Consider the following 144,179-nt stretch of genomic DNA (forward strand, 5'->3'; position numbering starts at 1 on the left):
TGACTGTGTTAGTTATGCTGTATAATCATAGTCAACTCTAGAGTTTGTCAGTGTATGAATCCCTGATTACTTCTGATAAGTCAAAACTGTTAACAAAACATATTAAACTCCTTAAAATGATTTAGTTTGAAAAATAAGGTGGGAGGAAGAAAAATAAGAAAATCAGCTTGGTTTTGACCTTCCACCACACACAATCTGAGCTGCTCTGGTTAATGAGGTCATTACTCAACTGGAAGAACAGCTTAAAGAAGTTCTTTGACCTCATAGAGCTGGAAAGACTTCATGTGGGAGTTGCAAATAAGACTTCAAAATCCAGATGTATCTCTGCCATCATCTCCCATGACATAGTGTGCACCTCATGGAAGAAAAGTGGATCCTCCAAACTGGCATTTGCACCAAAGATCCCTTTGGTAAAAGCAAATCAGAACACATGTTTCACAAGAACTGAAATTCGTGATGCAGTATTTTCTTTTTTTTTTTTTTTTTTAAGATTTTATTTATTTATTTGACAGACAGAGATCACAAGCAGGCAGAGAGGCAGGCAGAGAGAGAGGGGGAAGCATGCTTCCCTGCTGAGCAGAGAGCCCGATGTGGGGCTCGATCCCAGGACCCTGGGATCATGACCTGAACGAAGGCAGAGGCTTTAACCCACTGAAACACCCAGGTGCCCTGATGCAGTATTTTCAAAGGCTATCAGTGATACTACCCTCTCATCTCAAATGTATGAAACTAATTCTAAAGGGAAAGAGTTCCAAGGCCTGCCAGTGGCTGGTAGTAAACAACACTGTGCTATCATCATGTATAGGACAAAATTAGCACAGGTAGCGGGAAAAGTCCAATGACAAAGAAAATGCTCACTCTAACAAGCAACAAAATCTAAATCCATACAGATAGACCTTAAAGAATAACAGCAATTACATTCCCTATCAAAAATGTCAATAGTATATGTCACAGAAATAGAATAATACTAAAATTTATATGGAACCACAGAAGACCCTGGATAGCCACAGCAATCTTTAGAAAGGAAAACAAAGCTGGAGGTATCACAAGTTCTCAACTTCAAGACACAAAGCTATCAAGACATTATGGAGCTAGCACAAAAATAGACACATAGATCAATGGAATAGAATAGAGAATCCAGAAATAAATGCATACTTGTGTGGTCAATCTATAGTACAAGGGCAAGAATATACAATGAGAAAAAGACAGTCTCTTCTAATAAATGGTGCTGGGAAAACTGGACAGCTAAAAGCAGAAGAATTAAAGTGGACCTATTAAAGTGGACCTTCTAATGCCTTTCACAAAAATAAATTCAAAATGGTTTAAAAACCTAAATATGAGACTGAGAAAATAAAACTCCTTTAAAAATGAAATAGGCAGTAATGTCTTAGACATCAGCCTTAGTAATGTTTTTCTAAATATGTCTTCTGAGGTAAGGAAAACAAAAGCAAAAATAAACCATTGGGACTGCATCAAAATAAAAAGCTTATCCTGGTGTAATATAAAGAATTATCAAGTCACTATTGTGTATACCTGAAACTAATATAACATTGAATATCAAATATACTTAAAGTTTTAGAAAGCTAAAAGCACTCATTATGTGACATAACAAGAATCTGTAGAGAGATTGGTCCAGAGTTGGTTAATTTAGTAACATAATCACATCATCAAGGACCAGAGTGGTCGGTCTCTACTTTGCCATTTTCAGAATGTTGCTTGCATCTACAAGTTTTCACATCAAGATCATAAGATGGCTGCTATCACTCTAGACATCAATCCAACAACCAGCCATATCCAAAGCCCATAAGGATATGCGACCATATCCAAAGTCACACAAATATCTACCAGGGAGGGAAGACCACCACCTCCATACATGACTAGACAGGTTCTACCTCACAACCCCAGAGAGGCAGTCAAGTAAACCATAATGAGTAGCTACCTTATACAGACAATCATCTTTTGTAAACAGCTGTAATAATACTGTGCACAACTACAATAATATCTATGTGAGGTTAAATAAATTCTGCTACAATGTTAAGCTTGCAGATAACTTTGGTTTTTTTTAAAGGGATAAAAATAATGTGTAGAAGTTTTAAGTAAAAATAAACGGTGAGTCTATGGCCATACAACCTTAAACATGCCTGATCCCATCTGATCTCAGAAGCTAAGCAGGGTTGGGCCTGGTTAGTATCAGGATGAAAAAATATATACGGTAATTGGTGGTTTTCCTTTTCACATACTATTCCTGTTATTCAAAACCAACAATTCTAGTGCTTACTATTTTTCTTGTGTCCAGAAAGTATCTGAAAGTAAACATAATTGATTGTATAATTTCAAGTTGTTTTCTTTTCCATAATTGTCATCCTGCATAGCATAAGATTAGAGGTTCCATTTTTTTCTAACATGGCATTAAACCTATCTTTTAATTGTCACTCTTAAATCAAAAATACCCCTAAATGTCAACTTATAAAAATGTGACAAGTTACTCCATTATTTGGATTGTTTTTAAAATGATCAACAGTGGTCTCTGTGAGAGAATACACATTTTCTCTCACAAAAACTAGCTTAAGGATCACAGCAAATCATTTTTTCACAGAAAATATTTCCATTCCTGCTGATATGTAATTTCAATCATAGCCAACCCCAAGTAGTTAAACTCAGAGGACATGCTGAAATGAATTATTTATTAACTAAAGTGTATTAACAACCTTATCTACTCCTCCCCTAGATCATTAATTTGGCATTACTTCAAATGGCAGAGGCACAGAGTTATTGGCGGCTTGTCCAGGACTTAATAAACACGTTAACAGAGACAACCATGACCAACACTCTAGCTTCATAAAGTCTAATTTATATGACTGTTATTTAAGTGCACCCAGCCCTCAGTATGGCTTGCCAATTTACTTAACGAGGATGATAACAATCATGCTGCAGTATACTGAAATTAAGCTTAGGAGCCAGGCTTTAGTCTTAGTAGACATTAATGCCCCGATGTGTGAATTTCTGTCATGGATACTTGACATAGGATTCCCAACCCATCCAAAGAGAATGAATTTCAATTCAGGGTTTGTGACTTGTTTGTTTTAAGCAGGAAAGCGATGTAAATGAGATGAGGGCCGACCCCTGTGTTGGAATATTGGCAAAGATCTCCAATCCATATGTAGGAAAAAGAGTTAGTAGACCATTCAGTAACAGGAAACCAGAGGAGAAAATTGCAGCAAATGATCCCAACCAGCATGTTAGTTCATTTTATCTTTCAGGACAGACCTTTTAGAAATACTTTTTTACTCAATATATGCTCCATTTCTCTCTCCACCTGCCCCTATTCTAAACATGTAATCTATCATTTTAAAAATAATGCTGCATTGAGAAACCTAAGAAAGTCTCCAGTTTCTTAAAATAACTCTAACTGTGGCAATTGCCTGATTTTGAAAGGCCTTACTATACATTATTCTGTGCCACATAATAGTCACGTTGTTATACTGGTAAGTCTTTTCAAAGATTTAATGGCTTTTTCTAAAACATCATTCTCATTTCTCTGAGCCACCTGGGAAGAATGTACTTTTCCCAGTGCCTTACCCTTATGCCCCACCAAGAAACAAATAGCTTCTGTAGGGTCCCACCCAATTTAGAGCTCACCTTTCAGTGGGAATGCAAGACAGTTTCTACCTAACCCCCCTGTTTCAGAAGAAATTACTGATAATGTGTTCACATGTAAAGATCGAGAAGTTATAAAAAAAAGTTCTTAAGATGAAACAAAGAAGAACTGAGGACTTTGACCTGCTTTTAACCACACTAGCTCCAACATGTACCTCCAGATCCAAAATTTTTAACATCTTAGCAAATGAAATGCTTCATATACATCTACTAATTGAGTCCTAATGACAGGCATATAAAGATCAAAGTCAGGTATTTCAAAATTTGCTTTAATTCTGATTGTTTGTCTTCCTTTCTAACCTATTGATAACCAGAGTAATATTTTCATGTGAGAGACAATTAAAAACACCAAGAAAAACAAATTATTATACAAAAATTAATAGCTATGAGGCCAACTAAAATATGGTATCATCCTTGAGCAAGTGTTGAGTATTACAAAGAAAGAGCGAGTGAGAGAGACAGAATTCTTGGTGCTTGGTATCACATTCCTTTGAGAGGCATGATGTTAGTATCAACAGATTCCATTTCTTTACCTGAGAGCCCAAATATACTCATTTTACAGTGAACCAACACTTACATACTCCTAATACTGTAAAATCTGCTTACTCAATTTTAATATTTACAATCAACCTGTGGGAAAAGCACAGCACATTTAATAACCACATCTGAAAATACTAACTATACCTATAACACCATACTCAAAAACAAATTCCAGATAGAGAAGAGTTGATTATTCAAGATTTAAAGGACACCATTTATAAAATAAGAAACAAGTAGCAAACTGATGTGAATTATATTAAGAACTTCTTTAAATCAAAAAGATCGATAACTGAATAGAAAAGATAAATGTTATGAAAAGGTAATATACAGAACAAATATAAAAATGAAAGATTCTCAAATTTATTGGTAGTTATGGAAAGGTAAATTAAAGCAATAATAAGGCATTATTTTTGTTGTAGCAGGTTGGCAAAAACTAAGATGACCAATGATGTCTAATGTAAAGGAAGGATGTGGGGATCAGGCATTCTTACATACTATGGGTAGGAATGTCAATTAGTGAAGCCCTCCCCAGAACAACATAGTGCTATCGAACACAATTTATAATATTCATGCCCTTTGCCTTTTACTTTTTACATGTAATAGTCTATACCAAATATTGTTCCACGTGGTAAAAAAGCAGCATTAAAAAGATTTCATAACAGTAAAAATTGGAAAAAGCTTAACTGTCCCTTATATAGGTGAATGACTACATCAATTATGAGGCATTCATTCTGTATGCATTAACCTGAAGAGATACGCCTGAAATATTCTTGAACAAAAACAGTAACAGTGTAACAGTGCAATATATAATCGGATCACGTTTTTTAAGAACTAAACATCTGAATGGATATATTCTAAAATAGAAATGTTTGCAAGCCGTAGTCATCATTTAAAAATGCAAGTCATAATGCATTTGCTTTTAAAGATGCATAATTTATATATATACACACATATATACATATGTATGTATGTGGGTGGGTATGTGCACGCATTTGTATATAAGCTGGAATGATACCCCCCAATCCAGGGTTACACTAGGTCAGTAAGGAGAACACAATGGAGGATCACAGTTTTCAATAAGAATGTCTTCACTATTTTTTTGCATAATAAGTAAAAGGCAGAATCAATCTTAGTTTCAGGTATACAACAGTGATACATCTCTATGTTATGCTATGCTCATGAGTGTAGTTACCATGTGTCACCATACAACAACATATTATAATATAATTTGACTATATTCCTTAGGCTGTGCCTTTCATTCCTGCAGCTTTTTCATTCTACAACTGGAAGCTTGTATCTCCCACTCCCCTTCATCCATTTTGCCCATTCCCTACCTCCCTTCCTTTGGCAATCATCAGTTTGTTCTCTGTATTTACAGGTCTGATTCTGCTTTTTCTTTGTTTATTCATTTGGATTTTTTAGATTCCACATATGAGTGACATCATATATTATTTTTCTTTCTTGGTTTAACTTCTTTCATGTAGCATTATACCCTCCAGGTCCACCTACATTGTCACAGATGGCAAGATCTGATTTTTTTATAGCTGCATAATATTCCATTGTATGTATATATACATGTACACACAGATATATACCACATCTTCCTCATCTATCTGTCAATAGATATTTGGATTGCTTTCATATCTTAGCTATTATAAATAATGCTGTAAGAACCATGGGGTACATATCTTTCCAAATTCATGCTCTCATATTTGGGGGGTAAAATACCTATTAGTAGAATTATTGAGTTACATAGTATTTCTTTTTTTTTTTTAATTTTTTGACAAATCTTCCTTAACCAATGAGGTGAAAGACCTGTACTCTGAAAATTATAGAACACTGATGAAAGAAATTCATCAGTGATGACACAAATAACTGATGACACAAATAGGAAGACATTTTATGCTTATGGATTGGGACAAAATAGTTAAAATACCCATTCTATCCAAAGCAATCTAGAGATTCAATGTAGTCCTTATCAAAATACCAATAGGATTTTTCACAGAACTAGAACAAATAATACCAAAATTTTCATGGAACCACAAAAGACTCTGAATAGCCAAAGCCATCTTAAGAAAGAACAAAGCTAGAGATATTACAACTCCATATTGCAAGATATACAACAATCCTATACTAATCCAAACAGTATGGTACTGACACAAAAATGCACACATGGAACATGAGAGAGAGCCCAGAAATAAATACACCCTTAATATGCTCGATTATTCTATGACAAAGGGGCAAGAATATAAAGTGGGGAAATGAGTTTCTTCAACAAATGGTGCTGGGTGAACTAGATAGCTACATGCAAAAGAATGAGACACTTTCTTACATCATGCACAAAAAGAAACTCAAAATAGATTAAGTATTCAGGTCTAAACATGAGACCTGAAACCATAAAAATCTTACAAGAGAAAATAGGCAGTAATTTCTTGGACATTGACCATAGCAACATTTTTCTAGGTACATTTCCCAACACAAGGGAGACAAAAGCAAAAATAAATTAGAGCCTACTTCAAAATAAAAAGCTTTTGTACAACAAAAGAAACCATGGACAAAACAAAAAGGCAACCTACTGAATGGGAGAAGATATGTGCAAATAGTATTCGATAAGGGATTAAATCTAAAATATATGAAGAATTCATACAACTCAACACCCAAAAAAATATGATTAAAAAATGGCCAAAGGATCTAAATAGACATTTTTCCCAGGACGATATACAGATGGACCACAGACACATGAGAAGATGTTCAACATGGCTAATCATCAGGGAAATGCAATTCAGAACTACAATGAGATCACTTCACAACAATCAAAATGGCTAGACTCAAACAGATAAGAAGTAACTAATGTTGGTAAGGATGTAAACAAGAATATACTCCTCATAAGCTATTGGTGGGAGTATTAATTGGTACAGCAGAATGTATCTTTTAATGAGGAAATAAAGGTAAGGATCCTACCTCAACTCAAAAATATCAATTATTACCAGTAAAAAAAAAAATTATATTGAAACACTAGCTCAGCAAAGGAAAATACTACAATAAAAAGCATAGTAACCAAGATTTTATAAAATGGTTAAAACAAAATGTTATAAAATTTTCTTTGTTAATTATTGAGCTTGAACTTGACTTTTGAATACTTTGTGCATAATTCATTTAATTATGAAATCGCTAACTGTGCTTTTCGAGTGCAGTGGGTACACTTCTACTCAGAACAGTCACCTTCTCCATGTTTTCTAAAGTTTCAAGGAGTTCAAGTATTTCAAAGAATTATAAACAAATGGACAAATCTATAACTGGCAGTTTTTAAAATAATGCCAAACTATAATATATTTTAACCTCAGGCTGTCTGGAAATGAACTTAAAAAAATCATATTCCGCCAGTATATAATTAAAGGCAAGTCCTGTATCAGCCAGAGAGGCCTGATGTACTTAAGGCAGATGACTGTGAACTCTCAAAAGAGCTACAGTTTCATTCTCATTGAAACTAAGAACATTACTCATGTTATTGTACCTCGTAGATACTGCATTTTCCAAATTGAAGGTTTATGACAACCCAGCATCAAACAAATCTATTGGCACCATTTCTCCAACAGCATTTATTCACTTCATGTCTCTGTCACATTTTAGTCATTCTTACAGTATTTCAAACGTTTTCATTATTATTTTACTTATTATGATTGTCTGTGATCAGTGAGCTTTGACTTTCTTACAGTAACTGTTTTGGGGGTGTCACAAGCCATCTAAGACAGTGAACTTCATTGATTAATGTTTGAGTTCTGACTGCTCCACTGACCAGCTGTTCTCCATCTCTGTCTCTCTCCTCAGGACTCTCCATTACCTATGACACAACAATATTGAAATTCAGCCAATTAATAACCCTACTAGAGCTTCTAAGTGTTCACGTGAAAGAAAGAGTCCATAGGTGCAGCTAACTTCACAGTTATACTATTTTAAGAAATTGCCATAGCCACCCCAGCCTTCAGCAATCACCACCCTACCAGCCATCAGCATGAGCCAAGACCCTCCACCAGCAATACTGAAGAAATAAAGTATTTTTTAATCAAGGTATATACATTTTTAGATAAAATGCTATTGCACACTTAACAGACTAGAGTCCAGTGTAAACATAACTTTTATGTGCAGAAGGAAACCAGAAAATTCATCTGACTCACTTTATTGAAATATTCACTTCATTGCAGTAGTCTGAAACCCAACACGCAGTATCCCTGAAGTGGGCCTATATTACCTTGAGTTCTACTTAGACTGTGATCTGGGAAAAAGTTCTTAATATATCTCATTTAATGGTAGCATAATGAAAATGGCCTTTTGCTCTGATTCAGACATGAAATAGATCATAGAGATGAAAGTTATAATCCTGAACACTTCTGAGGCAGCCTTCTGCATTAAGAAAAATGTTTTCAATCCCATTTTAAAGATGAAGCAACTTCAGTTGAAAGAAGAAATTACATAGAAATATTAGTCTGAAAACCTAGTCTTTCTATAAGAGCACCAATTCCTCCTATCTACCATGTTATGTATTCTGTTTCCTAATTCATTCTATAATAATATTCTTTGGCTATCCTACTTTAGCTCATAAAAGCATTAATAAAGTTAGTTAATAATGAGGTAGCACATACTGAATGGTACCATCTATTTGATTTAATTATAACAATCAGAATTCTCCCTGTCTAGTCTTCTCAAATCCCTGAACCTAAGATTCATATAATTCATTGTTAGCCTGTATCTTCTGTGTATATTTCTTTTAAGAGAATCTATAAGATGATTAGGACTATTACAAAAACTAACACTATCTCTCCTTTCATCTAAAAGTATGATGCATTTCCTCCCCTCCCTCATAACTTTTTCTTCAGTTCTTGAAAATGATCTGCTTGCATGCTAGATAATTTGACTTATGGTGCCCTATCAGAAAGGACAGGTTTGCTCATAAGTGGATACATACAAAAATCCCTCAAGCATGTTTTGGGTTTTTTTCCATTTTTCTTCTTTTAAGTTCTTATGTATTAAAAAAAAAAAAAAATCTTTTCTTGGTAATTCTACATGGTTTAAATGCTTAAAACTCTAAAGAAATTCAAAGGCAGAAAACATTCTATTTCATATCAGATCAATAAGAAACCATCTAGCCTTGGGCTATAAAAAAGTCCATTGGGTTACCTATTCTACCCTTTTTTCTAACAGTCTAGAGTCTCTGAGGAATGATGGTCCTGACTTTTATTGCCTCATCTTCCTGTCTTCCAGAAGTGATTTTAATCAGCAGTTTCATTAAACAACCGGGGCAGCTAGAAACAATGGCATAAGGATAAAGAGACTAAAGCTGCTGAAATCTTGAGCACACTTACCCTGTCCTGAAATAGATCAGCATAGTACAGAGAAAGCTTAGGAGAGGTGTCCATGTCCACTACAGAATTGAATTCAGCAAAACTTGCCTGCTCTTGGGTGCTATTTACTTTTTTTTTTTTTTTAAGCAAATGGTTCAATTTAAAGATTTTATTTATTTTTCATTTATTTGGCAGACAGAGATCATAAGTAGGCAGAGAGGCAGGCAGAGAGAGAGAGAGGAGGAAGCAGGCTCCCCGCTAAGCAGAGAGCCCGATGCGGGACTGGATCCCAAGACCCTGAGATCGTGACCTGAGCTGAAGGCAGAGGCTTTAACCCACTGAGCCACCCAGGCGCCCCAAGTGCTATTTACTTTTGCTTTTACAGCTCAAAACCTGCCAGAATTAGGTTTTCCTGGAAATCAGACTGTGGCAATCATTATCTGGGCATTGGAAATCTTTGGTTATACACAAGATTTCCTGAAACGGGACGTGACCTTTATGTTCTTCAAATCACTGAAAGGTACCAGAGTATAGCTAACAAAAAAAATAATTAAGAGTATTATAGTTATACTCTGCCGCTAATTTTTCAGGTATTAAAAAATGCAACTGAGTAAATTTAAAGATCAAATTGACTTTATTCAAGGATTTGTGAATCAGGCAGCATCCCATCTAGTAAACAGAAAGGAGTTTCAAGGAGCTGTACGAAATTCAAGTCCTCCACAGGCAGAAGGGTGGCAGTGACCAAGAAAATCTAGATTATCTCACCTCTGGAGGATGAAAAGAGCCTATCACTTGGATTACCTCACTCGTGCTGACCAGTAAAGTAGAGACTGACTGGTTAAGAGTACATTCCTGGGAGGCATTGAAACTGCAATTGCCTAAGTATTAAGTCTTGGTTTGCTGATGTGGGTCTTACCACAAATGACTCCATTTGCGGACTGTTGTTTCTTTTCCAATACGTGGCATCTCTTTATAGTATCCTTACCATAATTCCATGACATGAGTATAGGAAATACCACTACCTATATACTTCACAGACAGGTCTAGAGTTACATGAATGGTGAAAGGAGGTGTAAGCCCCAGTCTTCTTATTTCTTTTCCTCTCCACTATTTCTTTTTTATTCCCATATTACAACTCCTTGTTTTGGTTCCCATGTTTCTACAGCTCAGGGCAGGTCATGCAGTGTTAGAATGAGGAATTCCTTGTTTCAACAGAAAGTACTATGTACAGATGAGTTTTGACTGAATTATTTACAGAACCAGCAAGACTCATTCACTTTTGTTTCCTGTGTGTCCCTACAAGAATATCTGTATTTTTCTGCCTGTTGGAGTTTCCTTCTCTAACAGCAAGAGCCTGTGCCTTTTTACAAAATACAGTATACAGAGAAAATCCCAATCCTTCCTTCAAACAGTATCTTTCAAAAATTTTTTTGAAAATGTTATTTCTTGTCTATAGGCAATGAGATTGCACTAAAAATATATTGTTGACTTTCCACAGCAGACTCTCCACGGAAATAGAGACCAGATTTGTCCCTAAAGGGACTCCACTCTATTTTGAGAAATAGAAATTAAAGAGAAATCAAGACAGCAGCTTTTAAAAATCCACAGGAAAAAGAGATCTTATCTACTGCAAATCCCAATTAAACACATGGATTTCCACTTGGAGTCAGTGTACCTTTGAACAAAGGTACTATTTGAATGAACACAAAAGGAAAATCTTTTACCTCTTCTTATACCCAGGAGCTCAAAACATTTTGTTGAGAAGAGACTGGAATATATGCATATGCACATAAAATTTGGGGATTTACATTGCAATTACTTTATTCTCTCCTTTTTAAATAAAGAACCTAAACACTCTTCAGATTTCTTAGGTAGTATAGAGGAGCAGTCCTCTTACTATGTCAAAACCTATTCGATTTTTAAGGTGAATTTAAATCTTTTGGATCACTTAAAGTGATAGGGAGGAGGATTTATTTGTACTATGAGCAAACTCTCATGTACATTTTAATGGCACCTTAGTGTTTTAGTTCTTTTGAATCATGTATTTGCCCATTCTAATCAAGTTATGTTGAGCCACTATAGCCCCTGCATTAACCGTGGCCTCCATAGACAGCAAGGCAGCTGTAGGTTTCATATACCTTCTAATCTATGTCATTATTAGAGTTACAGTCTGTTCCAGGAGATCTCCTTTTAGTTTTGACAGAAAACTCTCCCAGCCTTCTCTCTCTTACCACCCCCCTCCATTTCCCTTCTAGTCCTTACACATTCTTATTCAAATATTTCATTTGCCCCAAGTATCCCCACTAGTAAAGACTTAATGAAATTAATTATAAATGATAACTTGAAAAAAAGTCTTTTTCCAAAAAGGTAGCATTTTCTCTTTTAGCCCAAATTTAAAGAAAATCCACTCCTGTAACAGCATTTCTGGATTTTAGCAGTTCATATTCCAGTTACTTTCAAAATTTAAAGAGAGAAATATTCATCTTTAATGAGATGGCATGGAAGCATTTCTATGTAATCAAAAAGGAATTCATTTGTAAATGTGGAACTTGTTTGACAGAAGAGAAAATTTTAACAAAGCAGGTTTGACCTGTTAAAAAACAAAAAACAGGGGAGGAAAAAAAAAAACAAAACACCCAATCCTTCAGAACTGTTTCCTTAAAAATGCACATACTGCATTAACCATGGGGCTAAAACAAGACCTGAGCTCAGAGACTGAGAATACTAACTTACAGCTGTAGAGCTTATGGATGAAGTTCCACATTATTCTTTTAAAAAATTCACTCTGGTGGTCAGGAAACCTATTCCCATCCTCACCTTGCTAAAAAATCTCTGACAATGAGCAACTCTCTTCATTCAGCTGGCTCAGATTCTTAACAAAAAACGTGTCAGACATTCCTCTTTATATGGTTGCTTCTGACTCTATCATTCTGATATTCATAAATTTTGATGGATGTCCAGTTGTCTTCAATTCTAATCAATCTACCAAATTAGATAACTGAAGTTCTGCTTTAAAAAAAAAAAAAAAAAGACAGTCTGTAAAAACCATTTAGAGCTCTAGGAGCAAATTTCAAAGTAGGAAAGACATGTTTAATATTGTTTTCTTCCAACTAGCCATTTCATTTATGAAGCAAGCACTCCTACAGGTAATCTGTTGAAGATACCAAGTTCAATAAAACACAATTCCTGCTCTTCATTGTGTCACGGTCTACTATTAAGAGAAATAGAAATGAAAAAGAAATTAAGGTGTTATGGAACCTGGACTAGATCCTGGCAGAAGAACCAAGTGGCACTCGGGGACTTTGGAGGATCAGGAGGTTTATTTAACACCAGTGGGCTCAGAGGAGGTTGTTCTCCAAAGGTCTGAGCCCCAAGCACAAGCAGGGAGGGGAATTTGTACCCTTCTATTTCTGCACACCTGGTACTTTCAGCACGTGGGAAACTGGGTAGGAAAGAAGAACCTGGAAGGGCGTTGAGACAGGGACTGGAATTCCCTTGCTGATCTGGTCAGCCATCTTATAGTACAATTTTTCCCTATCAAAGGCAACAATATGATAAAGTGCTGTAACCAAAGTATGAACGAGGAACAGAAATGAAACCATTTCTCTTCCCAGAAACAATATGGAAGGTTTTCTAGAAAAACTGACAGTATTATATAACAATGGACTCTGGAGCTGGACAGTTGGGTTCAAATCACAGCCTACTATTTATGTGTTGGGTCACCTTGGATTAGTCATTGAACCTCTCTGTGCCTCAGTTTTCTCTTCTGCAAAATGGAGGCAACAGCAGTACTTATAGAGTAGCTGTTTCACAATTAAATGAATAAAAATATGTATGAGTGCTTAGAACAGTAGTACTTTGTTCATACTAAGCACAGATAAGCATTAGGTCATATTATGATTATTTTGAAAAATGACTAGCTGTTGGCCAGAAAGAAAAGTATGAGGGGGTATTTTAGGCAGAGAAAACAACATATATGAAGTGGGTTTTTATATAAAGAAAAAGAATGGTACATTCAGAAATTTCAAAGAATTCAACAAAACTAGAATACTGGGTATACCTGGAGGAGTGGGGAATGATGGAGCCAGAGGGACCAGGACTATATCATGACGACTTTATGCAACAGTGTTTTGAGCACTTGCAATTGAAAATTTTAAAAGGAAAGAAAATATTTACCTGAGTTCCTGTGACAGTTCTTACAGGCGGAAAAAAATATAGTTTTTAGATGTAGGAATTTTTCAATCTATGTTCTAAACTTAGAACTAGGTAGTAATTTCAATGGCTTGCACTGATAAGCACATGGTTAAATTGGTGGTTTCTGTTTTCTCAAATAGTAAAACCTAAATGATCAACTTTATGTTTTAGTATTGCTTCAAGGCTTCAGTTTTAAATCTCAGAAAATAAAAGTGTAAACAATGGACATAACCTGCATTTATTTTCTCAAATATTTCATTCATATACCATTTTTATTTCCTGTTCATTTAAGTTTCTTCCAATGAGAGTACATATGTTAGCTACAGAAATATATAGCTTGGTATCACAATAGCTCTCAAAAAACGGTAATAGGAAGAATTTAAACTTAGCAGAGATCTTACATAATGATCTAGATACAGACCCTCTAAGAATTGTAGGTTTGGGGGGCACCTAGGTGGCTCAGTTGGTTAAGCACCTAACTCTTGGTTTCTGCTCAGGTGTAGATTACAGGGCCATGATCTTGGGGCTGTGAGGTAGAGCCCCACCTTGTGCTCAGCAGGAAGCCTGCTCAGGATTCTCTCTCTCCCACTTCTTCTGCCCCTCCCCCTACTCACATGCACATCCCTAGGCTCTCTTGTTCTCTTTCTAAAGAAAAAAAATTCTGGGTTTTGGCATAGAATTGTGAGATTCATTCTCTAATGTGCTAGTTATCAATATGCCACATTTAGGGTAAGAGTATATCACAATGAATTTTATCCAATTTTTATTTAGTCAAGAAATAAAAGCACCTCTCTAATACTCATGAAATATTCCAGGAATTCTTTTGATGCATCTAAAAAAATCTTCAAGCCATAAACAAAGATAAACTTTACTTGGAAAGTGGTTAAACACAAAATCAGTATTCTAGGGTAAAGAATAAAACTCAACTCTCTGTCCAAGTGTTTTGTGTGGAGGCCAAGAAAATTAAGGCCATCCCACCTCAAGTTTAGCTGATGTGGGAAACAGAGGCAGAAGAAAATCATTAAAATTCCTTACCTACTGACAAGCCCTTGAAACAGACAAGAGTGGCTCTCCCCTGGGGACTTAACTGCCCTCACCTTGAGGTTTTGCTAAGGACAATCCTAGCCTGACCAACCCCCTACCCCAACAGGTCCGACCAGGATCCTGTAAGTCTACTTTAACAATTCCTTTCTCTCTAAACCTCCAAGATAGTGTCCAGAATCATTCCCAAGTATATGGTCCACTGATATACATCTAAAGGGTCTCACAAGAAGATTTTTATTATTGGTAATAAATAACCTTTGTCCCAACAATAGCTAGCCCCTCAAGGTCCTGGAGACCTTGCTTCCAAAATTCCTTAGAGATTTATGCCATCCCTAATCCCCCCTTTGTCCTCACCCACCACCGAGTCCACCCCTACTCTGCCTTTAAGAACTCTAACTGTAATCTGGTTCGGGGTCCAAGTCCCTACTCCACTGTGTCGGGTATACTTGGGCCCAAGCTTAAGCTTGTCAAATAAACCCTCATGTGATTGCATCGGTGCTTGGCTCCTTGGTGGTCTCTCGGACATGAAAACTCGGGCATAACATTTTGGAATCTGAAGACCAAGAAGAAATATTAAATAATAAAAATTTCCTGAATATTTGAGATGATGCTACCTAGTTGATAAAAGCGGAGAATCCTGTTAGCAAGCTGCAAAGAAGTCCTCTCATTAAAATAATACCTGAAAACAGATGTTGTATGTTTGTATAAATGTATAAAATCCCTGTTGATAGATATCACTTGGAAAATTCATCGAGTCTATTGCCTTTCACCACACACTTTGCCAGAAAGCAGGGTCCCATTTACAAAAAGGCTCCAGAAAATCCACAGTTGATAGAAGCTACAGTGGCACAAAATATCTGTTTTACTTGTTTACTGCGTTCACAAAAAAATGCCTGCTATTTACCATTCTAAATGCCCTAGGTTGTATGTTCACACAACCTCTGTCCTGGGCAAGATACGGTTTTCAGAATTTCTGAGATTACAGGGAAACATCTGAGAAGAAATAAGGAACAGATATATATTGTTTGCCCCAGACCAGCAGTTCTCAAATACATTCATCTCAGGACTGATGAGGGAACAGAAAGCAAGCGGAAAGCAAAGCAGAAGCTGACAGCCCCACAAACCGCGCCCCCCACCCTTGGGATATATGTGACATTCCTCAGGCATTCCTGGCTGCCCTAAAGGAAAAACAAATAGTTAACTTGTAGAGATCACAATCCTGCAAGACTTGAGTCTCCCTCAGTTTACTTATAAAAGCCTTAGCAATAGCTTTCAGAATGGAATGTAAATACAATTAAATGTCCTTATAATCTGCCGCTCATTGACAGATACTTGAAGCAAGTATATAAGGTTCCTCCAGGAAGTTCCCAACAATCTTCATGTTAATGCCTTGCTAGAGGGAAAAACAACATTAACATGACAATGGCAAGGGCTCTGATATCCTGTGTGTCTTCTTTAACATATGAAAATCCTTTTGAAACCTCCCTTTTCCCATACCTCCTCAACCCCATAGCATATAATCAGCCACCCCTCACAACCCCAAGGCAGCAGCTCTTTCTACCCAGGGATCCTGTCCCTGTGTTTTAATAAACCACCATTTTGTACCAAAGATGCCTCAAGAATTCTTTCTTGGTCGTCGGTTCCAGACGTCACCCCACCGAAATTTACCTATATTACAAAACCCCATCAGGACCACTTTACATTCTTAATAATCACTAAAAATTTGGGGGTTATATCTAAAATTTTGTGGGTTATAAATTGTGTTATATCTAAAAATTTTGTGGGTTATATCTAGGATATTTACCATATTCAAAGTTTTAAATATACTTCTTTAAAACTTTTTCAGAAATACTAGTAGCCCTTAGCCTGTTATCAGAGACATCTTTATGAAAAATACCTATTTTTGAAACCAAAATAGTGAGAAGGGTGACACTCAGACATTTTTACAAATGTATTTTTAATAAAAGGCTTAACAAGAGACTATTGGTTTCTCATTCAATCTACTGAACTATGCTCTCTTGGTTGAAAGATATTAAGAAAACCTTACACAGCTATTTAGCTGAAAAGGGGAGGAGTATTTTAATAGCCATTTCAGATATACGTGAATATTACTTTTTTATACATCCCAACTTATCTTTAGTTTCTTAAAGTTTAGTTGCAATTTCAAATTTAGAGCCATATCAATGATCTTTTCATGCTCTGTTAATATTAAAATTGTTTATCCAGTGTTTTCAATGGGTCTTTCATGCACACATGATTTTGTGTATCATGCTGTAAGGGCCTATTCAGCCAGAGCGGCCCCACCCTGGTTGAACTGCCATTTTGTTGTAAACCTTAAATTGACAACCCCCCACCCCCTCACCCACCCCAATCCCCACCCACCCCCCCACCCACCCTGCCCAGGGGAACTTATTTAAAAGCAAGTCCGGGAAACCAGTCCCAGGTAACAAAGTCCAAATACAAGGGTGGGTCAGGCCAGGTGGAGGTATTCAATCTGTGGGGGCTCATACTGTCTCCTAGCTACCAAGGAGTATGGGCCCCCACCCTTTGGGCACCTTTTGGGCACCAATTCTGGACTAGGTGATAGGCTGGTTCAAATGTCTACTAGGGTAAATTGTAATTCAGTTGGTCGCCTAGCATCACTGTGGAGTTTCCTGTATGTGTTACAATCTCATTGGTCACCTGTGTGTGGCCAGGCCCAACCACATGGCCTACGCTCTATAAAAGTTAGTCTGGAAAGCAGGGAGCGGTCATCCTCTCTGTAGGGGCGGCCCTGACCGGTCTGTTTGACCGTCAGTCTGATTCCTGATGCTTGGAGCGAAATAAAGCTTTGCTTGACCTTCGCTTTGTATCAGTCTCGCTCCTTTAATCACAGACCCATTACTGGGGTACCCAATTTTGGGGGGACCCAACAATGCTTTGGTCATTTGGAAAATGACCATATACATATTTTCAAATGCTCACACTTTTCATTATAAAATATCAAATAATCATTTTTATTAATATTATCACTGGTCTGTGGTATATATATTTATATATGTACACACAATGGAATATTCATAAAAAAGGAAGGAAACCTTGCCATTTGCAACAACATGGATGGGAACCAGAGACGATTACGATAAAAGGTAAGTCAGTCAGAGAAAGACAAATGCCATCTGACTTTATTCATATGTGGAATTTAAGAAATAAATGAACAAAGGGGGGGAAAGGACAGAGAGAGAGAGAGACAAATCAAAAAACAGACTCTTAACTACAGAGAACAAACTGATAGTTACCAGAGAGGAAGTGGGTGGTGAAGGGATCTGTTAAATAGGCACTGGGGATTAAAGAGTACACTTGTGATGAGCACTGGGTGTTGTGTGGAAGTGTTCAATCACTATACTGTACACCAGAAACAAACAACACCATATGTTAACTAACTGGAATTCAAATTAAAACTTGAGAGAAGTATGTATCACCATTCATCTCATCAAAAAAGCGCTTTAAGGGGCGCCTGGGTGGCTCAGTGGGTTAAGGCCTCTGCCTTCGGCTCAGGTCATGATCCCAGGGTACTGAGATTGAGCCCCACATCGGGCTCTCTGCTCAGAGGGAAGCCTGCTTCCTCCCTGTCTCTCTGCCTCTCTGCCTACTTGTGATCTCTGTCTGTCAAATAAATAAATAAAATCTTTATTTTAAAATGTGCTTTAAGTATTGGGAAACTTTGAAACTCACATTGGCAAATTTTTTTCCCAAAATTCTAATTTTCACTTGATATCTCAAATTTCCTCATTGGGAAAAACTGCTATGAGTTGCTTACTAAAGAAACTTACTTCATTTTCATGAAAATGGCTATCTACCAAAAGCATGACTATGAATAACCATACTTTGTAGTTCTTTCAAGTGAAAATGGTGATCCCTGATAAATGGGTATTTCAGCCTGCAACTCAAATAATCACACAAGTGCTTTTTCTAGGACAACCATCATACTTCAGTATGCAACAGAAATGCTTCACACATCTTTTCCATTTGTAACACTTTTTAAAAAAAAAAAAAAATATGTACTCGTGGATCAAAATTTAATAAAATTAGTGTATGTTTTAACTGCTTCACTTTTTTCTTTTAATAACCTATGTATGGTGGTAGAAAATACAATTTAATACCAGTAGTTTTATTGTTCCTTTTGCACCATAAGTGCACAATGAAAACAGCAAAGAGTATCTTATCATTAGTACTAAGTAGGCTTAACCTCACAAATCTTTGAAAAATGTCTCAGTGGCCCCAAAGGGTCTACAGACTACGATTTAGGAACAATCATCCTACCCTCATATTTTTTGCATGATTCACATGACCTCAAATCTCTCCTACTGTTTCCCAGTATGTCTGTTTGTTTACAAAACCATCAAACTTGAAAATGAGAGCAGCCTATCCTACCTATCTCTGCTGCCTGAAATCCAGCTAATAGTTGACTGTACCCCACTCCAATTGCTAGCAAGTAGATCATTAAACTGATCAATAAATTAGTGGTTAGGGCTATGACACACTTATGCAAAAACTATAAAACTAAACCATACCAAGAAAATGATGAAAATTTCTATTTCTGGTATATATCTGAAGCAACTGGAAGTAGAATCTCAAAGAACTGTTTGCATACCCACATTCATGGCAGCCCTATTCATAACAGCCAGGGAGTGAAACCAACACACCTGTCCATGCACTGAAGAATGGATAAACATAATGAGCTATATACATACAATGAAATATTAATCAGCCTTTAAAAGGAAGGAAATCCTATCATATGCTACAACATAGATAAACCTTGAAGACACTATTCTAAGTAAAAGGAAAAACAGAATACTAACATGCACACACAAAAAATTAAATACTGTATGATTCCACTTCAGAGAAACATCTAAAAGTAGTCCAATTCATTGCAATAGAAAGTAGAATGGTGGTTACCAAGAGCCAGGAGAAAGAGGAATGGCAAGCTATTTGGTGAATATAAAGTTTCCCATTTGTGGCCAACAGACAGATAAAAAAATGTTCCACATCACTTAGCATCAGGGAAATACAAATCAAAACCGCAAGGAGATACCACCTCATACCAGTCAGAATGGCTAAAACTAACAAGTCAGGAAACAACAGATGTTAGCGATGATGCAGAGAGAGGTGAACCTAATTACACTGTTGGTAGGAATGCAAGCTGGTGTAGCCATTCTGGAAAACAGTATGGAGGTTTCAACCCAGCAATTGTACCACTGGGTATTTACCCAAAAGACACAAATGTAGTGATCCTAAGGGGCCCCTGCACCCCAAAGTTTTAGCAGCAATGTCCATAATAGCCAAACTACGGAAAGAGCCCAGATGTCCACTGACAGAATAGATAAAAAATATGGGGGTTGTGTATGTAATACTACTCAGTCATGAAAAAAATGAAATCTTGCCATTTGCAATGATATCAATGGAACTGGAGGGTATTATGCTGAGCAAAATAAGTCAATCAGAGAAAGTTAATATGGTGTCACTCATATGTGGAATTTAAGAAAAACAGAGGATCGTAAGGGATGAGGAAAAAAATAGAACAGGATGAAATCAGAGAAGACAAACCATAAGAGTCTTAATCATAGGAAGCAAACAGGATTGCTAGAGGGGAGGCAGGTGAGGGGATGGGGTAACTGAGTGATGGACATTAAGGAGGCCATGGGTTGTGATGAGCACTGAGTATAAGACTGATGAATCACTGACCTCTACCTCTGAAACTATTAATACATTATATTAATTGAATCTAAATTTAAAAACTAAAATTTAAAAAAAACCTTCAGATTTCTAAGATGAAGAAGTTCTGGAGATGTTTTATCACATTGTGAGAATACTTTACAGTATTAAACTATTCACTAAAAAATTGTTTAGATGGTAATTTTTAGGTATTTTTAGCACTATAAAAAAATCAGGTCTATTTCTGTATACCAGCCATATACAAAATAATGCGCAGTGTGTGTTTCCATTTGCATCAAGTACTAAAGGAGGGTAAACTGATCTCAAGCCTTTAAGAATGTACACTTCTTTTATATTTATAAAATTTATGTTTCTATTTATAAACATAAAATTTTATTTATTAAAATGTAAATTAAAATGCAGAAGTGATTATTGATAAGGTCCGAATCAAGGTTACTTTTAGTGTGAGGAAAAGGGTTTACTGGTTTACAAACTCAGGAGTTTCTCTGGTAAAATTTGAAACTGACCCCATACACAGAGAGCAAGGAGAGACCAAACAAAGGAGACCACTCCCTAATGGTTGGTGGCAGGTTTAATAAGCAAGAGAACTTACCTATGAGGCTTCTCTTGGGCAACTGCAAAGATGATAGGTTTCTGTATCCACCTACCAAAATCTTAAGAGATTATACAAAGGCCTGAATGACATTCAGTCATGTAACACACTGTTCTCTCAAGGCCATGTCCTTGAAGATGGTTCTCAACATGGGAATAATGAACAGTACATACATTCCAAGGACAGCAAAAAGGGGTAAAGAGCCTCTAACTGCCCAGGTTTAGCTCAAAGATCAACTAGTGGTCACACCCTCCTGCTGACATCTTCAGCAGGGCTGCAGCAGCACAGGACAGAAGAGTAGCTTCTGGTGATGCTCTATTTCCCCACATTTGTAGTAGAGACCAAAAAATTTATATTACACTGATTTGATAAGGGTACACCTTGTGTGAATGCATTATTCTGCATGTGTGTTATTTTTTTTACCACAACAAAAATAATTTAAGAAAGAAACTGAGGTGCTGAGACCACATAAGTTTTCTGTATGCACATAACTTCAGGTAGCCAAGCTGAAGAACTCAGGGCTCTAGACTCTAAGTCCCATTTTTATAGCTACTTGAAGAAATAAAACTTGAGTCATGGGCATTAGGTTCTGAAAGTATTAGACTTGGGAAAGATCATAACAACATGTAAGTAAAGATAATCTAAAACATAATTCACAGAAACCAGATAACAGCTCAGGCCAATAAGCACTGGCTGGACATATAAAATGTGTAGACCCTATACTAGACACTGAAAATAGAGAAATAAATAAGACATACTCCCAGCACTCGAGAGTTTTATAATACAGTCAATATGTCATTGTAACACAGCATGGTCAGAATTATGACATAAACTTGATGTGGAAGCACAGTTGGGAGATCCTAGCGTATGTTGGAGTAGGAGGTCGAATTTGAATGGTCAGGAGTTGTGTCTCCTACTCTGTGATTCGTAATTAGAATTAGTTGGGAAAGAGTGGGAAGGGTCTTCAAGACAAGGAAGATAACAGCAGCAGAGCTGAAATAAAACCTGCAGTATTATGCACATTGCAGGATCATGAAATGTAAGGTGGTAAGTGGAGAAGAGGAAGCCAGAGATAAGTAGAGGCCACATAGTGCAGGACCTCACAGGACATTTGAGATGATATAATTCTCCCTGCCTTTAACAGTTTACCAACTCATAGTCAACAGGCAACATCATGCCAACAACTAGCTATCAAGCCTCGAGTATGTCATGTCTACTGACATTTCAACTATGATAGCTTCCAACATCAATTACTCGTAAAAGTGCTTCTAAAATTTTATTAAGCAGGGTCCAAGCTAGCCTTAATTTTGTCATTAAAACACTTTTGTTTCAAAACAAAACAAAAGAGCAATAAAGAGATCCATGCTATCCATCTCACAAAAAAATCCCAAGACTTAAATAAGGAACCACAAATGAAATGTCTATCAACTGCCTTATTAATTGTAAGAATTACTAAATGCAAATCACAACTATGTGATGTTCAAAATGCCTCAGGCATAATGACAGTATTTCTTGAGCTCTTACTCTATGCCAGATATTTTACCTATGTTCTCTCATTTAATCCTGAACAGTTTCTACAATTGGCCTTACTGCCTTCATTTTAAATATGAGGAATGAAAGGTTTGCTATATTAAAAAAATATAGCATACAAACTCCATAGCAAGGAGGTTGCAGAACTGATGTGAAGCAGGTCTGCCTGCCCTGCAGCTAATTTTCTTCTTGTGTTTCCAATATATTAGGATTCTCATGTAATGGAAAGAACACACTATTTCTCAAGAATTCATATACAAAATTTATATAAAATCCAGTATTTCTTTTCACAATGCTGTATAATGTTTATGTTTCACTTTGCATGCTTAGAAAAATAGGAAAACATGACCATAGCTTTCAGCGACTGAATTACTATTTGTCCAGAAATTATCTGTTCAGAATAAACGAAATTGTATTGACAACTGACCAAGCTGTACCCAAAATGCTTTTAAAGCAGTCGCTCTAAGTTTATGCATGTGTTGAAGTAGGCACTGGAATACTAACAAAAAAACAGAGGAGGATAATACTAAGATGAAATGAGAAGCTCTTTAAAATGACAATCCACAAGGCAGTCATAGACACTAACAAATCCTGATTTCTCAAGGATTATTTCTGAGGAAGGAAAATGAAGATCATGATGCCTTGGTTGTTATTACTGAACAATAAAACAAATAATCAAATAAAATAATCAAGATAATTTCAATGATTATTCCCAGGAAATGTGACTGTCTGGTTCAGTCATTAATTTTCCCCCATCTTTAAACCTTTGTTCCTATAAGGAAACCCCCCCACCACAAAAATGTTTTTCCACCCAGATCTAACAAACATTTAATTCTATGGTGAGCCTATTAGTTTCCAAACCAGCTAAAGGCATGTAATGAGCACGACAGCAGGAAGAACAGTGAATGATGGAACCAGAGCTATGATACAGAAAATTCATGGAGCAGTTTAAACCTCAGTGTGATAGCACTTCTCAAACTTGAGGGACCTCAGAGTCCCCTGCAGGGCTTGTTAAACTTACCCCTAGAGTTTTAGATTCAGTAGGTCCAAGTGGAGCCCAAAACCTTACATTTCTATTACCTTCCCTGGTAATACGCTCTGAGAACACTGGTGCTTACTACTAGAAGTGAAGTTCCATGTATAACTGTAACCAAAATCTAGATTCATTGTTGACAGAGGACTATCCTGCAGGTGCGTAGTGGATAGTTAGTAAACAGACGTTTTTAGTTATTTGCTAAATGGAAAACTAATCAAACCTTAATGACTGGTAAGGTTAACTGATAGTGTCACGGTTAGCCAGAATTCTAAGTTTGAATTTTTGCTATAAATAAATAATAAAAAAAAATCATAGCATCTATTTAGAAATTGCTATTTTGCTAGGAACTCTGCTACATATTTTCCTTTATTTTTTTAAGTAGGCTCCATCCCCAGTGTGCAGCCAATGCAGGGCTTGAACTCACAACTCTGATATCAAGATCTGAGCTGATATTTACAGTCAGATGCTTAACCAACTAAACCACCCAGGTGTATCCATATTTTCCTTTGTACACTGTATTTCATTTAATCTTCATTAAAAATCTAATACATGAAAGCAGTATTTTTACACTATTATTGTTATCCCCAGCTTGTAATAACTGTGCTTAGAGAGATTCTATCTCTTGCCCAAGTTTACCCTGTTAGGAAGAGATGACAGCAAGCTTTGACCTAGGCATTGTGCTTCCAGAGTTGGAACACATTGCTTCATACGTTATGGCCTCCTGAATAAGTGGCACTGTGTTTTTCAGCCACAAAATTATGATCTCAAAATCTAAACCAACATGTGAAACTCTTAAATCTAAAACCAAAACGTGAAATAATTTATGAGAGGAACATATGTACAAGGTGGCAGAAGATACCAGAACAGCTGAACCACAAGAATGTGTCATGGTTAGGCCACTATGAATTTTAAAAAGGAAAGCTGAGTGTGTAGAAAATTTATCAAACTGATTTGGCCCTCCTTTGGTTGGGATCTTTATAAGATTTTCTCCAGTTTCACTGAAATCTAAAATTCCATGTTAGATAGAACTTAAGCATGATAACAAAATTATCCCTGAGCAGTGGATTTAGAAAATGTTCAGAGTATAGAAAGCTCAGTTATGTTCCAGATACTTCAAAGACAGCAGTGTTCAAGGGAAAAGTCAGAGTATCAGCAAGTGGGTACAGCCCAAAGGCATGGCATCCAGGGCCAGACATAATCAGGAGTCCAGGCAACAGTCAGTATTGTTAAGAAGATATCCACATATATTTTGTCTGTATGGTGGGTGGAGTAAAACAGGATAGAGAGATTTAAAAGAAAGAAAGAAGCTAATTTTGTCTTAGAACACAGAGATAAACTCACTCAGGAGGAAGTGACAGGAAATATCACTTATCTTAATCATAGGAACTGAATTCCAGGCAAGGTAAAAGATTCACGAATATTTACCTGGGAAGTTATTGGCCAATGCTATGGATGCTAACTTGGCTTTGGGGAAATAACAAAGTATTAGAGTTGAATTCTGCCAGATTAAAGAGACAAAACAAAAATCAAGTAAGTTTCATACACTCAACTTGCAAGTTATCTACTGTAGGACTGAATTTTCACACATATTTGTGGAAACTAAGAAGATGGCAGAACCTAGAAAAATGATACAGATCCTGATACTCTAAATTTGCAAGTAAAATAGTGAAAGGAAGTGCAAATGATCCAGAACCTTCTATGGAGTTGGAGTACAAAAGGACTGCTATGGCAATCAGTATATCTGAAGGTCAAGTATTAAACTGAACTCAACTTCCCAATCTCCCAAATTTGAAATGAAATCTTTTCCAAATCCAATACATATAGAGAGTAATATACCCTAGAAGGCAATTACAAGAAGCAGGCTTGCAAAGATCTTAAATTTTTAGAAATAAACTCTCCATCTTGGCTTTGGAGTTAGAACAAAAGTAGGGGGTTTTTCCCCCTGGCTTAGAAAGAAAAGAAAAACATTAAAAATTTTTTCAATGATTTCTGTCACACACTTAGAAGCTCAGTCAAAAACCCCATCATGTCAAAATGATTGGGACTTACAAATACACATTTCTAGCCACAGCAAACTTTGTAAATTGTGATAAAAATAAATCTCCAGAGTATTTAAAAAATACTCCCACTTATACTGTTATACACTAGTACTTACTTTTTTAAAAAACATTAAAAGATTTAGTTATTAAAGAGTAGAATTTCAAGTAAATGATTTTGGTCAAGACTATGAATAATTTCTTATTGTTAAAAGCATGACAAAATTGCTTAGAATTCAATCAAACTTATAATCACCCCAAGATCTTTTGACATCAATGACTTGACTTAACCTAGGAAATTCTAAATGTCATAATAGAATGTCAACTTGGTACTGCAACCTAAGAAGCTATACCATGGTTTTCCAGAATCACCTATAAGACCTCTCCTTCTAGGAAGATGGATTAAACATACTCTTCCCTATTTCCTAAGCCAAGCGAAACTAAAAACCCAAATAGTATTGATCAAACGAATCAAACAAAGAAAATTCTGAAAGGTAAAGAGAAGTCAGAATGGCTAGTGACTTTTGAATCTCAAGGAACAAGACTGTACTTTGTTTCCTGGGTTTTCTTTGTTTCTATTATCTACCAGATTTGGAGCTAAAGCTGACAACCCAGAAGTACCAATAGACAGAACTTACTCCCTCAAAAAAAAACAAAAAACAAAAAACTGTTCTACCTAGTCAAAGGACCAGGAGAGGTCTAGCAAAATTTCTTTTTCAATCTTTTAGCAATAACCACTCCATTTTAGCAAAATACAACAAAAAAAGATTCTGCCCCACTTCCTCCCCCTACCAATAAAGACTTGGTGGGTAGCCTAGACTTCATCCCTTGTTAGACTGAGATGAGACACCCCCACCATACTCACTGGAATAGTGAGAAAGCCAAGCAAAGACCCTAGATTTATACCTTCACTGCCCTGTAACAAGGCATCCCAACCATCACCAAACCCTCCACCTCCTTCAGGGTGGTGTCACAAGAAGCTAAGGAGAAAGCCAAGACTTTCATCCCTTCCAAGCAGTAAGAGACACCCTCTTCCTGCAATGTCAATGGCAATCACATGAATAAGCAGAATCCTACCTCAACCCAGAAGTAATAAAAAGTCCTCTAAGGTGGGTACCAATGGAAGCCAAATAGGAACCCGTATTTCTACCTTGCCTGACAATAATGAGACAGTGCTCTCACTTTTCCTGTTAGAACAGTGTGAGAAGAAGCCAGACAAGACAGGTATAAATAAAATCTAGAGCCTCAAAATAAAATGCTTAAAATATACAGGTTTTAACTGAAAAATCACTTCTCATACCAACAACCAAGAAGATCTCAAACTGAATGAAAAACAAAAAAAGGCAATCAGCAAATGCCAATACCAAGGTGAAAGAGAAGTTAGAATTATCTAAAACACATTTTTTAAAAGATTCTATTTCTTTCTTTGATAGATAGGGAGAGAGCACAAGTAGAGCACAAGGGAGAGCAGCAGGCAGAGGGAAAGGGAGAAGCAGGCTCTCCGCTGAGCAGGGAAGCCTGATGCAGGGTTTGATCCCAGGATCATGACCTGAGCCAAAGGCAGCCACTCAACTGACTGAGCCACCCAGGTGCCCCTTAAAATACATTTTATTTTTTTATTTTATTTTTTGTTTTGTTTTTAAAGTTTTTTTTAAATTAATTTATTTGACAGACAAAGATCACAAGTAGGCAGAGAGGCAGGCAGAGAGAGAGGAGGAAGCAGGCTCCCCACTGAACAGAGAGTCGATGTGGGGCTCGATCCCAGAACCCTGGGATCATGACCTGAGCCAAAGGCAGAGGCTTTAACTCACTGAGCCACCCAGGTGCCCCCTGAAATACACTTTAAAACAACTATCACATGCAACTCTTATATGGAATATAAAGAATAGCACACAGGACCATTGGGGAAGGGAGGGAAAACTGAATGGGAAGAAATCAGAGAGGGAGACAAACCATGAGAGACTCTGGACTCCAGGAAACAAACAGAGGGTTAGAGAAGGGAGGGGGTTCAGGGGATGGGGTAAGTGGGTGATGGGTATGAAGGAGGGCACATGTTGTGATGAACATGGGGTGTTATACGCAACTAATGAATCACTGAACACTGTATCAAAAACTAATGATGTACTCTATGTTGGCTACATGAACATAATTTAAAAAATAAAAATAAAATAAAACAACTATTATAAAAATGACTCAATGTGGGATGCCTGGGTGGCTCAGTTGGTTAAGTGGCTGCCTTTGGCTCAGGTCATGATCCCAGCATCCTGGGATCAAGTCCCACATCTGGCTCCTTGCTCGGCAGGGAGCCTGCTTCTCCCTCTGCCTCTGCCGGCCACTCTGTCTGCCTGTGCTCACTCTCTCTGACAAATAAATAAATGAAATCTTTAAAAAAAAAAATGACTCAATGAATAATTGTGAAATATATTTCAAATGTTTTCAAATATATTTCAAATATATTTCAAATTCAAATATATTTCAAATACAGCGAAGAAACTAAAAATTATAACAAAGAAACAGAAGACATAAAGAAGAACCTAATGGAAATTTTAGAACTGAAAAATACAGTAGCAAAAAAATTTCAATGGATAGGCTCAACAGCAGAATGGGAGGACCAGAGAAAGATGAAGCTAGAAGGTAGATTAATAAAAATTACTCATTCTGAATAGAGAAAAAACAGACTGAGAGAAGTGAACACAGCCTTGGGGACCTATGGGACTATACCAAAAGATCTCTGCATTCATATAAACAAAATAGCAGAAAAAAAAGAGAAAAATGCATGACTGAACAAGTAATTGAAGAAATAATGACAGAAATTCAAATTTGGTACAAGGCACCAGCCTAGAGATTCAAGAAGACCAAGTCAAACACGTGAACACTAAACAGCATAAAGTCCAAGAAATCCACACCAAGACACATCATAGTAAAAGGTTCTGAAAACTAAAGACAAAGAGAAAGCCTTGAAAGGTATGAGAAACATAGTTCTACCTAAAAGGGAAAAGAGATTTTCAGATTTCCTACCAGAAACCATAGAAGCCAGAAGAAAGTGGCACAGCGTCTTCAAGTGCTGAAAGAAATTAACTGTCAACTCAAAATCCATCTTCTAGCAAAAACTTCCTTTAGGAATGAAAAGGGAAATCAAGACAGTCTCCAATAAATGAAAACTAATAATTTACTGGCAGCAGACCCACCCTCAAAAAATAACTCAAAGAAGTTCTCTGAGAGAGTAACAGCCCAGAGGGCAGAAGCAAGAACCATCAGTTATTATTGTCAGGTCTGGAAACCTAACCTGCTAAATTTTAAAGTTACTTTGGCTGGTGACTCCTTTTTTCCTTCCATTTTCTCCTTTTTTTTTTTTTTTTTAAAGTTTTTATTTATTTATTTGAGAGAGAGAGAGAGAGAGAGAGAGAGAGAGATCACAAGTAGGCAGAGAGAGGAGGAAGCAGGCTCCCCGCTGAGCAGAGAGCCCGATGCGGGCCTCGATCCCAGGACCCTGAGATCATGACCTGAGCCGAAGGCAGAGGCTTTAACCCACTGAGCCACCCAGGTGCCCCCATTTTCTCCCTTTTTAATGGATGTTTTTAAAATTGGTATTGTATACTTGTCCCACCATTGTACTTTGGATGCAGATAGCTTGCTTTCTAGTTTCACAGGTCCACAGGCCCCCTCTACAGGCAGAGAGGAATTCTGCCATAGGAGTTTCACGTATACCTAACTGAAATGACTTAAATGGTGAGATCTAGGGGTTTTGAGCTGATGAGATTTAGATGACATTTTGGACTTGGAATGGATGATGTGATGGGTTTACACTTTTGAATATGCTAGGATAGGATGAATGTATTTTAGGTATGGGAAGATATGAATCATTTGGATACGGAGGACAGGGAACAGACAATTCCCATGAAGGAATGGGTCCTAAGTCATAAGAAATGCAGGTGACCTCCAAAAGGTGGAAAAGTCAAGGAAATATATTTTCCCCAAGAACCTCCAGAAAAAATGCAGCCTTATTGATACCTCACAGTTTTTAGCCCAAAAAATTGATTTCAAACCTCTAACCTCCAGAACTAGAAGTTAATAAATTTGTGTTGTTTTCTTTTGGTCAATTTGTGATTTATTACAACAGCAATTGGAAACTAAAACAATCAGGAAGAAATAAAGTGAGAAGCAAAAATATGGCATATCCTTTCTCTTCTAAAAGTTCCAAATTATGTTTGATGGATGAAACAAAAATTAGAAGACAGCTTGATGTGGTTTTCAATATATAGTAATTTTTTTCAGGTTATTATAAACAAGGGAAGCTAAAGGGTGTACAAGAAGTAAGGTTTCTATACTGCACTAGAACTGCTAAAATGACCAGCAGACACTGATGAGTTACGTATATATATAATCTTATACCTAGAGCGACCACTAAAAGAGCTATATAAATAAACTTGAAAACACTATAGATAAATCAAAAGGGAATTCTAAAAAAATGCTCCAATAACTACATGAAGGAATAGAAAATGAGAAAGAAACTGTAAAGAATAAAGAGAAAATTAAAATTAAAATAGCAGACTTGAACCCTAACACATGAATAATTATATTAGATGTAAATTATGTAAATATACCAGTTAAAGACAGAAACTGACAAGGTGTATTAAAAACACAACCCAACTATGTGCTATGATTCTCTAAACTGCTGCAAAATTTCTGCAGAAATTCACTTCAAATATATGTATATAGACAAAGTTAAAGTAGAAAAAAATGGAAAAACAAATAAAATGAAAATATCAAAAGAAAGCACAACTAGCTATATTAATATCAAATGAAGTAGACTTCAAAGCAAAGGAAATTAGCAAAGAGAGTGATGTTACATAACAGTAAAGTGTCAGTCCACCAAGAAGACGCAGCAATCCTAAATATATATGCATCAAAGAATAGAGTTGTGAAATATGTGAAACAAAAACAAGTAGAACTGACAGGAAGAAAGAGATAAATTCACAATTACAGTTGGAGATGTCAACACAGTGTCTTAACAGAAAAAAAAAAAACTAGATATAATATTTTCAAGAATATAGAAAACCTCACTACCAACCAGCAGTATCTAATGAACATTTACAGAACATTCCACCCAACAAAAACAAAATACACACTATTTTTCAGTGACCATGGTCCAAGATAGACCATGTAACCAGACATACAGTAAGCCTCAGCAAATTTGTAAGGGTTGAAATCAAACAACGTATGCTCTTTGACCATAATGAAATCAAATCAGAAATCAGTAACAGAAAGACAACAGGAAAACCTTGAAATGTTTGGAAACTAATGAATGCAACTATACATAATCCACAAGTTAAAATGAAGTCTCAAAGAACATAAAAATATACATTGAACTTAATAAAAATACAACATATCAAACTTTGTGGGGCACTGTTAAAATAGTACTGAAAGTCAAATTTATAAACTAAATGCATCAGTGAGAAAATGAAACAAGTCTAATATCAACAGTCTAAACTCCTAACTTAAGAACTTAGAACAAACAAACAAACAAACAAAAAAAGGCAAATTAAATTCAGAGCAAGCAGCAACAAGGTAATCTAAAGAGCAGAAAGCAAAGAAATTTTAAAAAGGAAAACAGAGAAAATTAAAGAAACAAAGAATTGGATCCTTGAAAAAGATTAATAAAATTGACAAACCTCTAGCAAGACTGACTAATAAATCAAAATGAAGATGCAAATTATGAATGTGAGGAGTAAAACAGGGAGTATCACTGTAGACCTTCAACACATCAAAAAGGGCATCTAAGGAAATACTACCAACAACTATATATGTAAATCTGGCAACTTAAATAAATGGACGGATTTCTTTAAAAGAAAATACAAACTACCACAACATAATCTGATATGAAAGAGATCATTTGACTAGCCCTGTAACAACTTCAGAAATTAAATTCAGAATTCAAATACTCATAAAAAAGAAATCTCCAGGACTAGGTGTTTTCACTGGAGAATTGTATCAGATGTTTAAGAAGAATTAACAACCAATGCTACACAATCTCTTTCAGATAATGGAAGAGAAGAAAACACTTCCCAATTCACATTAGGAAGCTAGTATTACCCTTATACCAATACAAAACAAAGAATACAGAAAGAAAAAAAAAATAGACTAAAAACCAGTATCTCTCAGGAGATAAATGCAAAACCCCTTAACATAATATTAGCAAATAGAAAGTAACACAATATTAAAAAAAATTAAACACTAAGTGGAGTTTATAACAGGATGCAAGGTTGAGTCAGTATTTGAAAGCTAATCAATATAACATTTAAACAAGCTAGAGAAGAAAAAATCCCAATGATCCTATAAATCAATGAAGAATAAGCATGTGATTGCAATGTTTTATATCAATTAGATCTCAATTTTTATAAAGAAAGAAAAGCATTTGGAAAAACTCAACACCCATTAATAATAAAAACTTTCAAAGCAATAGGAATAAAAGGGAACTTCTTCAAAGTGATAAAGAGCATGAACAAAAAGCCTTTAATAAGCATTATACTTAATGGCGCTAGACTAAATGCTTTCCCCTAAGATGCGGAACAACATAAGGATGTCCACTCTCACAACTCTTCTTCACCATATACTGGAAGTTCTAGCCAATGAATTAAGGAAATAAAAAGCATACAGATTGGAGAGGAAAAAATAGGGGTGCCTATGTGGCTCAGTTGGTTAAGAGTCTGCTTTTGGCTGAGGTCATTATCCTAGGGTCCTGGGATCGACCCCTAGCTGGGCTTCCTGCTCAGAGGGGAGTGGGTTTCTCCCTCTCTCAGCTCATGTTCTCGCTCAATCTCTCTCAATTAAACAATTAAGCAAATAAAATCTTTTTAAAAAAGGAAAGGAAAAAATAAAACTGTGCCTATCTGAAGATGGCTTGAGTGTATATATAGAATATATTAAGAAATCTACAAAATCTCTTAGAACAAATGAGTTCAGTAAGATCACAGGATACAAGATAGGATACAAAATTCAGTAGCATGTCTACATACTAGCAATGAACATGTAGGCAACAAAATCAAAAATTCAATACCATTCACAATCTCTAAAAAAAAAATAACTGTATAGATCTAACTAAACACAGTCTTGCACATTGAAAACTACTAAATGCTGGTGAAAGAACTCAATGAATATATAAATAGAGATAATGTGATCATGGATTGCAAGACCACATTTGTCATTTTTCTCCAAATTAATATATATTTATAGCAAGATATTTTTGTAAATATAGACTAAATTTATATATCAAGGCCAAAAAATTCCAACTACTAAAACAATTTTGAAAGACTAAAATGGAAGTAATCTGTGTGATTTCAAGATGTATGTAATTATAGCAATCCAGACTGTGTGATATTGTCAAAGGGACAGGCATAGATCATTAGAATAAAATAGAAAACTCAGAAATAGACCCACACAAACATATTCAATGATTGACCAAAGTTCAATAGCAATTTAATGGAGCAAAGATAGTCTTTTCCACAAATGATGCATACATAAGCCCCACATCCCCGAAAGCATCTTAACCTAAGTCTCACCCCTTATACAAAAATTAATTCAAAATGGACTGGAGACAAACATCAAAAGTAGAGCGATAAAACATTTAGGAAAAACATAGAAGAAACTGTTCAGAATCTAGTGTCAAGCAGTTATTAAATATAATGCCAAAAGCAAGATCAATAAAAGAAAAAGTTGAAAAGTTTGACTTCATCAAAATTAATAACATTTCCTTTGTGAAAGAGCCTAGAAAGAGGATGAAAAAAACAAGATATAGCCTGGGAGAAAATATGTGGAAACCAAGACTACTATATAAAACATATAAAGAACCTTCAAAATTCAACAGGAAAAGAACAATCCAAAAATGTGTCACTAAAGAAGACACACAGATGTCAAATAAGCATACGAAAACGTGCTCTACATCATATGTCATAAGGGAACTGCAAATTCAAATGAGATGCAACTACACATTTATTAGGCAAAAATCTGAAACTCTACCAATACCAAACACTGGTGAGGAGGTAAAGCAACAAGAACTCTTACCCTGCTGATGGGAATACAGAACGGTACAGCCACTTTGGGAAGATAATCTGGTGGCTTCTTACAAAACTAAATACACTGTTACCATGTGTTCCATGGTATTCACCCAAGGAGGTAAAACCTTATGTCCACACAAAAACTCACCCACAGATGTTTATAGCAACTTGATTCATAATTGCCAAAAGTTGGAAGCAAACAAGATACTCTTGGGCCCCTGGGTGGCTCAGTGGGTTAAAGCCTCTGCCTTTGGCTCAGGTCATGATCCCAGGGTCCTGGGATCCAGCCCCATGTGGGGCTCTCTGCTCAGCAGGGAGCCTGCTTCCCTTCCTCTCTCTCTGCCTACCTCTCTGCCTACTTGTGATCTCTGTCAAATACATAAATAAAATCTTTAAAAAAAAAATCTTTTAAAAAATAAATAAATTTAAACTAAACTAAACTTAAAAAGATACTCTTCAGCAAGTGAATGGATAAACTGTGATACATCCAGACAATGGCATACTATTCAGCACTAAAAATAAATTAATTAATTAATTTAATTAAATGAACTATTACCTTAAATTTTTATTACTAAGTGAAAGAAGCCAATCCAAAAAGGTTACATACTCTATGATTCCAACTATGTAACATCCTGAAAAAGGCAAAACTATAGATGGTAAAAAGATCAGTGGTTGCTGGGTGTAGGGGGATAAGGAGAGGGATGAATAAGCAGCACAGAGGATTTTTAGGACAGTAATAATATTTTGTGATATTATAATGATACAGGTCATTAGATATTCGTCCAAACCCATAGAATATATAACACTAAGAGTAAATAACAATGTAAACTACAGACTTAGTATATGATTATGTGTCAATGTAGGTTCAGCAGTTGTAACAAATTTACCACCCTGGTGGAGTATGTTGTTTAGGGAAGGCTGTGATGGGTAGCAGCAGGGAGTTTACAGGAAATCTCTGTGCCTTTCCTTCAATTTTTCTGTAAACCTTAAACTGCTCTAAAAACTCCAATTAGAAAATGGGCAAAAGACATGAAGAGATATTTCACCAAAGAGGATATGCAGATGATAAATTAACACAAGAAAAGGGATTCAATATCTAGTTATTAGAAAAATGCAAAATTAAAACCTCAGTGACTGGGGCGTCCGGGTGGCTCAGTCATTAAGCGTCTGCTTTCAGCTTGGGTCACAATCCTGGGGTCCTGGGATTGAGCCCCTCATCAGGATCCCTGCTTGCCAGGAAGCCTTCTCTGTCTTCTACTCCCCCTGCTTATGCTCTCGCTCTCTCTCTCTCTCTCTGTCAGATAAATAAATTCTTAAAACACCCAGCGACATATCACTACACACCAAATGGCTAAAATTAAAAATAATGCCAATACTCTAACCTGCCAAAGATGCAAAGAAACTGGGTTACTCATACATTGCTGGTGGGAATATAAAATGGTACCACCACTCTGGCAAAGTTTGGTAGTTTCTTTTAAAAACAAAAGAAAACCAACAAAACAAACCCAACTATCCTTGCAAATACTGTAATATAAAGCAACTGCACTCCTAGGCATTCGTTTCAGAGAAACGAATGTGGAAGCCAAGAAAAATTAAGGCCATCCCACCTCAGGTTTAGCCTTAGAATAAGTACAGCCATCTTAGCTTCGGCAGCCATCTCAGGCCCCTGTGACCAAGGGCTGAACTTTCCCCTACTTTACTTTAGTTCCAGGGACCCCCACCCTGCTTTAGTTCTAGGGACCCCCACCCTGCTTTAGTTCCAAGAAAGTACCCCACCCTGCAACACCCCGGCAACAGCTAATCAGCTTACTGCAGAAAAGTCTGTAACTTCTCCCCCCGCCCCAAGCCTCTTGTAATGACCCATTAAAAACCCCCCGCCTTAACTAGCCTCAGGGTCCAAGTTCCTACTCTGCTGCCTTGGGTGTACTTGGGCCCAAGCTTAAGCCTGTCACCTCGGGGTCCAAGTCCCTACTCTGCTGTGCCAGGTATGCTTGGGCCCAAGCTTACGCTTGTCAAATAAACCCTCGTGTGATTGCATCGGTGCTTGGCTTCTTGGTGGTCTCTTGGACGCGAAAACTCAGGCCTAATACGAAGATTTATGTTCACACAAAAAACTTACACTAATATTTAGAGCAGCTTTACTCATAATAGTTAAAAACTCAGAATAATCCAGATGCCCTTCAATGCATGATTAATGATTATTACAATCATCATTAATGATGATTAAACAAATTGTGGTACATCCATACCATGGAACACCTCTCAATAAAAAGGAAAAAACTATTGTTATATGCAAGGCATGGATGAACCTCCAAAGAAATACAATGAGTTTTTTAAAAAAATCTAAACTCAAAAGGATACATAGTATATGGTTTCTTTATAAAACATTCTTGAAATGATGAAATTTTAAGAAGGGAACAGATTAGTGGATCCTAGAGGTTAAGGAGGGTTTGGGACCCAAGAGCACATGGCTTTAAAAGGGCAACTTGAGGGATCCTTGTGGGGATGGAAAAGGGCTTTGTCTTGACCGCATCAGGGTCGACATCCCAGTTGTCATATTGTTTTGCAAAATGTTCTCCAAAACTGGGGGAAACTGGGAAAAGATACGGAGGGTCTCTTTATTGTTTCTTACAAATACATGTCAATCTAAAATTACCTCAAAATAAAAAGTCATGATTTTTTTTAAAAGAATCCACTGGCGTGTTTTTAAAAGTGCAGATTCTCAAGACCTCACCCCCAAAGGGGTTCATTCACTCAGTCTAGAATGGGATTTGATAATCTGTGTGGACCCCAGTGAGAGGAACAGTGAAGTCACCCTCAGATGTGATACACTAAGCCTCCAACCAAACTGCTTTCTGTAAGTCAGCATTGCTCCTATTAGTTGGAAGAACTACAAACAAACCATTAGGAGTCAGATCTCCAGATCCAGGCTCTGCTGTCATCAATAAATTGCTTTCCAGTGTCCATACCACCTAACAAAGGACTTCCTCCACAGAGAACTGCCCTGAGGGTAGGGTGCTGCCTGAAGGGATTGGATCTTGTACTCTTTCTCTTAGCAATGCACTGGGGAACATTACAGCTTACTGGGTGCTGAAAATGTGAAAAGCAAACCATCATCTCCTTTGTAAGTAAAATTTGTCCAGAATTATAATTTAGGTACAAATGCTGTCTAGGTAACATAACAGAAAATTATGTTGTCACTCCCACATTTCAGTGAATTTTCATCTGCTCCTCCAAAGGAAAAATAAAATTACATATTTCACAAAGTGAATTTCCCTTTCAGACATGGGTAATGAGAAGAGAGAACATATTCTAATCTTGTCAAACATTTAGGTGTAATTAGAGACAGACTACTTTATGAAACTGAATGTCAGTCTGATATGGAAGAACAAGGTCTATGTGGATAGAAAAAACAAGACTCAAATGAGAATAATAGAGATTATCCTTGTATTTGAAAAAAAATTAGTAGTTACACAGTAAGTTGTTTCCCTATCTTTTTGCTTTGGATTCTCTTTATATTGTAATTACCAAGTTCAGAATGCAACTGTAGAAAAAAAATGATGGATATTATACTAGACTTCTGAATATTACCGGGATCCAGATTTCTCCCTCCCCAGGCCTAAAACTGGCAGCACTAATCAAAGGAAAATGGACTGATCAAGAGAAGGGAATGCATTACATTAAGTAATGAATATACAAAACACATTTTCTTAGAGATTTTTTAAAAGAAAAAGCATAGCCATAAGACAATGCATATTTGGGAATAGTTTGCATTTTTCTTTTATAAAATTACAACGTGTTCTATCAGTAGAATTAGACAAGCATGACTCAGCCATAAAGAAGAACATGTCTTGGTCAGTCACACACGTAAGGAGAATTAAAAAGGAAGCAAGTGTTCAGCTTCAATATCCTTATAATCACAAGAGAAAAAGCAATACAGGGGGCAAGTTAGTATGGAGGACAATCACCAAGATCATGTAAGAAAAGGTTTGCATTATGGGCTAGAACTTTTTAAGTTGAATTTTGAATTTTAAATGAATTTTAAATGAATTTTAAATTTGAGAATTTGGAGGTTATGGTGTTGCTTTTCCTTAGCCAGGCCGTAAATAGCATGAATAAACCAACATTTCATGAGTCAAATGGCCTTGTCTGTCCTGCTTGGCAGCATCTCCTACCTAGAGATGGCAGAGCCAACTGTCCTGTCAGTTTCCACGGGCTGAGTTCGGTTGCTCCTTGCTGACAAAGAGAGATATCTGACCGAGAAAAGAGGGAACAGATAGCATGGGGCAACGCTGCCCAACTTTTTTCATGCCAAAGGACACTGAGACAATGCTAATATTTATATAGCACACTGAGGTAATTTGAAGGAGACTGAAGAGCCTCTACATGGGGCCTGGTTAAAAAAATCATTACACCTTCTTCATATAATTAAGGTAAGAAAAATAAAATACAAAGTTAAGGAAGGTATTTTATATAGAATTTTTATAAACTTCTAATTACAAACCCTTCAATGTCTTTAATGCTGCCATTTTAACCATTAAAAAAAAACTTGAATTAGCAAAATTATAAGCATGCTGTAGTTTGAATGGTTTTATTCAATTCCTGTTCAAGACATTTTAATGATCTTTATAAATTTTTGATGGGTACCATCAGTGAGAAACTTTATTAGTTGATTGTTTCATATGTAGACAATTTTACTAGATGATTTTTTAAAATGTGAATCCTTTTATGCAGCCATTCAAAACTTTAAACAGTTGACAGTATATTTAAAGAATTTAAGAGCTCTTCCCATGACAAAGCTAACTGTGCAATTTCTTGTAACAACATGAAGAAATTTAAGATTTGGTTGAACCTTTCATATCAACTATTTCAAAATAATGATGAAGGCTTGAACTGTAGAACACAGGTATTAGTAAAACAGTACACTGTAATCAGTTTGGACACAACTAATAAGATCCATCTGGTGAGAACAGGCATAAGTATGTGGTACATGACAAGAAAGTTCCTGGATTCCTGTCTGGAGGTATAGCCACAAGGAACCCCTGCTCAGGCTCCCAATGCCATCCCTAACCCTAACAGGCATCATGTTTACCTGTACCCATGGCCTGTGCATCTACAGTATGAGATCATCCGGGAGTGTGTGGACTTCATATGCATAACGGGCCACAGGACACTCTGTAGCAGGCTCCTGGAAGAGATACCAAAAGGGCAGGCATGCCCCAGTAGAGCACCCAGACCAAATGTGTACTTGGAAGTCCTTCCTGATCCTTAGCAGATGTGGGGAAAGTGCTGGCAGAACGTCTGCTCCTGGCCACCCTCTGAGAAGCCCTAAACCAGACTGTGCCCTCCAGAGACAGCTGCCTGAGTGTTTCCATTCATCTCAGCTTTCTGAGGGACGAGAGGATGAATATCTTATCGTGCACAGCAAACCTGGTAAGATGTTCTGTGATATGGGGTAAAGACAATTTTAAACAGGTCTAAATTTATTCTCTCAGGATATGTTTACAGGTACTGATGTCCACTGCTTATTCGCCTTTTAGTGTCTCACCTTTCTTCTGTCTAAAATGGAATGGGGGGGGTGGTGCTCCTGGGTGGCTCAGTGGGTTAAGTCTCTACCTTCAGTTCAGGTCATGATCTCCGGGTCCTGGGATCAAGCCCCATGTCAGGTTCTCTGCTTATTGGGGAGCCTGCTTCCCCCTCTCTCTCTGCCTGCCTCTGCCTACTTGTGATCATTCTGTCAAATAAATAAATAAAATCTTAAAAAAATAAAATAAAATGGAATAGGGCAGCAGACCTAAATGGTTCCCAAAAGCATGTTGTGAATGTCCAGTGAGCTTCCAAACTTGAGTGGGAAATACAGAAAAGTCTCCAAATGAAAACCGTCAACACAGCATTCCCTCACTCACTAATTCAAGGGGTATTTCTTAAGTAGATACTATGTGCCAGGAGGTATTTTAGGCATAAGGAATAAAATAATGAACAAAACACAAAATTTCTTCCCTCATTTAATTTCCATGGAGAAAGAAATTATGTTTAAATAATAAAGAAATTATACAGTATTGAAGTATAATATATGCTATGGAGAAAAATAAAAGAGCAATAAGGATATAGAGAGGTAGACTGGGGCAAAGTTGGGGGAGTTTGCAATTTTAAATACAATGGTTAGAAGAGGCCTCACTAATTTCAAGCTTTATTACAAAGCTGTGATCACCAAGACAGCATGGTACTGGCACAAAAACAGACACATAGATCAGTGGAACAGAGTAGGGAACCCAGATATGGACCCTCAACTCTATGGTCAAATAATCTTCAACAAAGCAGGAAAAAATATCCAGTAGGAAAAACAGTCTCTTCAATAAGTCATGCTGGGAAATTTGAACAGATATATATACATATATATAGAGAAGAATGAAACTTTACCATTCTCTTACCATACACAAAGATAAACTCAAAATGGATAAAAGACCTCAACATGAGGCAGGAATCTATGAAAATCCTAGAGGAGAACATAGGCAGTAACGTCTTCGACATTAGCCACAGCAACTCTTTCAAGACATGTCTCCAAAGGCAAAGGAAACTAAAGCAAAAATGAACTTTTGGGACTTCATCAAGATAAAAAGCTCCTGCACAGCAAAGGAAACAGTCAACAAAACAAAGAGGCAACCCACGGAATGGGAGAAGGTATTCACAAGTGACACTACAGACAAAGTGCTGATATCTAAGATCTATACAGAACTTCTCAAACTCAACATTCAAAAAACAGATAATCGGGGTGCCTGGGTGGCTCAGTGCCTTAAAGCCTCTGCCTTTGGCTCAGGTCATGATCCCAAGGTCCTGGGATCAAGCCCCACATCGGGCTCTCTGCTCATCAGGGAGCCTGCTTCCCCTTCTCTCTCTCTGCCTACTTGTGGTCTCTCTGTCAAATAAATAAAATATTTAAAAAAATAAAAAAATAAATCAAAAAAAACAAAAACAAAAAACAGATAATCATGTCAAAAAATGGGCAGAAGACATGAACAGATACTTCTCCAAAGAAGACATACAAATGGCTAACAGATACAGGAAAAATGTTCATCATCATTAGCCATCAGGAAGATTCAAATCAAAACCACATTCAGATACCACCTTACACCAGTTAGAATGGCCAAAATCAACAAGACAGTAAACAACAAGTGTTGGAGAGATGTGGAGAAAGGGGAACCCTCTTACAGTGATGGTGGGAATGCAAGTTAGTGCAGCCACTTTGGAAAACAGTATGGAGATTCCTTAAGAAATGAAAAATAGAGTTACCCTATGACCCTGCAATTGCACTATGGGGTATTTACCCCAAAGATACAGATGTAGTAAAAAGAAGGGCCATCTGTACCCCAATGTTCATACCAGCAAAGGCCACAATCGCCAAACTGTGGAAAGAGCCAAGATGCCCTTCAACAGACGAATGGATAAAAAAGATATGGTACAGATATACAATGGAGTATTATGCCTCCATCATAAAGGATGAATACCCAACTTTTGTATCAACATAGATGGGACTGGAGGAGATTATGCTGAGTGAAATAAGTTAAGCAGAGAAAGTCCATTATCATATGGTTTCACTTACTTGGGGAGCACAAGGAATAATATGGAGGACATTGGGAGATGGAGAGGAGAAGAGAGTTGGGAGAAATTGGAGGGGGAGGCAAACCATGAGAGACTCTGGACTCTGAGAAAAAAACTGAGGGTTTTGGAAGGGAGAGGAGTGGGAAGATGGGTGAGTCTGGTGGTAGGTAGTAAGAGGAGCACATATTGCATGGAGCACTGGGTGTGGTGCATGGACAATGAATCTTGGAACACTGAAAAAATAAAATAAAAAAAATTTTAAAAAAATATATATAACAGGCCTTACTCAGAAGATGTTTGAACAAAGACTTGAAGGGCCTGAGGAAGCCAGCATTGTGAATATCCAGGAGATGATTACAGAGAAAGAAACCACAGGACTCTGGGGTAAAAGTATGCAGGGCATTTCTAATTAACAGCAAGGGACCATTGTTACTGAAGCAGAATGGGTAATAGGGAACACAGTCAAGGATGAAGTTACATCTCCATGTAGGGTGCAGGTAGTAGATCCAGCAAAGCCTTAGAGGACACTGGCTTCTGCTCTACATGAGAAGGATCCAGTGGAAGTAGTACAGGAAAGAGAGACATGATTTAAATCTTAATAAGATCATTCCGTTTATTTGCTCTGAGAAGAAACCATAAGGAGGCAGGGTAGAATCAGGGAGGCTATTGAATTCAGCAGCAGCTGTAATAATACAGCTCAGAAGTAATGATGGCTTGGACCATGGGAATAGCAGGGTAGAGGACATTAAATGATCAGATTCTGAATGTTTCCTATTCAAAATTTTCTATTAGATTGGATATAGGGGATAAGATAGAGACAAGAGTGAAGGGCAACTCCAAGGTGTCTGACTTCAACAATTAAAACAAGAGTCACCTGCTGAAACACAGCAAAGCTGGAGAATTGATGATGTGCAACTCAAGACTTACTACATAAAACTACAGTAATCTAAAAAGTATGGTATTGATTAAAAAATAGACAAATCATCACAGCAGTTCAGAGAGCCCAGAAATAGGCCCCTATCAATGTAGTCAAGTGACCTTTGGCAAAGGAGGAAAGGCAATATAATAGAACAGAGACACTCTCTTCAGCAAATGGTGCAAGGCTCACATGCAAAAACATGAATCTAGACACACACCTTAAACCTGTCACAAAAATAACTCAAAATGGATCACAGGTCCAAGTGTAAACATCAGAAGTACAAAAGTCCTAGAAGATAACATTGGAAAAAATCTAGATGACCTCTGGTATGGCTATGACCTTTTAGATACAACACCAGTGATGTGATCCATCAAAGAAATGATTTATAAACTGGGCTTTTAGTAAAATGAAAAACTTCTGCTCTGTGAAAGACAATATTAAAACAAACAGAAGTCAAGCTACAGACTGGGAGTAAATATTTACATAAAACACATCTGATAAAGGGCTGTTATTTAAAATATACAAAGAACTCTTAACATTCAACAATCAGGAAACAAACAAACCAATTAAAAAATGAGCCAAAGACCCTAACAGACACCTCACCAGAGAAAACATACAGATAGCAGACAAGCATTTGAAAACATGTTCAACATAATATGTCATCAGGGAATTTCAAATTAAAATGACAGTGAGATACCACTACACACCTGTTACAATGGCTAAAATCCAGAACACGGACACACCACCAAATGCTGATGAGGATGTAGAACAATAGGAACTTTCATAAATGGCTGGTGGGAATGCAAAATGGTACAGCTACTTTGGAAGACAAAGTGATTGCTTACAAAACTTAACATGCTCTTATCATACGATCCAGCAATTGTGCTTTTTGGTATTTGTCCAAGGCATTAAAAATTTATTTCCAGGGGAACCTGGATGGCTCAGTTGGTTAAGCATCTACCTTTGGCTCAGGTCATAATCCCACAGTCCTGGGATAAAGCCCCACATCGGTCTCCCTGTTCAACAAGGATTCTGCATCTCCCTCTGGCCCTCCCCCTGCTCATGCCCCCCCCTTCTCAAATAAATAAACAAAATTTTTAAATAAAATAAATAAAATTTTTTAAAAAAACTTATTTTCCCCACAAAAAAATCTGTACACAGATATTTATAACAGCCTATTCATAATTGCCAAAACTTGGAAGCAACCAAGATGTCTTCCAGTAAATGAATGGATAAGTAAACTGTGATACATCAAGACAATAGAATATTATTCAGTGCTAAAAAGAAATGAACAATCAAGCTGTGAAAAGATATGGAGAAACCGTCAACGAATATTACCAAGTTAAAGAAGCCCATCTGAAAGGTTAGACACTGTAGAATTCCAACTGTATGACATTCTAGCTAAGGCAAAACCATAAAAACAGTAAAAAGATCAGTGGGTGCTGGGGAAGGGGCAGAGGAGAGGGAAGAAGAGATGAAAACGCAGAACAGAGAATTTTTAGGGAAATTAAAATATTCGGTGATGTTATAATGGATATATGCTAATATGCATTTGTCTAAAACTACTGAAATTACAGCACTAAGAGTAAAATCTTACAGATTATTTTCACATGTCAATATAAGTTTATTCTTAGTAAAAAATGTGTAATTTGGGTACTAGGGGATGGTAATAGGGGATGCTCTGCATGTAATGGGGTAGGGAGTATATGGGAATCTCTATACCTTCCTCTCAATCTTATTGAAAACCTCAATCTGCTTTAAAAAAATAACATCTTAAGTTTTTAAAAAGGAGTTTTCATTTATTGAGGTGCAGAACAGGTCTATGGAAACAGGTCTATGATCTGGAGATCAGTTTTGGAATGTTAAATTTGAAAAACATTACTATCCAAGTGGAAATGTTGAGTAGACGTATGTGTCTAGGGTTCAGGAAGAGGAGGGAGAACTGCATATCAATATATGAAACCAAGAGAATCTTTTTATTTTAAGACTTTATTTATTTATTTGGGAGAGAGAGAGAGAGGAGAGGGACAGAGAGAACACTAGTGAGGGGAAGGTCAGAGGGAGAAGCTGATTCCCACCTGAGCACATTACATGACAGAGGGCACAATCCCAGGATCCCAATTTCATGACCTGAGCTGAAGCCAGATGCTCAACCAATGGAACCATCCAGTCAACCCTAAAACCAAGAGAATCCTTCAACTAAAAGGTGATTTTTAGGAAAAGAAACAAAATAATAATACAAAATGTCTAAATATATGTAAATCCATGAAGTCTAAGAAAAGGTCCTGAAAAGAGTGATGAGTACTTAGGAACTGTCATTAACTCACCTTACATCCTGAGAAGTTTTTCTAAAATCCAGATCTAATTATGCTTCAACTATACTCAAAACTCTTAAATGGCTCCCCAGACTATAAGAATGAAGCCCACACTCCTTAGCACCACTTGTACCTTCATCATCACCTAGCACTTGCTTAATGGTTCATTCAGCCTCATTTCTTGCCACAACATTCCCACTACTCCCTCACCTCCATTAAAGCTTTCTCCACCTGAATGAGAATGACTTTTTAAAACCCGGTGTTTCCAGCTATCTGGTTTCCCATACCCAGTGTCTTACCCAAACTATCCTGCATTGCTTCTTCAGGTTTCTGATTATGTATCATTTCATACTTCAATCTAACTGCCTTTTAACACACTAGAGGATAAACTCTGTGGAGGCAATGTATTTGTTTCTTGTGGCTGTCACAAAGTACCACAAACACGATGGTTGACAACAGAAATTTATTTTCCCACAGTCCGTCAGGAAGGAGATCAGAAGTCAGCCATGAGTTTCACTGGGCCGTCATCAAGGTGTTGCTAGGGACGTACTCCCTCTAGAGGTTCTGGGAAGAATAGTTCTCATGGCTTTTTCCCTTTCTGGAGGCTGTCCTCCCTCTTTGGATCATAGCTGTGCATCATCACATCATCTTTCCTACACCTGCTTCCCTCATCCCACTGCCTCCTCCTCCTTCTCTCAAGCCCCCTCTGCTTTCCCCTTGTAAGGACACTTGTGAATGTCTTCAGATCCCACCCAGACAGGTTCAGCATCATCGCCATAGCTCCAGCTCCTTAACCGCATCACATGGGGCTTGTAAGGTAACACAGTCCCAGGCTCCACGGCTGAGGACTAGCTCTCTTTGCAGGTCATTATTCAGCCTACCACAGTAAAGAGTTCAAGGGTTTTTGTGTATCACCCTATCCCCAGTACTGGCGCTGTGTCTATTATGTAGGTTCTCAGTTAACATTTGTGAATGAATGATTTTGGTGACTTTTTTATCACCTGAATACCTCATTAATCTTCCTGTTAGATATAATAAGAGAAAAATCATCATCTCCTATAAGCTTACTGTTGATCAACAAAAAGTTTTCATTTGAGCAAACACAGATTATTCTTCTAGTGTCAAATTTAACAAAGTTTGTTAAACTGGGTCGGGTGGTGAGGGGAACCCTTGGTCAGGTTACTGAGCTGAAATACAGAATAGGCCACTGGGGTTCTTATCAAATTTAAATCTTACTATGAACTCTTAATTGCTTCTCCAAAACTCAAATAATAAATCCTTCTGGGAAGACCAGTGCTTTCCGTGAGAATGGTTAATGAGGGTCAGTACGGGGAATGTAGTTACCAGGGGTTGAGTGAAGTCCTAGGAGTCCAGATCTGAAGGACACATGCAAGGCTTGATTTTCCCTGGCTTTATCATCCCTCAATACCTTCTTTCTGATTAAGTCCTGTCATGTTTTCTTCACACAGCACAGTTCATTTAAAAGCTTAAATTTATGAGAAAACTATGTAACATAAAACAGAGCTAAGTGATTTTTTAAAAGGATAGAACTAAGGGCTTCGGTGGGCACATGACCACCCATAATAAAGACATTTCCCATTTTCCCTCCCATTTAAGTGCAGTCAGGTGTCTACTGGAAAATGGGATATAAGTGGAAGTTTTGTGTGTGCAACTTCTAATACATACTTTTAAATGAAGTAGGCATGTTCTTCTTTGCTCCCTCTTTCCTTATGACTGGCTCCAAAGTGAGCACAATTACTATAGCTCAAGCAGCTATCTTAGATCATGAGGCAACAAGTTAAAACTGTTGGAGCAACAAGATAAAGAGACCTGGATCTAGATAAACAGGTACCTGCCATACCAACATTGGGTTACCTACCTCTGGAGTATTCCATGTTGGATAAAAATATGCTTCTACCTTATGTAAGCTACAATTACTTTGATTTATCAATTACCTATAGCAGAACTTAATCCAATGTGATTCAGAATTTATGTACCTGGAGGTGGGTGCTGCAAATGATAAAACTTAAAAAAAAGTAAAAATAAAAAACTAGGTGACGACTTAGTGTCTGCGATAGGCATCTAGTGACAAGGATCTAGTTATTGCAGAATAAACCTAGTGACCCTTGTTACATGACGGCACAGCTTTTGGGCAATTCTTGATCCAGCTAAAATTTATTTACTTTGCAAAGCAAAGCACTTGGTTTTTGAACCTGGAAATGTACAAAGGCTGTTTTAACAGCTTCCTCATTCACATGTCTGGTAACTGATGTTGGCAATTTTCCATGACCTCAACTAAGTATGTCACCCAGAATACTATGCCTGACTTCTCCTTGTGGTGTGGATCTCCTCATAATAATTTTCCAATGAGTAAGCACCCTAAAGAGTCACGTAGAAGCTTGATCACCTTCTATGACCTAGCCTTAGAAGTCACATGGTGCCATTCTGCCATACTCTATTGGTTACGGCAGTCAAAATTTCCAAGTTTCAAATAGAGGGGACATAGGCTCTACTTCTTGATGGGAAAATAGACAGGTCACATTGTAAGAACTGGTGAGATGGGAGATATTATTACAGCCTTCTTTGGAAAATACAAATCTGTAACTGACCTTCAAAATACAATCCCCCCCCCAAACTGCAGAAATATTAAGTGATGTACAAAAGTTCCAAAGCCTTCAAGAAGCGTTTACTATCCACTGCCCTTAGAGGTATCCTTGGAAAAAAATTTGAAAAAACTTTCCAGAAGCAAAGCCAGAACTAGAGAGGATAATGGCTAAGGGAGCTCCTCCCAAAGAACTAGATATCCAGGTGATTAATCAAGGAACTTAGCCCACACTCTTCCTGCTATAGGGGATTCAGAATTTCTAGGGTCCAGTGTCTAATAGATGTTTCCCATTCTCCCCATTTTTGAGTCAGATTTTTATTGAAAATAGCCTGTTCCTTCTCTACGACTTTATGTTAGGTAGCTTTATGGCAGATAACTTATCTTTTAGTTTATCGATCTCCCAAACAGAGGAGTCATATCTAGACCTGATGGAAAGGTTTGCCTATCTCCCAAAGATCCTGGACTTTGAAATGGAATTAATAATTTAATTGGATTCAGGGCTGCCTTTCTAAGAAGGAACAAAGTTTGACCAAATTTGTCCCCAGCATTCATGTTCCTCTTTTTCATAGGAATAGCATCTTCCACTTTTAGCTAAGCACATGGCCCCACAGAAAATTGACTACATAACCCAGCATCCATTTTCTGTGTGTTGGTATGTAATGAAGTTCCAGACCATGGAAACATCCTGTGTAACTTCCAGGAAGTGTCTTTAATGGGAGAAGCCATGCTCTTCATGATTCTCTTCTCCTTCTTGCTCACTGGAAACCAATGTAACGTCTGGAATTCAAGTGGTCCTCTGAGGCCAGGAGGCAATGTATACTAAGCTGGTAGAACAGCAAGAAAGAAGACCACTGTACCTTGATCACTCTTAAGCTTTCATACTAATCCTGAAATGCCTACCTCCAGATTCCTTTATGTGAGAGAAAAACAAACCTCTATTTGTTTCAAGCTGTTATTTTCAGATGCCTCTGATCCTCATAGGAAATCAAATTCTAACTAAGTAGCATATAGTTGAATGGGGGAATTATACAACAGTGTGAGGTAGATTAAAATAAACATTAATTATTTAACAACGTCTTATTCACACAAAATGGAGCAACACACATGTGATTCAGGGAAGTCCTCTGCCTCCCCATAACGGCCAAAAATATACTTCAAAATACAAATCTGATTCCATAACTCCCCAGCTGAAAACTTCCTTGCCGTTTCCCATTGGATAAATCTCCTTAACTTGGTATATAATTCTGTGTGTGATCTGGTCCCTTTTACCTCTCCAAGTACATTCACTCCCAAGGTTCCACCCTTCTCTCAGGTCCAGCTACACTGGTCTTTGAGTTCCTGTTGTTCCTAACTAGCCAGAGGCAGCAGATTGTGTGCTTGCTCTCCTGAGTACCATCTCCAAAATAGGTACCTTCTCAACTATTTTCAGGTAATATTTTAGCACTCCAGTTATTAATATTTTAATAAAAGAAAGTAGAATGAAAGCAAGATGATGATGTGTGTTAAAAAAATATAAAGTGGATCGCACATGTCACCTCCCCACTCCCATCCTGGCACACCCCTAAGCTCATTCACCTAACTTTAGAACTCAGTTTTCCCCTGATTTTAGTCATCATATTCCCTCCCACACCATACCCGTCCATCATCTTGTCATCCAGATGACTGATCCTTCAGTTATCACATTTCCCTATTATACTTGCTCATTATGTCATGTAACTTTGTGGGATTTGATGTCAGTTTTCTCATGAAGCCATGTGATTTTATTTCTGTAGGCACATAATAAGTATCCATTTTCTCACACCAAACTGCATATTCCATGAGTCAGAGAGTATATTGATTTTAACTCATCAATGTACCCTCAGAGCATGGCATTTTGCCTTGCATATTGTAGGCTCTCAAATATCTGTTGAATGAGTAATTTAGATGCTCAAGGCTGAGCTGAAAAAAATTTAAAAATTGGTAGGTTCAGAATGAAATGAAAAACTGACAGAAAATTACAAAGTCACAGCATCATAAACATGGATGACAAATTCAGGGAAAAGAAAGGAAATCAGTGTGCTGCAAAGCATGGTTCTAGACAATAAAAGAAACATGGTATAAAGTAGGCCTGAAGAAATATACAAACTTGGCATAATAAAATTTATGCAGAGGAAAAAATAGTTAATCATGAAAGGCAGGGGGAAAAAATGTTCTAAGTAAGCAACAAACAACATGCCACAGTATTACAATGTTAAGAAAAATTAACACAGATTAGAAAAAGTCTAGGTTAATAGTTTTTTTGTGTGTGTCCCTTGTTACATACCAGGGATTCATAAACCACCTGCACACATTATCTTATATAAACTGCACAATAACCCATGAGCAAGGTATGAATATCCATATTTTATTTTTTATATTTTTTTAAGACTGTATTTATTTATTTCACAGAGAGAGGGATCACAAGTAGGCAGAGAGGCAGGCAGGGTGGCGGGAAGGGCAGGAGCATGTTCCCTGCTGAGCAGAGAGCCCGATGCAGGGCTTCATCCCAGGACCCTGAGATCATGACCTGAGCCGAAGTCGGAGGTTTAACCCACTGAATCACTCAGGCATCCCTGAATATCCATATTTTAAAGAGACTCAAAGAGACCCCAAGTGTAAGTAACAAAGTTTATATGTAGAATGCCAGAATTTGAACCCTAGTCCTTCTGAATTAAGGACCAATGTACTAATATCTAGGTTATATAGAGGACGACAGTTCAGGGGTGCCTGGGTGGCTCAGTCAGTTAAGCATCCAACTCTTGATTTCAGCTCAGGTCATGATCTCAGGGTTGTGAGATCAAGCCCATGTCAGGCTCCACACTAGACATTGTGCCTTCTTAAAATTCTCTCTCTCTCTCTTCCCTTATACCTCCTCTTTCTCCCCCTCTCTTAAAAAAAAAAAAGACAGTTCATCTGGCTCTGAGGAATAAGTGGGAATTACAGAAGCAGAGGAAAAGTATGGAAAACAACCAAATAAGGAGTACAGTGTAAACCAAAACAGAGAAGAAAATCAAGGTATGATGAACAGATAGCTTAGTCTAGCCATAGCTACAGAGTCCCGATAGTAGTAGAGTACAAGATGAATTTGGGGATAGAGCTCAGATCAAACTGGGGAGAGCCTTTGATAGCAGACCGAGGTATTTTTTGGCTTTTATCTTGTGGGCAACTGGAAGTTACTCAAGAATCCTGAGTTGGCAAAGCAAAATGAAAATGGTGGTCTGGTTTGATTGAAGTGGAGAAAGAGGAGAGACAGACTCACATAGGAAAACTTAACATACTTGAGATTTAAAAAATGTCAAAACTAAAAAGAATTTTATGGATCACTTAGTACCAGACCTCATTTTATGTAGGAAGAAACTGTAACCCAGACAACTTAAATGACTTCCCAAAGACTGGTAAAATTACTAGGACTTGGTTTTCTATTATTTCCACTAAGACAAAGGTACAGAAACATGAAAGATGGACGACAGAGAGAGAAACCAGAATCAAAATAACTCTCAGGTTTGAGTCAGAACAACTTTGAAAATGATGGCATCACTCTCAAATAAGATATTTGAGTAATGGTCCTTGTGGCAGATTCTGTCGGCCTTAACTTTTCTCCACCACCTGGAATTCATGCTTTCCCTCGAGTGTGGGCTGACCTAACAGACTTCAATACAGCAAAGGTGATGGAATAGCCCTTCCAAGATCAGATTATAAGAGATGTGATTATAAGAGACTGTAAATTCTAATTTGCTGGCTGAAGCTCGCCCTTGCTGACTCTGATGAAGTAAGCAGCTGCCATGCTTCACACTACCCCATTGAGATGTCCACATGGCGAGAAGTTGAAATTGGCCGCTGGTCAATAGCCAGGCAAAGGAGTAAGGTCCTTGGCTCAACAGCCTCCAATGCTGAATCCTGCCAGGAAGCATATAATCTCCGATGCAAAGCCTTCCCACATTGAACCTTCAAATGAAACGCCAGCCCTGACCAGTTATTTCATTGCAGCGTGTGAGAGACCCTAGAACCAGAAATCCAACTACACAGTGCCCAAATTCCTGGCACACAGAAATGGTGAGTTATAAATGTGGGTTGTTTTAAGCCACTAAGTTTGTGATAATTTGCTAAGCAGCAATACATAACTAATACAGTACTAAGAGAAAGATGAAATTTGATTTGAGGCAATGAGGAATCAACTGTTGTTCTGTAGCACTCCAGGGAATGAATCCCTGTTTCTGAGGGCTATAAATTAGTCAACAGTGAAAAGCTGATAGAATGAGTATAAAAATTTCAACCAAGATATTTAGCAGTGAAAAAAGAAAAAGGAAATTATTCATACTGAAAATGGAGAGAAAAGGCTTTACAAGAAATTCAGAGATATAAAAATAGGATACTGTTTGGAAACAGAGTTTCTCTAGAGAAACAAAAATGTGTACCAACACAAAGTAGACATTGGCAGTAAGGTAGAAAGAAAAGAGAATAAGTGATTAAAACCACTGCGTTAAGCACAGCTTGGAAAACCTCAGGGAAAATTCAGCAACTCTTGAATTTTCACTCTCAGTGCTTTTCACTTCCAGCACTATCTAATCAATTAAAGGGTAGCTTCAACACTCAGGGTATCCCTGGAGAGTAATAAACCATATGAGTATTATTATTTTTAAATACTTACATCCCAATTTGGGAGAATATAACTAGAAACTTACAAAACCCTTTGAAGGCACTTCTCCATTTTACCTTCAATTTTCTAATTTTGCTTTAAACAAAGTTGAGTTTTAATTCAAATATTCCTTTCTTAAGAGCAAATTTTAATATTCTAGTAGTTACATATGAAATTTTATTTTCCCTTATGAGATAGAATTCCAGTGAACTACTCTACTCTTTCTCCACCTGGTGATTTGGGTTTCTGCACAGAGGAAAATGCCAAAATATAACTGACAACCCAAGACAAAGTATTTTTAAAAGCCGTGTTCCTGGGGCACCTGGGTGGCTCAGTGGGTTAAAGCCTCTGCCTTCGGCTCAGGTCATGGTCCTAGTGTCCTGGAATCGAGCCCCACATCGGGCTCTGTGCTCTGCAGGGAGGCTGCTTCCACCTCTCTCTATCTGTCTGCTTCTCTGCCTACTTGTGATCTCTGTCTGTCAAATGAATAAATAAAATCTTTAAAAAAAAAGCTATGTTCCTTTTAATTCAGGGTTTATAAGGCTTCTAAAGAGTCCGCTTTCTAAAAAGAGGAGAGGAATTCTACACAGGTAGGTATGAAATATTTAAACTGTAAGCTACCACCTATCCCAAAACAACAAAAGGAATCTTATTAATGTCCCACAGAAACTATCTTAGGAAGGGAGGACTATTTCCCCATCCTAACCCACTAACAAAGCAAAGAAGGGGCACAGTGCATAGAGAAACCATTTCTCAAGTGATTTTCAGGCATTTAGAAGGCAACATGTTTTAAAAAGGCCAACATGTGCACTAGAGAAGAATATGTAATCTGTTGCTTTGGGATGGAATGTTCTGAATATATCTGTGATGTCCATCTGGTCCAGTGTATCATTTAAGGCCTTTATTTCCTTGTTGATCTTTTGCTTGGATGATCTGTCCATTTCAGTGAGGAGGGTGTTAAAGTCCCCTACTATTATTGTGTTATTGTTGATGTGTTTCTTTGATTTTGTTATTAAGTGGTTTATATACTTGGCTGTTCCCCTTTAGGGATATAGATATTTGAAATCGTTAGATCTTCTTGTTGGACAGACACTTTGAGTATGATATAGTGTCCTTCCTCATCTCTTATTGTAGTCTTTGGCTTAAAATCTAATTTATCTGATATAAGGGTTGCCCCCCCCCCCCCAGCTTTCTTTTGATGTCCATTAGCATGGTAAATTGTATTCCAACACTACACTTTAAATCTGGAGGTGTCTTTGGGTCTAAAATGAGTTTCATGTAGACAGGATATTGATGGGTCTATTTTTTTTTATCCATTCTGATACCCTGTGTCTTTTGAATGGGGCCTTTAGCCCATTTACAGTCAGGGTAACTATTGAGAGATATTAATTTAGTGTCATTGTATTGCCTATAAGGTGACTGCTAACTGTATGTTGTCTCTGTTCCTTTCAGGTCTGTTACTTTTAGGCTCTCTCTTTGCTTAGAGGACCCCTTTCAATATTTTCTGTAGGGCTGGTTTGGTGTTTACAAATCTTTTAATTTTTGTTTGTCCTGGAAGCTTTATCTCTCCTCCTATTTTCAACAATAGCCTACCTGGATATAGTAGACCCCAAATAGCCAGAGGAATGTTGAAAAAAAGCCAAAGTTGGTGGTATCACAATTCCAGAATTCAAGCTCTATTACAAAGCTGTCATCATCAAGACAGTATGGTACTGGCACAAAAACAGACACATAGATCAATGGAACAGAATAGAGAGCCCAGAAATGGACCCTCAACTCTATGGTCCACTAATCTTCGACAAAGCAGGAAAGAATGTCCAATGGAAAAAAGACAGTCTCTTCAACAAATGGTGTTGGGAAAATTGGACAGCCACATGCAGAAAAATGAAACTGGACCATTTCCTTACACCACACACGAAAATAGACTCAAAATGGATGAAGGACCTCAATGTGAGAAAGGAATCCATCAAAATCCTTGAGGAGGGGGCACCTGGGTGGCTCAGTGGGTTAAGCCGCTGCCTTCGGCTCAGGTCATGATCTCAGAGTCGTGGGATCGAGCCCCGCATCGGGCTCTCTGCTCAGCAGGGAGCCTGCTTCCTCCTCTCTCTGCCTGCCTTTCTGCCTGCTTGTGATCTCTCTGTCAAATAAATAAATAAAATCTTTAAAAAAAAAAAAAAAATCCTTGAGGAGAACACAGGCAGCAACCTCTTTGACCTCAGCTGCAGCAACTTCTTTCTAAGAACATTGCCAAAAGCAAGGGAAGCAAGGGCAAAAATGAACTATTGGGATTTCATCAAGATCAAAAGCTTTTACTCAGCAGAGGAAATAGTTAATAAAACCAAAAGACAACTGACAGAATGGGAGAAGATATTTGCAAATGACATATCAGATAAAGGGCTAGTGTCCAAAATCTATAAAGAACTTACCAAACTCAACACCCAAAGAACAAATAATCTCATCAAGAAAGGGGCAGAGGATTTCTGCATGAACAGACATTTCTGCAAAGAAGACATCCAGATGGCCAACAGACACATGAAAAAGTGCTCAACCTCACTTGGCATCAGAGAAACACAAATCAAAACCACAATGAGATACCTCCTCACACCAGTCAGAATGGCTAAAATTAACAAGTCAGGAAATGAGAGATGCTGGTGAGGATGTGGAGAAAGGGGAACCCTCCTACACTGTTGGTGGGAATGCAAGCTGGTGCAGCCGCTCTGGAAAACAGCATGGAGGTTCCTCAAAAAGTTGAAAATAGAGCTACCCTACGACCCAGCAATCGCACTACTGGGTATTTACCCTAAACATACAAATGTAGTGATCCAAAGGGACACATGTACCCAACTGTTTATAGCAGCAATGTCCACAATAGCCAAACTATGGAAGGAACCTAGATGTCCATCAACAGATGAACAGATAAAGAAGAGGTGGTATATATACACAATGGAATACGATGCAGCCATCAAAAGAAATGAAATCTTGCCCTTTGCAATGACATGGATGGAACTAGAGGGCATTATGCAGAGTGAAGTAAGTCAATCAGAGAAAGACAATTATCATATGATCTCCCTGATATTAGGCATTTGAGAGGCAGGGTGGGGGGCTTGGGGGTTAGGGAAGGAAAAAAATGAAACAAGATAGGATCAGGAGGGAGACAAACCATAAGAGACTCTTAATCTCACAAAACAAACTGAGGGTTGCTGGGGGGAGCAGAGGGATGGAGAGGGTGGTTGGGTTATGGATGTTGGGGAGGGTATGTGACATGGTGAGAGCTGTGAAATATATAAGCCTGATGATTCACAGACCTGTACCCCTGGGGCAAATAATACATTATATGTTAATAAAAATAATTAATAAAAAAAGATACTGGAAATAAAACTGCTTTCTCTGAGTTTAAAAAAAAAAAAAAAAAAGAAGGCCAACATGACCTCATTCAAGCAAAGCCCTTTATTTATGTAAGAATTGTGAACGTGACAAGTGCAAAGACCTCATCCATCCTATTCATCCACTTGCACTACCCAGTATAGCCATTCAGGAAATATTTCTGAGTTAATAAATGTCAAACAAGGATAGTAAGAGAGAAAGAAAAAGACTATAGCTGATGTAAATACTTAAGATAATACAGCCAGATACTTTGAGAATTATCTACATTCAGACTGAGAACCTTAATGAATAAGGAAGCAACATTGTCAGTGTAGACAAAGAATGTTATAAAAAGGTCATGAAAACCAAGGACTGATCAGTCCATATACAGGACCAGAACAATGCAAATGATGGGCTGGGTAAGATGAGAACTGAGACAATTCCCACCTGGTGGGGTTTCATCAGTTCTTTGTGCTACATGCTTGGAAGGTAGTTTTTGAACCACAAAATATCATTTTTGTAATTTATTATACATGTGATATTTATTTTATATACAAATAATATGTATTTTGTGTTTATTTTATATCCAACCCCATTCCAGAATATGGGTTATCATTCTCAATTTTTGCTGTAATTATAAAGTCCTAAATTAAAGTACCTCTTCAAGATCAAGGGCGTACTAAGCTTCACTTTAGGGAACACAGTTGAGCCAAGAGGACAGGACGATTAATGGCCTTCAAGAGTCTGATGCTACTTATAAAAAGAGTGCTCAAATAACCTTGTTCCTGCCTACTTTTCAGCATACCATACACTGTCCCACAGTAGATATGGGGGTCAGAGTAGCTGCTGCAATTATTTCAGCACTACCATAAATTTAGAATGATCTCTCAACTTCAAAGCTGAAAATGCCCAAATGTAGTCTAAAGTACTGTATCAGTCAGGATTCTCCTGAGAAGCACAACTAAGAGGAGATATTTGGAAAATCTAGCATCTGTAGGGCAGGCCAGCAGGCTGGAAACACAGGCAGGATTTCTATATTATAGTCTTGAGGCAGAATTCCTTCTCCTCTTGGAAACCTCAGTTATTGCTCATAAGATTTTCAACAGATAGGATAAGGCCCACTCACATTATAGAAAGTAATCTCCATTACTTAAAGTCAATTTCTAATAGATGCTAATTACATCTACAAAATACTTTCACAACATCAAGACTAGTGGCATAACATATAACTGGGCACCATAGACCAATCAATTTGGTAAATAAAATTTAACCATCATAGCAACTAAAGTAACCCCTTTGATGGTGGATCTACCAATCTGACACCTACCCATGAAATTTTTTTAAAGATTTTATTCATTTATTTGACAGAGAGAGAGAGAGATCACAAGTATGCAGAGAGAGTGGAGGGGGAGGGAAGCAGGTGCTCTGCCAAGCAGAGAGCCCCATGCCGGGCTTGATCCCAGAACCCTGAGATCATGACCTGAGCCAAAGGCTTAACCCACTGAGCCACCCAGGTGTCCCCCCATGAAATCTTTAAATTCCTAACAATTCACTGTACTTTTGCAATATCAACTCTATCAAAAGAATCCATTATTCTATGAATATGGAATACATATAGATGATACTTTATAAAAAAGTCTACCATTATATATGTTGGTACTACAGAATACCATCTTCAGATGGACCAAGACTATAAAGAGTATAATTTAAATACGTCAATAAATTAATGGGTAGCTCTGAAATAATCTGCCTTACAGTTTATTTAAAATGTTCTATTGTTAATTAGGATAGAGTATGAAACCACCTGCTAACCCAGGTAAGAAATTTACAACCTTTTAAAAAACATTCCTGAATTCTTTACTAAATCAAACAGTGACAGCATTTCAGCCTATCAGGCCACTATGAAATGGGTCTACCTCCTTCTACCCATAGATCATGTACTCTGCAAATGTGTCAGTTCAGATTGCTTATATGGTAAGAACATTACTTCTTATTTATAGTCTCCTCTCTTGCTGGAATATCTCTGCGTCCTCATCAATTTCTTCTTTTAAAAGGAGTAGTATTTTATCCTGATAATTTCAACTATTTTTTTACAATAATCCCATTCCTGACTAGTACACACTACATGATGTCTTGATTTTTTTTCTCTCCTTTGCTAATTGACCCTAGGTTTACTGTTTTGTATATATCTGTACCAGGTTATAATTTTCAATAATTATCTGAAAACAAAGAAGAGAGTATGTTCTCACATTGTCATTTTTGCCTGTTCTTCCTAATCTGATCTGCAACATCTTTCCTTGCTTTGAAACTATTTAGGAACTTACCCTTCTAGTTATTCATTGAGAAAGAGTGAGCAGTGATAAACTTTAGTTTGCTGCTCATCTATTGATAACATCTTGTCAACTGAAGAAATTGTCTTCTTATCACTTCACTCAGATACACATCTGTAGTAGGTTGAATTATGTCTTCGAAAGATATGTTTAAGTCCTAACTGCAGCGAATGTGACATTATTTGGAAAGAGGGTCTTTGCATGTGTAATCACGTTAAGATGAAGTCTTATTGGATTTCAGTGGAGCCTACATCTCATGACTGATGTTCTTGTAAAGAGATATTGGGAATCAGACAAACACAGGGAAGGAATAAATGTGACAACAGGGGCAGAAAGTGGAACTGCAAGTGAAAGAATCACAAGGATTGCCTGGAGCCAGCAAATGCTAGGAAGAAACAACGGGGAAAAAAGTCTTCATAGGTAGCATGTCACTGTCAACACTTTGATTTCAGAGAGCTGGCCTCCAGAATCATGGAGGGATAATGTTCTATTATTTTGAGTCACCAATTTGCAGTAATTTGTTATAGCAGCCCTAGGAAACTAATACATCATAAAATATTATTCAAATTCCTATGTATAGTCAACTGTTCAAGTGCTCAGCTTATCCCAGTTTTGTTGAACCCTATAACTGTTTGATGCCCAAGTTATTTCTCTGTAACTAAATACAACGTGCTCAGAATGTGATCAGAAAGTAGGTTTGAATCACTTACCCAGTAACTTTCTGAGCTCAGATTCTAACTACAGGCTTACAGTGCTGGGTAAGTTAGTCATCATGAAGAAACATCATAGGGCTTATTATAAGCTTATGTTATTTATGACATTTTTTAGGAACTGCCTTTATATTATTTGTGTTCAAATTTAGTCCTATATCTATATCTGTTGCTTAGTTACTTTATCTTTAAAATAAGCTGATTTTATTTGGAATGTCCACATTTTAATTCTTGGGGATATAAAAGAATAAAATAGTACTTTTTTATAAAACACATGAACAAATGCAGTATTCTGTAAAAAGTCTTGCTCCACTGATTTTGCACATTCTAAGCATCAGCATTTTGACCTTAATAATTAAGCAGTGCCTACCCAGCTGTGGTATCTAAAACCAAGGGCTTCATAAAGGAGATAAAGTTGCAAATTCCCTCTCATTGCAAATGACTAATAAACAACCCAGTGTGGGGAGGGCAGCGAATCTGGAAGATAGCAGAGTAGATATTGTCATATAGACACCGTTTTGTGTCAATGATTTTTGCAGCCTTCTCTAAATCAAGTATTTTACTGTATAGGTTTATCTGCGAGCCATTCAATGTAAACCCTTGGTCCTGAAACTAATCTCCAAATCCTTCTCACTGAATGTGACTGAAATCTGACCAGCATAATCAAAAGAATAACCTCCATTCTCTTTGGTATGATCTCTTATATTTATTACATGCTTCTCAAGTTCTCTGTCATTTAAAATTGTGTTCCCTTTCTCCTTCCATTCTTGATTTCTGAATACTCTATCCTTGCTTAGACAGTGCTTAGCGTATTTACATATCAAATGTTTGGACTTCTAGGGAAGATGGCTGAGTAGGAAGACCCTGGGCTCACCTTGTTCCACAGATACAACTAGATACCACCCACATCAGTATAAATAACTCAGAAAACACCCGGAAGATTGGCAGAAAAGACTCTCCACAGCTAAATGTAGAGAAGCAGCCAAATGGAAGAGGGTAAGAAGGGCAGAGACACTGAGGAGACAAGCGACCACGGGGACTGTAAGCAGAAGGGACAGATGCTGGGAGCATGAAGAGGGGAGAGGAGCCAAACCCCAGACCAGGCACCCCAGGCAATGGGAATTGGCACTGGGAAGATGAATTACTGTAAGAGTTGGCTTTCAAAACCAGAGGGGCCTAGCTTCTTAAGTTCTTATAATCAGTGGGTCTTAGCACCTAGAACTTGAAAAATTAGCAGACTCTGCCCAAGGAGAGCCAGAGGAAAAGAGGAAACTGAGTCCCAACCTTTAAAGCATAGCACAACAAACAGATCCTCTCAGATACAGCACAGAAGCAATAGTTTGAAAACCCTGAGGTACAGAGGAAGGATATTTACTAATCTCAGAGCATGTGCTAGAGGGCAGAGATCTTTGGGAGACTTCTCCAAGAACAAAAGAGCTGGTGGGAGCCATTTCCAACACCAGCCCCCTAGCCTAGATGACAGGGGCATTTATGGGAACTAGCACAGTGTTAACTCTCTCCACCTAGCTTGCAAACAGTGGGGCCTCAACCCCTATGCACTTCTGCAGAGCCATCTTCTCCAACCCACCTGGCCTCTACAGCAGCTTTTCCATGTAGGTGAAGTTCCCCTCCCACAGTGGATCAGAACAGACCTTGCTGATACTACACCCTGCCCTACATTCTCCTGCTGGCGCACCCCCTCCAACATGCCCTTCGTAAGGGTCCATCCAAAGGGGTGCCACAAACCTGGCAGTGGTAAGCAGCCTCCATAAGGGTCAGCACCACTTCAAAGGGACTCTTGCCCAGGGGAAAGAGGAAGATAACCACACACACCAGTCTGACTCCAGCCACAGGATCTCTGACTGCAGGCCCTGCTCACCAATGGAAGCTTCTCAGGGAAAAATACAGGACAAGTACCCTGCAGTCCAGTGCCACCACAGCTCGGGCAAACACATGGTCTGACTCAACTCAAACCCAGGTCAGCCCCAGCCTGGCTGGGGGGATCAACACAGGGATCAAAACCTGCCCACAACAGGTAAAGAAAGCCACTGCAGACAAATGGACTGAAGGACAATACGGCTCAACCACAACAGCAGGACACACACAACACATCTCTGAAGCACCAGGTTCTGGTGAACAGGAGACATTGCACTGCAGGACCTTTTCTTCCTAAGGCCACTACTTTCAAGAGCAGGAGATATAGCTGACTCTCCTAATGCACAGAAACAGACACAGAGTTAGACAAAATGAAGAGACAGAGGAGTATGTCCCCCATGAAACAGCAGGACAAAATTAAAGCAAGAGAACTAAATGAAATGAAATGGAAATAGGTAATATGCCTGATAGGAAATTTAAATTAATGGTCATAATTATGCTCACTGGACTTAAGAATGGAGGATCACAGTGAGACTCTCAACAGAGACATAAAACCTTAAAAAAAAATTAACAATGAAGAAATCAATAATTGAAATTTAAAATACACTAGATTGAATAAACAGTAAACTAGAGGAAGCAGAAGAACAGATCAGCGACCTGAAGGACAGAGTAATGGAAAGCAATTAAGCTGAACAGGAGAGACAAAAAATATATATATTAAAAAATTAAAATAGACCAAGGGAAATCAGTGATATCATCAATCGTAGTAACATTCACAATAAAAAGATTCCATAAGGTTAAGAGAGAGAAGGAAACAGAAATTTTATTTGAAGATGAGCTGAAAAACTTTCTTAATCTGGGGAAGGAAACAGATATCCAGATTCAAGAGGCACAGGGACCTCCCAACAAAATCAATCCAAGGAGGTCCACACCAAGACACATGTAATTAAAATGGGCAAAATATAGTGATGAGAAAACAATTTTAAAAACAAGAATAAGAAAATAGTTATGTAAAAGGGAACACCCATAAGGCTATCAGCTGATTTTTCAGCAGAAATTTTACAGGCTAGAACAGAGTATCAAGACATACTCAAAAAGTTAAAAAGAAAACCTGTGACCAAAAATACCCTACCCAGCAAGGCTATCATTCAGAATACATGACGAGATAAACAGTTTCCCAGACAAGCAAAAGTTAAAGGAATTCACTAATAAACCAGCCATACATGAACTATTAAATGGGAATCTGAGTGGAAAGACTATAAGCATGAGTAAGAACAGTAGGAAGCACAAAAGCAGTAAAATTAAGTACATCTGTAAAAATCAGTCAAGGGATTTAAAAAAAAAAGTGTAAAGAATGACATCATATACCTAAAACACAGGGTACAAAGAGTAAAAATGCAGTGCTTTTTAAAATGGGTTCAAACTTAAGTGACAATCAACTTATTGCAGACTGTTCCATCCCCAAGATGTTATATATGAACCTAATGGCAACCACAAATCAAAATTGGTATTAGATATATTAAAAAATAAGAAGAAAGAAATCCAAGTATATCACTAAAGAAAACCATCGCACCACAAGAAAAGAGAACAAAAGAAAGGAACAGAGAAGAACTACAAAAACCACCATAAAACAACTACGAAGAGACTCAGTTCAGACCCAAAGACACATACAGATTGAAAGTGAAGGGATAGAAAACCATTTATTATGCAAATGGGAGTGAAAAGAAAGCCAGGGTAGCAATACTTTTATCAGACAAAATAGATTTTAAAACAAGGACTGGGGACGCCTGGGTGGCTCAGTTGGTTGGATGACTGCCTTCGGCTCAGGTCATGATCCCAGAGTCCTGGGATTGAGTCCCGCATCAGGCTCCCAGCTCCATGGGGAGTCTGCTTCTCCCTCTGACCTTCTCCTTGCTCATGCTCTCTCTCACTGTCTCTCTCTCAAATAAATAAATAAAAATCTTTAAAAAAAAAAAAAAAAAACAAGGACTGTAATAAGAGAGAAAGAAGGATACAAGATCATATTAAGAGAATAATCCAGTTGGGGCACCTGGGTGGCTCCGTGGGTTAAGCCTCTACCTTCGGCTCAGGTCATGATCCCAAGGTCCAGGGATTGAGTCCTACATAGAGCTCCCTGCTTAGTGGGAAGTCTGCTTGTCCCTCTCCTGTTACCCCTCTCCTTCCTCCCTCTGCCCCTTCCCCTACTCATGCTCTTTCTCCCTCTCTCATGTTCTCGCTCAAATAAATAAATAAAATCTAAAAAGAAAAAAAAAAAAAAGAACAGTCCAACAAGAAGATATAACAATTGAGGGTCACCTGGGTGGCTCAGTGGGTTAAAGCCTCTGCCTTCTGCTCAGGTCATGATCTCAGGGTCCTGGAATCGAGCCCCGCATTAGGCTCTCTGCTCGGCAGGGAGCCTGCTTTCTCCTCTCTACCTGCCTCTCTGCCTACTTGTGATCTCTCTCTGTCGAATAAATAAATAAAATCTTAAAAAAAAAAAAAAGGAAGAAGAAGAAGATATAACAATTGAAAATATTTATGCACAAAATATGGGTGTATTACAAAGACATAAAGCAGCTAATAACAAACATAAAGGAAGTAATCAATAGTAATTAGGTAATAGTAGGAGACTTTAACACTCCATTTACATTAACAAATAGATCATCTGAGCAGAAAATCAACAAAGAAACAGTGGCTTTGAAAGGCATGTTGGACTTGATGGATCTAACAGACATATTCAGAACATTCTATCCTAAAATAGCAGAATACACATTCTTTTCAAATGCACATGGAACATTCCGCAGAGTACATCATATGTTAGTCCACAAAACAAGTCTCAATAAATTCAAGAAGATTGAAGTTATGCCATGCATCTTCTCTGACCATGACGCTATGAAATTAGAAATTAACCACAAGAAAAATTCTGGAAAAAATACAAATACATGAAAGTTAAATAACATGCTACCAAACAATGAATGGGTCAACAAAGAAATTGAAAAAAGAAGTCCAAAAATAAGTGGAGACAAAGCAAAATGGAAGCACAATGGTCCAAAATCTTTGGGATGCAGCAAAAGCTGTTAAAACAGTAAAGTTTATAGCAGTATAGGCTTAACTCAAGGAGCAAGAAAAATCTCAGAAAACCTAACCTGAAACCTACAGGAGCTAGGAAAAGAAGCACAAATAAAACCCAAAAACAGCAGAAGGAAGTAAATACTAAAGATTAGAGCAGAAATAAATGATATAGGAACTAAAAAACAAAACAACAAACAAAACAAAACCCACAACAACAAAAGAACAGATCAATGAAAGCAGGAGCTGTTTTTTCTGAAAAGATCAACAAAACTGATAAAACTTTAGCAAGAGCCATTAAAAAGAGAGAGAGAATGCAAATAAACAAAATCACAAATGAAAGAGGAGAAATAATGACCAACATCAAAGAAAAGCAAACAATTTTAACAGAATATTATGAAAAATTATATGACAATGAATTGGACAACTCAGAAGAAATGGATAAATTCCTAGAAACATATAACCTACCAAAACTAAAGCAGAAAGAAACAGAAAATTTGAACAAACCAACTCTTAGCAAGGAAACTGAATCAGTAATCAAAAAACTTCCAACAGGTTGCCTGGGTGGCTCAGTCAGTTAAGCATCTGCCTTCAGCTCAGGGCATGATCTCAGGGTCCTGGGATCAAGAGGTTCTTGCTTCTTGCTCAGCAGGGAATAGAGCTTCTTGCTCAGCGGGGAAGCCCAACAAACAGAAGTCTAGGAACAGATATCTTCACAGGTGAATTCTACCAAACACTGAAAGAAGACTTAGTACCTATTCTTCTCAAACTATTCCAAAAAATACAAGGCAAAGGAAAATTCCTAAATTCATTCTTTGAGTCCAGTATCACCTGGATATTAAAACTACATAAACATACCATAAAAAAGAGAACTACAGGCCAGTCTCTCTCAGGAATGCAAAAATCCTCAACAAAATATTAACAAACCAATCCAACAATACATTTTAAAAAATCATACACCACACTCAAGTAGGGTTTATTTCCAGGCTACAAGGGTGATTCAATATTCACAAATCAATCAATGTGACTTATCACATCAGTAAGAGAAAGGGTAAAAACGATATGATCATTTCCATAGAAGCAGAAAAGACATTTGACAAAGTACAACGATTCATGATTTAAAACAAACAAACAAACAAACAAACAAAACCCTCTGCAAAGTAGGTCTAGAAAGAATATACTTAACATAATAAAGTTCTCGGGGTGCCTGGGTGGCTCAGTGGGTTAAGCCTCTGCCTTCAGCTCAGGTCATGATCTCAGGGTCCTGGGATCGAGCCCCACAACAGGCTCTCTGCTCAGTGGGGAGCCTGCTTCCTCCTCTCTCTCTGCCTGCCTCTCTGCCTACTTGTGATCTCTCTCTCTATGTCAAATAAATAAATAAAATCTTAAAAAAAAATAATAAAGTTATCGTATAAAAAACTCACAGCTAACAACATACTCAATAGGGAAAAACAGAGCTTTTGCAAGGTCAGGAACGAGACAGGGAAGTCTACTCCCACAACTTTTACTCGGCATGGTACTGAAGTCCTAGCCACAGCAGTTAGACAACATAAAGAAATAAAGGCATCCAAATTGGTGAGAAAGAAGAAAAACTCTCACTATTTGCAGATGACAAGGTACTATATATAGAAAACCCAAAAGACTCCACCAACTACTAGAACTGATAAATGAATTCAGTAAAGTCACAGGATACAAAATCAATGTAGAGAAATCTGTTGCATTCCTTTACACTAATAATAAAGCAGCAGAAAGTGAAATTAAGAAAATAATCTCATTTAAAATTACACCCCCCCCCCAAAAAAAATGTCTAGGAATAAGCTACCATGGGTAGTCACTGGACCCAGAATAAGGACACTTTTAGACCAGATCTAAACTCTACCTGCAGCCTACAAGTCAAGCTCAGCTGATCCTCTAAGCCCAACCAAGCACAGCAGAGCTCATCAGAGCCACTGGATCTTCAGACCAATGACTGAGAAATAAATATTGCTACAAGCTACTGAGATCTGGGGCACTATTTGTTACACAGCATTATTATAAGAAAACCTGACAACGAATCCCTTCTGGTAGGAATTCCTTCCCTGAATATGGATTAAGCGGAAAACAGATCTCACACTGCAAAGGACCATGATAAAAATATTCCAACAAAGCTACAATATTACAGTTCCTGGACGTGGTAGCTCCCCACCACTCTTTAATACTTCCTGCCTAAACTGTTTTACTCTAAGTCCTATTTTGATTCACCTATAGGATACAGATTCACAGACAAGACCTTTAGAGAGTCCATGATTAAATGTCATGGATGAAATGTCAGGCTGCACACAGGGCCACAGCAGTCTGCTCCACTTTTAAGCCACAGGGGTTTTGGATATTGGCTGCTCTTCCGTTGCCTATCACCTATTTCACCTCCTTTGGGTTTCTCTGGGAGAATCACCAGATCAGAGGTTCTATCTTCCCTTAACCAAGCTGGACAAACCAGACATCCCTCTTCCAGGATGTCAATCATGAGCCATGCAATACAAACACTGAAAATGGCTGGAGAAATTAATTTGAGAGCTCAGCCTGGGCAGACTCTACAGATATTTCTGCCACCAAGTCTACCTGGAAATGCATGGTTCCTGTCTGCTCTAAGCCTGATGACTGGACTTCCTCTCCAATACTGTGTGTTCGCCTTCACCTTTCAGGAGTTTCTTTATTATTATAAGTTGGCCAGAACTACTATCTCTTGCTTGCAACCAAAGAGTCCTGAGTGTGGCACCAGAATCAAACATGAGAACATTCAGGCATCTAGATGAGAAAAGGAGGGAGAGGGGTGGAAGACTACCTCTAGGTAAGGAAGGACCCGCCCTGGCAGTTTTACTGTCAGACCTGAGCCTACTGACTAGAACCAGAAATGAAAGCATCACTGAAAATTATCAGCCCATGGAAAGATTAGATAGATATCACTCTTCTTGAGAAACTACAATTATCCAAACTCTCCTTTCAGAGAAAGAATTCAGTGAGAACAATATGTAGTCATTAGTGTTTTAGAAAATCCATTTTAAAAAAAATTACTTTTGGAGAGAGAAAGAGAAAGAAAGCACAAGCAAGGGTAGGAGGGGCAGAGGGAGAGAGAGAGTTTAATAGACTCCAGGCTGAGTGCAGAGCCAGACATGGGGCTTAATCTCACGACCCTGAGATCATCCTCTGAGCCAAAACTAAGAGGTCCCGAAAATAAGCCTTTAAATACAGATTATGTTGGTCATTTTATCATCTAAGTAGAATTAAATCAACATTTGTCTCTTGGACTTAACACCACATAACTGGCCTTTTCCCATGACCATGAAATGGTCACTACAGATAGGGTCCTGTCAATCCAGATGCCTTCCCAGTATGTCAAGTTGCACTGCTAGGAAGCTTATGAGCCAACTGGCCCTTTTGAGGATCCAACAGAAGAACTTGTAAGGTCTTCCCCCAGTTTTTATCCTTTAAAACTCTGCGATAAAAAAGTTAAATTGATTTTCCCATATCCAATGTCTCCTTAAGTCATATTTTTAACATTTAGTTTTATCATTCTGAAAATCTTGTTTTTCTCAAAAACTACTTAATTTCAAATTCTGGAGAATCCAAAATATTCATTCTCTTCATTTTATCAACTCGGGTAAATTCTCTGTCCTAATCCTCAATTTCCCTGAGTTATAGAGACTTTTCAACAAAGCACTTGAAGAACCCAAACCTGACCTACCACTTAAAACCACCTTAGTATATGCAAGAGAGATCATTATGCCCAACTAAACCAAGTCACAGCCTGACTGTTTCTCAGCCACATGGACCACCTTCCAAACCAGCTTTCATGTCTCCACCTGCACGAACACTGAGCACATCCTTAATTTTCTCAGCTAACTTATCAGCAGCCCCATTAATATTCTAAGTTATCCTCTCTGGAAGACAAATTACTTTACTATTTGCCTCCTTTAAACATTTTCTAGTCTCAAAATGTGGTCTCATGTTTCCTGCTATCAAATTTTAGTGTTAAGGCTTTTTTACTCTCCCATCAAAACTGGGTCCTCCCACATTTTCAAGGTAATAATCACATGAGTTCTGTGCCTTTAGGTCTCTTTGAGCCTATTTATTCCTTCAACAAGTATTTTTGGAGGCCCTGTGATGTGCCAGGGAATCTCAGTGATTCCAGAGACACAAAGAAAAAATTCCTGTTATTGTGGAGCTTGCAATTCTAGAAGATGAAGACCAACTTGAAATAATGATTTGTTTAATGTATAGTGTAACAATTATTTAAACAAATATATTTCAATAAATAATTTGTTAAACATGTCAGATGAGGTTATGTGTTTTAGAAAAAATTAATAATGTAGTATAGGGTGACAGGGAATACTGAGCATGGGGGAGATTGTAATTTTAAATGGGGAAGTCACTGAAGGCTTCACTGAGGAGGTGACATTTCAACCAAGTTTCGCAAAGGACAAGGCAATGACCCACCAACTTACTTGGAGCAAGAATTTTGTGGATAAAGAGTACAAAATGTGCCAAAACCCTAGAGTGGGAATTTAGGTTCACATTGGCCAGGTGATGTTATACCTCAATCTTTTTGCTACCACCATTTTCTCTTCTTCACTCTATACCTCCCTCTGTTTAAAACTAGTTCTGATAAGCGAAATCTCAGTGCAACATCCTTTTCCAATGTCCACCTTTTCCCATGGGTGACCCCCTCCTCTCCAAGCTAATGAATCTTAATTCTGCACACTCAGTACAGATACCTCTTTTGAGGTACACATCAATAGTTCTGAAAACCTGTTTTCCTCTTCAGCTGGCTAGCTCATAGCCACCTCACAAATAGTATGTCCAGATACAAACATCATCTTTCTTGCCAAGCCTGCTTCTCTCCTGTCCGCCCCGCATCCCAGCCACCCAGTTAGGGAACTTTGACACATTCAAGGTTCCTTCCACTTTCTTCCATTCCACATGCAGCCTGTTATGCATCATCAAGACATTCTCCCATCCCGAATACAAACTTCAGTCTGACTCCCAATATCTTAACAAACATTGTTGACCTCATTGTGCCTGTCAGCTTCAATGGAGCAGGTAAGACCCTGTCTCTCATCGGACTCATAAAGGAGACACAGCAGTGATATAATCAATAAAGGCCTGCTGGTGTATCATATCTCCTATCACTTCCCCAATTAATACAACATACACAAACACACACATACACACACACACACACACACACACACACACTCTACCTTCACCATGTTTATAGCCCAGTATGAACACTTAAAGCCTTTAATAAGCTTTATCTTTTCGTAGATTCTTATCTGAGATTTTATGAGCTACATTACCAATAATTCAGTCTGTAAAATTTAAGGCAATCTCAGCCATTCACAGATTTTTAAGAATACATTTAAATTCCCAGCACTGTTAAATCAAAAAACTCAAGTTACCTAGATCTTCTATAATAAGAGAAAATGCATACTTTATTATCGATAGCCTAACCACAAGAGCTGTAACTTATCAGACTTCTCAGTAAAAGCAAAATGCTTCAGAGCACTTCTCCCTCGATGTTACAGAGACCTAATGAGAGAGCAAGGAAGAAGGTAGGGACTTTTCACTCTGATGGAAAGCCCAAAGGAAAATGGCAAAGCAGTTTCCAACTCCTATATCAGCAACCCCATAAACCTGTTTGAATACTGGGCATTCACATCATTATGAAAACTGTTAAAAAAAAAAAAAAAACACACACACACAAAACCAGATACCTAAAATGGAGTCACTTATGCTAAATCTATTGTCGCTAAACCAAGACAGTTACAATTCCAGCTCTCCCAGAAACTGAATTTTAAATCAGGAATCTCTTGATCAGCAGCTTTTCGATAATCTGCCTGTTACACCACTGCCATTCCCCAAAAGAAGGTAACTTTCCAGTAACCAACTTTTTGCATAGTCTAACTTTCTTGTTCCCATTCCCTCTGGCTATAAAAGTCCTTCATTTTGTGCAGTTCCTCAGAGTTCTTTCTATCTGCTAAGTGGGAGGCTGCCCAATTTGAATTACTTTCATTCAAATAAACTCTTCAAACTTTTAACATGCTGGTCATATACCAGTACGGATAGTCATCAGAATCATGGACCATGATCAGACTGACCCAGGTCCAAATTCTGTTCTACTTGCTTATAATTTGGGTTAAGAAATTTTTCACAAGGATTCTACCCCACATAAGATGTAGGATTTATAGACTTTTTTAAAAAATTGTATTTATTTATTTGACACAGAGAGAGAGATCACGATTAGGCAGAGAGGCAGGCAGAGAGAGAAGGGGAAGCAGGCTCCCCGCAGAGCAGAGAGCCTGATATGGGGCTCGATCCCAAGACCCTGAGACCATGACCTGAGCCGAAGACAGAGGCTTAACCCACTGAGGCACCCAGGTGCCCTGATTTATAGACATTTTGACCAAAAATTGGGGAGTTGGCTTAAAATCTGATGTTGTCTTAACAGTAAGAGTACCACTTTGATTTGTAGGTGTCCTTTTATACCCTTTAAAGCATTGATCTGTGTATGGTTTTATTTAAACTTCATAAACACTCCACCAAACATAAAGACAAGTATCAGGCCCACAGAATGTGAGAAATAGAAAGGTAATCAAGAATTTGCTTACCAAAAAAAAAAAAAAAAAAAAAAAACAAAACAAAATCAAAACAAAAAAAAGATGTTCCCATAGATATTTCCGAAATCATGAAGGGGAGATAAAACTATGGAGACCCAGTGAGGTGGTGTACCGACCAATTTCACAAAGTTGCAGTGGTATTATAATCTTGTTCAGTAAATGAAAAAATCGAAGCTTGAAAAAGTAGATGGCCTATTTAATGACAAAGGCAGGCATAGGGTCCTTAACTCTAAGTCTTGAACATTTTCCATTCCTACATGTTCTTTTTAAGTCACAGTTTGAACTGCACATCTGAGAGCTACCACAGTGGCCTAAAACTCCTTCAGCTTGTCATGAAATTCGATTTCCTTCTACAAAGTGGTACTTAGGAAAGTCTTATTTAAAAACATCACCCAGCTACAAATGAAAACCTTCCCAACAGGGACAAGATGGAACATCTGCCTTCCTTTGCTTAATAGAACACTGTAAAGCTGCTCTCTGCTTGGATAAATGCTATTTGGGTTTTCTTGATTTCTGAATGAGTTCTTAGTATCGCTCTCTTGAGCTCTCCCTCTCTTGGTATTGTCACTGTCTTCTTGCCCAGAATTTTATGTGTAATCGTCTGTTCCACCATTGGCTTTTCTGAAACCAATCTTCCTTGTCTTTTATAATTATGTAAAGCTGTTCTTTTTGCAGGCCACACATTGTAGATATCTAAAACCTAGAGAGAAAACACCCTAATTGTAATTATAATGGATTTCAAATTCCTATTATTCATGTTGGAGAGAAAACATGCAGTGAGGATTCATTACCCATTTTCTTTAAAATTTGGAAAAAAGAGTACTTGAACTTATTTTTGTTAGAGCAGGCAGTCTTTAATTAAAAAAAATCCTTAATTACTTCTTCAGAATTTTAAAAACACATTCTATTTTTATATCTACCTACTTGAGTTAAAGAAAATTGAGGTCGTTTAGTTGGACCACACAAATTTAAGCAAACCCAACCATACCTACACCCAAAAATCAACCAATTGACCTCATACCATGGGATAGACCAAACTTCAAAAACAGGAACATTTTGAGATTCTGAACCCCAGCAGTAGCATGGCTACTAACTGTTGATTATTATGCAGGTCTTGCACTAATCTAATTAACTAAAATGGAAATCCAATTTCAAGCATTGTTGTACACATTTGCATATGACATAAGTAGTCAAAAATCTGTCTGAAGTTAAATGAAGCACATGTACAGCCCCCTTATTAATTTGAATTTCGCTTTTCCACTCAGTCCCATTTTGAAATATTACACTCTCAACATCTGCAAACCCCTTATCGTCCAAATGCCGTTGCTAACATCTGCTTGCTTTAGCATTGCCATTTCTCTTACTGAGTGTTAGTAACAAGAAGTGGGCACAATTCAAACTTTTATTTCTGAAGAAAGATTCCTGTGGGAATTTCTCAGTAAAGGGATAAGCAAGTAAATGCTCTATTTACCACCAAGTCAGTTCTTCCTACTTGGGGAGGATGTGGCATTAGTTTGTTTTTGTTTGTTTTTAAATACATATAACTTAAATTCCAAAAAAGGAATTCTATCATGGGTGAGACCCTCAAAAATACACGTTCTTTTTTTCTTTGAAAAGAAGGAAATGCATATAAATAGAACACCAACAGGAAAATGGTAGAGCCAGATTTAAATATCCTTGACCCTCAGAAACTCTCCCAGAATGTCAACTAAATGTCATTGAAACTAGTTCACTGGAAGAGCCAATGTAGTCAGTACCCTGATTCCTAGCTCTGCTGTTATACACCAAAGCAAACACAGGTACGATGTGGGGGGAAAGCCGAGCCCTCGCCGCAGCACCAGATTTTCTCAAAGCCCTGGGAAATGACTCAGCGTTCCATCTATTCCTCTCAATTTGATGTGAAAAATGTTCTGGTTAAAGAGCATGTGTCTAGAAAAGAGAGGGATAAATGTTCCACTCATATTCTATCTATATTCTGTGATTTACCAATGGCATCTAACAAAAGGAAAGTGGAAGAGTGAATTAAATGTGTAAGGAGAGAAAATAATGGGAGCAGATGCAATAAATAGCAAGCATTTATAAAGAGCCATCATGCCAAGAAAAAATTGATTGCTTTTATACTAGCAAAGAATCTCAAATGAAGGGCTGGAGATTCACATTAGCATTAAAGGTTAAGCATTCAGCACAATACCTCAAGAGATAATGAATTAATTCAGGGTAACTTTGGGATAAGAACCTCTAGCATAGCTTAGTGGACATTTGACTGTGTTCTCTACAATGTTTAAGGAACTTGATCTGCAAGTGAATAAGGCATGATCTTTTTGCCCCTGAATCATTCACACCTAGTGGACTGGAACAGGCTGGGAAACCAGAGAGAAGAATAATCCCTTTACCTTGGAATCAGAATCCAGATTGCTTAGATCGGCGAACACTGATAAGTGCTCCTGCTGTCTTTCTTAGCTTTTCTCCTGCTTACCAAGTATGCTAACCTGCACAAGTCAGTCAATCAAAGTCTCTTGTACAAAATAATACATTTACTTTGTCACCCACTACCATAGACTGGCTCAAGACTTAGACATTTTAATACTATTGCCTTTTATTTTTTGGATATAATGGTTCAAGCTTCTAGCAAACATTTCTAAAGAAAACACCTAATAACACAGAAGTAGTTTGCTTTTTTAATCCAAACTGATTGCATCCTTCATTTAAAAGTGTTTATGCCGGTGTCAGATATTTCTCTACTTGTCTGCAAAATAAAGATAATACCTGCCTGCCTTACTTACTTTGTAAGGTTTTGAGAGACTTAATTAAAAGTTGTGAAAGATATTTGTGAAATGCCATGTTAGTGTCATCATTACACTCACAAGAGCAGAAGTTACCAAGGCAGTGGATGCAGTTCTCTTTCACAAACCCACAGAGAACACGTGCACAACAAAGAATGGCAGAAAGCTCAAATTCAAAGTTTCAGTTAATCACAGACCCCCAAGACCAAGGGCAAAAGACAGCCTGGTGGTTAGCACAGCGACTAGAACTGAGACAACTGGGATGTGGTTTTATCTTCCCTCCACAACCAAAAGTAAAATCCGGGAAAAGTGAAGTGATTTATGATTCAGGCCTCAATCCTTATCTTTCAGTGTGTTTTGAGCTCTTACCATGATAAGCCTGCTACATGTAAAAGACATCATTCCCTTAAAACTACATTCAGTAAACTAAATAGTTCACAATTTTCAACCTTAGAATGTGGGTTTGTATCACACAATCAAAAGTACTCATTTGAGATTTAGTGGGATAAACCTAGTGACCAATAAACCTAGTGACCAATGAAAGGAATTGTTCACTGTTAAATTGAGATGTTGAGTAATTTCAGATTCTCTTGAAACAGTTTACCTACCCAAAAATACTCATTTTTTTAATGCAAATATCTACTATTTTTTTTAAGATTTTTTATTTATTTATTCGACAGATATCACAAGCAGGCAGAGAGGCAGGCAAAGAGAGAGAGAGGAAGGGAAGCAGGCTCCCTGCTGAGCAGAGAGCCCGATATGGGACTCTATCCCAAGACCCTGAGATCATGACCTGAGCCAAAGGCAGAGGCTTTAACCCACTGAGCCACCCAGGCACCCCATATCTACTATCTTGAATACTCTATTTGCTGTAATTCTTTATTACTAATCAACTTGTTTTCACTCAAAGAATCCAGGGCTCCTTCTGTCCCCCTTAAAGTGACTAAAAAAATATGGATGAGTCCTTAGCATTTGAAAGCCCTCATAGTCTATTAAAAATTAGAAGCAGAAAAGGAAACAAAACTATAATGCAAAAAAAAAAATTTTTTTTGTATAATCTGGTGTTATTTTTACCCCATCAGCAAATGATGTTGAGCAATTGTGTTAGGGTTCAGTACAAGAAATATAAGACAGTCTAAGATTTCAGTAAGAAAAGATTTTAAGGGGGACTTAGGTGTTTTGAAAATTGTTCAAAGGGCTGGAGAAGTGAAAGTCAGGATGCTGCCACCAACCGGATTTTTTTTTTTTTTTTTTTTTTTTTTGCTTCCAAGTCAACACCCCCTCAGCTATGATCCAGAGGTTATACGACTACTGCTGTGACCACCTCTGTGCCCACACTCACAAGCCAGTATCCAAGGAGTGGACTGTACCACCTGGATGCTGAAGATACCTCCATCCATACCTCAGCTGACATCTCTGTAGGAAGATGTCCTCTACCTCCCTCACAACCTCATGCATGTACATCTCGCTAGCTCTAAGTAAAATGCATCCAACCATTGAGCTGAAAAGCAGTCTAAGAGGGGTCACTTCTAGCTTCCCAGACCCTTGTTTATGAATTGGTTAGAGGGATAACAATGAAGTGTAAGTGAATGTGGAGTATAATAAAGAATATTTAGCCCAAAGTCCTTATATGGTAAGCACATTAACACAACAGTATTCTAAGACTTAAAAATACACAAAGCTAAAACCTTTCTCTCAGTGAACATTTATTCTAAGAAGTTAGGAGATGTATATGGAGAGATCAAGATGAAGAAGAGTTATGGGTACACAACAGGAAGTGGTTATGGGACTAAGTATAATGCTCCCAAGGATGGTAAGCAGTAAGAAAATTGGCTTTGTGTGAGGTGAGGCACAAACTATCTGCTTTTCTTTATTAGCTCCTAAATTATTTCAGTAATGATGAGCGTAGTGCTAGTATAAGAGGGATGCGTGAAGATTGAAGATGCCTCCAGGGTTAAAGGAGGCCCCAACTTCAACTACATCTACCTCACCTCTCAACCTACGTGAAAGTTTCCAGAACAACTGATTATGCAGATACATCCCATTTTTGCAAAGTACATTATCCCCTTTCACTTGAGTTATAAGGTTATCTTAATGTGAAAACCACAACAGAATATAGATCAATAAGCAAAACAGTAGGTGAAATTGGGATGTTAAGTAAAGGAGGCCTTTACTTAAGCAGTTTCAGAAGGAGGAGGTAAGATAAAACACCTACCACAGGCCTTCAAAGAGAGGAGCTATATCTATCTATCTATCTATCTATCTATATGATTGACTCTGAGGGCATTGACCGTGGCAGGCAGCAGCTAGAGAACGTATAAATCAAGGTCCTGTGAGCCTGTGCAGTCCACATCTTCACGAAGGCTTTGCTCCTATGCTGGAAACCAAAGAGAGGTTTTCTGGTTGGGTAGTCTGCTGGTTCTCACTAGAGCTGGTCTTTTGCTGAAGAGGACTGTAGCAACGACTCCCCTATGGCCTGTCTGCCAAAGTGTCCAAGGCCCATCCACCATCTGCCAAAGTGCCCAAGAACCAACTCCCCATAGTTGGCACTAACAGAACAGGCAGTAGAGAATCAGAAAAGAGAAAGGCACTATGAAATGGAGCAGCCTACAGACCTACCATGTCTGTTGTGAGCACTCAACACTGTATGACAATTCCCTTCTCCCTAAAGTTCTGGTATTTGGAATATAAGAAGACCTCCTCCAGTTCTGAGTAGTCATTTCTCAGTTGGATGGAAACATCATAGTTTCTGAACCAAGATTCTGTAGTATGTATGCCTCTTCAGAAAAGAAAAAAATAAGAAGAAAAAAACTACCTATGGGTAAATCCCTGTTTTTATGATTTCTCTCTGGATTCCTTGCTTTTCTGGATTTTTTTTCTTCAGGATTTCATTCCTTTCAGTTCTTTATCCATTTTTTTTTTAATCAGTTAGCATTGAAAAACGAGAAATAATGTTGCCAAGATAACCCTATCAACACTTATTGTTGTATGACAAATTAACTTTGGAGCAAACCCCAGATAAATACAAGACCTTTAAAGGGGCTTGACCAATTTGATGTATGATTTAAATATGGTTCAATTACCACTTGGTAACATAAATGTCATACTGGGGCAGGTACCTAACTAAGGCTGGGGAAACTCTAAAGATAGCACCAACGTAGAGAAGGCTTCCCGCCAATAATCACGTCTATCCTTTTAGGACAGAACTGTTCAAGTACCGGATTCTACCCGTGAGGAGAGACAGCAGTAATACACTGATGTATCTTCATAGATTTTTTTCTCCCCAGGAAAATGGCTCGGAGTTTGGAGATAATTTACTGAAGAGCACTGCTGAGTCAACACCTCTAAGGGAGTGATGGAAGCAGAACGGAGTGAAAAGCAAAGTTGGAGTGTGAGGCAGTTCCAGGAGAGGCCTCATCTGATCCTAGAGGGAGCTCTGAAGCAGGGGTGGTCCTTCAGAGAGGTATCCTAATGAGCCAAGGGGGCCAGGCCTTTGTAACCTCAACATCTAAGCAGTCAATAGATGCAGGCAGCCCAAAGTAAAAGACAAAACTTGAGAAAGGCAGCTGCCTCCATCAGAAGGCAATTCCTGGGGCAGTACCCCACTTGTGAATTGCCAGCAGTCAACATTCCCAGCAACTGGGAGACTGTTTCTATGGAATGGAGGAATCTGGGTCATTTATTACAGCCGTCCCAACAGGTGCAAAAACCAGAGCCAACCATTCACTCCCTGGGCTCATCAACAGGGCCTTCTATTTCTCCATGGTGACTTCAGCAACTGGGTAAGCCACTCTGTTGGCACAGGTCCTGGATCTTCCATTAACACCGAGGTGTTTATGTCCTCTCTCCCCCCCATTTCCTAGAGCCAACCTAATTTTCATACTTCAACCCTTTCTTTCAAATGGATGTTTTGATCTGATGACAAGTTCAGAAAGGAGCTTGGTCCAAGAGACCCACTGTTTCTGAAGTAAAAATTCAATTTCTCCAAATATTCATAGTCTGTCACCCTTATGGACCCCATCAGAAAATTAGTAAATATAATTATAATGTGATTCATTCTGAAGAATATGCCAGAAATTTTATATCCAGATCAGTGGCACCCTGTTCAAGTTTTCAAGGTAATCAGCTTTTGGTAGTTTATATTAAATATTATTGTAGAAACTATTTTTGGGGGAAGTAATCTCAAAGCCTAGAACACATGCTTAAGTAAGAATTATGATTATGTGGTAGAGACAGTTTAAGACCAGGGTAAAAATGGGTCCAAATTCTGCTGTTTACCACATATTAGCTATTAGTATTTGGCCAAACTAATCCTTCTGAGCATGTTTTTTCATTCTGTAAGTTTGAAATAAAAACTACTGCCATAGCACTAGTGTAAGAATTAGGCAATAATACAGGCATAAGATTCTGGAACATAATCCATACTCATAAAATATTAGTTTCTTTATGCTTTTGTTCCTCATTTTCTCTTCTGTCAACAAAAGGTAGGAGAAAAACAAAGTATCTCATGTACAATGTCTGTCCATTTTTAAGATATTATTTTAGAATTGTTTTATATTTATAGCCTTATTACAAAGTTAGTACAGAGAATTTCCCTATGCCTCACACCCGTTTCACCATTATTAACATGCTATATTAATAAAATACATTTGTTAGAATTAATGAACCAGCACATCATTAGTGACTATAGTCCATAGTTCATTTACATTTCCTCAGCTTTTCCTCAATGTCCCTTTTTTTCCTTCCAGTTTTGTCTTTTTTAAATAGGCAGACATTTCTGAAAATAAAATCTGGTAAATAGGTAAGTAATAGAATTTGTTTTTGAAAAAGATCTAATATAAATAAGTAAGGAAGTTTTCTGTGGTTTATAAACTGACCTTTACAGTCATGTCCAGAGGAGACCTCCAAATATGTGTTAGCCCCAGTTCCATCTCTGGTATTGAAAAGTGGGTCCCCATGCTAATTCCAGTCAAGGACAACATGCATACAATTGCTTTGTGAACAAGCTCAGCATGCTAAGTTCTTACCATTCTTACCTTTACCTCCTAAAAAAGTGAATAGTCTTTCAAACCCAAGCAAAAATTACCGTGGGGTGACGCCTGGGTGGCTTGGTCAGTTAAGTGTCTCCCTTCGGCTCAGATCATGATCCCAGGGCCCTGGGATCGAGTCCCACATCGGGCTCCTTGTTCAGAGGGAGCCTCCATTTCCCTCTACCTGCCATTCCTCCTGTTTGCTCAGTCAATCCCCCCCCCCACCGTGAAATAAATATAATTACTAATAAAAAAAATATATCATGGGGTCAAGAAAATGATCACCAAAATATATTTCAAGAGATTGGAATCCCAAGATTGGATTCATGATGTAAATGCTTACCCTTCATAGGTAAAATATCTCAGTAAATGACACCACTTGCCTATAGGAAATTTGTCTCTTTTTAAAATTTTTAATAAAATGAACTTAATATACCCCCAAATTTATTTGTAGTGATGGTTACATCTAGAGAGACACATCCATGAATATTTGGTTTGAGGTTACAGGAGGCTTTGGGTTTTGTTCAGAGTTGGTGGATCTGTTTTGACTTAACAATAATACATCCCTTATGCTGAGACCGTGTTTTGAAAACCATTCTCCCAGGTCCTCATTTGGCCCTTGCATAGTTAATGTGGTCTCAATATAGAATATGCATGCTACTGGCCAAGGGACTGAAGTATTCAAATCACTCAAGCATGTTATAGCTAAGGATTAACAAAATCTCCCTCTATGCTCCAGAGTAATTAAAATATGCATTTGTGGGCAAAGCTGAGAATTGGGAATGCACCTGAAATTTCATGAAGACTCATTAAACCATCAAAGATAATCCTAAGCAAAACAGACCTCTATGTTTACTCCCTTGGTTTTTCATGCAAACAGGACTGCTCACTTGCTCCCTGCAAAAGTGACTTTTGCTTTTGACTTTTGCCAGTTTCTTTTATAGTAAAAATGTCAAGTTCTTTCAGACAGACATTGCCTTCAAATTAAAAGTTCCATGCTTCCATGTCCTAGAAGGACAGCAAACCTCAGCATACAGAACTGCTAAACTCCGACAGCAAACCTCAGCAGAGTGGAAATCATGTGGCCTCTCCTGTTTTACTTTCTGCAGATTCGAACTCTGAATGCTTCTGTGGGAAGAAGAATCCCATTACCTCTACATTCAGGCCTCATGTTGCCTTCTATGCCATGTTGTTAACTAAGCGAATGCCCCCTCTGATATGTACATCACATCGCCTTCTGCGCACAACTCTATGTACAACCTCAGCGGTTTAGCAGACTTATCAATGTACCAGACATATTTGGAAGAGGAACAGGTGTGTCACTGTTCTTTCTCTTAACTCTGCAACATGCTTTTTTCTAACACTTCTCCATAATTCTCTGCCCAACAAAGGAAGACACTGTAAAGAAAATTCAGGGAAAAGAAAAGGAGATGCAAATGGGCAGATGCTTTTAGTGCAGCCAACTGCTGAGAAAATACTCTGTAAAAATAGTAAGAATTTCTGAATTTCAAGTCTTTTCAGTAATAAAATATCATTTCCTTTTGACAAGTTAGAGTGGAGAATCTGACTCTATCTGTTCTCTGCTACCAGACTTATCTCAATGGCCAAATGCAGGAAGATACAGTAGCCTTGTGGGCCCTACTTATAATGGGGCTATAATTCTTCTAGAAGAGAGACAGTACGAATTTGTGGCTTCTCTAACCAGTAAGAGAGATAACTGCCAGTGAGAGCAGATCAAGTACAAGTGTGGGCAAGGCCCATGTAAATTCTGCAGGCTCAATCACATTTCCTCACGTTATTTAAATATTTGCAAGTCTCATCTGGTTTTTTCTAAGGCCTACAACTCAACACTAAGCAACTAGAATAAAAACAATATTTAGCATAGCTGTGATTTAAGGGGTAAAAGTCACCATCAGTCCAGAAAAGAAATAAGGAGCCTCACCCTACAAGAATAGTAGGTTTCCTTCAAAGGTCAGCTATAATGGTGCGTGCAGAACCTGTTTGCCGTATCCATTATCTGTATCAAGGAATGGGCTTTGGCCATATTTGTATGATTACAGAGCTAATAAATCACCTTGCGGTGGCTGACCTCTAAATTAGAACGGCTTGATAGTTCCCCTCAGAGTCAGTGGTTTGCAGAAAGCAGCTGCTTATATGCCATGAATCCAATAAACTCTGTTTACTGGGAACTTAGATTAGAATGAGTTTAAAAATTACTTGTCCAACTATTAAACTCATAAATTACAATTTATTCACAAATGAATATTTCAGTTAGTGAGTATTTATTTTTAACATATTATTTCAAAGACATAGCGCTCTATGCTTAATAGCAACTTCAATTATCTTTCAATTGCTTTATCTTAAAATACCTCTCTCCAGCATAGGAAATGTTGGCATATGTTCCTCATATGAGATCTTTAAAATATGATACTGTAAACACCTTGACACCATAGTTGCTTACAGACTTAAGTGAAATGAACTGCTAATATTTAGAAATCCAGATTTCATCTCTCAGTACTCATCTAAAATTAGTTGGAAGCTAGAAAGGAGAACAGGTTGCCAGTCAAAACTGGCCCCTTACCTTGCCATATTCATAAAAGTGAGTTATGAGCTCTGCTCCCTAGAAATGTTAAAGACATAGCAACGTCTGTAACACTGAAACTAAACCCACATCTCCCCCAAGTCCAGCTGTGCAATTTTCATCATACACACACCTTCAGGTGTCTCAACAGGAAAACGAGTTTCACATGTTTCTCAGAGAGGTGTTTGGAAGGTTGAATAAGAAAGTGCATGTAAAAGGTAATAATGATGAGCACTCACTCAGTGAATCTGTATCTTTCTACTCTTAACCTTTCATCCTGCAAGAAAGGATAGAATCCAAAGAATTTCTTTTGACCTAGAGAGGGACAGACTCATGACCTCAGTACCTCTTACCTCAAGCCTGCTCCTCATCTCTTTCTAATTCCTTACAATATACAACAGCTCAGATCACATTAGCAAATATTTCTGCTTTTTTGCAGAGCTGAGACATCGATTTAATATCAAAGAAAGACAAAAGATGTCAGGAGTTAAGACAGAGGTTTCCTCAAGATGAAATCAGAGAGGGAGACAAACCATAAGAGACTCTTAATCTCAGGAAACAAACTGAGGGTTGCTGGAGGGGAGGGACGTGGGAGAGATGGGGCAGCTGGGTGATGGATATTGGAGAGGGTAAGGGCTATGGTGAGAAAATAAATAATAATTTTTCTAAAAGTTAGAGGAAAAAATACTAATATCATTTGGGATCGGCTTTGGGGCAAGCCAATCAGTGATCGCTGCAGATAGACACAAATAGTTTGAAGACCAAACCAAGGCAATCTACCTTAAAATGTAAAAAAATAAAAATAAAAATAAAAATAAAAATATTTTTTTTAAAAAGGCAGGTTTCCTAAGAGCAGATGTGACTTAGTCATCTATATACCACACAGAAGCACACAGAGACACAAACATAGGCGCTGCTCCAAGACATTAGCTGTGTACCTGACTTTGAAGGTCTCATCCCTTAGCCTCTCTGAGCTTCATCTCTAAAATTAAGTTATTAATCCTCACTTCACAATGTCATGGAAAGACCCTAAGAGGGAATGTGAAGATGTCTGCAGCTGTACTGGTCTACATGTGCTATGTGAATGGTTGACTTGAATCTTGAACTTTCCTCCATGTAACTGGCAAGTTAATAAAAACACCCTTCCTCAAATTTGTGCCCAGATCAAAATTTGCCCGCCACATGTTAAAAGTATAAAGAGAAGTTTTACACCATATTCAGGCTTTCATCTTAGGCAATCTCTACACCGAATTACAGAAATCCTCTTTGAAAATGTCTGACCTACTATGAATTTGACCTACCATTCTGTGACAAAGTTAAACCCTCAGTCTGAATTCCAAGCTGCCTACACACATCAGTAAGCATCCCGTTAGTAAGACATAAACTGCTAAAGCTTCATCATATTGTGTATTCAGGAAATAAACTTCCCTCCTCTCATGGAGTGTAAGAGAATAAAAACAGACCTGATAATTGAGAACAATCTGTTTTTGGCAGCCTGGTTTCTTTTAAACAAACGTCTCATGATTAATTCCTCTTTCCAGAAGACTGCTTTCCTCTTTCCAGAATTCCTCTTTCCAGAAGACTGCTTAGAAATATTCTAAGAAGCAACTTAGAATATTCTAAGACACAGAATTCTTAGAATATTTCTAAGACACAGAACTTTCACTATGGTCTGGTCTTCAAACTATTTGTGTCTATCTGCAGTGATCACTGATTGCTTGCCCCAAAGCCAATCCCAAATGAAATTAGTATTCTATATGCAAGGTTAAGCATCAAAATTGTGAGCACCCAGAACGGCACAGGGCAGCCATTAGTCAGAGGGGACACTGATCCCAGCACCCCAGCTGGGTTCTGGAGACCACCCTGTTCTGCCTGTAGCTATTTAACTCCATGGAAGTGGACAGGGGGAAGATGATGACAATTTTGTGATGGGTATCACTCAGGAAGCTCAAAACAGATCTATTTACCAAAAAATAAAGACCTATTTCCCTATCTTAACAACCAATAAGGCCATACTAGTTCCTCCTTCCAAGTATGTGCCCTACTGGATGAAAATCGGAAGAGGTGCAGGAATTCAGCATATGCACTGCCACCTCAAATTCCCGGCATTAAAAGACAGTTTTAAGAAAAAAAAATCAACAACATAAGAAAAAACAGGTGTTGGTGAGGATGTGGAGAAAAAGGAACCCTCTTACAGGGTTGGCAGGAACGCAAAATGGCACAGCCACTATGGAAAACAGTATGGAGGATCCTAAAACAGTTAAAAATACAACTACCCTATGATTCAGTAATTCTACTATTAGATATTTACCCAAGAATACAAAAACACTGATTCAAAGTGATACATGCACATCTAGGTTTATGGCAACATTATCTTTAATAGCCAAGATATGGAAGCAGCCCAAGTGTCCATTGATAGATGATTGGATAAAGAAGGTGTGGTACACACACACACACACACACACACACACACACAGGAATATTATTCAGTCATAAAAAAAGAATGAAATCTTCCCATTTGCAATGATATAGTTGGCGCTAGAGAGAATAATGTTAAGTGAGATAAGCCAGTCAGAAAAAATGTATACCATATGACTTCACTCACATGTATAGTTTAAAAAACAAAACAAATGAGCAAAAGGGGTAAAAAAGAGAGACACAAACCAAGAAATAGTCTCTAAACTACAGAGAACTGATGGTTACCAGAAGGGAGATGGGTTGGGGGTGGGGGTTGTGAAATAGGTAATGAGGATTAGTGTTAGGATTAACACCAGATGATTAAAATAAAAACTTTTTAAAAATGAAGAAAATACCTCAAAATAGTTTAAAAGATTTTAAGGTTTTATTTATTTGAGAGAGATGGGGCAAGGAGGGACAGAGTGGAGGGAAAAGCAGACTCCCCACTGAGCAGAGAGCACAAGGTGGAGCTCAACCCCAGGACCCTGGGATCACAACCTGAACCGAATGCAGATGTTTAACTAAGCCACCCAGGTGCCCCTAAAAAGTTTTAATCTTGCAGATCAAATTAAGACTACTTTTATTTTCTTTAAAAAAAAAAAAAAAAAAAAAAAAGACAGTTTTAAGAGCTGAATTATGTAAAATTTGAAATCTCTATTTAAATGGAAATACTTGAGAGAGAAACTCCTTAAGGCATTAGGACCTATTATCATGTTGGTACCTATTAGTTGAAGACACAGGCAGTGGACACTGGAAAGCAGGGAAGAGTTGTGGGAGGCAAGAAACGCTGCTCTGGTCTAGAAGTTTACCAAGATGAGGCAAACAGGGAAGGTGGACATGTTCTGAGGGTAGCCTGGAGTCCTGAGGAGCACGGTGAGTATATCAGACGCCACCTAGCGGACTTGCAAACCCCTCCTAACCAAACGTGTTGTGGTAGCAAAATTCCATTCCATCACAGTACACAAACTGATGCCATAGCTGGTTTGACTTTTTCCCACATTGTTCTACGATAAGAGAGTAAATTAATTCAGTGCTGTCAAACATTCCCTAACACTTTTCTTAAAGACATATTCATCAACAGTTATTTAAAGGTAGAGCTTGTAATAGCCAACCCCTCTTACAGAAATTTAGATTCCTTGTAAGCAACCCATCACACCATTTTAAAGATGTCTAAGGAAGTGGCTCAATTGAATTCTTGTGAAATAACCACAGATGGTTAAGGAAAAAAGAAGATGAATGGCCCAGACTTACAGAGCCATATAAATGAGTCACTACTAATAAAAGGTACCTTTTCAGGAAATCTGGCAAATTATCTTAAAAAGGAGCTTAGATAGTTTCATTATTCTAATTCTGATTTGAAATAATTTCACATTCACACAACAGGCAAGAGTGAAGGGACCTTTGTAATTCAGTAAACTTATGAGCATTATGATATTTGTAAATATGTATCCGACAATAATTTTAATTTTCTATCACTCTGTCAACAAGTTTTCATGTGCCATTAGGATGGTTTATAAGCTAATTCAATTCAGTTATATCAGAAAAATTTTTCTCCCTGGTTTTTCAATGCATTTGATTTTAACATATTACAAGTTCTTTAATATTGATCATTTTTCTAATGGAAGTATTGATCCCACCACATAGGTGCTATTATTTTCCCCAACTGAAAAAACATGTCAGAGCTATAGGTCTGAGCTCTATGTGGAGGAGAATATGGCATCTCTCATTATAAAGTTACCTACATGTGCATGTGGTGAGGGAGATGGTAACGATTTAAAAAACCAAAATTACCTTTTAATATAGTATCAATGTGTTTTTTTCTATTTCAGCTCTTTTATTCTCTTCCTCAAGGACTTGAGAAAGGGCCCAATTATATCATTCCAGAGACACTGAAGCCCAAAAGTTAATAATATTCAAGAAGCAGAAAAGAGCTTCTGGTCCAAGATGGTGATGTAGACCCTGAACTCCCTCCTCCACAGACACACACAATCTATCGATATGTATAGAGCAGTTCCTCCTGAAGAGCTGAGGGCTGACTGTACCGTTTCTGGACAGCACAAGATAGAGAGACAACAGAGAGAACGCAGGAGATGGAGCACCCTGCCAAATGGTGGGAGAGCTGCTGGAACACTCTCGTGGGAGAGGGGCTGCTAAGTGCCAAGTCTTAAATTCTGCTTCCACTTTGATAGTGTGGTCAAGAGTTCAGGCACCACAGTCAGCCTGCCACTTCAGGGAGCTCTGAGTCCCTAGTCTAGGGGCGCCTGGGTGGCTCAGTGGGTTGAAGCCTCTGCCTTCGGCTCAGGTCATAACCTCAGGGTCCTGGGATCAAGCCCCACATAAGGCTCTCTGCTCAGCAGGGAGCCTGCTTTTCCCTCTTTCTCTGCCTGTCTCTCTGTCTACTTGTGATCTCGCTCTCTGTGTCAAATAAATAAATAAAAATCTTTATTTAAAAAAAAAAAAAAAAAAGAGTTCAGGCACCAGAGTCAGCCTGCCACTTCAGGGAGCTCTGAGCCCCTAGTCTACTGTGGTACACAGAAAAAAAAACAACTGATGTTTCAAAGACCAAATAGAATATAAAGGATCCAGTCCTAGAACTCCATCAAATAGCAGAGAACGGCCTGAACTCTCTTCAGGTCAAAGGGTTGACAAGCTCCAAAGTTTGACTTTGGCTTTTCTGCCTCAGTGTAGACACCAGCAGGATCCAAGCACCCTAGCAGCCTACCTCCTCAGTGAGCCCCAGGCCCCTTGCCGCACCAAGCATCTAACTAAGGCAGCCCCAGCACATTCACACTGAGACACCTCTCATCAGCAGACACTACAACTCAAGCTGTCTCAGCAAGGTGACATAGGCACAAAGCACCTCCAACACTCCAGGTTCACACCACTTTAGCTCTAGACAACTTTCTGATGCACCCCCAGACCAAGTCCTCCAGAACTTCCCAGCTCACATCCACCTCAGCTCCAGCAACCCCAGAGTGTCCCCAACTCTGAGCACCCCAAAGAGATCTTGGATAGTATCCACTTCAGCTTCAGTTGTCCTATCAGGATTCCCGGTGCATAGAGAGATGCAGAACTGTCCCATGCCCACTTCAGGTCCAACTATGGTACCAGGGCACCTCTACCTGGACAGCCCCAGGACAGTCCCAGCCCATGCCCACTTCACTATCCACCTCATTAGGGCAGCCCCAGCACAGACTGCCCCAGGACCCTTAACCCACACCAGCTCTAGCAAGCCAGGTAAAGTCACCAGGCACCCACAATCTAAACAGGGGACATTCCTACAGAAGACCACTGCTTCAACCTAAGACAGTAGCTGTTCCACTTAATTCATAAAACACACACACACACACACACACAGAAAGTCAAGAAAAATTAAGAGAAAATGGAATATATTTCAAATAAAAGAACAAGATAAAACCTCGGGGTGGGGGGAAACTAAGTGAAATAGAGATAACCAATCTGATAAAGAGTAATGGTCATAGAGATGCTCACTAGACTCAAAGGAAGAGTGGATGAACTCACTGAGAACTTCAACAAAGAGATAGAAAATATTAAAAAGAACCAATCAGAGGTGAAGAATACAGTAACTGAAATGAAAAAGTACACTAGAGGGAATCAACAGATTAACCGATGCAGAAGAATGAAGCAGCAATCTGGAAAACATGGTAATGGAAAGCAAACAAACCAAAGAGAAAAAAAATGTTTTAAATGAGTATAGGTTAAGAGATCTCCTGGACAACATCAAACAAACATTTGCTTAAGAGGGGACCTGGAAGAACAAAAGAAAGAGAAAGGGGCAGAAAAAAATTTTTGAAGCAGTAGTAGCTGAAAACCTTCTTAATCTGCAGAAGTAAACAGACACTGAGGTTAAAAAAGAATACATCAATTAAGATGAATGTAAGGAGGCCCATACAACAATACCTTGTAATTAAAGTGTCTAAAATTTAAAATAAAGAAGGAATTTTTAAAGCATCAAGAGAGAAGCAACTAGTAATATACAAGAGAACCCCTAAAAGGCTATCAGCTGATTTTTCAGTAGAAATTTTGCAGGCCAGAAGAGTGGCATGGCATATTCAAAGTGCTGAAAGTAAAAAAAAAAAAAAAAAAAAAAAAATCTATAAACAAGAATACTCTACCCAACAAGGTTATCATTAAAAATAGGAAAGATAAAGAATATAAATTTAAAGAGTTTAAGATAAAAAGTTATAGAAGTTCATCAATACTAAACAAGCCTTGTAAGAAATGTTAAAGAGGTTTTATGACATGGAAAAGAAAAAGGCAAGTTCAAAAATTTTTAAAGGAAACAATTTCATGTGTACAATCAAATATCCAGTAAATGTTGTAGAGCAATCACTTATACAGCTAGTATGAAGATCCGAAATCAGAAGTAGTAAAACCAGGGCCCCCAAGTGGCTCAGCTGTTTGAGCAACCAACTCAGTTTTGGCTCAGATCATGATCTTGGGGTCATGACATGGAGCCCTGGGTGAGACTCTGAGCTCAGTATAGAGCCTGCTTGAGAGAGTCTCCCTCTCCCCCTGCTCCCTGCACCCCTGCCTGCTCATGCTCATTCTCTCTCTCAAATAAATAAAATCTTTAAGAAAAAAAAAAAAAGGTAGTAAAACCAGTTATATCTTAAAAAATGAGTTAAGGAGACACACAACTTTACAAAATGTAAAATATGACAACACATATATAAAATGTGGACATGGAGAGGAAAAATGAAGTTCTTTTAGAATGTGTTTGAACTTTAGTGACCACTGACTTAACATAGATTGCTATATACTTAAGATATTATATATGAACTTCATCATAACCACCAACCAAAATCCCATGATACATAAAAAATAAAGAGAAAAAAGTCAAGCATTACACTACAGGAAGTCCTCAAACATAAGACAAAAGAGCAAAAGAAGAACAGAGCTACAAAAAAACAAACAAACAAAAAACCCCACAGAAAATTAACACAATAGCAATAAGTATATAGCTAAGAATTACTTTAAATGTAAATGGTCTAAATCCTCTAATTAAAAGCTATAGGGTGGCAGAATAAAAAGGACACCCATCCATATGCTGCCTACAAAAGACTCACTTCAGACCTATAGATGTGCAGACAAAGTGGAAGGATGGGAAAAGATATTCCATGCAAATGCAAGCAAAGGAACTTGTATCAGACAAAACAGACTTTTTTTTTTTTTTTTTTTTTTGACAGAGAGAAAGTGATCACAAGCAGACAGACCAGCAGGCAGAGAGAGAGGGAGAAGCAGCCTCCCTGCTGAGCAGAGAGCCCAATGTGGGGCTCGATCCCAGGACCCTGAGATCATGACCTGGGCTGAAGGCAGAGACTTAACCCGCTGAGCCACCCAGGTGCCCAGACAAAACAGACTTTTAAACAAAGATTTTAACAAGAGAAAAAGAAGGGCACTTTTTTTTTTTTTTAAATTACCTTGCATGTGCCCTTTTATTTTTTTATTTTTTTTTTTTTAAGATTTTATTTTTATTTATTTGACAGAGAGAGAGAGATCACAAGGAGGCAGAGAGGCAGGCAGAGAGAGAGAGGAGGAAGCAGGCTCCCCGCTGAGCAGAGATCCCGATGTGGGGCTCGATCCCAGGACCCTGAGATCATGACCTGAGCCGAAGGCAGAGGCTTTAACCCACTGAGCCACCCAGGCGCCCCCCCCCCTTTGTTTTTTTTTCTGTTTTTTTTACAATAAAAAAAATGAACCATTGCTTCAATGTACCTGTCTAAAGCTTCGGCTACCAGGGGAGTCAGAACAATATCAACAGTCCCTTTCACTTCAACTATGGCTGTGGTCCTGGTCTGAGAGACCGGCTGATCCAGGGTCCACTCTTCTGCCAATGTTTCATCATCTGTGTTATCAACCGTTTTCTTTTCCAGAGGAGTGTATGGTGTATTTGAAGTTGATCCTGAAAGTTGCATTCCTCTGTCTAGTAAAGAATTAGCTGTGAGCCCCTGTTTGATAACCTTAAAAGTTGGAACAGAAAGCTGTTCAAATGATGATGAGCTTTCTTCACTGGTTGGAGTATCCAGATCAAGGGGACGATGCAATGAGGACTTAGAGGTTCTTTTGTTAGTAGGGTGCTTCACTGACCAATTAATTACCTGGAACTGAGTAAGATAAGTCTGATAGCAATTCATCACAGGTTGTTGAGAAGTAATCTGTTCACTCTCTAGTGTTTTCTCAACCTCTACAACATACGGATGTTCTATAACATCATCTTCTCCACCTAATGCAGAAACAAATGAAGCCTGGGAAGGATGAGTTTTGAATGGCAGAGTTCGGGGATCCTGAATGGTCTCTCCATGGCCAGTAAGTGGTCCTTCTACACTGTGATATATGGAACCCCTACTGTAGTCAATCTGCTGTGTTTGCTTTTTCTTCTTTTTTCTACCTGGATAAGTTCCAGGGCCTTCATCACTGCTAATGGGCTCAAATTCCTCGGCTGCAGAAAAGTAGGCTTCACTATCAGCCATTGACATGCTGGAATCCATTGACCGATATTGATGAAATGAATTGGAGTCTGCCGATGGTGTGTATGGAAATGAACCAAAACTTCTTCTCTGCTTTGGTGAGTCTAATACATTCTCATCACTTCGGGAGACATCACTACTAAACTGGACTCCAACTGTAACAGGCTGCTTGTCCCCATAAAAAGCAGCAGTAAGGCTCTTGGTACTCCCAAGTCGAGTGGAACATACAGAAGCTTGTCGTTTCAAGGGGCAATCCAACATGATGATATAACAATTGTACATATCTATGCACCCAACATTGGAGCACCTAAATACATAAAGCAAATACTGACAGACATAAATGGAGAAATTGACAGTAATATGATAATGAAGAAATTTAATACCCCACTTAAATCAATGGATAAATCACCCAGATCTCAATAAGTGAACATTGGCTTTGAATGACATAGGAGGTCACACTGACCTAACAGAAATACATAGAACATTCCACTCAAAAACAGAATATACTTTTTCAAGTGCACGTGGAACATTCTCCAGGATAGGTCACATTTTAGGCCACAAAACAATGTGGCCTAAATGAACTTAACAAGACTAAAATTAAAGCATGCATCTTTTCAAACCACAATGCTATGAAACAAATTACAAGAACAGCAATAAAAAAAGAAAAAACTGGAAAAGACACACACAGAGACTAAGCAACATACTACTACACAAACAGTGGATTGGCCAAGAAACCAAAGGGAGGGGGAGTACATGGAGACAAAAGCAGAGACCCAACCCTCCCAAGTCTTTGGGGTCAAGTAAAAGTAGTTCGAACAGGAAAATTTATAGCAATATAAATTTGGGGCAGGGTGGGGACAAAAAAATTCCATCTAACCTTATTAGTAAAAGAAAACTAGAAAAAAATAAAGTAAAATAAACCCAAAGTTAGTAAAAGGAAGGAAATAATAAAGACAAGAGCAGGAAAAAATAATAGAAACTAAAATAACAATAGGGGAAAAGAAAAATCAATGAAATCAAGATCTGCTTCTTTGAAAAAATAAACTAAGTTGACAAACCTTTAGCGAGAATCTTAAAAAAAGGGAATGGGGGTGGGGAGAGAACCCAAATAAATAAAATCAGAAGTGAAAGAGAATAGACTACACCACCCCATAGAAATATACCAAAGAAACCCAAAGATCATAACAGACTGCTACAAATAATTATATGCCCACAAACTGGACCATCGAGAAGAAATGGATAAATTCCTAGAAATATATAATCTCCCAAAACTGTACCAGGCAACGGAAAATCTGAACAGACATGTAATGAAACTGAACTGATAATCAAAAAGTTAACAACAAACAAAAGTCCAGGAAGGAAAGCTTCCAAATACATTCCAGGAGACCAGCATCACCCTCATAGCAAAAGCAAAGACACTACCAAAAAAGAAAACCACAGGCCAATATTGCTAACGAGCACATGCAAAACTCCTCAGCAAAATAGGAGCAAACCACATTTAGTAGTACATTAAAAGGATCTTTCACCATGATCACGTTGAATTTATTTTAGCAATTCAAGAATGGTTCAATATTTACCAATTAAAAGGATATACCCCATTAATAAATGAAAGGTAACAATCACGATTATTTCCGTAGACACAAAAAACATTTGACAAAATTCTCATCCATTCATGATAAGAACTCTTAATAAAATGGGTTCAGAGAGAACATACCTCAACATAATAAAGGCCTTATATGAAAAACTCACAGCTAACATCATTTTCAATGGTCAGGTCAGGCGCAAGACAAAGATGTCCACTGCCACCACTTTCCTTCAAGTCAGTGCTGGAAGTTCCTAGCCACCACAATCAAACAACACAAAGAAATAAAAGGCATCCAAAACAGTAAGGAAGAAGTAAAATTTTTAAATTTAAAATATGTAATGTAATGTAAATTTTAAATTTTAAAATTTAAAATATGTAATGCCATATAGAGAAAATCCTAAAGACACTACCAAAAAGCTTTTAGAAGTAATAAACATAGTAAAGCTGCAGGATACAAAGTGTACAGAAACCTGCTGCATTTCTAATATGCTAATAATGAAGTAGCAGAAAGAGAAATTAAAACCATCCCATTGACAACTGCATCAAAAATAAAATGCCTATGAATAAACTTAACCAAGGAGATAGACCTATACTCTGAAAACTTTAAAACATTGTTCAAAGAAATTCAAGGTGACACAAACAAATGGAAAGACATATACCATGCTCCTGGATCAGAAGAATTAATACTGTTAAAACGCCCCTATTACCCAAAGCAACCTACAGATTCAAGACAGTCCCATCAAAACACCAACAGTATGTTTCACAAAACTACAACAAATACGAAGATTTATATGGAAACACAAAAGCCCTCCAATAGCCAGGGAAATCTTGAGAAGGAAAAAGCTGGAGATATCACAATCCCAGATTTCAAAGTATAATATAAAGCTGTAGTAATTGAAACAGTATGGTACTGGCACAAAAATAGATAGAAAGATCAATGGAACAGGATAGAGAGCATAAACTACTGAGATTACACCAAAATAGAAAGTTTTTGCACAGTAAAAGAAACCATGAACAAAACAAAAAGGCAACCAACTAAGAGAAGATATTCTCAAATGACATATTTGATAAAGGGTGAGTATCCAAAAACATATAAAGAATTTATACAACTGAACATCAAAAAACAAACTGGATTTAAAAATGGGCAAAGGACTTAGACATTTTTTGAAAGAAGACATACAGATGGCCAACAAACATATGAAACGATGCACAACATCACTAATCCTCAGAAAAATGCACATCAAAAATAGTGAGATCTAACCTTAAACTTGTCAGATTAGCTAAAATAAAAAAAACAAGAAGTAGTGTTAGCAAGGATGTGAAGAAAAAGGAACTCCAATGCACTATTTGTCGAAATGTTAATTGGTGCAGCTACTATAGGTAACAGTATGGAAGTTCCCCAAAAAATTAAAAATAGAAATACCATATGATCCAGTAATTCCACTACTAGGTATGTATCCAAAGAAAACAAAGGTACTAATTCAAAAAGATAGGTGCACCCTTATGTTTATTGTAGCATCATTTACAATAGCCAAGATATGAAAGCAGCCTAAATGTCTTTTTTTTTAAATATTTTATTTATTTAACAGAGAGAGAGAGAGAGGGAGAGAGATATCACAAGTAGGCAGAGAGGCAGGCAGAGAGAGCAGGCTCCCCGTTGAGCAGAGAGCCCAATGTGGGGCTCGATCCCAGGACCCTGAGATCATGACCTGAGCTGAAAGCAGAGGCTTAACCCTCTGAGCCATCCAGGCGCCCCCTAAATGTCTTTTGATAGATGAATTGATAAGGATGTGCCATACACACACACACACACACAATGGACTATTATTCAGACATAAATTAAGAATGTGATCTTGCCATTTGTGACAATATGGGTGGACCTAGAGGTTATTGTGCTAAATGATATAAGGCAGACAAAGTCAAATACCTTAAGAGTTCTCTTGCATGTGGAACCTGAAAAAAACAAAATAAGTGGGGGGATAAAAGGGCAGAAACAGATCCATAAGTACAGAGAACTGGCTGGTTGTTGTTGGGATTAGAGGTGTGGGGGTATGGGTAAGATGAGTGAAGAGCAGTGAGGGCTACAATCTTCTAGTTATGCAAGATAGAGCATAAGGGTTACAGTCAATGGCACTGTAGTAAGTGCTCTCTGGTGAGAGCTGGTAGCTACACTTGTAGTGAATATAGCAGGTCATATAGAGTTGTTGAATCACTATGTTGTATACCTGAAATACTGTGACATAGTATGTCAACTATACTTGAACTTTTAAAAAGGCAGGGGAAAAAATGCAAATTTTTAAAAAGAAAAAAAAAAAAAAAAGCCAGGAAAGTTAGGATCTTCTAACAATTGTAAATGAAGCACAAAAAAGCTAAATGTTGGGTGCAAGTTGGGGATCAGCCCATAAGCAGTCCGTAGACAGAGTTGGGACCATCACACTGGAGAGATTTATTTGGAAGTCTGGATGGGGGTAAAAGGAGGGCATATGGAAAGACATAAAAAGAATCTTGCTCCTTCCAAATAAGCACTCCTTAATTTTGATGAAAGAGAGAGTACCAACCAACCCAGATTCTACAGCCTGTCTTTCTGGGTTCAAACCCAGCTACAATTCTTTTGACAAAGTTACCAAGTCTCCTAGCATGTCAGATGAGAATAACAAGAGGATCTACCCCCATAGGATTGTTGTTAAGGATTAAAGGAGTCAAATTAAATGCTTAAAGCTCTTACAGCAGTCTCTGGCAAATATAGGACGCTGTCCATTCTCACTAAAAAATAAAATGAGAGAGGCGCCTGGGTGGCTCAGTCGGTTAAGCATTTGCCTTTGACTCAGGTCACAACACCAGAGTACCGAGATAGAGCCATGCAGAAGGGTCCCTGCTCAGTAGAGAGCCTGCTTCTCCCTCTGCCCCTCACTACACTTGTGTTTGCATGCTCTATCAAATAAATATTTAAAATAAATAAAATGAGATTTAGGAGATAGATCAATAGGGATCAAATAATTTCATGTGACCCACTCACTTCAATACCTCATACAACATCCCATAAGCCATATGCCTTCTTGTAGCCCTGATTTTAATTAGTGTGGGAGTCCAAAAGATCACAGGTCTCAATCTTCTGAATCCCCCAGACTTTCTCCATCCATGCTTCCAACAGCAGAGGCGTAGCTAAGCCTAACCTCCAGCCCTTCAAGGCAGTAGCAGAAACAGTTGGGCAGGAAATGTGATTAAATTCAGGTCCTGCCAGTATTTCCACATGCTTATTTTCAGAATGGTTTAATTAAAGTTTCTGACATGAAGAGAGCTATTTCTGTTCATCTATTCAGAGCTGGTTATAGAGGGGGAAAAAACTGAAATAGGCTGTTTCAGTCAATTTGTAACAATATAGTTGTACAATTAAGCTGGAAGGGTACAAAGAAAGTTAGTCTATATAATTTTTCCTCTTATGAAGGTATTCATTATAGAACAAATTGAGGTCTCAAATAGAATAATGTTGAGACAAACCAGTCAAAGGAAAAGATAGCAGTTTCAAAATGTTCAATGCGGACCCAATGTCCAAAATTTTAATTGTGTCCCCACTTTATTAGTAATTCATTCTAAAAAGCTACAGAATGGTCAAACTGATTAAGGCACTGTTTATTGCTTATATTATATTTAAATATTCCTATAGATTATAAACATGTGCATTTTTCTTTAGTAACTAAAATGAGAGAAAACTCTTTTATGTGTAAAAGATTTGGATGCTGTTCTTAACTGTTATATCCGTACGAGAAAATGGATACCGTACATCAGAAAAATATCTAGAAGCCACTCGAGCTTTCTGAAAGCATCTGAAAAGCACTTGGATATCAGTTCTCAATAGTTTTTCTCTTCAGCCTCAAAGAACCCCAGCAGGTTACAGAGCTCTCAAGTCTTCTTGCTCAACCTGAAGCTGGAAATGGCTATGGTACTATTTATTCAGTGATCAGTGCGCCAGCTCCGTTCGCCAGCCGGCCTGAGCAGGTGAACGATGGCAGGACACGTCGGTCACCTAGAGGGTAGCAGCTGTTCCAAGTTCTGAAAAGGCCCAAGTCAGAAGCAGCAGCCTCAGGTTGGGCGCCAGGAAGCCGCATCTTCCGGCCCACGCGGATGTGTACGCAGGCCCCGCACACCTGGGCCAGGGCTTTGCGCACCATCCATTATGCCGGTGATCATGCAAGGCTCCAGCTTCCTGGGGAGCCAAGGTGAGGAATGCTTAATTGCACTGCAAAATAGCTCTTACCGGAACAGATGTAGCCTCTCACATTCTGGTGACTTTCCGAGGGGTGTGCGGAGAGGAGGAGGAGGGGAAAGGGACTGAAAAGGAGAAGGAAGAAGAGGATGGAGAGCAAAGATACAAAACCTACTCCAGTTTTGTCTCACTTTTCACCCGTCTCTATTGCACGCAAGAGTGTCTGGAAATTAAGGAATGGCCAGGTCTAGGGATTCAGCTGTCATCTGAGTATTCTTTTAGTTTTTGTCACAGAATGAAGGCACATACATTTATTATATACCAGTATATACCTTTATTAAAAGATAACTGACCTTTTAAAATATGCATACCTTCAAAACTCACAACTTGGTGAGTTTTGGTATCATGTACAGACCATGAAACCATCACCACCATCAAAATGGCAAAATTCCCCATCACCCCCAAAAGTGTATTCAAGCCCTTGTCTCTCTACCCCATTGCAGGCAAACATCTGCTTCCTATCACTATAAACTAATTTACTTTTTCTAGAAATTTATGTATGTGGAACTATATATACTCTTTGGCTTTGAGGTTAGCACATATTTTTTAAAGTTACACTCAATTACTTAAGTTTTAATTTTTGTGTGATAAGAATGCTAAAAATTTTGTTAAGTGGCTACATGTGAAATATACCCTACAGTAGCATTGACTATAGGTACAAGGTCATACCGCAGGTCTCTAGAATATATTCATTCTGCTTCACTGAAACTTTATGCTCATTCACTAGAAATTCCTCCTTTTTGTCTCTCTCAGCCCCTGGCAGCCAACATTCCACTCTTTGATTCCATGAATATGATTATCTTCTAAGTAGAATGATGTAGTATTTTCTTTCTGGGACTGACTTATTTCACTTAGCACATGTCTTCAAGGTCCACCCATGTTGTCACATATTGTGACATCTTCAAGACTGAAGAGTATTCCATTGTGTGTACAGACCACATTTTCTTTTCTCCATCCAACTGACCATGGACATTTAGGTTGTTTCCACATCGTTTCTATTGTGAATAGTGGTGCAATGAATGTAGGATGGCTACTAGCTCTTTCAGATCCTGATTTTTATCTTTTTGCATATATATCCAGAAGTGAGATAGCTGGATCCTATGTTAGCTCTGTTTTTACTATCTTGATGAACTCCCACACTGTTTTTCATAGCAGCCATACAATTTTGCATTACCACCAATAGCAACAGGGTTCCAATTTCTCCACATCCTTTCCAATGCTTGCATTTTGTTTGATAATACCTGACAGGTAGGTAGTATCTCATTGTTGTTTTGATTTCAGAGTCCCTAATGATTGGTGACCTTGAGCATTTTTTATACACCTGTTGACCATTTGTAGGTCTTCTCTCTGGAGAAATGTCTAAGTATTTAGTCTATTTTTAAAACAGGCTATCATGGGGTGCCTGGATGGCTCAGTCAGTTAAGCATTCGACTCTTGGTTTCAGTTCAGGTCATGCTCTCAGGGTCACAGATTGAACCCTGAATTGGGCTCCATGCTGGGCACAGCACCTGCTTAAGATTCTCTCTCTCCCTCTGCCCCTCCCCCCCCCACTCTGGCTTTCCCTCTAAAATAATAAAAAGAGAACCATTTATCAGTTATGTGCCATAAAATTGTAGGATTTCCTCACATATATGCTCTTGTGCATCATCTTCCTCCATCTTTCTCCTCCTTTTTATCTGCCAAGAATTTTTAATTCTAACACCTACCAGCTAATGCACAAGTATGTCTAACCCATTCACACAAACCAGAATTTTACACAGACCATGTATTATAATTGGTCCAATGTCCTGATAGGGCAAATACTATTATGTTCCTTCCTCCTCAGAAAAGAGTCCTACTCTCAACAGCAGAGTGGTTATTACAAGGATGACTTACAGGCTATATACCCCTGATGCCAAAGCCCACGTATTTAGTACATCTACTGAGTCCATCTTGGACAAATTTCGAACATGGAACCTGCCATTTTACATTAGAATTTCTCTTTGACCTTTCAAGAGCCTATTTACTAAAAACGTTTATAGATTTTGAGAGCACTCTTATTCTGTCTGAGCTGCTCAAAGAAGATACCAGAGATTGGGGGTGGCTTACATACAAAAGAAAATTATTTCTCATAGTTCTCTAAGCTGAGAAATATCAATTCACAGATCCGCCGTTGGGAGAGAGCCCATTTTCTGATTTATATATGGCCATATTCTGTGTTCTCAGTCCATGGCTGGACTGTTCTCCTAACTTTTATAATGTTACTATCTAATTGATTGGGGCTCACCCTCATGACCTCATCATTTCCCAAAGACATTCTGCCCCTAATACCATCACACTGGAGATTTGGTTATAACATAGGCCTTGCAGCAACTTCTTCCTAGAAACATCGCCAAAGGCAAGGGAAGCAAGGGCAAAAATGAACTATTGGGACTTGATCAAGATCAAAAGCTCTTACACAGCAAAGCAAACAATCAACAAAACCAAAAGACATCTGACAGAATGGGAGAAGATATTTGCAAACGACATATCAGATAAAGGGCTAGTATCCAAAATCTATAAAGAACTTATCAAACTCAACACCCAAAGAACAAATAACCTAATCAAGAAATGGGCAGAGGATTTCTGCAAAGAAGACATCCAGATGGCCAACAGACACATGAAAAAGTGCTCCACATCACTCAGCATCAGGGAAATACAAATCAAAACCACAATGAGATACCACCTCATACCAGTCAGAATGGCTAAAATTAACAAGTCAGGAAATGACAGATGCTGGCGAGGATGTGGAGAAAGGGGAACCCTCCCACACTGTTGGTGGGAATGCAAGCTGGTGCAGCCACTCTGGAAAACAGCATGGAGGTTCCTCAAAAAGTTGAAAATAGAGCTACCCTATGACCCAGCAATTGCACTACTGGGTATTTACCCTAAAGATACAAATGTAGTGATCCGAAGGGGCAAGTGCACCCGAATGTTTATAGCAGCAATGTCCACAATAGCCAAAGTATGGAAAGAACCTAGATGTCCATCAACAGATGAATGGATAAAGAAGAGGTGGTATATACATAAATGGAATACTATGCAGTCATCCAAAGAAATGAAATCTTGCCATTTGCAATGACATGGATGGAACTAGAGGGTATTGAGCCAAATAAGGCAATCAGAGATAGACAATTACCATATGATCTCCCTGATATGAGGAAGTTGAGAGGCAGAGTTGGGGGTTTGGGAGGTAGGGAAGGAAAAAAATGAAACAAGATGGGATCGGGAGGGAGACAAACCATAAGACTCTTAATCTCACAAAACAAACTGAGGGTTGCTGTGGGGAGGGGAGTAGGGAGAGGGTGGTTGGATTATGGACATTGGGGAAGGTATAGGCTATGGTGAGTGCTGTGAAGTGTGTAAACCTGGCAATTCACAGACCTATACACCTGGGGCTAAAAATACATTATATGTTAATAAAAAATAAAAAATTTTTAAAAAAATAACATCGGTCTTTAGGGTTGGGGGAACACATGAATGGTCTAGATCAAGGCTGTTTTGAACTTTTTAGTCCATTAAACGGAGATTAGACCATCATCGTACAGACAAGTAGCGGGGAGGGAACCCAAGTCAAAGGTAAGGAGATTTTATTGAAGGAAGTCAGAGATCCACTGCCTGGCCCAGTTCCAGAGCTAGTCTAGCAGCCAACTTTGAAACACTAGTGCCAGGGATCAAATCTGCTCTTTGGAAGTGTGCTATAGCTGGATGGCCTGGGCAACCAGGCTTGAAACCTGATGGCCACACTCGAGTTCTATGGACATCAGAGAACCTACAGGAGCTCCCAGTTCTTCCCAGCAAGCAAGTCATCTCTCTGGCACTGATTATAACTCTGGAGAGAAGAAAGTAATCTAACTCTAAAGAAAGTATTTGCCGTGAAACCTGAACAGAAGAGCCTCATGTATCTAACTCAATGGTACAGCCACACACAGAAAATTCTTACCAACCCCAAAACCAATTAACTGAAAACGGTCATTGTGACTCTTACAGGTGGGGGTGGAGGTGGGGGTGCAGATATCACTATATACTGGAACAACCCCATTTCAAAAAGGGAATATGTAAGCCAAAATAAGGTACATGAAGAACAAGTCAGCTTATAAAGGAGACAGATGATGAGAGTAAACAGCCTTGTTACCTTGGGAATGGGAGAAATAGTGTAGCCTTGGGACAGTCTGGTCACATCTCAGGATATCGGTTTCCCCTTTTGTGGAGCAAGAAGCTCAGGCTAGAAGGCCTCTCCTTCCTCATCAGCTTCAATATTCAATAAGGCACAAAGAGAGGCAGAAAATTGGAAAGAATGATAGAATGATCATCAGTATCAGTGTGTTTTTCTGACTTTTGTTATTGAAGAAAAATCTATATTAATACCTCAGATCTAACATAGCCCAAAGACAGAGGACAAACCAAGTTGAAAGCACAAATGGGGCACTGATCCAGAAAGTCCCAGAGAAGCCATTTTGGATCTCAACCCCAGACTGAGCCAAGCACCAAGAAATTTAAGGGGATGGCTCCAAGAGCAGAGCTGCTTCTAAACCAGCACCACTACGCCAAACAGCAAAATAATTCCAAGTAACCGTTCCCTTTGTAGTGAGGCATTGTAGCTGTAAACCCGCCAGCACCCTGGCATTTAGACTGCAAGGTCACTGGCCTGTTAAATATATTCTGTAGTCTCCATGAAAACAAGGCAAGCCGCAGGGGTTGGCGTGTAGTAGAAGCACCTAGGGTCAGGTCCAAGGGTCACACTCTCCTCTGACACTTTCCTGCTGATAGCTAAAGACTATTATGTTCAATGGTTTGGAGGATTTTCTTCTTTTATTCCTAGTGTAAGAAATTAAACTGACTCACAAGAAGAAATTAAACTGACTCTCCTTACAAAAATTTTTCAGGACAAAAAGAATAAATATTGCTCAAGTCAAGCTATAGTTTTCAAACATCAGCATTCATCAGAATCTTGGAGGCCTTTTAAAACAGATTACTGGGCCCCAACTCCCCAGTTTCTAATTCAGTAGGACTGGGGTGGGGCCCAAGAATTTCCATGCTGACACGCTGGTCTGGAGAGCACACTTGGAGAATGACTGCTGTAAACAACTTCCTTGCCTCAGTCTGGATAAATTGTACTTTGAGCAACCAATGACAATAGCTAGCTTCACTGTGTGCTGGACACTGAATGCTAAGTGATTTACTCACATAAATCCTTTCACTCTCATACCAGCCTTTGAGGTTTTGTTTGTTGTTATTCCCATTCTACAAATGGGGAAACTGAGGTTCGAGGACATTATGAAAAGAATGGCTGATAAAAAGGCAAAGAACTACGATGATCTCTGGAAACAGAGCAGGTAGGACAGTGAATGGCTCTGGATTTGAGATCTGAAAATGCCAACCAAACAAGAGGGACATGAAAGAGACATGGAAAAATTGTAGTCCACGTGAAAAATTACTGGGTTTTCAGAGGCAATGAGGTCAATAGAATCAACCCTCAAAAAGCCATAATCTGGGGTGCCTGGGTGGTCTCTGCCCTTCGGCTCAGGTCATGATCTCAGAGTCCTGGGATGGAGCCCCCATCGGGCTCTCTGCTCAGCAGGGGACCTGCTTCCTCTTCTCTCTCTCCCTGCCTCTCTGCCTACTTGTGAGCTCTGTCTGTCAAATAAATAAATAAAATCTTAAAAAAAAAAAGCCATAATTCTCTCCAACTGTACTCCCAGCATATATGACAGGGGTCTCACACCCTACATTCTTTGGGATAATAGAGGTGGTGGTAGGATGGTTATGTTGCCACTGTTGTTAGTATAAATAGCAAAACCACAATCAGACATCTGGTTGTCCAGATAATACCACGAACCTTGAAGTCCTCTTAAAGATTTGGAGGCTTTTTGTTTGTTTTACTTTTTTCTCACACTCAGCGTCCCCTGGAGCCTAGAGTTAGAGTACATGTTGATACTAAGTACTGCTATGGATGTGACCCAAACCAGGTTTCTTCTTATGTAAAATCCAACCTCATGATCAAGAGCAGTGAATATTCAATGACCCAGGGTCCTTCTATTTACCCACTCATCATCTCCCAGGGTCTGGGAGTCCTCCAGGGAACCTTTGCATTCATGAAGCAAACCAGGGAAGACAGAATAGAGCATCATACATGAAGGCTTTTATGGGACCAGCTTGGAAATACTGAGCATACATCCATCCTCCTGCTCTTTACCGGAACAGTGTTGCATGAATACACATTAGGGCAGAGAAAACTAAGAAATGTAGTTTTTGTGCCCAGAAAAAAGCCCTAATGGCACTGGTGTATATTTAGGTAGTGTTTGCCCCAGTGAGCCCCCTTCTAGATCATTTGTCTCCTTCCTTGTAGAAGTCCTTGGCTTCAGATTTTCTCACATTCTTACAGATCTTCCCGGAACTCCCCTTCATTGACTAATGAATTTTGCACCTATTTATGGTCTTTCCCCCAACTTCTATACCATTCTTGATGCCTTCAGAAGCTCTGTGGAGAAGCCATTCAACACCTTGGCCTCTCTTTTTCTTGGCCTCCTCACCTCTAGTAAGCTTTTCTTTCTATCACACCTCTATTCCCCAATCCCATGACAATAACTAAACCACTTCCAAGAATTTCAAGTGTCTGACTCACTGACCACCCTCTTCTACCCTTCTAGCACACTAACCTGACTATTCCTATTTCAAGACTGCTTGACCTCATCAAAATCACCAACCCCCTGACATCAACACTGTTATTCACTCTCATCCCCCTACCTCCTCTTTTGGTTTACCAGCTTAGAGTCTAAATATAATCACCCCCTTAAAAAGACCATTAATTCCCATAGTCCCATCCATTCTACTCCATTCATTGTGATCATTTGCAAAGATTCCAAATCTGGCTGAACCAAACCAGCTGCCTAACCCCTGCTTGCTCTGTTAACTCAATTTTATCTTCACAAATATTCCAAGTTCTCCCTTTCAAAAAAAAAAAAAAATGGTTTATTACATTTCCCCAACCCCTTGAAGTTGGGCTAGGCCAAGAGTTAGCAAACTACAGCCCACAGGAGCCAATTACAGTTCAGTGCTGGTTTGCATTAAGTTCTGTTGAAACATAGCCACACTCATTAGTTAACCAAGCATGTGTGGCTGTTTCAGTGCCACCATAGCAGAGATGAGGAGCTGTGACAGAAACCGTATGTTCCACTAAGCAGAATTTACTATCTGGCCCTTTATAGAGGAAAAAAAAAATTAACCAACTCATTATTTGGATTCTCATGTTGAATGTCACCTGAGCATAACAGCCATAAAAAGCATCATCCATTTTGAAAAGTTTATTAAAAAATTTTAAATGCTTGAATTAAAGCAGTAATATTCAGTTGTCCATAAAAGTAATTGATAGAACCCCTCATACCACAATATAGTATGACTGAGGTTTAAGTGTTTACAGAGGCTTTTTTTTTTTTTTTAATAGAACTTTAAACTGACATCCCATTGGAAGTTACAGGTCTGTAATGAGGAGGGTGAGTCAAGCATTACTGGCTCTGATTAGGACAGGAAGAGAACAGAGGCATGGAGAGTCCATGATAACCCATCAAACAGCTCCACCTGGGTTGAGACAAAAACCCCAGTTTCTGGCTCCTAGCCAGCCCCTGCAGTCTCATCCAACACTGCTGCCTCTCCCAGAGAGAAGGAGCCTGCCTTCCCGCAGACAGTAGGACCTCCCTGTCCCCATTGTCACTCTCGCTTCAGGTCTCTGTACCCAGAAAAAACAGACTCCCAGCAGAGGCCAGCATACCACCTCCTGGCCCACTGCCCAGAGCCTGGGGCAAAGTTCTATACACAACAGGAGGAGGCATCAGCATGCCAGGCTCCCAGTTTTCTGTATAGGAAGGTAAAAGGTCTTGGTCAAGCAGAGACGGGAGGTAGTGGAGCATTACTGCCTTCTCTGAAGAGATCTCCTGAGAACTGGGATAAGGAGGGTAAACTGCTGTCAGTTTGTCTCCCTTCCTGCCATATCGTCAGATGTTCTCATACACACCTTCCTCCAAAGTAGAAGAAAAGCTCCACATGTTTGTTTATAGCTCATCTAGTACAACTTCAGTTTAAGATCTCTAATTGCTTTGGGGGCACCTGGGTGGCTCCCTCAGCTAAGTGCTGGACTCTTGGTTTCAGCTAAGGTCATGATCTCATGGTTGGGAGATGGAGCTCCCCATCGGGCTCCGAGCTGGACATAATCTTGCTGAAGATTCTCTCCCTCTTCCTCTGCACCTCACCCAACTCACATGCTCATTCAGAGAAAAAAAAAAAAGATTTCTAAGTTGGGATTATGTGACTGTGTGTAATCGACAGAGCCTTTATGTCAAGAGATGAAAAAATGACCGGGTAGGGCTTCCATGGAAGGTCATTTACCTTCAGCAAATCTGGCCTCACAGCCAGCCAACCAACGTCACCAAACATTCACCAGGCCTCCTACCTTCTAGAATGAACAGCATTCACAGCTCCTCCCAGGTCCACAACCCACAGGGACTCATCTGGCCAAGTGTGATGGTCCACATCTCTCAGCTCACTGATGCAAATCCAGTGTTCATGCTCATTGCACACATTTGAGACACCCCAGGGAGAGTTTCTGCCTGCATAAATACGCAAACAGCTAAGTCTTAACCCCATGTCACTTTCCCATCATGAGAAACGCACACTGTGAGCACAGCTCCCCACAGGCCAGCTGCAGGTCACCCCCCACTGTCTCCCTCTGCAGACTTTGTCCCTTTATCTTCTCCCCCAAGGTCCAAACCCTTTATCACAAACAAAAACCTGCCCCTCAGGGCATCATGTTTATCTAGAAGAGGATTCCCTAAGGCTAAGGCTAGATCATCCCTCCAAATTGTTCCTAAAACAACTAGAGGAGGGACTAAATATTCATTTCCTAGGAAAAATTCCTAACAGATTTGCAATAAACCCCACTTCAAACTAAAGTCAAAATAAACTAATTATGTGAACAGAGTATCTAAATTCTTCTCTTGCCTGTGTCCTTCCATCCAACCTACCAAGGATATAGAAGTTGAGAGTAGGAACTGGGTCTTATTTTAGTATTATCTCCAGTCCCCAGCCCTGAGCACCAGCATTGAAGGGACCATCAAGACTGGTTTAATTAATATTGTTACACTGCAGAAGGTCTTGGGTGTGTATTGCCTTTATGCAATTTTTTTATTCAATTGCAGCTGAAGGCTACATACTCTAGGACCAAAATGCAGTACTAGACTATGTTGATTTTACCTAGATCGATCATCCTGCCCAAAGTCCAATTTACAGTAATATTTTCATCCTACCTTGAACACTCCTAGCAGTAGCAATCATACTTAAAATATTCCACCAAGAAATGTGTTGACTACTTTTCAGTTTTGCAGTGTGTGATTTTTTTTTTTTTTTTAAATAGGACATAGCTGAAAATAGAGCCCTTTTGATACTGCCAAACTGGATTTTGACTCACCTAGACTGGCTGTCCAGGCCTGTTATCAGGCAATTCCAATTTCTTATTCTTGTGTGGAACCTAGGAGGACAGAGTCACCACAAGCTTGAGAGTGGCCAGCCCAGGTCACAAAGGAGCTCACACAAGCCAGTCTGCAAATGAAATATAATTCTCACTGGTGGTGGGGTGGGCAGTTTCCAAACTGAAAGGCACTCTATTTGAGATATTGTATATAGATGCCATTGTGGGGACACTACCTTTGCCCTCGAAGTGAGTTTTTCCAGGAGCACCACTTAGCACTGCTGAGTTGCATGAGAAACCGGATGTGTCAACACCACTAATATCTTATAAATGAGCACATTTTTTTTTTCATTTAAGATTTTATTTGTTTGACAGACACAGTGAGAGAGGGAGCAGAAGCAGGGGGAGTGGGAGAGGGAGAAGAAGGCTTCCTGCCGAGCAGGGAGCCCCAAGCAGAGCTCAACGCCAGGACCCTGGGATCGTGACCTGAGCTGAAGGCAGACACTAAACTGAGCCACCCAGGCACATCTTATAAATGAAAATGATTTAAGCCATAGATTAAACATTAATAACAATGCATAAATGAGACCTAGAGGAGGACACACAAGCTAGACACCTTACATTTGTATTTTCCATGCATTCATTTCCTTTTCAATAAGATTCCAAATCCCCCTAAGCATCGACACTTTAGAATAAATCAAAAAAAGGAAAAAAACAAAACAAACAAACAAAAAAAACTCCTGCATACATTCTCACTTTCTTCATAAGAGGTAGGACAATGTTTAAGTCTGACCGGTTTTTATTATGTTATTCCTGGTCTACTTTAATAGGAAGGATTTCAGTCAGATCAAATTCAAAAATCTACATTGCACCTTCTCTTCCTATCTTTGCTCATCCCTGTAATGACTAGGAGTTAGAAAACATGGCAGAAAAGCGCTCTTTTTATGATCAGAGGGTTACTCTCTACTTGTAGTTTACAGCTTCTTTCAATGAAGCTAGCCCATTCTAATTCTCTTGATGCTCCCAGAAAACTATCAGGCAGGACAAAGAGTCACCTGTTTTCTCATTACACTAAATATTTCTATGATGCTGTATGTCAACGAAAAGTCTAGAATTGAATAGATTTCCAGAAATATTTTCAGTCCTTGCAAGCACACATTACATACATTATAGATAAAACTCCTGCTTGGTCATGTCTCTGGCTATAAGTTAGTGGCTTCTTGTGCATTAGCACATGTGTGGAAAGCAAGCTAGCACAATGACCTCTGTGGAACTTTTAATCAAATCTTGCAAAGAAACAAGTCTCCAGAGGGGACCTTTTTTTTCTTCTCAAAGAAGAGTCAGCTCTGTTTCGATCAGTACCTCAGTATCAGAAAACACTGGCAGAAAAACACATAATCAAAAAAAAAAAAGAAATTTTAAGGCCTTTGCCAATCCAAAAAAAGAAAAAAAGGTAGTTGGTAATTAAAGATTAAAAATATCCTGAAATCTTAATGTGGCAGTATAAACAGGCCTCAGGATACCATAGCAACATTCTCTTCTTTAATGAAATTGATTAATTAGCCTGTGAGCTTGCAAAATGTCAGAACAGAAGGATTGAGAATGTCTCTCTCCACAGCTAACACCTTACCTCACCTCTTTCTTCCTGAGCTTGTCAGTTGGAAACACTAGAGGTGGATCTGTGAAAGAAATCTCCAACTACAGCTCTGATTTAAATGCATGAGGAATGCGGAGGCTTTGAGCGCATGCATTCCAAATCAGCTCTCAATATGCAGAGAGGAGAGTGTCTCCAATACATAAAACTTAACCGAAAAACCCTATTTGACTGGGGCACCAGCAGAAGGAGAGAATTGGGGAAGTAGTTTTGCAAACTGAACCAGCTAAAACAGATACATTTCTGTGTGTCCGTGCCTGTGAAGGTGAGAGATCATTTCCACAATTCATACATGCAAATTTCATGTTATAGCCCGATCTCACAAGTGTATGTTGAGTAGATATGTTAGCATATTTTTACATACATTATAAATCTCTAGTTGTTACTAAGCAGAGGAACAAAAACACTAGACACTCTTGCTCCTTCGGGGCAAAGGAGGTCATATTCTTTTTTGGAAGCAGAAGCAAGGCACTATCTTTGCTTTAAAACCAAGTCTAATAAAAGTGAATAGAGACAGATTGCTAGCCACCTTATTTCAGTAGTACTGTTTCACTCAGTTTAAAAAAAAAAAAAAACAAAAAAACAAAAAAAAAAAGCCTTCCAGAAGCTCCTGGCTGCCTCAGTTGAGCAACCGACTCTTGGTTTCAGAGCAGGTTAGGATCTCGGGGTAATGGGATCAAGCCCCACATGGGGCTCTATGCTCAGGAGTCTGCTGGAGGTTCTCCTTTTCGGTCTCCCTCTGCCCTTCCCTCTGCTCCTGCTCACTCACTTTCTCTAAAATAAATAAATTTTTAAAAATTAAGTTTTTAAAAATTTTAAATACCCTCCACACACAGCTCTGTACTCTATGGGGGCCAGAAATTCCTACCATTACATCCGTGTTGCTCAGCCTCAGACTACCAGCATTTTGAGCCGGGTTATTTGTTGTTGGAGGCGCTCTGTGCATTGAAGGAGTTTTGGCAGCATCTGACAACGGCCTCTAGCCATGAAATGCCAACAGCATGCCCAGTCCTGATAACCAAAGTTATCCCCAGACATCGCCAGGGTCCCTGGGCTTGTGGAGTAAGGCAGGGGTGGGGAGAGGGCAAAATCCCCCTCCACTGACAAAACCATATTAGAATAATTCATGAGCAAGAAGAGAAAAAGTAGAGACCCATCTCTCACAGAAATCAACGAAGACCACCCAAATGAGCACAGAGGCTACGTATTCAGAACTTGCTATAGCAAAAGAGTCAGCCACCATTCAAAGGCAAATAAAGGAGTGGAAATGCCTTACAGTAGAAAAAAAAGAAAGAAAGAAAGTTAAGAAAACAAGAGAAAGAAAAGAAAAGAAAAGAAAAGAAAAAAAAAAGGAAAGGCTTCCAGATGGTCTTGTTCGAGATTATTGGTAAAGGGAAGGGCATTTTCATGCTTAGTTTGGAAAACATATTTGACTTTCTCAGTTGGTCTTAAATTGGAAAGGAGAACAAAAAGTAGGAAAGCTGGGGACCACCACCCAAGTCGGTTTTCATCATGGAGACTCTAGTACCCACCACAGCCCCTGGGCACATTTGTATTCATTTCCTTTTGCTGCTGTAACAGATGACCACAAACTTAGTAGTTTACAGCAGTACAGTTGTATCGTCTAACAGTTCTGTAGATTAGACTCGTATCCTACCGGGCTGCAAACAAGGTGTCAGCGAGCCTGTGTTCCTTTTGGAGACTCCAGGGGAGAATCCATTTTCTTACCTTTTTCTGCTACTGGAGGCTGCTTAATTTGGAAAACATATTTGGCTTTCTCGGTTGGTCTTAAATTGGATAGGAGAACAAAAAGTAGGAAAGCTGGGGACATTCCTTCACCGACAGGCCCCTTCCTCCATTTTCAGAGCCAAAAACATTACTTCTCTTTGCTTAAGCTTCACTGCTCAGGTCTCTGACTCTCCTTTTCTCTCTCTCCTGATTTTAAGTACCTTGTGATTACATTGGGCCCACCTGGATAACCCAGGGTACTCTCCCTATTGTAAGGTCAACTCTTTAGCAACCTTAATTTATTGACTTATTTCTCCATCCAAAGCCTCAATTCCTCTTTCTCAGGCATAATACATCCATAGGTTCCAGGGATTAGGACATGGACATCTCTGTGGGCCATTATTCTTCCAACCACAGCATTCAATAAGCAAAGTATGGTCTCCGGACCAGCATCACCTTAGAGCTTGTTAGAAATGCAAATTCTGGGGGCCCGCCCCAGACCTACTAATCCAGAACCTCTGTGAGTGCTTTACCAAGCCCTCCAGGTGATCCTGATGCTCACTCAAGTTGGAGAAACACCGTTTCCTCACTCTGAAAGTGTGTACTCTATATATGAGGCCCTAGAACACCGCAGAAAGTTCTTTAGAAATGCATTATTTACCAAAATAGTGTTTTCAAAATGTGAATTCTAATTATATCACTCCTTTACTATAATTCCTCAATGCATCCCCTCCTGTCCTCTAGGGACGAAGGCCAAAAGCCTCGGTGTGGCATAAAGGCTGCCTCATCACCTCAGGTTGGCATGTTTCTCTAAGCCTCATCTCTCTCTCTGCCACCCTCACTAAGCCTGCCAGCAGCGGCTCTGGGCTTGTTCTTGTCTTTGATGCTTCACACATGCTGTTCCCTCCCCCTGGAAAGTTCAATCTCTTTTCCTGGCAAACTCTGTCTCCTCCTTCATAAAGCTACCTTCTCCAAGAAATTGCCCTGATCTCCACAGGAAGTTGGGGTTGCATCTTTGTGGCCACAGGCCCGCCCAGAAATCTCTCCATAGTACTTTCATGGGAACGATTTGTACATGGCCCTCTCCCCAGATTCTGACACAGTCATGTGTCAGGACATGATAACCCAGATCCAAGCAACAGGCCTAGAATATAAGAAAGTCTTTGTGAATGGTTAAGTAAATGAACAAATGAAAACGTTTAATGAACCATTATTCCAGCCAAATACTGGTGATATCCTAAGAAGCAACTACCATCAGATAAATTTGTCCAGAAAAAGATTTTCTGAAAATATATTAATATTCAAGTGGCATTGGGAATAATCACCTTATTCTTCCGTGAGAACAAATTCCTTGAGGGCATAGAAATATTAAGAAAATCCTTCTCTGACATTCCACACCTATTTGCACTTCCTACTACTTCCCCCTAAATAACGGTCTGGAACCTAATCAGAACACATGAAACAACTAACTAGCGATGGGTCAGCTTGGCTAAAGGATTCCACTGCTCTCCCATTCTCATGCGCTCCACACAAGCAGCCTCAACCTGGCCTCATGGGGGTGTGGAGGCAAGAGGTCCTCAAATGCTATAGAAGGAACACCTCTCCTATGCTGACACCAGGAGCTACCCCTCGCTGTTCCACTGCAGAGACACTGATGATTCCATGTGCTTCCTCTTATGGGAGGGAGTGGACAGGGGAGCGTGGGAGGTTGTACAGTGGAAAGTAGCCGCCGAATTTTAAGTCAGGCCTCTAAAGCCATATTTTTTGGATTGTGGTGGCAACTAATTAACAATTTATGAGACTGCAGGGTATGTTGCTTTTCATGAAACAAGGTATTTTCATAAAGTCTGAAAGAATAGAACAGTACCACAGAAAAATCTTCAGTATTGTCTGGTGAATCTTCAGTTGTGGTGATTCACACCCATTTATGTGAATGGTTGTGACAGAAGATATTTTTCTGACTACAACCCAGGGTCAATACAGTTTGAAAAACAGCTGCTCAGAGCTGCTGGGATGACACTGAAGATCATAGGCTCAGACAAAGAGTGCCCCTTATCTCCTCAGGTGGAAACAATTCCCTCCCAAAATGCTTGCCTACTTTTGCACAGTGTAACTGGCACTCAGTACACATGATTTGCATAATTCAATGCCATGTCACCTACATGTCCTAACCTCTTGATCAGACTATAGGCTTGGTGTGAACCAGAATAGACAGCAGGTTTCATTCCACTTCATAATTTCCTGCCAGCCTGGTCCAGGGGCTGACGCATAAAGAAGGTTCTTTTTTTTTTTTTTTTTTAAAGATTTTATTTATTTATTTTACAGATAGAGATCACAAGTAGGCAGAGAGGCAGGCAGAGAGAGAGAGAGGAGGAAGCAGGCTCCCTGCTGAGCAGAGAGCCCGATGTGGGGCTCGATCCCAGGACCCTGGGACCATGACCCGAGCCGAAGGCGAGCCACCCAGGCGCCCCATAAAGAAGGTTCTTAATGATGAATGGCTGGTTGGCTGAATTTCACAAACCATGAACTCTATAAAGAGAACCAGATAAAATGCTTAGAGAAAAACAAAAAAAATCAAGGACCCCTCAAGAACAATCCAAATGTCAGGGGTCCCTATGAAGATGACAATTAAAGAGCAGTCTGAAGAAAAGCATGGGGCCACCAAGAGTAAGAGCCAAGAATGGAGACTGGACCCAGGGTTGGTGAAAAAAAAAGAAACCAAGAAAACCTGCTTTCAGTCCACTTAGAAATCACTGCTCTTCCCCAAACATCAAAACTGAGTGAGAAATTGCAGTGGATGCAATCAGCTCCTATTTCTCATCAGTGTTCCACAGCAGCAAGCATTAATAATACATCTTGTATTTATAAAGCCTTTGTTTTCCAGCATTCCCTGATATGTATTGAGCCAACAAGATTTGAGAATACCTGTGGGGTCTGGCCTTTGTTTGTAAAAGAAGAAAAGAAGAATTTCACAGAGAGAGAAAAAAAAAAATCAAAATATGAACCTATTTAAATATTCAGCATCCACGTGAGATTGTTCAGTTATGCTGCTTCCTTGTGACAGATCTAACATGAGGCATTACGGTGAAACCAGAAGTAAATGCCACACAGAAAACCATAAAATGAGAAGAACCACTGAAATAAGGCCTCGGTATGGACAGAGCTTCCTGCCTCAATATATAATTTATACTGCCTGTAAAGCCAACACCTGGGAACTGCTAATTTAATTAGTTTGTATTGAACATTTAATTGTAGTAAGCCAAGGTTTCGGACTGGTTTGACAGCTGTTTTCATTACTTCTAATTAATCTGTGATGTTCAGCTCTCTTTCCTACCTTGCTTAGACTTTAAAGCTTGCTTAGGTTTGTTTGGTCTGAGGAGTAAGTGCCACTAAATGACATCATGTTGATGTTATCCCCCCCTTTATTTTCCCTAATTCTAACAATTTATGTGATAACAGCAGAGTGTTTTCTGCTTGAGGACACGCCATCTGTCTGCACTGGTCTCAACAATCCTGCCCAGGGAACATCCAGGTGGGCCCAGCATCTCCCCGACAAAGTTTTCCCTGGCAGCCACAACCTTCAAAAAGGCATTCATTCATTTATTTACCATTTGGCACACAACTGCTAAGTCACTAATGCCAAGCAATGGAGGGAGCGTCGGAACAGACCGAGTCCTTGTCCCCAAGAAGTTCCAGCTCCATAAAGGATACAGAAAGGAAACCAACATTAAAAATTCTGAACAGGTTCAACCTTACTGGGCCAAGAGCACAGATAGAGGCCCTCATACCATACAGCTGAATGTCTAAAAGGTATAAATCAAGCTAACAAACAGTTAAACAGAACATATTCTCTAGTGCTTTCTTAATAAATACAACTTCAAAATGACCCAGAAGACAGGTTCAAATTTAGAACGAGCAGAACAGAAAAATACAGTTCCCAGCCTGTGTCTCCTGCCCTTCTCCTCCTGCCCCACACATGTATGGACACCTTCACATAAACAAGCTCCATCCACAGCCCCCACAAACAACTGGCCCTTGATGCACACCCACGCAGGTTCTGGAATGACTCGAGGCAGAGAGTTTTAGAGTCTCGGTATAAAGATGTTCAAGGATGGGAGCACACCATTAAGAAAGGCATCAGAGAGAGAGGAGACAGAGCGGCCCTCTAAACCAGTGCTTTGCAAATATTCATGTACAGGAGCCCCACCTGGAAAGCAGGTTAGAACAGAGATTTCTGGAACCCACTGGTCTAAGGTGGTGGCCAAGAACTGTATTTCTAAGAGAGTCTGTAAAATACTGATGCTGCATGTGATGGTTAGTTTTATGTGTGACCATGACTGGGCTGTGGGATGCCCAGATATCCTGCTCAACATTATTTCCGGGTGTGTCTTTGAGGGTGTTTCCAAAAGATATTAGCATTTGAATTGGTGTAATAACTAAAGCTGAAGGCCCTTCCCAGTGTGGGTAGGCCTCATCCAACCCACTGAGGGCCAGAATAGAACAAATTGTGGAAGAAATTGCATTACTTGTTTTTAACTAAAAGAAGGTAGCAAGGTAGAGGGAGCCAAAGAGGGAGAAAGTTGAAACGAAAGCTGTTTCCTTTGCTGTGAAGAAGCTTTTGTCTTGATGAGGTCCCAAAAGTTCATTTTTGCTTTTGTTTCACTTGTGCTCAATATCACTAGCCATCAGGAAAATACAAATCAGGGTGCCTGGGTGGCTCAGTGGGTTAAAGCCTCTGCCTTCAGCTCAGGTCATGATCTCAGGGTCCTGAGATCGAGCCCCACATCGGGCTCCCTGCTCAGCGGGGAGCCTGCTTCCTCCTCTCTCTACCTGCCTCTCTGCCTACTTGTGATCTCTGTCAAATAAATAAATAAAATCTTAAAAAAAAAAAAAGGAAAATACAAATCAAAACCACACTGAGATACCACCTTACACCAGTTAGAATGGCAAAAATTAACGAAGCAGGAAACAATAAGTGTTGACAAGTGTGTGGTGAAAGGGGAACCCCCTTACACTGTTGGAGGGAATGCAAGCGGTACAGCCACTCTGGATCACATTCCTTAATATGTTAAAAACAAAGCTACCCCACGACCCAGCAGTTGCACTACTAGGCATTTACCCCAAAGATACAGATGTAGTGAAAAGAAGAGCCACATGCACCCCAATGTTCATAGCAACAATGTCCACAATAGCCAAACTGTAAAAGGAGCTAAGATGCCCTTGATGAATAGATAAAGAATATGTGGTGCATATATATAATGCAATATTCCTCAGCCATCAGAAAGGATGAATACCCACCATTTGCATCGACATGGATGGAACTGGAGAGGATTAAGCTAAGTGAAGTAAGTCAAGCAGAGAAAGACAATTATCATATGATTTCACTCATATGTTGGACATGAGCAATAGCAGAGAGGACCATGGGGGAAGAGAAGGAAAACTGAAGGGGGAGAAATCAAAGAGAGAGATGAACCATGAGAGACTATGGACCCTGGAAAACAAACTGAGGGTTTCAGAGGGAAAGGGGGTAACTGGGTGATGGGTATTAAGGAGGGCACATGTTGTGATGAGCACTGGGTGTTATACGTAGCTAATGAATCATTGAACGCTATATCAAAAACTAATGATGTACTATATAGTGGCTAACCGACCATAATTAAAACAACAACAAACAACAACAAAGACATTCCCGTGAAGGGTGGGAGTGTCACCTATGATGGTGAATTGAGGAACTGAGGAATGAATCCTGAGGTGCAGTGAAGAGAGAGCAGAGACAAACAAAAAAGAGGGAAAAGGCACACACATGGGAACATTTTTTACGGATGAGGGCCCTTATGCAAGAGTTTGAGGGAAAGGCAAAGCAGGCTTGTGGAGAAACATGAGATCCATTTTGTAGCTGTTCTTCCCAGCCTCACCTCCTGTCATAATTAATGTCTGCAGAGTTCATTTTGTAATTACGGACATCCCTCAAGATGAAATCTCTGTTCACAGTTTTGAACATTTAAGTAATCTTTATTTCACTGTCTACATGTCGGTATCTTGACTCCTCAATAGCCTGAGTCATTGCAAGCAAGAACAGTGTGGGTGGGCTTCATAGAACAGGTACTCATTATTTGTGGATCTGGTTCAAAAAAATGACTGAAGTGTCAATACACTTTGCAATGAAAATGTGAAGTTACTTCTCACTGGTGCTGAACAGAACAAATCACACACTATGTCCCTTATGGAGGGGCTCGGAAAATATTCATGTTTGTAGAACCTGACCCAACAGGCACAGACAACAGGATGGGTTTCTAATTGGACAGGGATTTCTGTACGGTCTTCATCTAAATAGAGCGAGTAGTTCTGGTCATAATTCCTTATGTAGATGTTTAAGGTACTTATATGGAACTTAGAACACTCTCTAAAAACCTATCAGCCTAATAAATTTTACCAGCTCCCTTATATATGGCTTTAACCATTGAATAAGAAAAATAAAGACACATCACGATACATTTTACACTCACATATGATAGGAAATGGCATTGTGGTGACTTCTGAGGAAATAAATTTTCTTTGAGTTGCTGACCTGGGAGGTGGAGGGAACAGTGGGACCAGTTTGTTTATAAAGCTGGAAGAGAAAACCTACAAAGTAGTCACTGAAAAGAAAAATAGACTCCTCAGCTTGTAGTTTAAAGCAGGTATAATTTCTTCACTCACTTTGTACCCAAAGCATTATATGAAGCATCCACTCCCCACAAAGAAGATTACCATCAAATTTGAAACAGCAGCATATGCCATGGTGGTCATATGACAAAATTTGCTATCAGGTAGACCTCTGTTGGCTTCTGCTACAGAGAGCTCACCCTGGTAGTGTCTCTGAGCTGTATACATACTGGGAAAGCTGTCCCAGGGAAGGAAGATGGGAGGGTAAGTTAGAACCTCTTGTGATTACATCAAGGTTGCTGCCCACCAAGTCGGTCTTAATATTCCCCTCAGCTTGACTGAACTTCAGATGGGCTTCTTCCTGACTTCCTGACTTCTTCAAGTCCCATGACCTCCCTTTTCTTAGAGCATTTACTTTAGAAGCTTGGAGCTGTAAATTCATCCTCTACCCTTTGAGATGTAAATCTTCTTCAACTCAGGAATATCTTTCTCAAGGACCTGGAAGACATCCCTTTGAAATACAATCAAGAAAGCTGGTGCCCCTGTCTCCCATTCTCTGTGGGAGGGTAGGAGCCTAACTCCCATCATCAAAAATTAGCAAACACAAGTGGCCTAGTCACATAGACTAACCTCTCACTGAATTCTTGCACACAAGGATCCCGGAGCTTTGACAGGAAGCAGACAGGAAATACCCATATGGATCCCTGTTTTCTGAGACAAGCTAGCCTTTACTCTTGGAGTAGACCAGGGAGGGCCTGACCAAGACACAGGGGCATGGAAAGATGAAAATTCTCATGAAATAAAATTTCCTGGAGCATGTAGGCTGGTGACTCAGGCTCAAGTTTTTGGACTGTGAGCTCTACATAGGAAAAACATATGGCTTTGTCCTGTGCTTTGGGGAACCATGACAAAGCTTGTGAGAAGACACCCAGAGAACAGTCATCCTGGAGTGTGAGTTTGGGCACACTGTGTCCTATACAGGGACCAGGCACCACAATCATCAGAAGCCAACATCCACAATGATACTTTGTGGCTCCAAGAGACAACAGTCATGAGGGACACCACTTCCCTCTGCTGACTCTTGGTAGAGACGACTGAATGAGTCCCCGATGTTGGATGTTGGGGGATGGGACATGTGACCCTCAAGTACAAGGTAAGGGACCTCCTGCTTTATGGGATAGCTGCCTGAGCAAGTAATTAGAAAATGTAAAGAGATGTGAATGCATTTAAACAGGCAGTGCCCCTTCACTTCTGAGCTGGCCATCATATTCATACCTATATACTTTTTTTAAATGAAAGTAGCCCTATGACGAAAACTACTTCTACTCCTCTCTTTACTAGGGGCATGAACGGAAGCTTTGTGAAGGTAGAGAAATGAGAACTCAATCACATTTGGACAAGTGGACATGGAAAAGTGTTCACCAGGAATAATTCCCAAGCTCATGTCTTCTTCCTGTTGAACATGAAATTGGTTTGTTATAAGCATGAGAAGCAGTTGAGTAAGAACCCTGAGCAGAGCCCTAGGATATCTCAGAGAAGCCTTCCGTTGTTCAGACCCTCTGGCTCTCAAACTGTGTAGGGAGACAGCAGCATCAGCAATAGTGAGTCTGAGTTACAAAACCTCCCTAAAGATGTATGCAAAGGTCCTGTGCTTCAGGCAGAATTCATCAAGTAACTCCAGATTTATGAAACATTAACAGGCAGGCTCAACTTACCAGGAATTTTATATTTGATTTAATAATTCTTATCACACAAAACTGATATCTCCTATATAGAAAAATTACAAAACAAAGAAAACAAAGCTTCTCAGAATCCCACCACTCATTGAGAAGCACTACTAATGTCTATTAATATTTTGATGTCTATATTTCCAAACTTTTATATCAAAGTATGCTTTTTAGTAAGCAGAATCAAAATATACATCCCATTTAGTACCCCTTCTCTTAACAAATACGGCATTAAACTTTTCATAAATAATACATGTAACACACTATCGTGTGTTACTGGATACACAGTAGTTCAGAGAAATTTCCATAGGCTGACTAGTTCTTTAGCAACTACACAGACTTTTACACAGCAGCATGCACAGTATTTTCATTTCCAGAGCTAACGGAATTTAATTTTACTCTTCACAATAGCTGGACCATTTTGAGAGTCTGCACAAAGGGTACATGTGACAAGGGGGAATTGTCATTTCTTTATCTTTTTTATTGCTTATCACTCACCTTTCATCTCCAATCACTGTACCAAAGAGAAAGAAAATGTTCTCACGCAAAGCGTTTAAATAATCCCACAGTTCTGCAGTTGTCACCAAGGGACATATTTCAGTGTGACAGCTGGATGACATCTCCCCCTCTCTATTAGGATGGAGAGGAGAGGATACTCATTTCCAGGAGGAAGGTGGCATCCCTGATGTGTGTGATCTATCAGTTGGTCTTTCAGAGCTGCAATATTCCTTTAGGGCACTTGCACACCATTAAATCACTTCAGCTCTGCTGGGTAACCCGGTAAAACTGCCAAACCTGGGCTGGCCCTCTTCTCCAGCCTCACTTCGACAGCAGACTTGTCTTAAACTTCCTTAAATGAGAAGGCAAGAAAAAATTGTTCACTCCCAGAAGCCATTAGGCCCCGCTGCTTTGGAATGAGGTGTCTCTGACCCTTTCCATAAATATATTAAGCAAAGAAAGGTTAAAAGCCCACCGAAGGAGGCATGATCAGCCATGAGTCATTTATGCTCTGGGGTGAAATCAGAAGTTGTAAATTAAAGCAAATCAATCCAATGGTGTATCAGAGACAAGAGGAAAGAGGTAAAATTCTCAAAAGCTGCCTCGTCACTAATATGGGGTAGAATGAATGGTTCTTCAAAGATATGGAAGGAAATTCAGACAACAGGAGAAGCCTCTCTCAGGGACCAGGTGGGGACACTTTGGCCCGAAAGGATTTCAAGTACAAGAATTGTGTTTCATCACTAAATGGGCAACAGTGAATTTCTGAAATCACATCCGTTAAACAAAAACTAATTTTAAGCTCCCTAAAGCTCATTTATTATGTTCCTATGACAGATGTGGGACTTATTATCAGTTCTGTGTCTCTGCCATGTATTACTTAGATGACCCCAAACTCAAAGAGCCCTTATTGCTCTCAATGTTCCAATGTTACTCACCAGCATTTCTTATAAATTACTTAGGGACGTATGGAAAATCTTATCTTTGGCTCACTGGCCTCATCTACAGCCTTCCTGCTATTCAAAATAAATGTTCTCTTTATTGACCACATAGACAAAGAAAAACCAAAAACATTACATTTTCATAGGCTAAAAATAGGCTAATAGGAAACTGATAGGTAGGGAATGATCCCCTTCTCGAGGAACATTGACACTTCCTTGTGGCATGAGGATGTTTGGTCCGTACCCGCAAACCATAATGGAGCCCTCCACCCTGCCTTGTCTTTACATTACCGTTTCTTTTTTTTTTTTTTAATACAGGTTAACAAATACAATTTAGTACACGTAAAATAAATGTGACTTTAGATCTTTTAAATGCTTTCTATATAAATAATTTCACAAATCCAACAAAATACTATATGGGATTAAGTTTCCAGACAATATTTAAATCTAGCTATCCAAGACCCTCAGTGAACTTCAAGTAGACAAAGGCTACAACAGAGGTCTGTGGTCTGCGTGAGGCTGAAACACCTGATGTGTCTGCTGCTGTACCCACAGTCCAGAGTGCAGAGGCACAGGGTAAGTACTTAACAGATATTTAGTATGTAGGAGAGAGGGAGGGAGGGAAAGGAAGAAAGGAAGGAAGGGAGGGAAGGAGGAAGGGAGGGAAAGGAAGAAAGGAAGGAAGGGAGGGAAGGAGGGAGGGAGGGACGTAAAGAGAGAAGGTAGAAGGAAACTGAAGGGAAAACATAGGCAATGGGAGAGGAATGAAGAGAGCCACACGACCCTGAGCAGATGGCTCTGCCACTCCTATACACCCACATTCCAACTACATAGTCAATGCAAGGATCTGGGAATGGTGAGGGAAAAAAATCAGTGGTTTCTATGTATCGTGAGATGGTTGGTGTCAGGAAGAAAGACCATAGGGGCAATTTAACCCTTTTCTGCCTGTCACTTTGATTTAAGTTAACCCAAGTGAGCCTCAAACCCCACCAGTCAAATTACTGATCTAGATTATCAGAATCGAACATATTAAAATGCAATGATTGTGGTCTGGCAATGGGCCACTCAGGTGTGTGGTGTGTGCCCGTGGGCAACAAGCTGCCACCCGAGTGAGTGACAGAGCCCAGATCACTTCCAGCATTTCAGCAGCACAATAAATCATTAGACTGACATTAATGTCACTGACCAGGACAAAACATACGAGAGGCCAAATGAGATTTACCTTTTCAGGCTATGAAAAAGCTGACATGACATCTATGTTTTTCATCTAGTTTTCCATAAAATAATGATAAAATAGCCATCAGTATGCCTATTACAGTTGAGCACCAATTCCTCACTCAGGGTCTCCATGTTGGATAATAAAACTAGTACCCTGACTGGAAATCTCAGGCTGTTTTCTTGCTTGTGTTACCTGGGGGTGATGGGCAAGTTTAGGGTAGAACACTCTGCTGTGCAGAACTCATCCCTTCTCTCTTCTAGATCTGCCTCCCTGAGGAGACACAAGGCACCATCCCTGAGACACAAGATAGACAACAAGACTCTGCCCGTGTGGGGAGGGCGGCAACTGTCCAGCCAGCCTAAGACCAGGTGAGTAATTCTAATGCCAGAATTCAATCACTAGAAACCCACACTCAAACTCTGTTCTTTCATATAGCTCAATCACTAGCAAAACTAACATTCTGATCTTCGTCAGACTCTTTTATCTTGACTGGGTTAAAATTTTCAAGTTTTAGGTAGGACATAATTTATTACTGCTCCCTATCCTGAAACCCAGTAATATGGACCAAATTTTTATTCCATAGTTACTTTGACTTTTTTCAATATGTAATCTATAGAAGAATAGATTGGGCACTAGATTCAGAAATCAATTCATATATATATATCAACTCGTATGGGTGCATAGAGGTGTATATGTATGCACAAGTACACATACATTAAATATACAAAGGAATGTCTATAATCATCTGAAGTATCTACACTTTATCAAGTTTAGTGAAACATTCCTACATTCTAAGAATGCAGCAATATCACCCTACGAACACAGAACTGGAAGACAGAAGATGCATTCATAGATAAATGTAGGAATTTCTGATTTACAAACTTCCTTCCAAAACTTACACTCATTATTAGTGCCCATCAAAATAAGAAGTTTTTAGGGGCACCTAAACAATTCAGTTAAGCCTCTGACTCTTGATTTCAGCTCAGGTCATGGTCTCAGGGTTGTGACATTGAATCCAACTACAGACTCTGCACTCAGCAGGGAGTCTGCTTGAGGTTCTTTACCTCTGTTCCTCTCCCCAGCTTGTACTCTCTTTCTCTCTCTAAAATAAATAAATCGTTAAAAAAAATTAGGAAGATTTTAGAACAAGGACTGTCAAATTATAGCCCACAGGCCAAATCTAGCCTGTGACCTGTTTTTATACAAATTGAGAGCTAAAATGATAGACTTTATATTTTTAAGTGATTATAAAAAGATTATATAATAAAGACCATATGTGACCCACAAAGCCTAAAATATTTACTATCTGGTTTCAGGTTGTTCCCTGAAAAAGCTTGCCAAATCCCATCTAGAACAACTCTCCCCCAATAGACACACACACACACACACACACACACACACAATTCCTCATCCTGTCAGTGGAATGTGATGGTTCAAAGCATGAAGTTAGCAGACTTGGGTTCAAATCCCAGCTCTGATATTACTTGCTTTATGACCTTAAGCAAGTTACTTAACTCCCCTGAGCATCAGTACCCTGGTCTTTAAAAGGGAATGATAATAGTACCTAACTGATAGAGTTTCTGTGAAGACATGTAATCAACCTAGGTTGCACCTGGCATGTGGAATTACTCAATATCTGTTACTATTCATCAAGTCTGTTTATGTTAATACACTTCTTGGTTCATGTACCCTCAAATTCACCATCTCTGGTCCCACAGTCCTCCCCAGACATAAATTATGCCTCATGTATCTAAAAACTACTGTTTCCATCAATACAGTTCTTTCACCTATTTTATAATAACATGCATAAAACTATCAATAAAGCTATGTTTTAAGAAGGATTCCAGGGGAAAATTCTGCCCTATAGGGCAGCTTATCAAGGTGTCTGGTAGCCCTTCCTAAGAGATGTGAAAATTCCACTGCCTTTGGATTTTGTATGAAACAATTCATCATGAAGGCAACCAGCTCCTTACACAAAATAAGGGCTAAATAAATAATCATCTTCTCAATTAGGCAACTAGAGAAGCCAGGGAGCTCAGTGTCCACAGTGAAATGTAACACTGGAGTAATTTATTTCTGTTTTCAAGTCATCCAAAAGGAACTTTTCTTAATTGTTTCTACATCTTTTGACATTGTGGCAGGACTTTTTAATCCTTTCATCCTGCCGTCTTTAGCTAACCCATATCCAACATTTGCACTCATACTGAGCTACAGGCAATCTTAGCTCTTCCAAAAACGTATCCTGCAGAAGGATATATTCCCCTTCAGACACTGCCTGACTTGTCTCTTTACCTTTTGGCAGGAAAAACAAGGGAGAGCTGCCACTCAAGTGTAGCCAACATTTAGTGTGATAGTAGAGGAACTTCCTCTCTGCCCTGAGCCCTGAAAACTCTCGTTCCCATCTTTGAGCATCATGGTAACACATTTTCTTCAGAGTTTTCAAGAACTGAAGAGGCTGCATATAAACAAAGACTCCAGGGGCCAATTACTGATATTAATAAATTATATTGGTATGGCAGATATGAAACTCAGATATGAAAAAAAAAATGTAGCATTTTTGGTAGCTTAAAATTTGTTTCAAGCTCTCATTCTGAAACAGTGGTGAAAATATAATCTCCGTGACCTCTTTCCCAAGGTGACATCCAATTTCAGGAGAGTGGGGCCATCCATCTGCCAAGAGGACCAGAGGGAAGGTCTCAGTGACAAGTGTCCAGAACAGCCATCAGGGAAGAGCGATAAAGCATGTGGATGAAGAGCCAGGCAGCCTGGCTATGAACCTTAGCTCTGCAGCTTACTAGCTATGTGACCACTGTAAGGCACTTAACCCTTCTGTGCCTCAGTTTTCTTGTCTGTAAAGTGGGGATGAAATAGTACCATTGTCATGTGGGTAAAATAAATTAACATTTATTAAGTACATGCATAATCCTTGGTGCTTGATAAGCATTATATAAGTATTTGTTAAATAAATAAATACTGTCTAGTCGTGAAGCCATCTACTGAAACCCTGATCTGACTGTAACTCTTTGTCTACCATCCAAGCATGAGATGTCCCTTGTTTCTGTCCAAATAGCTACATCAGTCCAGTGGATTTCCCTGCTATTACTCATTCTCGAGAGCAAGGAAATCATCCAACTAGTTCCATGTTGAATAGGGATGTAGAAAATCCCTGGGAGGCTGTATTCCCACCCAATACACTAAAGCAAGTGTTATAATTACATAAACATACCCAACATGAAGCTGTTATTCTAGCTGTAATTCCCTAGGTCTTCAAAGAATACCAATGTTTTTCTGCATCACAAGAAAAAAAAAATACCATGCAAATGTTAACTTAAAATTCAAAATTTACTGTCTCTAAAGTCAAACAGAAAGAAAAACAAACTCATTTGTTCAAACACTCATGATTTTTCTGTCTTCCACAAAGGAATGTCATTTTAGTCAGAAAGTTATTTTAGACTTGATCCCAAAAAACCCTCAAGGTGAAACATTACATCTTAGATGCTTCTAATTAGGCAAACTTCAAAGTGATATTACTAGGAAAATTCCTAAATATATTACCAAACTGTAGAAAGAAGTCTTGTAAACACATAGTAATATATTAGACTAATATGAAATACATGATTCTTCTAGGTCGGAGATGTCCAATATAATAGCCAATAGCCACACATGGCTCTTGAGTACTTCAAATGTGGAAAGTCCAAATGGAGATGTGCTGTGTCAAAAACATAGCACATTTCAAACATTTTGTATTAAAAAAAAGAATATAAGATATCCCAATAATTTTTTATAATAATTTTGTGTTAAAATGACGATGTTTGCACTGTATTGGATTAAGTAAATAATACATGTAACTAAAATTAATTTTACCATTTCCTTTTACTTTTTAGATGAGGCTACTAAAAACTTTTACATTGCCCATGTGGCTCACATTACATTTTATGGACAACACCAGTCTAGAGAACATGTAACTGAACCTGTGTATTAACTCAGAATAATCACATATTTCTGAATAATAAAGATTTGTCAGTCTATCTATATCTTCTTTTTGCCTGGAAAGAAAATGAAAGAACTACATATGCTTCATCATTTTCTCACTATGGAAGAGGCCAAGCTTAAATTATTTGTATATTTGAGTAAGCTGGGAAATGCTTAGATTTGTCTTTCTATTTTTGTTTTGTCTTTGATTTTCTTTTATTGTTTTATCTCATTTGAGTTCATATAGTAGTTTACTATAAAAATTTAGAGTAGTGATTTATGTAATTTTCAGTATCAGTTAAATATGTCATGTCCTATTCATCTTCTATTTATTGCTATTGCTGCACTCTTTGGAATTCATAATAGATTGAAAACCTAAAATCGCTATGACTAGGATCAATATCTTCAGTTAGAGGAATAATAAAGAAGCAAGTCTTAAGAATCATATTTCACATGTTTTGACTCTGGAGCATCACAAGAGGCATTCTGTAACTATTCTGTTGACTGCTCTCCAAAACCAAAGTACAGAAGTCCCCTTTATCCACAGGGAATACATTCCAACACCCCCAGTGGATGCCTGAAGCCATGGGTAGTATTCAACTCTATATATACTGTGCTTTTAATTATACATACATACCTATGTTGACACTTAATTTATAAATTAGCAACAATAGCTAAAAACAAAAAAGAACAGTATAACAATGTACTAAAATAATAAAAATATACTCTACTTTTATAAATATGTAAATAACATACTGAAGTATTTTTAAAATACATTTATAAATATATTTTAAAATCAAATATGTAAATAACAATATACTAAAGTAATAAAAGTTATATGAATGTGGTCTCTCTCTCTCAAAATATCTTATTATACTGTACTCACCCTTCTTCTTGTGATGATGTGAGATGATAAAATGCCTACATGACGAGATGAAGTGAGGTGAATGACATAGGCACTGTGACGTAGGGTCAGGCTACTTCTGACCTTCTGAAGATACGTCAGAACAAGAATGACCTGCTTCCAGACCAAGGTTGACAGTGCAGAAAAGTGAAACTGTGGATAAAGGAGACTACTGTTTCTGAAACCACTGAGTCCACAAGAGGCTGACAATTCTTTAGTCACTGTTGACTTCCTGTTCCATTCCTTTCAGCTGCTGTTTACAAACCTTTCTCATCTCTGAAAGCCTAACTTTGTCAAACATCTATGCCAGTGTCCCTAACTCCTGACAGTCTGTTGGATATCTCCTCCCCATTGTTTCCTCCACAAAGCCCAACCACCCTTCGGGGCTCATCATAGTATGGCCCCGGTCATGTAGGCTCAGACCCAGATTCACCTTTCATTGTTCTTTCAATGATCAATCCAATGAATGATCCATTCAAACAGGGCTCCTAAACTGAATCTCCCCCAAAGCCTCCCTCACTATTTGCAAATAGATCCCTGAAATGCAGAACTTCCTGGGTCTGTTCATATACTTATGCAGTAGAAAGATAGGAAGCCTTCAGCTCTTCGCTGTATGAGTAGAAATATAAAAACGATGAAATCTCAGGAGCATAAGTCAGCGGTCTTTTGTTAGTAGGCACAACCTACAATACTGGAAGGTATAACTGAACTATTTGCTAATAGAATCACCAGTACACACCAGTATGAATTGTGGTGTTGAAGTGGTCCCAGAAGTAGAATGTGTGTATTGAATCGGCAGATCTTCAAGTAGAAAGCTAAGCACTGCAGGGCCCCTAGGAGTGTCCACGGACTTTGTAAGGGCCATTTGACTTTTACTTTATTTATGCACAGAGCGGTTACCAAAGACAATTAGGTTCCCAAAAGAAAAGGACTAAAATGGGATTAAGCCTGAAGCCAGAAGGACTCATTCACACGTACTGTTTGACTTTTCTTTTCTTTTCTTTTTTTTTAAGAGAGAGAGAGAAAAACCGTCTTTTATTTTCTTTTTTCAAGATTTTATTTATTTATTTGACAGAGGAAGATCACAAGTAGGCAGAGAGGCAGGCAGAGAGAGAGAGAGAGAGAAGCAGGCTTCTTGCTGAGCAAAGAGCCCGATGCGGGGCTCAATCCCAGGACCCTGAGATTATGACCCGAGCCGAAGGCAGTGGCTTACCCCACTGAACCACCCAGGCACCCCCCCAAATGTAAGCATTTTTAACAAACACTCCAAGTGACTTCATGCAAGCATTTGCATGGTCCACGTGTTCAGAAGTTCTGATTTTAAACCTGGGCTCTAAAGCATCACACATTAAATTAGATCCTCCTGTGACACATGTACGTGGATTAAGGAAGGGGAAAGAGATCTAAGGAGACAAAAAGTTTCTGAAAATGTTCTTATTCCCAAAGAATAAACCCTCCTCTCTTGGCCCACCTGTGCTTCTTAAGTAAAACACACTTAAAATGTTCCTTTCTGCAAAATTTGACTCAGAAGTGTATTTGTGCAAAGGCTTAGTGAATTTCAGTCATTCTTAAATTCTATTATGTGCTTTGGGGAAGAGGGGGCAATTTCTCACTGTCCCCAGTGAGAGAAGGATCTTATTTTATTAAAATCGTAAAATGACTAGGAAGAAAACTGGCTGGGAATTTGGGGTGAGAGTGAATCTGATACTATGTTAATTAACAAGCCCTGAAGCCTTTAGTGATACAACACAAGGACAGGGAATACTTCAGGGAGATGAGTGTTCTTCTGTGTGGAATTCAAGAATCTCCAGCACCTGAAAGCCATAATCATCACAGATTTCCTCAAGTTCAATGTTGCTTTTAGGAAACAGACATCCTAAAAACAGATACATAACGATTTGTTTCAGTTTGACAGAGTAGTTTTGTGTCTGTACCTACCAAAGCCCAAGCTGAGAAACAGAGGAGTATTGGAAGCTTTTCTAATAGAACTAAAAAGAAAGCATAAATATCTCTTATGCAAGAACAAGAGTTTAAAAAGAATGGGGGGAAATTAGAAATCCAAAAAGACTGAGACAAAGCCACTTCAGAGAGTGGCCTGAAGCCATCTTGATTGGCATTTGTTCTAATATGGACCTCATTCTCTTATTTTGCCACTTCTGCATTCTGAATCTGTCTTCATCTCTATCATGGTTCACTAAAAGAACTGGACTTGAGATCAGAACAACTGGTTACTATTGCTGTTATGGTCTGAAATTTGTCCCCCCAAATTCATAGGTTGAAATCTCACACCCCCACCCCCAAATTTCAGAATCTGTATTTGGAGATGGGGCCTTTGAGAGGTGATCAAAGTAAAATGAGGTCATTGGGGCAGCCCTGAGCCATTACTAATGTCCTTATAAGAGGGAATTTAGACACAGAGATACCACAAACGTCTGTACAAAAAAAAATGACTACCAAGGACACAGGGAGAAGGCCGCCATCTACCAAACCAAAAAGAGGGGGGCTTCAGAAGAAGCCTAACCTGCTGACACCTTGGTCTGGGACTTCCTGCCTCCATATATCTGTCTATATCTTTAAAGCAGAGGTAGATACAACTAAATCTTCCTACATAGAACTGTTAAAGTAAATTATAGTATTTTTTAAAAAGCTAAAAATAGGGTTGTACAAATGTGATCCCTGATCTACTTTATTATGAGTGGTATTCCCCTGGTGCTCTCCCTCTCTTGTGTGTAAAGTTTGCTGTGGTGTCAAGAGGAATTAATATGCCCAATGTTGTCACTGAGAGTCAGAGGTTGCCTGCTGCTATGCTGCAAGGTACGGATTCCTGGTTTGTTTGCCCTCCTTGGTTCAAGACATTGACAGTGGAGGGTAAAGAAAGGTAGACATTAATTATGAGTAAGAGAAAATGTTCTCCAGCCCATCCCATTTTCTATAAGTCCAAAAATAATAACAAGTATTCCAGGTTGGAAAAGGAAAACAAAAATTCATCTCAACATTTATGCTTTTTGGGTAGTTTAAAATAAGGAAGGATAAGCTGAAGACATTGACATTTGGAAAATAAATTGGGGAAAAAATTAGGAGTCAGCAAGGAATCTTAGAATTTTGTGATGTATTATGGGAATAATTATAAAAATGAAAAGTATTCAAAAAAGGCTTAAACAAATAAAACATTTGAATTCAATTTAAGGACTACGGAGGGTAATGTACTTAAATAAGGTTATTTTTAAAAAACAGAAATAAAAAATGATTCTAAAAATATAAGCAACCTTTTAGAGAATACTGAAATATCTGCAGATTTTTTTAAAAAGCGGTTATCACAAAAATTGTAAATGTGCAAAGTCAAATATTATATTTCAAATTAAAGTATTTCAGTTCTCAGATATCTTAGAAATGAGCTCATTGCAGCTAAATGTCTGAAAAACTAAATTGTTCCCCTGAAATGGGAAAAAAAGAAAAGATTGAGAGAACATTAGATCTTGTAATAGATTATTTAGACAGATGTCTTGATTTTTAGAAAGTTCTAATTTTCTTCTAAGATATGATTCTCAAATTTTAAGATGCATCAAATCACCTGGAAGTCTGGTAATCTCCATGTTTTCTGATTTACGAGGCTTGGGATCAAGCTCAAGAGTTTGTGTTTGTAACAAATTTCAGTGATGCTGATGCTGCTAGCCTCAGCACACTTTGTAAACTAATATTCTATAACAAAGGTGTTAGAGTTCTTTTTTTTTTTAAGATTTTATTTTTTTGACAGACAGAGATCACAAGTAGGCAGAGAGGCAGGCAGAGAGAGAGGTGGGGAAGCAGGCTCCCTGCTGAGCAGAGAGCCCCACTAGGGGCTCAATCCCAGGACGCTGGGATCATGACCCGAGCCGAAGGCAGAGGCCTTAACCCACTGAGCCACCCAGGCACCCCAGGTGTTAGAGTTCTAATTGAACACAATGGACTGAGTATATTCATGCATTTGCACAAAATGCTACTGAATGCATTTATCTCTCCCATTAAAAACAACAAGTTTGGGGGCACCGGGGTAGCTCAGTCAGTTAAGCAACCCACTCTTGCTTTCAGGGTTGTTGGGTTGTTAGATCGGGCTCTGCAGTGGGCGTGGAGCTTGCTAAAGATTTTCTCTCACCCTATTCCCCTATTCCTACCCCCCTAATAAAAGAAAAGTTTGAAGGGCTAGAAAACAGGTAAGAGGCTATTGGACCAGAAGACCACAGGAAGCTGAAAGCTAAGTGCCATTTGGGAAAAGACAGTATCAAACTGAAGTATACAAGGCTCAAGATGTGCAGGCATCAGGTATCTTTAAGAAAAGGGTAAAAATAGGACTAAAAATAGGACAATTGGTTCAAAATTTAAAAGGGACAACTAAGACCCAGATCTCTTTCTATAACCTAGCAGAAGATTGCGTGTTTACCATCTGAAGAGATTAAAGCATGAAGGATTTTGTGTCAGAGAGACCTGGCAAAGCTTGGGAAGTGTGTTACTAACCAAGGGACATAAAAGGCAAAACTACACTCTGAAAGGTGAGACAACATACATCTTCCTACCCTGCCCTCCCCCTCTGGTTCTTTCCCTTAAGTCCTACCCAAAATGCTAACTGGCAAGCAGAAAACTGACAACTTCCTCTCTGGTGAAACTAATCAGGCCAAGAGAAAAGACCCATAGATATCGATATTAGGGATTCCCCCAATGAAATGGGATTGTTATCCAGTTATCCTCCATCAAAAAACCAACGAATATGCCCTATTTACACACAAACATGCACCAATCAGTATTGTAATGCCTTACTCTGAAGTATGAATTGTTGGGGTGCCTGGGTGGATCAGTCAATTAAGCATCCAACTCTTGCTTTTGGATCAGGTCATAATCTCAGGATGGTAAGATGGAGCCCTGCACTGGGCTCTGGGCTCAGCATAGAGTCTGCTTGAGATTCTTTCTCCTTCCCTCTCCCTTCCCATCTGCCCTTCCCCCCATTCTCTCTCTCTCTCTCAAATAAATAAATAAATAAAATCTTGAAGTATGAATTGTTACCCAAGGGTGGTCAGATACTAGAGGAAACAAAGTTAATAAAGCAACAATTCAAACAATAACTTAAGAATTATAAATAACTTTTTAAATGAAAAGGAAAAGATACCACATTCATGAAAAAGAACAGGATGCCATTTTAATTTTTTAAAGGAACACTCCAAGAACAACAAATTTTAAATCATAATGACAGGAAATGAAAAATAAAGCTGAGAAAAATCTCCAAAAAAGTATAGTAACAAAGCAAAAAGAGATGGAAAGGATTCTTGTAAGACAGTGGTGACCAACTGGAGGTGATTTTTGCCTCTTAGAGGATATTTAGCAATGTCTGGAGACATCCAAATTTGTCACAACAGAGGAGGTGGTCACTATTGTCATCTAGTGAGTAGAGACCAGGGTGCTGCTAAACACCCTAGAAAGCACAGGGCAGTTCCTCACAGCAAAAATAATCTCCTTCCCAAATGTCAAGGACACCAGGGTTGAGAAACCTTGCCATAAGATAATGTGGCCACCTAAATGTGAATCTTTCCATCTCCTACAAAAAACATACAAATTAATAAGAGCAAATAAACTCCTCATAATCCACGCCAATGGTATAAAAGGAGTTAAGAAAGAAAAAAAAAATACTGTGAACTTCAAATTGCTTGTAAATAAGGAAATAAATGCCCAAATCCAAAAGGAAAGTCAGGGCAAAGAATATATAAAAGAAGGAAGGAAAAGGGAGGAGAGGGAAAGAAGGGAAGAAAGAGGGGATCTGGGGTGCACACTAAACAAGAAAAACCCCAGAAGAAGAAAGTAAACCCAAAGCATGGGTTTTGGTACCACTCTGGGGAGCAGGGGGCAAGCTGGGATTTCATGTGGAAATTAAGGGTGCCACAGCAGCAAACGAGAATCACGATCTGAACACACATCAACAACCCTTTCCACCCCAAAAAGTCAGCCTTGATTAGATAGAATGTACTTCAGTATAGTAGTGGAAGAAGGTCCTAAACTCAAAAAACAAATAAACAAACAACAACAACAAATGTAGAAAATCACCCAAACTCTCATCCCTGGTTTATAAGTATAATTGGTGGTCCTAGGAAAATGAGATTGTCCTGATCATTCTCTGAAGAGATTTAATCTCTTCAAAGAGCCTTTGGTATTACTGCATACTCTTGATCTTTCTGGAGTCTAAGGAAAAGTTTGTCCAGACAGTCTCAGCTTTTTCTCTAAAACACAATTTTCTGTCCACTAATCTCTTAATTTTAGCATCTTTTGCAACCCAGAGACGCTAAGAATTTCCTCAGTCAAGTCCTGGTTCTTTTTCATTTAGAAGTTCTGCCATTCAGAAGTTTATAGCCATTCAAGCCTACCTCAAGGAGTTAAGAAAATTTTCAAATAAATAACCTAACCTTATCCTTAAAGGACTGAGAAAAAAGAAGAACAAATAAAACAAAAACCTAGCAAGAGGAAGGAAATAATAAAGATTAGAGCAGAAATAACTGATATAGAAACTAAAAAAAAATAGAACAGATTAATGAAACCAGGAGCCAGTTCTTCGAAAAGATCAACAAAACTGATAAACCTCTAGCAAGACTCATTAAAAAAGAGAGCGAGAGGACCCAAATAAACAAAATCACAAATGAAAGAGGAGAAATAATGACCAACACCACAGAAAGCAAACAATTTTAACAGAATATTATGAAAAATTATATCCCAACAAATTGGACAACTTAGAAGTAGTGGCTAAATTCCTAGAAACATATAACCTACTCAAACTAAAGCAGAAAGAAACAGAAAATTTGAACAGACCAACTCCCAGAAATGAATTTGAATTAGTAATCAAAAAATTCCCAGCAAACCAAAGTCCAGGACCAGATGGCTTCACAGGTGAATTCTACAAAATATTCAAAGAAAAGTTAATACCGTTCTTCCCAAACTATTCCAAAAAATATAAGAGGAAGGAAAACTTCTAAATTCATTCTTCGAGTCCAATAGCACCCTGATACCAAAGCCAGATAAAGATACCATAAAAAAGAGAACTACAGGCCAATATCTCTCATGCATGTAGACACAAAAATCCTCAACAAAATATTAGCAAACCAAATCCAGTAATACATTTAAAAAATCATGCACCATGATGAAGTAGGATTTGTTTGCAGGATGCAAGGGTGAGTGAATATTCACAAAACAATCACCGTGATACATCACATCAATAAGAGCAAGGATAAAAACCATAGGATCATTTCAATAGATCCAGAAAAAGCATTTGACAAAGTACAACATCCATTCATAATTTAAAAAAAACAAAAAAACAACTCTGCAAAGTAGGTCTAGAGAGAATATACCTCAATATAATAAAGTCCTTGTATGAAAAACTCACAGCCAACACCATACTCAATGGGGAAAAACTGAAAGCTTTCCCCCTAACATCAGGAACAAAACAGGGATATCCACACTCATCACTGTTTTTCAACATAGTGCTGAAGTCCTAGCCGCATCATTTAGACAATATAAAGAAGTAAAAGGCAACCAAATTGGTAAGAAAGAAGTAAAACGGTCACTATTTGTAGATGACATACTATATAGAGAAAACCCAAACGACCACCAAAAAACTACTAGAACTGATCAATGAATTCAGTAAAGTCATAGGATAAATATCAATGTACAGAAATATATTGTATTCCTATAAGCTAATAATGAAGCAGCAGAAAGTGAAGAAAACAATCTCATTTATAAATGCAGTAAAAATGATTCAATATCTAGGAATAAACTTAGCCAAAGACGTAAAAGACCCATACTCTGAAAACAGTAAAACACCGATGAAAGAAATTCAAGACAATGCAAAGTCATGGAAAGACATCCAGAGCTGTCTAAGGGATTGGAAGAACAAATATTGTTAAACTGTCTATACTACTCAAAGCAATCTATACATTTAATGTAATCCCTATTAAAACTACCAATAGCATTTTTCACAGTTCTAAAATTTTTTTCACAGTCCTAAAATTTATATGGAACACCAAAGACCCTGCATATCCAAAGCAATCTTGAAAAAGAAAAGCAAAACTGGAGGTATCACAATTTCAGGTTTCAAGTTACATTACAACATCATAGTAGCTAAAAGAGTATGGCAAAAAAATAAAAAAAGAAGAAGAAGAAGAAGACACATAGATCAATGGGACAGAACAGAGAACCCAGAAATAAACCCACAATTATGTTATAAATTAATTTTAGACAAAGGAGGAAGGAATATACAATGGGAAAAAGACAGTCTGCAACAGATGGTGTTGGGAAAAGTGGACAGCCACATAAAAAGGATGAAACTGGACCACTTTCTTTTACCATACAGAAAAATAAACTTAAAATGGATTAAAGACCTAAATGTGAGACCTAAAACCATAAAAATCCTAGAAGAGAGCATAGGCAGTAATTTTTCTGCTATTAGCCATACCAACATTTTTCTAGCTATGCCTCCTGAGGCAAGAAAATTAAAAGCAAAATAAACTATTGTGATGACATCAAAATAAAGTTTCTGCACAGTAAAGGAAACAATCAGCAAAACTAAAGGGCAACCAATTAAAAGGGGAGTAAAATAAAAAAAGATATTTGTAAATGACAAATCCAAAAAGGGTGAGTGCCCAAAATATACAAAGAACTAATACAACACAATATGCAAAAAATATCTCCAAATAATTCAATTTAAAAATAGGCAGAAGACATGAACAGATGTTTCTCCAAAGAAGGCATCCAGATGGCCAACAGACAAATGAAAAAAGGCCGAACATCACTTATTATCAGGGAGCTGCAAATCAAAACCACAAAGAGATACCATCTTACACCTGTCAGAATGGCTAAAATCAATAACACAGAAAACAATCAGTGCTGGTGAGGATGTGGAGAGAAAGGACCCCTCTTTCACTGTTGGTGGGAATGCAAACTGGTGCAACTATTGCAGGAAACAGTATGGAGTTTCCTAAAAAAATTAAAACTAGAACTACCCTACGATCTAGCAACTGCACGGCTGGGTATTTACCCAGAAAAACCAAAAACACTAATTCAAAAGACTATATGCACCCCTATGTTTATTGCATTATTTACAACAGCCAAACTACAGAAACACCCAAGTATCCATCGATAGATGAATAGATAAAGAAGGTGTGCTGTAGATATATCTATATAGATAGATCGGTCCACACTTGCTGTACACATATGTTAAGTGAAATAAGTCAGAGAAGGACAAATACCGTATGATATCAATCCTATGTAGAATTTAAGAAACAAGCAAATGAGCAAAGGGGAAAAAAGAGAGAAACCAAGAAACAGACTCTTAACTATAGAGAATAAGCTGATGGATACAGAGGGGAAGAGGGCGGGGCGGGGGGTGGCTAGGGGATGGGGAGTAAAGAGCACACTTATGACAAAATAAAATATAAAATAAAATAAAGTGATTTACAAAAGTTTTAAGTTCTTTCCTCAATTTATCGTTTTCCTTTCACATTTTACTCTAAGCAGCAAGAAGAAGAAAGATTATGTGTTCAACACTTTGCTTGGAAACCTCCTCAGCTAAATGCACCATTTTGTCACTTTCAAATTCTGCTTTCCATATAGCTGCAGGATACAACTCTGCTGAGCTTTCTGCCACTATATAAGCAGTTTCTAATCACATGTGCCTCATGTTCATATTCACCCTTTTGGATTCTTTAAAATTCCCAAAGTACCTTTGTGTACCCTGCTAATGCTTCTTTATCTGAGTATATAGAATTATCAAATCAAAAGCATCAAACCAACCAAGACTGGGGAAAGAAACCTGGAACCCTGGGCTTAAGTTGAAGGGAATAACTAATGGGAAAGCCCTTTCGCTGACGGTAACCATGAGCCGTGGGAAGCAGGTAATAGCTAAACACACGGGCTTCGATCCTGTGTCTGCTGCTGACCTGTGTCTGCTGTTTGACCTCAAGTACGTTTTTAGGCCTCTCTGAGCTTCAGTGTCTCCACCTGCACTATAGAGATGGAAATACCTACTCAAAGGGTTGTTCTGAGGGTTAAAAAGATACTAGAAACAAAATATTCAGGATAGTGCCTAGCTTATGGTAAGCATCTTAGACGGAACATCAAAAGGAGTGATCTCCATGCTCCCTGGTTAGGGCAGCAAAGACTGAATCATCAGCAACACTTTTCTTGGGATCCTCGAGTGTAAATCAAGGGACTGGACCAGGCGGTGCTTTAGGAAGAACCCAGGCCACTGTGGTCATGAGGAGCCAGAAGGGGGCTGGGTATAAATTTACAGAGTGGGGGAAATATTCAGGTTTTGCTTCTACCTAGGAGACAGGATTTGATGTCTGTTTTGACCAAGATACTGCTATGCCAAGAACAGTGGTTCACAAACTCGACTATGGATTAGTACCATCTGCAAGGCTGGTGAAATAGAGCCCACTGGGCCCCAACCCCTGAATTTCTGATTCCGTAGGCGTGGATGAGGCCACAGGATTTACATCCCATCACTCCCCAGGTGATACTGCTGCTGCCAGTCCCGTAACGGCACTGGGAGAACTACTGCCCTACCAAATTAGACAACACGGATGCTTCTTCTGAAATTATATGACATTCTGCAAAGCACCGATCAATGGTCTCATAAGATTAAAATGACCTTTAAATGATCATGGAGTATTTAGTGCTTTTTTTATACAACTGGCAGAAATATAAGCCAACAGATACCCCTGTGTCTGAAAACTGAATTTAACCCAGCTCTTTTGTAAACTGAAATCCATAATATCTCTTTTTTCCTCCAAAATTTAGAGCCCTGTCTTTGAAGAGCCTGCAAAACCTTTAGCCATTTTATTAATACTGGCTGTTATGAAACATCACTGTAAATCATGCTTCAGTTTTTGTAAAGCGGTTCAATAAAGTGGGGGTAATATAAGTTGGAGACAAATGCTTATTCTCATTGCCCAAGAGGATAAACAAAGGATAAATTACATTTAAGGGGTTCAACCTTTGCAGGAATTTTGAAGGCATTCAATATCCACCCAAACTTATCAGCTACAGCCTTTGAGGAAAAAATGGGGGCATTTCTATTTCTTTCTCAGGCTCTCTATGGGATGTCTATAAAAGTAGAGGGTTTTTTCCCAACCTTATAAAGTCTTAGATTTCTATTTCACTGCAATGCAAGAGAATTTTGATGATAGGTCTTCAGCATTTTTAATGTATTTTTAAAAGACTTCAAACATACAAATTAAACAACCGTTTGCTGATTACGTTCTAGTTAAAGATCAGTTAGGCATAAGCTAGACATAACTCTATCTTATCTCCTGTGCCCCACAGCAAGGGCCCTTTTCCAGACCATTCTATAAGCGATACTGTTTATGTGGTCTCTCACTTTGAGCATCAGGCCTGGGAATTTCCACAGCTGCTAAACCCGTCCAGGGCTTGCCTCTGTGGTGCCATACAGGAAGGGGTCCTCACTGCTGACTCTGTAAAAGGTATTTCATTCAGGCACCTGCTTTTCCTCTCTAGCAAAATGATTCTCACTCAGGCCAAAAGTTGCCTCCTGGTTACCAAGGCCAATTTTCATTCCTCATCTTATTTGATGTTTCCATGGCAAATCAACACTGGTGAGCACATATTTCCTCTTGGAATAATAATCATTCCCTATGCCTTTCATGCCTCATTTTCTTGATTTTTTCCCCTACTTCTCTAGCTAGTCTTTCCCAGGCTCCTCTGAAGGCCTGAGCCCCTCAAGTCTTCACTCAGTTTGATTTCTCCTCAGCCTTCACTCTCCCCCTGAGACTCATCTGGTATACACAGTATCAATGCCAATGCTCCCAAATTATATGTCCATCCAGAACTTTTCTCTTAGCTACATATCCAAATGACCAAAGATGACTGTATGATCCTTCCCCCAAAACCACATCTAATATTCTCTACCTTGGTAGCAGAGATTCTGTGAGCCCTATTTCTCTCTCTCTCTCTGCTCCATACACGATGCATCCCCTTGTCAACAAAGCTTACTTCCTAAACAGCTCTTGCATTCTTTTATTTCTCTCCACTTTCTCTGCCTCCATCTTAAATCCAAGGCACCAGCATCTTTAGCATGGATTCCCTCAGTAGCCAAGTCTCTACACCCACATCTGCTCTTGCTCCCTCCAGTATATTGTCCACTACACGACCAGCATCATCGCTTCAAAACACAAACCTAATGATATGTAACCTCTTATTTAAAACTCTCCAAAGATTTTGCAGTGCTCTTGGGACAAACGCAATTCCTTAACACGACTAGAGGGCCTGGTAGAGTCTGAAATCTTTTACCTCCTCAGCCTCTGTTTTACCACTGCACTCTGTGGACTCCAGCCACGCATTTCGGTTCCTTCAGTGCACCAGGTTTCCCCTTGTCACGGGTGCTCTCTGCTCTCCCCTGCTGTATCCGCAGTTAACTCCTTCGCTCTACAGCTCTCTTAGCCTAAAGCCCACCTTGTCAGGCAAGCCTTTCCTGACCTTCGAAACTGTGATCGCGTAACACCACCGACTTCTCTTTCATGGCACTTATCACAGTTGTAATCTCACGTTTATTAATGTGACTAGGTAAGTAGTGTCAGTCCCCTGTTCTAGACTGTAGAGCAGACTGGAATTGTTTTGTCATGTGTTATATCCTCAGCACCTGGCACTGCCAGAAGCTCAATAAACACTTGCAGAATAAATGAGTAGAAAACCAAGAAGGATTAGCTGAGACTACATTAACGGGAACTCTTTAATAAAGAACATACAATCTGCTGACAAATAATATGGACACATAAAGAAGTGTACAGAGGTGTACCCTCACGTAAACTACCTGTCATCCAACAGCATGACTCTGGGCTGCTTCTGGACTAATTGCTGGTTTCTCCTCAGTAAAGTATCAGTGAAATCCATAGACTGGAGGGTCTGGGAAGATACTTTTACCCAGAACATTCTCTTCTTTTATTGTTTGATCCTAAGTCATCTACTGATCTACTTCCTGTCCCTCCACTGTCCACATGTCAGGATGGCCCCACCAGGTGGTTCATGTGTTTGTACCGGTCCCTTGCACTGATCACAGAGGAAACAGACACCCTTCTCCCTGTTCGACAACCAGGATCCGGCAAACCCCTGCTCAGCGCCCCTCTCCAGCCTCTCCTGCCCCTCCAGCACAGCATTCTGGCTTCTCACCTGCTCGAAGTTCCCCAAACATGCCAGATGAGCTCTACTCCTAGGCTTTGTATAGGCCATGGCCTCTGCCTGGGACAGTCTTCCCAATCCCCCCTTCCATGCTTCACACCTCTACTTGGCTGCCACTTCCTTTTAGCAAACTCTGCTGTCCCAAAAAGGCTCAACTCAGAGCTTCTCCTTTGCAGTTCCCCAACCTGCTGTGCTTCCCTGATCCTAGCATGACTCATGATGAAGTTGCTTTGCCTGTCTACTTTGAGGTCTTCCTCACTGATCCTGAAACCTGAGGCTGTGTCTTTCTCAGAGTTGCATTCTCAGAGCTTGGCATAGTGCTGGAAACTAGTAGGTAATTAGTAAATGCGTGTTGAATGGCACAGAGAAGCCTTAGATTCTACTTACACAGCAGCTCAGAGTTCAGTCTAGACTATAGTCCTGCAACTTGCACTCTTCCTATTATCTTGTTCTACTGACTTCTACACAGACTCAGTACCACTGCAGAAACCCTGAGATGTATTTCTTCTCTAATGCTCATTCCAGAAAAAGTTCCTACTATAAATTGTTATCTTCTGTGCAATACTGAGGACAAGGTGTTTTGCAGCCTTCTTTAGGTTTTGACAGAAAGAAAATCATTTTCCCAGAATCAATACAATTTAAAATAATTCCAACCCCACTAGCCCAAAGGCTTATACTTTACTATAGTACTTTCAGAAACATGTTACAAGAAACACCATTCTCCAGAATGGTCATTGATACCATGGGGGAAAAAATCCAAAGTAAAATATGTTTGGGAAGCACCAGACTAACCAAAATTAGATAGGTGTCTTCGTTGTAAGACTTCTTAGAGCCTTTAACAAGTCAGTCTGCATTGTGAACTTCCGAGAGGAGGGTATGGTTCATAGCATTTCCCAATCATATTAAATGACAGATTCTGAATGTCCCCCCTTTTGTGGAGGATTTTAGGGAACTATTTTCTATGGAACTAACATTTGGAAATGCTGCTTTATGAGTATTTTCTCTATTTTACAATAAATGTTCCCTCGACTTAGTAAGAAACTCTGATTGCTGCTCACACGGAGTTATACTGTTCATCAATGTTATATCCACTTACATATATGGTGACATCCATGGTCCTCTCTTTGTGCAAGAATGCACACAGCTGACCAAGTACCGTTTAGCACAGTTCTGTGTCTGAGGGATATTTCCCACAAAACAAACAAGCAAACAAACAAGCCAACGCCTAAAATATAATCTACTAGACACACTATGCCAAAGGAGCAGACTATATCTTATCACCAGAAAAACCAAAGGTGTAGGATGGAGGTTTCCCACCTATCCCTTCTAGAATACCAGAGTAAGTGGTATTTGTTTGTTTGTCTTGAACATAGAAACAGCCCAGCTGCTTCTGTACCTTTCCTGGGCCCTCCCTGCCCAGCAACACACCCCAACACACACACACACACACACACACACACACACATACAAACAGCTAGTAGTTTAACCTTATGAATCTTTCCATAAAACTCCAATTGGAGTCCTGCAATCAGCAATTAAAAGTATAATTTTCTAAAGGGCAATCAGAGTCTACCTTCAGTAAACCATTTTCAAAAAGTCCTATATGAACAAGGAATGAGGAGATAGGCAGAGAGCCACAAAACGTGAGCTTCCTTGCATCTTGGTGGATCTAATAGTGACACCAGAGGGGAAGACTGTCCCCACTAAACAGCCCGGCCCTCAGCTTCCAAGTCCAACGTCCCCACAACACTGTTGGTGTTTACAGCATAAAAGATCACACTGCTGAATCTATTTGCAGGACCCTTGTATTCTACTGGATTTATGATAATAGCCCTATGTTTCCTGTTACAGATCAATAAGGCTTCAAAACTGAGAGCAGGGAAAATGTAAATCCACAGTGGGTATTAAAAAAAAAAAAAAACATTGAATTATATGCTTATTTACCATTCTTCATCCCATGTGAGCTGATCCAATCATTCATTTGTGACCCTAGCAGGTGTGTTGAATTATATGAACCTCAAAGCTATCCGGGTTTGGCCTATTTGGCTTTGGGGAAAAGAGAGGGGAGAAGGAAGGAAGACAGGAACTAAATTCGGCCAACATTTATTGAGTGCTTATTTTGTCTTGATCAATGTGGGATAAGAAGGAGTGAAAGCTGGGAAGTGAGGGGACAAATGGTCCCATCCCTTAGGGGCCTGGCATGGCCCCAACAAGTCTGATGAGAAGGAGCAGAAATATGCGAGGGAGCCAAAGTAAGGCCACTCGAGGCTAGAAAGGTACAGGCGGGACAGCATAGGACTGTGATAACAAATGAGCCGCTCAATATCTGGAAAAGAATGACCTTACCCTTGATGTTGCTCCTTCAAGACAAATTTTATATTCAGCTGCTTTGTTCTAGGCAGACACTCGCTACACCTTCTAAATAGCAACAAACTTCAGATGCCCCTTTTGACCCTTAACTTTTAAAACTGCTGCTGCTGACGCTGAGGCACTGTCCATGATCCATTATAGCTGTGTGTCCTGACTATACTTAGAGCCAAATCATTTCCAAAATGAAGCCATTTTCTGACCCAAAAAAAAAAAAAAACAAAAAACAAAAAACCCACTAACTTTCACATTACTCTCAATGAGGGTTATGTCAGCTGGGGCTGAGAGAAGGTGAAGACAAACAACACTCTTATAGGTTCTATGGCTTAATTCTTTCAGCCATATTCATGTTAGAAGACAGATGAATAAGACATCCTGGAGGCCCTTCAAGGAGTTGACAGTCTCACAGGGGGTGGGGGTGGACACACAAATACATCATCACAGAACAGAGTAAGAGTAGTCAGCATTGAGCACGGCCCTGGGCTGGGCCCTGGCCTCAGTGGCTTACATGGAGAACTCATTTCATCAGTGAGCTTTCATCATTTCCATTTTATGGACAAGGAAACTGAGGCACAGAGAGGCACCTGGAATTCAAACTCAGGAAATCTGCCTCCAGAGCCATCCTCTCAACCACCACTTTATACTCCAATCCCACACTCCCCGCTTCCACGTGCACCTTCTGCTGCCATCATACCTCCCCAAATCTCTTATGACCCTCCCCCTTTCTATCCCATGAACGGTGAGAGACTGGGCTGGGTGGTTGAGTATGTGCTATGGATAGGACAGAGCTACTCGTCTTTCTAACTTTCTTTAAAAAAAAACTCAGACCTTGGACTATGGCCAACACGAGTAGGGTCTGACTCAGTAGAGACAGAAACCCAAAAACAGAGTGAAGACCTTTAGATGAGCTGTAAGTCATTTATCTAGTGTGAGAGGAGGAATATACCAGTTAATAACATCAAGACCTTGAATTCACTTAGCACATTTTCCCCCAAGGGTCAAGGTATGCCATACACATATATACTCACTCCAGACTCCAAAAATAGGATAAAGGAGCCTTGTTTATAACTTCTGAATAAATGAATGCTAGAGCTATCTGAATGATTCTCCAGGTAAATTTGCAGTCTGATTAAAAACCTCTTTACCTCAGTGCAGGGCTTTCTGCTTTCCAAAAACTCCCAATACACATAACATTTCATCCTCACACCAACTCCAGGAGACAGATTTTATCACAATTCATAGCTAGGAAGCTGAAGTTTAGAGATTTTAGAGCACACAAAAAATTTTAAGTACTTAAATACACTTTTTCTACAAAGCATGATTCTACAAAACAGTTAACCCTGATTTAGAAAACAAGCTGCCAGAGTTATGTGCCACCATTGAAGGAAGCCATTTTGGGGAACTCTGTTTAAGGAAAGGGAACCACCAGGTAAACCTCTTCTCCACCAAAGCAGCTTTTCACGCTGCTCACTATCACTCCAGCCGGGCCTCCTAACCTCACAGATTAGCCCATTCACAGTGGGCTTCCTGAAAGGTAATGCTATGGCTTAGTCTCTGCACAACGTGACCTGACACTTGACTGATGAGACTATTTCTAGTTGCAACCATAGGTATTTGGGTTCAAAGGGACACAAATCACTTTGTGTTTAAACTGAAGTGTTTAAATTCTCCCACTGCCAAAGCTAACGACTCATTGACATCTAGGTCCTACCTGTTCTCACAGTTGAAAACACTTGAGGAAAAACCCTCCCTTTAAAAATAAAGAAAGAAAAACAGATTCAATTTAAAGAAAGCTGGATGGTCACTAAATTCTCTGAAGCCTTATAAATGGGTAGTTTCATGCCAAATACTGTGTGCCTTGTAACCTCCTCTCCAGCAGCAGCCACATCACACAGCAGAAGAGATGTGCATCTGGGAACCCAACACACCTGCTTCCCAGTTTAATACTAGTCAGCTCCTCCTCCACGAGCCAGGGAGGACAATACCTGCCCAATGGGACTGCAGGGTGTAATCATTTGCTAGGATGATTAATAACAAAGTACCACAAACTGGGTGGCTTGAACAACAAGATTTTATTGTTTCACATGCTGGAGACTCAAGTCTGAGATGAAGGTGTTGTCAGGCTGGGCTCCTTCTGAGAGCTGGGAAGGAACCACCTGGCTCAGGGCCTCTCTCCTTGGCTTGTGGATGGCCATCTTCATGTTCATATGGTATTCTTTGTGTCTGTGTGTCTGGGTCCAGATTTCACCTTTTTACAAGGGCATCAGCCATGTTGGATTAGGACCCGTCCTAATCCTGACTTGAACTTGATTACCTCTGTGAAGACCCTATATCCTAATAAGGTCACATTCTGAGGTACGTGGAATTAAGATGTCTACATATGATTTGGGGGAGGGGAATTACAATTCAACCCATAATATTTGGAGATAACATTTTTAAAGCCCTTGACATAATAGACATTCAGAAATTGGCTCCTGATTTTCCCCAGCCCTGATGCTGCCATTGCCTGCCATATAACTTTGGGTGGGTTATTCAAGCTCTCTGAGCATACAGTCCATACTTAGGAGGTGAGGCTGCAATCCTGCAGTCCAGTGGCCTACCGACTCTAATACTCTCTGCTTCTGTACTTTTTTGATGTCTTTTTTTTCTCTAATACTTAAATTTTGCACTTGATAACATCTACCAGAACAGTCTGGGGCTTTCCTTTCTTTCCTTCCATCTTATTTTTACCTTCCCTTCTTTATACCTATAAGCATCTCTGCCAAACAAGCTGAAAGCACTCCTAATGACATAGTAGTATAACTCTACTTCAATAGTTTACTCATATTATTACAGAAAATGATGGACCTAATTTGCTGAGTTTTGCCCCCCCAACCCTTAGGATGAGAGAGAGCAGGCTCAACACACGTTTTTAGCGGGTCCTTTAGACACGTTTACAAAATCCAAATTAGCTATGCCATTCCTGGGAAGCAAATGAAAATGCAGTTGACTTTGCCTAGAAGTTGGGCAAGGAATCATGTAACAAAATGTTCCATTGAGGGGCGCCTGGGTGGCTCAGTGCCTCTGCCTTCGGCTCAGGTCATGATCTCAGGGTCCTGGAATCGAGTCCCGCATCGAGCTCTCTGCTCAGCAGGGAGCTGCTTACCCCCCTCTCTCTCTCTGCCTGCCTCTCTGCCTACTTATGATCTCTCTCTCTGTCAAATAAATAAATAAAATCTTTAAAAAAAATGTTCCATTGAAAGTAAACAACTAAGAGAATCATACAATTTTAAGACAGAGTTAATGTAAGCTCTTTGATCCTTTAGAAGAGGATTTTAAGGTCCAAAGAGATGAAGCATTTTTGTCTGATTGAACCATGAATCCAGTGCAGTCAGAAGTGATAGCAGTAAAATAGTTAATATAATTTTGACTTTAAAAAGAGGATTCTACCATATCTCATGAGTGGTTTCACTGTAACAGAAACAGCACCAGACGTGATCTCTGGAACTGTAATTGTGCCAATGTAATTGCGGGTTTATGGGCAACATGGGCACATCACTTAATTTTTCTGAGTCTCATTTTCCATGTATCCAAAAAGAGAATCATAATTCTGGCCTCCTCTTGGAACTATTGGAAGGATCAAAATATAATAAAGTGCGTCAAAGAACTTTTCAAAGCATAAAACCCTTTACAAATGTAAGATACTTTCATTATTAGCTATGCACACACCTACCTTTTGCCAGCTAAATGAGGTCAGGCTGGCTCCCCACAGGCTTGCTCCCCACTTTAAATGGAAATTAAAACGCACTCTGCCCGTGGGTTCATACTCCAATCACATACAATAGCTTCTTTTGAACATCATTAAGCAGCAAAGCAAACCTGAAATATATGATTCTTTCTTTTGAAACCTCCTGCTCATCACCTGACCGTCCAGAATATCACCTCAGGGAAAGGAGGTTTGAAACAGGAAAAAAATCTTCCAAACCTAAGGTAATTTTGACAGGGTCCAGGGAATACTTGATGTACATACACCTTCTCCTCCCTCTTAAAGTCTTTTGAATGGCGAGCACCTACCAACACATGCTGAAGAGAAATGTTTTCTTTGACATAATTTCTAGGCACTACTAATGGGTTCATCCAAAAGAATGCCAGAACATGTCATTATTAGAAAATATTTAGAGCTGGCTTTGAAGAGAATAGATCTTGCTGTTAGAGCAACAGTGGTGCTATAGAAAAAGCAGGCAACTGGGACCCAAAGGGGCTTAGTGCTAGGCCTGAATTTGCCCTTGCCTCAGACCATTTACTTACTTTGAGCCTAGAGTTATGCAACCTAGCCCTGTGCCAGTGTCATATCATGGCAGGGTTTAAACTGTATGCATCTATGTATTTATTCACACATAGCACTGAAGATATGCATGGGTATGTAAAGTATGCTGATTCTAATATTTACTGAGCCTCAAGAGTTAGGCAGGACTGGAACTCATGCTATGTATTCTCTTATTTAATCTTTTTTTTTTTAAGATTTTATTTATTTATTTGACAGAGGAAGATCACAAGCAGGCAGAGAGGCAGGCAGAGAGAGAGCGGGAAGCAGGTTCCCTGCTGAGCAGAGAGCCCGATGCAAGGCTCCATCCCAGGACCCCAGGATCATGACCTGAGCCGAAGGCAGAGGCTTTAACCCACTGAGCCACCCAGACGCCCCTCTCTTATTTAATCTTATTTAATCTTCACAAGAAAAGAATAGGAGAAGAGGTACTATTAGTATCACTATTTTACAAAGGAATAGAAAAGGTAAGTGACTTGTTAGGTCACGCCATAGTGAGTGGTAAAGCCAAGGCTTAAAGCCA

General features: G+C 38.9%; 1 protein-coding gene across 1 annotated transcript; it reads right to left on the reverse strand.

Moving 5' to 3' along the window:
• Positions 1-86,421: 86,421 nt before the first annotated feature.
• Positions 86,422-89,432, reverse strand: LOC111147912 (uncharacterized protein KIAA1109-like). Its single transcript, XM_022504184.1, has 2 exons — positions 88,420-89,432; positions 86,422-86,449 (listed from the first exon to the last, which is right to left on the reverse strand). The coding sequence occupies exons 1-2, from the start codon at positions 89,430-89,432 to the stop codon at positions 86,422-86,424; spliced, it is 1,041 nt and encodes a 346-aa protein (XP_022359892.1).
• Between the last annotated feature and the right edge of the window lie 54,747 nt (positions 89,433-144,179).

This window comes from Enhydra lutris, unplaced genomic scaffold (genome assembly GCF_002288905.1).
Source record: "Enhydra lutris kenyoni isolate GAN:26980312 unplaced genomic scaffold, ASM228890v2 scaffoldscaffold18, whole genome shotgun sequence".
In the NCBI taxonomy this organism is placed as follows: Eukaryota; Metazoa; Chordata; class Mammalia; order Carnivora; family Mustelidae; genus Enhydra; species Enhydra lutris.

What these genes read in the sequence shown, in the direction of transcription:
- LOC111147912 (XM_022504184.1), bottom strand. Translation starts at nt 89,432, where the DNA reads ATGTTGGATTGCCCCTTGAAACGACAAGCTTCTGTATGTTCCACTCGA. An exon ending in GTAGCCGAAGCTTTAGACAG is followed by an intron (nt 86,450 to 88,419) that starts GTACATTGAAGC and finishes TTGTTCTTCCAG; the next exon opens with GTCCCCTCTTAAGCAAATGT.